At 46.7% G+C, this 144,179-nt stretch overlaps 1 protein-coding gene across 1 annotated transcript; it reads left to right on the top strand.

Moving 5' to 3' along the window:
• Window positions 1-68,604: 68,604 nt before the first annotated feature.
• On the top strand, window positions 68,605-137,186 carry LOC118582775 (mediator of RNA polymerase II transcription subunit 27). Its single transcript, XM_036185872.1, has 3 exons — window positions 68,605-68,838; window positions 71,316-71,460; window positions 137,052-137,186. The coding sequence occupies exons 1-3, from the start codon at window positions 68,636-68,638 to the stop codon at window positions 137,184-137,186; spliced, it is 483 nt and encodes a 160-aa protein (XP_036041765.1). The 5' UTR covers window positions 68,605-68,635.
• Window positions 137,187-144,179: the final 6,993 nt, after the last annotated feature.

Below are 144,179 nucleotides of genomic sequence, written 5' to 3'. Positions count from 1 at the left end.
GTCCCTCATAGGCTCATGTGTTTGAATACTTGGTTCTCTGTTGATGGCTGTTTGGGAAGGTTACAGAACCTTTAGGGGGTAGAGTCTTGGAGGAAGTATGCCACTGGGAATGGGCTTTGAGGCTTTGTAGCAGTGGTTCTCAACCTTCCTAAAACTGTGACCCTTTAGTACAGTTCTTCATGTTGTGGTGACCCCCAACCATAATACTATTTTTTGTTGCTACTTCATAATTGTAACTTTGCTACTGATATAAATCATAATGTAAACATCTCATATGCAGGATATCTGAAATGCAACCCCAAAGGGGTAGCAACCCCAAAGGTTGAGAAGCACTGGTTCATAACCTCACCCCACTTCCTGTTCTCTCTACTTCTTTCCTATGCTTTGATGAGAACATTAGCAGCTGGCCTCCTGCTCCGCCTCCTGCTCCTGGCATCATGCTTTCCCTGGCTGTGGTTTAGCCTCCCTGCCATGATGAACTCTGCCCCCTGGAACCTTCAATAATCCCTTCCTCCTTCCTCATTTTGTTTGTCAGGGTGCTGTGCCGCAGAGCAGGCACACAGCAATACAGGGACTGGTGGGGTAGCTATTGTCTATGCATTGAAACACTCCCTTCTGGAGGGAGGACAGAAGCTCATAAGGCTTGGGAACTGGAGGAAACTTAAAAGGCTCAGGGAATTCCTGACCATTACAAGATTCACAGGCCCCTCCCACAGTTATAAAAGCCATAACAGCTGGTGGGGATTGAGGGGATTGCTTGGAGGGAGCTGCTTGTGAATCCTACTGGGCGCTCCAAGGATGCAGCCAAAGACTGTAGGGGCCACCTAGAGGTCCTGGCACTGGCCAGTGGGATGGGGATTCTGGGAGGGATGGGGTCCCTGCCCTGTCAATAGCTGAGTTCTAAGTTGTTCATTTTTTAGGGACAGTGACTGGTCCACCACAGGGTCCTGGGTATGCAGGCTAGGGCAGGGAGCAGACACTGACTTCTATTTAACACCTGCTTCTCTGAGCTACCCAGACAACCTGTGTTAAGAACAGTAATCAGGTTAGGAGGACACGATTGGATAATTCAATTGCTATCCTTGGAGAATTGTTGTTTAATTAAAGGGGACTGAAGGCAGAGCTAGGCAGTGGGGGAAGGCAGGTCTGATCCGCTAGAGAGACTGGGGCACCCTAGCAAGGTGGGGAGTCCAAGCTCTACCCCAGCTATGGGAGAGGCCAGAGCTGGTCACATGACATCAAATCTGAAGAAGATCCTGTTCCTTTGCTTGAGGAGACTGTTAGATCTGCTTGAACAAACTTTTGGCCTCCAAATCAAAGGTTTCAGCAGCACAACCTGTCCCATAGCAAGCCAGTGACACCAGGAAGTTACTTGACCAGTCTTAGTTTCCTATCCGAAGTCACAGGTGAGAGGTGAACTCATTCCACAGTGTGAGTGATGCTGTCAGTGTAGCACCCCATGCTTTCAATAAACTTTTCATATGGGCCACACACACACACATACACACACACACAAGAACACATACCCCCTCACTGATGCAGCTGAGTATGTGGGGGGCAGGGACAACTGTCTATTCTTTGGGACTTACCTGAATAAGTTGTTTTTGTGGTGCTGTGGAGCAGTTTGTTCACCAGGCTTTCCTGAGGCCTGGGTGCATGGCCAGCGCCCCATAAAATGCCAGTTACATTTAAGGTTTACATTAAAAAAATGCTAATTCACACATTTTGGACCCAACAGCAAAAAATTTTCCTGCAAATGCCTAATATCCATGCATCTTTTGTAAGTATAAACTCAAGAAAAAAAAAACAAAATACTCTCCAAGCAAATGTAGCTGACCCAGGCATTTGCAAAGATAGTCAAGGGCCACTTATATGTAGGGGCAAGTCGCCCAATGAATACTAAGCCAGCATTCATGGACCACCTACTGTGTGTGAAGGCTCATGTTCAGTAACAGTGAGAAAGCTAGCCTTGGCTTTTCTCTCCATGGAAGTTTCAGATGGGCCAGGCTGGCCATTGTCCTTCCAAGGCTCTGGGAGCAATGTCCCTTTCCAAGCCTCAGATACCACCAGGCAAGAAACAGGGGATGCAGAGGGGGTGATGTCTGGTCCCCAAAACAGTAAAACTGAGCGTTTTGGCATCCTGTATGCCTGCGTGAGCGCCCACCCCTTCTCCCTGGCAGTGCCGGGGATGGAACCCAGGGACTCACGCATGCTCTGAGCATCTCCCAGCTCAGGGCTAGCCATTTAATTGGTGTTTTCCCAGATGCAGCCAGCGTTCTCAGCTGGTGCTGCCACCGGGCGCCTGGCCCTGCAGCCTCTGCGCCCTGCCTCCCCTGTGAATGGTGTCCTTTCAGTCCCCCATGGAAGCGGCTCCTTTGTGACATCTGTGTTATCTCTCAGCTGCCATCTTATTAGGAAAGCTGAGCCCTCCCCTGCAGGGTCCCACATTGTCCTGATCTTCCCAGAAACTGCCATGATGCTGAGCTATAAAATGAAGCGGTCAAAGGGGCTTTTTACCTGCTTCATGGCTGGCATGGGAGGGGATGGTGCTTTTTGAGCTGCCCGACACATGTGGCCAGGGTCCAGGAAACAATGGTGACAGTTCTTGAACAAGTGAGCAGCAGAAACTATGGCCTACCACCCCCAAAGGTACAGTTTTGGGGAAGAGCCAAGCTTTGGAGAGAACTTAAAAGAACAGGACGAAACTATGCTACAGCTAAGTACAGAACTAAACAGCAAGTGTCTGTGCATAGAATGTTCTTAAGGGTCATTAATATTGACAGTGTGGCTCTAGACTGGACAAGGGGCACCACTGTCATTAATCATTTTTAATGGCAGCTCTGGTCCCATTTCACTTGGCATTTCTTACCAACAAGTCTCCCAAGGGTTCTTTGCTCCTGGGAATAGTAAGTAGAGGTGGCTGTTCCCATCCTCCAGAGGAAGGCCACTCAGGCCTGCCACATATTCAGGGCTCCCAGATCAAAAATCTAAGGCCAGCACCAAGACTGATGATGGTTGAGATTATGTTCTCACAGTCACTCGAGAAACATTTTAAGATACCTATTATGAAGTTGGGGAGATGGCTCATTTGCTCAAGTGTGCTTGCTTTGCAAGCATGAGGATCTGAGTTTGAGCCTCAGAACAACAACAACAAAAATCTGGGTGTACTGGGGCATTACAAGTACTGGCTGCTCTTCAGAGAACCCAATTCCCAGCACCCACATGATGGCTAGCAATCATCTGTAACTCCATTTCGAGGGGATTCTGGCCTCTGTTAGCACTGTACACATGACACACAGACACACATGAAAACAAAACATCCATACACATAGCAAATAAATATTTTTTTAAGCTGGATGTGCTGACACACACTTGTAATCCCAGCACTGGGGGCCGAGAGGAGGCAGAAGGACCCCTGAGGCTCACTGACCCAGGAGCTTAGCTTAACTGGCAAGCTCCAGGATCTGAGACTATCTCAAAAAACAAGGTAATATGACTGAGGATGATATCCAAGGATGACCTCTATTCTACACACACACACACACACACACACTAAAATCTCTCTCTCTCACACACACACACACACACACACACACACACACACACACACACACTAAAATCACTACTATACACCCATTGCTGAACCAGGCTCCAAGGCATGGGGTGTTCAGACCAGCCCATTCCAGTACCATCTCATAAAGGTAGACTGATATACAAGCTGTGGCAGCATAGAGGACCTCCCTGGAGATGGACAGACACTGACACTGCCCCTGGGGCACCAGCCTTGTCTACGTGTGCCAGCAAGACTTCCTGGAAGAACTTCCTGGAAGAACTGGCATGGTGCTGGGTCCTGAAGTGTGTACGACAGGAGTTCATCTAAGTTACTAAGGGGGATCAGACTAGGCATGGAGAGGATGTGCAAGAGCCCAGAGACACGAAGAGAGGGGACAGGGTTGAAAGCAACACATCTGACTGCAGTCTAATAAAAAACATTCATGTTGCACATTGATCCTCACAGCAGCGTTACCCACAACCATCTGAAAATGTGGATAAAATCCAAGTGTCCGTCAGCAGAGAATGGGTGAGTATGACATGCACACTGGAATAGCACTCAGCTGAAAAGGGGGTGGAGTTTATGGGGACTGCACTTGACTGTCAACTAGACAGGATTTAGAATCAACTAGAAGACTGATGAGGCACACCTCTGGGTGTGTCTGTGAGGGATTCCAGAGAGGGAATAAGGACTTATCTGTGGGTCTGGATGAAATAAGAAGAAAAGAGGAGAATATCAGCCATGGTGTTCTTTCCTTACACAGGACCAGTGACAAACCAGCAGTCAAGGTAAATGATTCTTCCTTTTAAGGTGGTCTCTGGCATTTTGGCCACAGTGACACAGCAGTAACTCATACAAGAACATTGGTGTGGTGGCTACTTGGATGGATGTGAGATCTTGGTGCTAAGTGTAAGAAGCCAGACCAAAGGTTTTTTTCATATGCAAAACCCAGGACAGGCAAGTCCATAGACAAGGCACAGGGTAAGGGGAAGGAGGAGGGGCTGAATGCCAAGAGTCAAGGGAGTCCTACCTTGGAGTGGTGAGGAAGACTTTGGAACTCAACGGAGGTGGTAACACCAATGCCACATCCACATTCAGATGTTATATGTTATATGTGAATTTCACCTAAAACCTAAAATTACCGCAGCTCAAAACTGTCTGTAATTCCTGTTCCAGGGGATCTGACACCATCACACAGACATACATGCAGGCAAAACACCAATGAATATAAAATTTAAATAACTAAAAACTTCCTTTCCCTCATCTGGCTCTGCCCCATTAGCTATGTCTCTGGACACTTCCCTCTGCCCTGAAGCCTGGACCACTCCCTGTCCGGATCACAGCATCATCCACAGTGAGTGAGCCACTGAGCCAGGAGAAACTGGCCAAGAGTAGCTATGGGGCTCAGGGGCTTGTGTTGTTTATGGCCTGTCACCATGTCCTTGTAGATGCTCAGCCCATCCCTTGGATGGTCGTGTTCCTTTCCAGGCTGCTTTGGAAGGCAGCCCTGGGGCCACTAGGACATTGGAAGTGACTGGATTGAGTGCTTTATTGATGATCTGAGGAGAGGGTTGTTAGAATGTGTGGACTCAGGCCAGCTGTCATCTAACTAGGTGTGGCTCAGCCACCAGAGATGTCACATAGCCCAGCACATGCATGTTCTTCTCCCAGCCAGCCAGGACTCTCTCTTGAAGTCATTTTCTTGGGGGCAGGGGGTCACAGAAGATGCCACATACCAGTTTACTATGGACTGTGAGAGTCCACTTGTTGGGACACAGAGCAGCAGGGTGTAGACACACCGCCTCCAACATCATGGAATGGTACTAAGGGACTCCAACCAAAGTAGACACCAGACCATGTAAGTATTTGAAAAACATTGAGTCTTTTGTCGGCTTCCTCCTGGACCTTTTCGAAATGAGCCTGTTTAGTGCCACACTTCTGTAATTCATGGGCCTCAGGCCTCACACTGATCTGAGACACAGATACTAAAAACAGGAGGGTGAGGTGACACTTTTATTGACTTGATTGTAAAGGAAGTCAGAGGACCCAGGGCAGGGCAGGCAGCCAACCCTGTGCTACAACACTGATGCACACTAGAGTCCATAGCAACATTGCTAGAGTCCATAGCAACAGCAGATCAGAAAACTGCTACCCAGGGATGAAGAAACCCAGGAGGAAGGAGGGGGCTCAGTCCTGAGGGGATGTTTTGTGGGTTTCTTTGGTAACAGGAGGAAGCCTCTGGGACTAGAGCAAGTCACCCACACGAGGACCCAGGCAGGCAAAAGGGGGGGGGTGGTGGTGCCTTCTAGCCAGGACTTATACTTGGCCAGGCTCAGGGCAGGGTAACCACTAATCAGCTGGTAAGGAGCCTCTCTGCAGCTTGCTCTCCACCACTTGCTTTGAGAGGCGGTGGCGCAGCCCCAGCCTGTGTGCATAAAAGAGCAGTGGCTTTGTTTCCCAGTTCCTTCGCCCTCAGAGGAAAGTGGTGACTCTGAGGCCCGCTTCCGAGTTGAGAGGAGCAGTCCAAGCAGAGATGGCCCAGAACAATGGAGGCTGGAGGAACCTAGGCTGACAATCTTAGAAACAACCCATTAAGGCCCCAGAATGATCAATACTCAGACGAAGCCGGGAGGTTTAAAAGCCTCTGTACAAAGCCTGCTCCTATCAATGAGGCCAAGTGGCAGCTGCATGGTTGGACCCTGTTCTGGGAGCCAGAGCCTCTCTGGCAGGGAAGAGAACAGTAAAGGGGTAGTGAGCAGGGGAGGGGATACCAGGCCACAGAGTTGGCTGGGGTGCTGGGTCAGATGTCTCTGGCATCGGGGGACCTGTGACAGGTCACGGGAGTCCATCTGAACATCTTCAGTCCTGCACTGGAAGGTTCTATAGCAGTCTTCCTCAAGATCCTGTTCTCTAGCTTCAGAGGTGGGAGTATCAAGGCTGGCGAGGGGAAGGGGTTTGTCTGAGGTAACATGGCTACAGGGTTCTGGCTCTGCCTCTGTTGTGGATGGCTTTCTTTCTTGAGGCTTAGGAACATGATGTCCTTTTCTCTTTTCTTGAACATCATGAAAGATACCAGACAGTAAAACACGTACAATTAGCCTGAATTAGCCTGGCATGGTGAGACACACCTGGGATCCTAGCATTCAGGAGACTGAGGCAGGAGGAAGACAGTTCTAGGCCCAAGGAGCTAGAGATGTAGCTAAGTTGGTAGAGTGTGTGTCTAGGAGGCAGGAAGACCTGGGTTCAATCCTCAGCATCACAGAACCCAGGCATGGTGGTGTGTGCCTCTAATCCCAGCACCTGGGAGACAGAGACAGGTGGATCAGGAGTTCAAGTCATCTTCAGCCATGTAGAGTTTGAAGCCATCCCAGGCTATAAGAGATCCTTGTCTCAAAAGAAACAAACACAGGCTAGCCTGGGCTACATAGTGAAACAGATAGGCACAGGCTGGTAGCACAGGCTGGACCACATGCCTATAGTCTGAAGGAATAGAGTTAGCTGTAGCAAAGGCAGTGAGACTGACCCCTCAAAACGTGGAGCTGCTGCATCTGTCACTGGCTTTTGAGAAAAATAAAGGAAGATTTAGGAATTCTGTGACCTGCCCAAGTTCACCGACTTGGGGTTCAACCCCCTCCCTCTGACTCAGAAGCTCCAGAAGCCCCTAAATGCTGCATGGGGGCCATTCTTGGCAGTCAGCAGTGCAGGGGTTGGTGCAGGGAGGCCACTTTCGGAGTTCCCCTCACCCCTGGCTTGCTGTGTCACTCACACCACAGCTCATCTCTCTTGCTGTTCTGGCCTGGGAGCTGGTCAGTCAGCACAGCTCCCTGAGTTAGCAGAGAGGGCGATGCCCCTTAGGACACCACATTGCTTACAGGCTGGAGCCCAAGCCCTAGAGCAGAGAGGTGAGCGAGACTGAGAATGTGGTCTCAGGCCTTCCTGCTCTACCGGAGCTCTTCTGGCTCTATTAATGGGCTCGGCCATTTCTTACAATACACAAGCACAAAGACCAGCGGGGACCAAGGACATCACCCGGTTAGTTTTCTCACAGTTGCGACTAAAGTCCTTGCAAGAACAACTTGAGGGAAGGGCTTGTTCTGTCTCAGAGTTTGAAGTACAAACTGCCAGGATGGTGCAGTCATGGAGGCAGGAGTGAGGGACAACTTGCTACATGGTGTCCACAGTCAGGAAGCAGAGAGAGCTGAGTGCTGGCACTCGGCTTGCTTCTCTGTATGCAGTCTAGAGCCCCTCCTCCCCAGCCCAGGGGATGGTGCCAGGTCCCTTTACGGTGGGTAGCTCCATACAGGAATTCACTTGCAGACGCGTGCAGTCCTTTGTCTCCTAGACAGTTCTAGATTCTGCCTAGCCAACACGCAAGATGAACTGTTCCAACATTTGACCTGAGGTGGACACAGGGCATGTGGACAGAGGCCTCAATTTCAGCCTGTCTACTATTCATACACGTGCAGAGGAACAAGCTGCTCATTTGTGGACAAGATCAGGAGAAAGGGCCACGGATGTCACAGGCTTGCTGAGAGCAGGTGTCGCTGCACATGACGCCAGGCTGTGCTGCATGCTCAACTCTGGCCTTGGGGGTGCATTCCTGTAATCTTGCACTGTGTGGGGTGGTGAGGCAGGAGGATTACTGCAAGTTAGAAACTAGTATTAAAAAACTAAGATTCCCATTCACACCTGAGAGAAAGACAGAGACAGAAAGACGGACAGACAGACAGACAGACAGACACACACACACACACAGAGAGAGAGAGAGAGAGAGACAGACAGACAGACAGACAGACAGACAGAGACAGAGAGAGACTGTGAAGCCTCTGGTCTGTACCTCTGGTGTGTCCTGATGTAAATATTCTTGCTATGGCTGATTCCACTCACAGCATGTTACTGAATGTGGGGCTGGGAAGCCCCTTAGTGTCTTCATACCTGCCATGCTGACTCCAGGGGTGCCAATAACCTCAAGAGCTCAGCAAGAGTCAGAGCACAGTAAAATAATTAGGAAGGCTTGTGTCTTGAGTAGTAACCACCTTTGCTTTTAGTACAGTCTGTTTAATTATAGGCTCTAGTAATTGAATTTTTATAAGAGCTTAGGTTTAACAGCTGTATGGGCTCTCTGGAGAGTCAGAGTGCGCACAGATGTGCGTGTTACTTTGTCTCATTGCTGTGATCAAACACACGAGAAGAAGTAACCTGAAGGAGGAAGGGTTTAGTGGGTACAGTCCGCCATGGCCAGAAGGCATGGCGACAGAGCAGAACGTGGTTGGTCTCGTTGCTTCTGAGTCAGGAAGCAGGGGCTGGAGAGATGGCTCAGGGGCTAAGAGAAGTGACTGCTCTTCCAGAGGGCCCGAGTTCAATTCCCAGCAACCACATGACGGCTCACAGCTGTCCGTAATTCCAGAGGGTCTGGCACCCATGTGGGCAGAACATCAACACACATAAACTAAATAAATAATTTTTAAAGAAGTCAGGAGTGTAGATGGATTTTTCTTTGGGTCACCAGCTCACAAAAAATGATATGGAGACTTATTATTAATTATAAAACCTCGGCCTATAGCTTAGGCTTGTTCCTAACTAGCTGTTATGACTTAAGTTAACCCATTTCTATTCATCTACGTTTTCCCATGTGGCTGTCTATCTTTCTTTCATTCTGTGTGTCTGACTCCCTCTGTGTCTCACTGGTGTCTCCTCTGCACCTTGATTGTCTCTTCCTACTTCCTCTCTCTTCCTGGAAGTCCTGCCTAGCTATCGGCTATTCAGTTCTTTGTCAAACCAATCACAGCAATATATCTTCACACAGTATACAAATATCCCACAGCAAGGAAGCAGAGGCCAAACAGAAGTGTGTCTGGCTATCAAAATCAAGCCCCTGACTCCATTCACATCTTCCATCAAGGCTCTACCTCTAAAGTTCCCAGAGTCTTCCAATATGGTGCTTCCAGCTGAAGACTAAGTATTCAAATGTATGAGCTTCAAATATAACAGTACACACCCATACATACACATGTGCGCACAAACACACCCACCCACACCCACACACACACACACCCCACCCCACCCCCACACACACATACACAAGAAGGGATGTGTTAGAGAAACTGATTCACATGATGGCAGTCTGGTCAGCTTTTGGCCATGGGAGCCCTGCAGCATGGCTCACTCTGAATCCAAGGGCCTCAGAGCCAGGGAAGTTGATAGTGTAATGCACAGTCTGAGGTAGAAGCCCTGAGAACCCAGGAGCCACAGGTTCAAGACCAGAGTCCAAAGTCTACAGAATCCGAGTTTCTGATGTACACTGGCAGCAGCGGAGAGACAGCTCCCACAGCCTTCCACTGCCTGTCCCCATCTGCCCCACTAGATCTGTAGGTCACATCCACAGTGGGTGGTGACAGACCTTCCTCGTCAGTATACTGTCTCAGAGGTCAGTACCTTTCAGAAACTCCCTTAAAGACAAGCACAGAGAGAACGCCTCACCGACTATCTGGCATCTATCCCTGCTCCAGTTAAGGGGTCACCTCAGATTAACTATCCAAATAATTACCTTGTTGTATGTAGGTTTTTGTTATGACTGGGTTTCATGTAACCTCAAACTATGTGGCCAGGGATGGCCTTGAGCTCCTAACCCTGCAGCCTCTACCTCTTGGGTGCAGGGATGACAGGTGTGTGTTACTATGCCCAGTTTATGTGATACTGGGGATGGGACCCAAGGTTTCATGTTTGTTAGGAAAACACTCTACCAACTGAGTCATAGCCCAAGGTCATCTCTGGATAGTCTTAACAACAACAACAACAACAACAACAACAACAACCCTTGATCCTCCTGAGCCAGTAGGAGCTGGCTTCAGTACTGCTGACCCCATCCTCCACATCTTTGACACTGACAACATAAAGAAGCTGAGCACTGAATTACTCTTCAGGGGAAGAGCTCAAGCTAGAGACACAGGTTGCCCTGAAACATACATGTTCAATGCTCTGTTGCAGGACAACACCAGACCCCTTAGGGAAGCAGGGGCTGATATTCAGCAGGGAGGTACCAGGCATTGGGTGAGGATGGATGAATTTCAGGGTAGAATCTTCCCACACTCCCATCCCGTGAGCAACTCAGAATGAAAACATCTGCTGACAGACATCTGGTCTCCCTGCCACATTTCTACTCTGCGCTACTCATGCCACCCTGATCCATGGCATCTTCTGCTCCTTAGCCTATGTTTAAGTCAGCATCCTGAAGTGACTGTTCTCAGTAACTGCGGGGCTGGCTGAGCCCAGCTGAGGGGTTTTCAGCCATCTCACAAAGGCTGGTTCCATAGTCAGTCTGACCCAGACAACATTAAACACAGAGAGCTGATGAAGGAGCAGATATTTCCCTTGTGGCCAAGGCATCCCAAATTGCCTTGCATGAGTATCTTGCATGGCATTTGACTACTGCTCATGAAGACCTACTTCTGGGCTGGATGGAGTGGCACTTGTCTTTAATCCCAGTGCTTGGGAGGCAGAGGCAGGCAGATCTCTGTGAGTTCGAGGCCAGCCTGGGCTACAGAGTGAGTCCCAGGACAGCCAGGACTCTATAATGAGAACCTGTCTTGAAAAAAAGAAGAAAGAAAAATAAAGAAAATAAATACTGCTTTCTTTGTCCTCTGCCAGCACAACAGCCACACTGTCACTCTCCTTGTGATACCTGGGGACCCTTCTCACTGTTTCCTAACCATGGTCCTTCTCCTGATTCAACTCCTGATCCTGCCCTCCCTTCCACTTGCAACTTTCTCAGCTTGGCTCCCAAACTGTTCCCAGCCGCATCCTTCTATTCCATCTGTGCCTCCCCACCTGGCCCCAAAGGGAGGCCCAGCCTCCTCCCCCGCCTCTGCTCATGTTGGAATCCCTGGAGTGCACACTCAGTGTGGGACAGCGTGCAGCACATAGCTGTGGAGCTGTGTCGACAGGAAGAAGGAGGAGCCACAGGAGGCAGCACCTGCCGTCCTGGCTGATTACTGCCCTGCCTGGTTACTCACCTTCCAGGAGGAACAGACAGGAGACTGGAGAAAGGGCACTACCAGCGCCCAGCCCTATACATACTTTATAATGCAGGATGCATGCTAGTCAGCAGAATCCTGATCCAAGGGGGAATGGAGTCCATTGTCAAAGGAGCGGATGTCTGCTAAGTGCGGGACAGGACATTCTAGAAGGGCCTAGGGAGCTCCAGACACATGAGCAAACAGGAAAAAGGGAGAGTCAGCGGCTTAGCCATATGGCTCTGCTGCCCTCTCCCCTCCTTACCCCACTATTCTTACAAGTTACTGAAGGTGGGCTGGGGCCCCAGCCAGGTGCAGTGGGCCTGCCAATGCAAACGCTCCAAGAGAACTAGGTGGGAAATACTTTCCAAGCTGAAGACAGTCCCACAGGTCTGCCTTGGTGGTTGGTGTGTGGGAGCAGTCCTTGAGAAAAGGAGCTAGAAAACAGTTGTGTTCCATTCTAAAGGCCAGGCCGACCTCAGGCTGAGCTTTCCTCCTGGGCTGTTTTGTGGGTGGATGTTTGGGCTGGGGCCCTGGCAAGAGGCCCCTCTGTGAGTTAGAACAGGACAGTCCAGCCCACCTGGGTTTTCAATCCTTACACCTAGGCCAGCCTTTGCTATCACTATAGGTGGTTTTCAGCATAATCCTGGTAAAGACATGACTTCTGCTTTGCTGGGCCAGCCTGAGGAAGAAGAACCAGGCTGGGGGTAGAGTTAGACTAGAGGTCGATTCTGGACAAATCCCGAAGTCTTAGATACCACAGCTAGAAGGAGGCTGGAGAGTCTGGCCTACACCTGCAACCTCCATACCACTATTACTGAGGTCACCGTCACCGAGGCCAGTATTGCTGCAAGTATCACTATGGCCACTGTTACCACAGTCACTGTTGCTACAGCTGCTATTATTGTGGGGGTCAACACTGCAACCACCATTAACCTAGCCACTGTCACCACAGTCACTATATGAGTAGCACTGCTGTGGTCACGGTTACTATAGCCCCCATTGCTGCTATACAAGAGTCGTTATTAGCAGGACTGTTATTGGGAGAATTGCGGGTCACCACAGCTGTCACTGTAACCAGGTGCTGTAGTCACTATTGTCTGCGTTGCTACGGTCGTCATTGCTGGACTGCTCGCTAACACTACCAGTTACTGAAAGCACTCTTACTGCTACTTCTGAGGCTACTGCTGTTACTGTAACTTACAACAACCACCATACCTATCACCATGGCTACGTTCCTATCAACAGTACCCATAACAACAGCGTAGAAGGGAGGCCAGGCTCTCCCTTCATCGGCCTCAGCCTCTCATCGGTGCAGAGAAGGAAGTCTTCACGGCCCTGGCCTCCACTCACCCCCACCACTCCCAGCACTGCTGGACGTAAGACTGTGGGAGAATCTCCATTGCCTCCTCAGCAGCTTGGGGGGCCAGCCAGGGCCTGGCTTGTGACAGTGATCCCCACACGGTGCTAGGGGTGGTGAAGCGCCCACGCCCTCCCACTCTGATCCTCTGCCTTTCCCTCCTACATGCCCCTTCTGCCACACTTAACATCTGACAGAACACACAGTCCATGGTGCTGTCTGTCTGTCTGATTCATGTGGCATCCTGGTGCCCAGACCTGTGTTTGGCACCTTGCAAGTTCAATAAATGTCTGTGAGTGGGTGAAAGAAAGAGTGGCTGTTGACTGACATGTGTGCTGATGTTGCCCACTCTCCAGTTCCCACCATTTCATTTGCTCCTCTCAATGACCTGTGTCTCCATTTCCAGCTAAGGAAACAGAGACTCCAAGAGGCCCCAAACTCATTCAAGGCCAACCTTGGCAATGGCACCAGAAGTGACCTATCCTATTTACAAGAACTTTCCAGAACAGAAACCCCTAAATATCTCTGTGATTGTTGGGGAATCAGAGGCATTTGAGAGGCACACTAAGTGGTCCCCAGCTCCTCTGCCTTGTCCCGGGCTGGAAGCCAGGCCTTCACTTACATACATTAAATATCTCGCAAAGCTATGGTAACTATGTGACACTGGTGTATTATTAGTCAAACTGGTCAGACAATAGGGACCCTGACATAGACCAGAGACACACATTTGCACATCATGCAAAAGATGGTCAACTTTTTATAGGCAATGTCTCATGTAGTCCAGACTGGCTATAAACTCACTACATAGTCAAGAATGACCTTGGACTCTTGAACCCTGCCAGCATTTTTGGAGTGCTGGGATTACACGTGTGCATCACCACACCTAGTTTTATGCAACACTGGGGATTGAACCCAGGGCTTCATGCATTTGAGGCAAGCTATCTACTAATTGAGCCACATCCTCGGCCCCAAGATGGATGATTGTTAAGGATAGAATTAAAATTCGATTTCCCCCTCATATCACACAGAAAACAATACCAAATCCACCTACAGACAATCCTCTCATCAGGACTTCCCAAGATGACGCACACTTGGAGCCACGCCTGGCCCCAGCACAGAGTGGCTGTCACTGTTTCCCTCGGCACTCACCCCTAGGAAGTAACACCTACAACTAATATGTCCAACATGTCAGTTTGAGTGGGACATGTACCCACAGGCTCCTGTGTTGGAGTACCTGGTCCCCAGCTGGAGATGCTGTCTGGGAAGGTTGCAGAAACTTTGGGTCCGGAGGCATCACTGGTGGAGGTGGGTCATTGTGGGTGGACCTTTGTTTGAGGCTTATGGCTGGCCCCATTTCCCCAGATCTCCTGAGATGTACCCCACCTTGATGCAAGCTCCTGACACCATGCCTTCCATGCTGCAACAGACCATTTCTCAAATCCAGAGTCAAAAGAAACCTGTAATTGGTTGTTTTTTTCTTTTTGGGGGGCCTGGCATCCAGCTCCCAAGTAAATCACACACAGGGGCTTATTATTTCTTATGAATGCCCAGCCTTCGCTTGGTTTGTTTCTTTTTTAAAAATTATTATTATTATTTAATTTTATAATTAATTTAATTTTACATATCATTCCCCTTTCCTCCCTCCCCCCCCCCCCCCCAATCCACCCCCCCCCATTCCCATCTCCTCTAGGGCAAGGACTCCCTTGGGGATTCAGCTCAGCCTGGTAGATTCAGTTGAGGCAGGTCCAGTCCCTTCCTCGCTTCACCCAGGCTGAGAAAAGTGTCCCAGCATAGACCCCAAGTTCCAAAAAGCCAGCTCATGCACTAAGGACAGGTCCCAGTTCCACGGCCTGGGGGCCTCCCAAACAGTTCAAGCTAATCCACTGTCTCACTTATCCAGAGGGCTTGGTCCCATTCCATGGTCACTCCTCAGCTATTGGTTCACAGTTTATGTGTTTCCACTAGTTTGGCTATTTGTCCCTGTGTTTTTTCCAGTCATGGTCTCAATATCTCTCACTCATAAAATCCCTCCTCTCTCTCGCCAATTGGGCTCCCAGAGCTCCACGTGGGGCCTGGCTGTGAATCTCTGCATCCCCTTCCATCATTCACTGGATGAGAGCTCTACCACAACAGTTAGGGTGTATGGCTTGGCTTGTTTCTTGCCAGCTTTCTTTAAATTATCTCATCTACCTTTTGCCTCTGGGCATTTCCCGTTCTCTTACTTCAGTAAATCTTGCTCTTATTCCATCCAAGGCTGGCTGTGTAGCTGGGTGGCTGGACCCTGGAGTCCTCCTCCTCCTCTGGCTCCTCCTTTTCCTCTCTCCCAGCTTTTTCCTTTGATATATTCTCGCTGCCTGCCTGCCCCACCCATCCTTTCTCCTCCTCGCTATTGGCTGTTCAGTTCTTTACTAGACCATCAGGTGTTTTAGACAGGCACAGTAACACAGCTTCACAGAGTTAAACAAATGCAACATAAGCAAAAGTATATTAAAATTTAATAATAATATTCTACAGCAGAGACCTTCCCTCCCCTTAAGTCACTTCTTTCGGTTTTTGTCATGGCAAGGAGGAAAGTAAATAAACACCTGTATTTTGTTTAAACTGCCTGATGGTTTAGTTTTAATTGTCAGCGTGACACAGCCTAGCATCACCTGGGAAGAGAGTGTCACTGAGGGACTGTCCAGATCTGGCCTTGGGCATGTCTGTGGGGAATGTCTTTACTGTCTTAACTGACACGGATGCCCCTCCCACTGTGAGTGAGGCCATTCTCTGGGTTTGGTCCTAGGCTGTATAAGGTGGGGAAAGTGAGCTGAGCACATTGAACGCTCACTCCACTCTGACTTTGGCTGTGATGTCACCAGTCGGGAGCGGAAACCTGGAGTCAGAAGCTAAAGGGAACCTTTCTCCGAGTGGCTTTTGGCCAGGGTGTCCTATCACAGCAATAGAAGGAAACTAGAGCACCCACACACAAGGGGCTCCCCAAAGATCCGTCTGTGATTTACTCAGTTCTTTAATTGTTCTGTGCCACAGTTTCCTCATCTGTAAAATGGGGACAGGACTTACTTTATGGGTCACTACAAAGCTTTGCTGAAATTAAGCCTCTGTTGAATGAGCCGCAGAGGCTGGCACACTGTAATGGGTCAGTAAGCATCAGCTATTTATTATTGTGACTGGTAGACACTAAGAAGACAGCCAGACTAATCTGATTGTGTGATTATCTTGTCTCTGTGAGAATACATCTGACAGAGGCAATTTAAGGGAGAAAGGGTTTTTTTGTTTGTCTGTTTTTTGTTGTTTTTGATTTTGTTTTTTGCCTCATGATTTAATGAAGGATATGTTTCATCATGGCAGGAAGGCAGGATGTCTGAAGCTGATCACATGGTATCTACAGTCAGGAAGGAAGAAGGGAAAGGGAGGGAGAGAGGGAGGGAGGGAGGGAAGGAGGGAGGGAGAGAGGGAGGGAAGGAGGGAGGGAGGGAGGGAGGGAAGGAGGGAGGGAGGGAGGGAGAGAGGAGAGAGAGAAAGGGGAATGCTGGCGCTCAGTTGCTTTCCCCTTTTTATTCATCTCGAACCCCAGCCCATTGACTGGTGCCCCCCACACTCGGGTTGGGCCTTTCCACTCTAGTAAACTCAATCCAGGAAGCCCCCATGCACACACCCAGAGTTCTGTTTCCATGGTGATTCCAAATCTCATTAAGCTGAAAATCAAGTTAATTTTCACACTAGTTTTCCAACAAACCCTTTCCTTTTTCCTTCCAGATTGACTGCATTGGTCCATGTGTCGGCATTGTATGACGGTCTGTGGAAAGGTGGATAGATTCTGTGATGGTTAATATTGATTGTCAACCTGACAGGCTGAGTTCACCTAGGGGACAAACCTCTAGGCATGCCTGAGGGTAATCTAGACCAGGTTAAGTGATGTACGCCCTCTGGGCAGCATCATCCCGCGGACTAGGGTCCTGGACTGAAGAAAAGGATGAAAGTGACCATGTACTAGCTTTAATTTCTCCCTTCCTGGCTGTGGCTGCAACATGACCAGACCTCACACTCCAGTCGCCATGCCTTCCTGCCAGGATGGACTGTCCCCTCAAACTGTGAGCCCAGGTCACCCCTTCCTTCCATTTTTAAGTCACTTCATTGGGTGGTTAGTCACAGCAACAAAACACAGGATTAGTACAGACCCTGTTCTTCTCATATGGACACAAAGAAGATGTAAAAATCACCTTTCTGGGAGACTCTAAACTCAAATTCTTGAATGACAGCTGGCCAGTGAGTCCCTCCTGAGGACCATCCTGAGGTAGGTGCCCCTAGTTCTTGGGACCTCCTCCTTCCTCCATCTTCCACTCCATTATCCCAGACTCAGCCGCTTGCTATTCCTGGAACATGAGCCATACCCCACCCCATGCCCCTGCTGCCCTGCCTGCCTGTGCTGCTCCCCTACCCAGAACACACTTTCTCTCTAGCTGGGTATGCTTATATTATATTCTGCCGAATACAAGACTCAGGTTCAAAGGGTCCACATGGTCATGGCTTTGGGGGTCCTGGAGTAACCTCTTCTGAGTCAAGAATCAACAGTTGGTAAAACCCTGGATATTATCCAGCTAGCCACAGGAGCTGAGCCACACCCAGGGCAGAGCCCAACCAGAAAATAGCATCTCCCAGATAATAAACTCTAAATGACAGCATCTCCCAAACCTTTCTAAATCACACAAATAACCACTAAATTAGTCAGAGCTCTTCTCCCAGTTCTTATTGAGCCATAATTCACACACACTCTGATCCATCCACTTCAGTAGTACTATTCAATGGCTTTTAGCATATTCCCACGGTTGCTCAGCCATCAGCACAATCAATTTAGAACAATTTCATTATCCTTAAAAGAAACCCCACTCCCTTTAGCTTGCCACCCTTCCCAATCACCCCCAAGTGACCCACCCCGTCATTACCCAGTCCCTGGCAACCATCAATCTACTTTCTGTCTCTATAGCTTTGCTTGAGCTGGACAGTTCACTGAGTCAGATGGGGACTGGCTGGCTTCACTTAGCAAAGAGTTTCGAGTTTACCTGTGTGGTTGCACGGGCACCTCCACAACCCCCTTTTAATATTCTCTTGTGCAGATAGACACCATGTTTGTTCATCCTCCTGGCTGTTGGTGGACATCTGGGCTGTTCCTTCAGTGGGCTGTGAACACACCTTGTGCAAGATTTTCATGACTTCCTCTCTAATGGGTGTGGAATTGCAGGCACAAATGATAACTATGCTTTCTCTCTGTGGGGAACTGCTGGTCTGTTTTGCAAAGTGAACACACCATTTTACACCCTCACCAGTGGAGCATGCAGGTCCTCAATTGTCCTAGTTGGCTTTCCATTGATGTGATAAACACCATGACCAACAAGACTTGGGGAGGAAAGCACTTATTTCATCTTACCACTTCCAGCCCACCACTGAGGGAAGTCAGAGCAGGAACCCAAGGCATGAGCTTGAAGTAGACTGCAAAGGGGAACACTGCTTACTAGCTCGCTCCGGGCTCATGTTCATTTACCCTTCTTACACAATCCAGGCCCATCTGCCTAAAAATGGTATGTCCCCCGTGGACTGGGCCCTCCTGTATCAATTAGCAATCAAGAAAATGCCCCCCCCCAGACATGCTCACAGGCCAATCTGATAGAGGCAATTCCTCAACTGAGATTCCCTCTTCCCTGGTGAGTCAGTTGACAACCAAGATCAGCCACTACATCATTTCTCTACATGCTTGCCAGTACTTGGTACTGTCAGCATTCATGCCATCCTAGGGTCCTAGTGGGTGTGACCTGGTGTGTTAGCATTTTCCAGAGAAACCGGGCTGAGAGAATGAATACATAATTAAAGTGGATTTTCTAGATTGGTTTCCATGATATGACAATAGTTGTCACACATGGGGAAGGCCGAGGAGCCGCTAGCCACTCAGTATGTGGAGTTGGATGCCCCAGGATCCCAACTTGGTGCAGAAGGCCTAGAGGATTCCTGGAGGGCTGCTAGAGTTCAGCCCACACTGGAAGCCTGGAGCTGGGTCATGATATCAGGGAAAGAATCAGCCGTGGCAGCAACAATGGGGTAGAGGAACAGGCCAGCGAGAGAAGGCAAGCAGGCAAAGCCCCCTTCTTCCCTTTTGTCCGGGTTGTCCTCAGAAAGCATTCCCCACATTTAGGGAGGGTCTCCCTGATCTACCTCAGAAACAGGAGGGCCCAGCAGCTGGCCTTTTGGGTGATTCCAGATCCTGTCATGCTGACAACCAAGATTGCCCATTACAATGGTATCTTGTGTTTTTGGCTTTGGATTTTTGTTTGTTTGTTTGTTTGCTTATTTTATTCCATTTTTTGAGATGGAGTCTCATGTAGCCCAAGCTGGCTTTGACCTCTGCTGTGTATCTGAGGATGACCTTGAACTCTGACCCTCCTGTCTCTACCCACTAGGTACTATGGGATTATCTCAAGGGGGGTTGATGTGCCTTTTCCTGATGACTAATAATGCCCAGCATGTCTGGTGTTCTTATTTAACCAGGCCTCTCTTAAGTGAAACCCACACAGCCCTCCCTGCCCAATCACACTTAGCACCAAGGAGCGGCAATTTTCAAGGCCTGCATCTTCCCAGGCAGCTCAAACACACTAAGGTTTTCTGAACTCCCAGCATGCCATGGCCCCCTCTACATGCAGCACTGTGTCCATTCACCACAGACTGAAACTTCTTTAATATTTTCAGTGCAAATCATGAGGTGTTTAACTTAAATATATGCTCTTTCAAAGGAAAGCATGTATCACCATGGCAAATGGAAAAACAGTACAACGGGCCACAAATATAAGGTGACTATAAAAATAAACACAGCAAAATCCCCTAAAATACTCTCAGTGCTCAGTTCTCTCGGGAGTCTGGGGGTGTCGGGATCTTCCTCAGGAAGATGAGCAGCATGAGGGAGTTCTTGGTTTGTGGTTGAGCATTGTGAGTGGACTCCACACCTTGGGGAGTCCACTTATACTCTGGCTACATAGCCTATGTGTTGGCAGACAGACACGGAACCCATAAAGAGACTTCACAGGGGGTCATGTGCCAGATTTAAAATCTAAACCACCAAGTTTGCTGTGCTAACCCACTTTGCCCAAGGTGCCAGGAGGTTTTTCAGAGTCTAAGCCAAACTCTTCCCTTTGAGGGTCCCGGGCCAGCGACCAGGCCAGGGAAACAGCACACCTGGATTTCCTCATTCCCAGATTCCCGTCAATCAACAGTTTCTTCGTAGGATGGCTCTGTATCTCTTGCAACTTCCAGAAACTTCTGACACTCCATCGGCAAGGACTGATAAATGGGTAGCATTAGTATTTCAATAATCTGAGGCCCCAAAGCCATTCGCCAGCAGAGACAACCTCACTCTGGTCTAAATTATTAATAAACCAACAGTGTAATTGGAGAAACTGGGATCAGCTCTCAGGGGGCTTTGGCCAGAGAAGGAGTGGGGTCACTTCGGAGCTCCTCAGGGTCAGCAACACTGTTCTTATTCACGGCACAGATATGACTCTGGGCTGGGAGGAGGCTTAATGGGTGAAGTCCTGCTGACCAAGCATGCCAGCTTAGGTTTAGAACCCCAGAACTCGCCAGGTGCATAGCCGTGAACCTATAACCCAGCACTGAAGAGAGGGGTGGATCCTGGGGCTTCGCTGGTCAGCCAGTTTAGCCAAAATGGGGAAATTCAGGTTCAGTGAGAGACCCTGTCTCAATAAATTAAATTAAACATAAGGTGAAGGTGCAGGTGAGAATGCTCAGCTGGTAAAGAATGGCCCTTGCCACCAAGCCTGAGGATCTGGATCCCATCCCCAGGACCCACACTGTGGAAGGACAGAACCAACTCCCACAGGTTGTCATACATGCACACACAAAATAAGTAAATAAAATGTAATTGAACAAATGAAAAAATAAGGTGGAGAAGGATTAAGGAAAGGCAACCTGATGTTAATTTCTGTGCACCCCACATATACGCAAATGCACACATATACACACATTCACACACAAAAATAAATAAATACATAAATAAATGCATATATATAAAAATTAAAGGTGGCACACACCTTTAATCCCAGCACTCAGGAGGCAGAGGCAGCCTGGTCTACAAAGTGAGTTCCAGGAAAGGCACAAAGCTACACAGAGAAACCCTGTCTCGAAAAACCAAAAAAAAAAAAAAAAAAAAAAAAAAAAAAAAGTATAAAAGTGTGCCAGGCAGTAGTGTGGCATACCAGCACTCGGGAAGCAGAGCCAGGTGGATTTCTGTGAGTTCGAGGCCAGCCTGGTCTACAGAGTGAGTTCCAGGACAGCCAGAGCTACACAGGGAGACTGTCTCAAAAACAAAAATGAAACAAAACAAAACAACAAAACCAAACAAAAAAACCTCAAAAAGAAGACATGGCTTCCACATTTCAGTATCAGAGATCATCGTCAGCAGCCAGGATGTCCCTACTTGGAAAGAAGCTTAAGTTGGCTTTGAGAAGATACCAGCAGTAATGGGGGAGGGACTCTTGCTGCTGGCAGGGTTTATTTTGGGGGCTGTGGAGAGACGGTGAAATATGAGGCTTGCTGATTGAAAAGAAGGTATCGATTGCTGGCGATCGATAGTGAAGAGCTCTGACTGAGGCGCTGCCTTCCAAGGCCTCCACTTCTCTTCCTTTCTCCCCTGCCAGGGTGGAGAACTCTGTCCAAACAGGTGACCGGGAGCATCCAAACAGCAAGAAGACTGCTTCCCGCATGGGCCTCAGCTGTGTGTAGTCACTTGATGGATGCAGAGGGACCTCTTCCCCTACAGGAAACCAAACACCCAGCTTCCTGAAGGGGGATCTTCATGGTGGGAGGTGAGGGGCCTGGGAGGAAATAAGGATGACCGCTCTAAATAATAGGTTTCTAATGGACTTGGGAGAGCATCAGTGTTTCTCTGGAAACCACATGATAAAGAACACTGGAGGGGCTCAGAGTGGGCTTGCCCAGGAGGGGGATGGACAGAAGAGGGGACAGTGAACCCCTGTTGGATGCAGACAGCTGTCTTGTGATCTTCTTTCAATAGGAACCAGAAGTGAAAGGTTGCCCAAAGTAACTGTGAGGATAGACAGCTTCACTAAAAACACAGAACTAAGGGTTTAAGATGTGGCTCAGTGCATGCTCATCTAAAATGCATGAAGCCTGGAGTTTAATACACAGCACAGCACAGTGTGATAGCACAGGCCTGTAATCCCTGCACTTGGGAGGTGGAGGCAGAAGGATCAGAAGTTCAAGATCATCCTTGGCCCCATAACAAGTTCCAGGCCAGCATGGCCTACATGAGGCCTTGTCTCAAAACAAAACACAACAGCCAGAGGAGTTAAGCTCACTGGCCCTGACAGGATGCTGATAACTCCTTGCATCCCTCCTGCCAGTCCCAATACTTTCTTTGACAGGCCATGTTCCCCTCCAGGAAGGGGCTGGAGCCCTCCTCTCTTATCTGCTTCTCTCTGTGTTTTTCTAGAGGACCCCTGAGGCAGAGGTAGGAGAGGAGGGGCAGAGAGTGAGCTCATCTCACCTGGATCCCGTGGGTAAACAGATGCACCATCAGCACATCAGGCCCTGTGATTCCAGGGGCCCTGGAGGGCTTACCTAACCTACTTGGTATTTTGGGAAAATTATCAAGGCTAAAACTGAGGCTGGAAATGCAAAATGATCAGAGTACATCACACACGTCTCAGGAAGGGAGAAAGAGCTGGTCTCAAATTCATTCTTCCAAAGCTGGAAAGGCAGCAGCAAGGAAGCCTCTGACGGGTCAGCCTGTTCCCTTTTTTTACTTAGCCGAAGGTTTTATTATCCCCTAGTCAACTTGTTACAAGAGCCAATAGATCCACAGAGATCCCCCCAATACAACAATCTGTTTTCAGAAGCAGAATGAGCAGGCAGTCTGCCTGTGGTTTGGAAATGGAGTGCAGCCTTGATCATGGGCATATCCACGTTCATGCTAGATATGTGGTGGAGAGCCCATGCTATGGGGTTTTTTGTGTGCACCAAACTGTCCTCCCAGGGTCAGAGAACTCGGCCTCAGAAAGCTAAGACTCTGGCCGTCAACAGTGTCATGGTCCTACAGGATCCCACCCATTCAGTTGGATAATGACTGTGCTATTCCATCTCAGCTGAGGGGCCCTTTGCTGGCCCTGCTTCCCTTTCTGCTATAGAGACCCAATGAATTTAGATGCTAAATTCCATGGGGCTCACTAGCCAGTCAGTCTAGCTTAGCTGATGAGCTCATAGAGGTCATGGAGAGACCCTGCCTCAAAGGAAGTGGATATCGTTTCCAGAAAGACACCTGATATAGTCCTCCTGCACGAATGTGAGTGGTGAGCTCTCTCTCTCTCTCTCTCTCTCTCTCTCTCTCTCTCTCTCTCTCTCTCTCTCTCACACACACACACACACACACACACACACACACACACACACATACACCTCAGCTGCTCAAGAGGCAGAAGAATAACTTTGGCCCAGGAGTTCAAGGTCAGCCTTAGCCACACAATGACATTTTATCTCAAAAATAATAAAATAAAGTACAGAGGCTACGTTGTAGCTCCATAGATGTCAGTCATTTTTTTCCTTTAACCTCTGCTTCCCTCAGGGTCCTAGCCCCACAATGGGGCTCCCCTTAAGACGCTGACTCCTCTTCTTTTTGGTCTTCTCTTTTGTTTTCTCCTCCTCCCCTTCCTTTCCTTGCTCTTCCCCTGCACCCCCCATCTCCTTCTCTCTTCCCAACCCCCCCTGCGTAGCACACAGGTCAGGCAACAGCTATTTTGCACCTGTGTGAACACATACAAGCGCTTACTAAGCAGAGCGGTGCTGCTTATCTGTGCAAGGACGATGTGCTATTTACAAGAATCTCAGAATGGGTTTCTCTGCAGATTGGAGGGGAGACACATCTGTCAAACATGTCAGCTCTTCTTGCCGAGGCCTCTGCATTGGGGTGAGCATCTGGAGGGATGAATCGGTTTACACAAGTAACCCCCAGGTTCCCCTCCAACCCTAAGATTTCAGGTTCTGATGCAGATCTCTCTATGTTCACAGTTTATATAGCAAATACCTTTTAGAATAGTCTCTATTTGTAATTCTGCAGGAAAGGAGGCACACAAGCTTTCAACACACAAATGGCATTTTAAAAGGCTGTATTGTAAGTCAGAGACTTCCAAGGCATGTCTACCAAATGTCCTTATTTTGGTCCTGATTCAAGTACACCAACTGTAAAAAGGCTTCTTTCATTTTGGTGGGGGGGCAGTCAGGGAAAAAGTTAAACAAGGGACAGCAGACAGACACTGTCATAAGGAAATTGTAAAAGTATGTTAGATGTTGTAATAGTGCTGTGGTAATTTTTTTTTTTTTTTTTTTTTTTTTAAGGAAAGTCTGAATAACACAACTGGTCAATGTGAAGAGAAAAAGAGACTTCGGCATGTTCAGCCCTAAACGGGATGCCTGCACCACACCCCTCCCCTGGAGGTTCATGGTGCCCTTGGAAGTGGGGGAGGGGATTGTCAGAGCCAGAGGTGGTCGATGACACCAAGGAAACTGTTTTACAGACACAACAGGGAGCTTGCACACACAAACTCACAGCGATTGTGGCAGCGTGTGCAAGACCTGTGCACGTTCAAGCCAAGACTCCAGCGTGGAGGAGGGGAGGTGGAAATGATGTTCGCCTCTAGGTGAGGAGCTGCTGGCATTTGTAGCTGCTGGGGGTGGGGGCTGTCAGTTTTCCTTGTTGGTGAGTCACCTGGTGTATCAGCCACATTCCAGGCAGGTCCTATGCCCAGGAGTAGCTAGCCAATGCTAATTGTACTCAAGGGTATTTTTAAGAGAAGGAGGGAAAGGACATGAAGTTGGGTGAGTATGGAGGTGGGGGGAGGATCTGAGAGTTGGAGTTGGGGAATGAGCATGATCAAACTACGGTGTAGGAAATTCTCAAAGAAGAGCTGGGGCTGGTGATACACGCCTTTAATCCCAGCATCTGAGTTCCAGGAGAGCTGGGGCTATACTACAGAGAAATTCTGTTAAAAAAAAAAAAAAAAGGGTTGGGGATTTAGCTCAGTGGTAGAGCGCTTGCCTAGCAAGCGGGCAAGGCCCTGGGTTCGATCCTCAGCTCAAAAAAAAAAAAAAAAAAAAAGAATGAATACAAACATTACTTTAAAAAAACAAAAAAGAAAGAAAGCCTTTAACTGAGTCAGAGGTGCATTTTGAAGTAGTGGGGCCAGTGAGATGACCCAGTGTAAAGCGCAAAAGCGCACTTGTGTCAAGCCTGACAAGCTGAGTTTGATCCCTGGGACTTGTCTTCTGACCTCCACATGTGTGCCATGCATGCATGTCCCCACACATGCACATACAGATATTAAATAAGTAAAAACAAGAAAAACCACAATAAAAATGTAAGAGAATGCCACAGCCAGGAAGGAGGGAGAAGAAAAGGAGACATGAGGTAAGAGCAGCAAACGCTGCATTGTCCACACTGGGTGAGCAGGGCCTGGAGACACCACAGTAGAAAGTGTGTCTTAAAACATGCTTATCGGAGCTGCAGAGACGGCTCAGTACTTAGTACATGTCCCACTGTTGCAGAAGATCTGAGTTCAGTTCCCAGCACCCACTTGAGAAGGCCTACAACCTCCTGTACCCCAGCTCCAGAAGACTCAATGACTTCTTCTGGCCTCTGAGGGCACCTGCACTCATGTACACACACACACACACACACACACACACACACACACACACACACACACACCACAAATAAAATAAAAATATTAAAACATGCTTAAACACAGAGAAACCCTGTCTCGAAAAACCAACCAACCAACCAACCAAACAAACAAACAAATATGCTTGAGTGTTTTAGTGTGTGTCCCACCCCTGATTTTTATATTGCCTTCTACAGAATCCTAATTTTCTCTTTCTGGGTGTCCTGAGACTGTGGGCAAGACTAGTCCCTTCGCTTAGCTGGACTGTGAGATTCTTGAGAACAAGGGCCTCAGCTGTGGCTTGAGTACAATTTCCAAGTACAATTTCATATGGGGCGGGGCTGAGGTGGTGGGACCTCTCAAAGGTGGGGTGTAATGGGAGGTGGTTAACTCATTGGGGGCATTACCCTCAGAAGGATTATGTAGACGAATCTTAAAAGGTCTTATTAACAAAAGCAAACCTGGAGCCAGGTATTGGGGTGTCGCCACCAGGATTCCATTGTTGTGCCTTCCACCAGAGACCACATCAATGGAGCTGCCAGAGCATGGTCTCAACAGTCTCCAAAGCTGCTAGCTAGCTCTAACCTCTTTTCTCTTTAAAGTTTCCAGCCTTGAGTGTTTTGTTACAACAGAAAATGGACCAACACAGCCATGTTTCCCACTTTGACGTCTCTTCCCAGCGAAGGGAAAGGCTGCACACATAGACATTTAGCGCATGCTCTTGGTTGGTCAATCCAGAGATACAGAGAGATTCAAGGAAACTCAGCTGGTGTCCCAGAGAACATAAACTCCCCAGTTTCTATGGAAAGCAAACAAGTCACCTAAGCAGGTTCCCTCTCTGCTGAGTCCGCCTATACAGGAGGAACAATAGATCGTGATAAGATCAGGTTTTATTAAAACATTTGCCGTAATGTATTATGCAACTTTCCTTGCAAAATGAATTCACTGCAGGATGAAAAAGAGCTTCCTTGGTAAATGGAATGAACACACACACAACAGGTGACAGAGTGAAGCCCTGCTGAAGGTGTGCAGCCAATGTTTGTTCATTTCCCATTTAACGTCGTTAATAATGATCAGGAGGATGGAGTCAACAGCACACTAATGAAATTTGCATACGATTCTTAATTGGGAGGTGTTGCTGTCACCAAGAAGGCAGAAGAGCAAAGCAGGCGCCTCAAAGGGGGCTGAAGACATCGATGAAAAAAATAACAAAATAAGATTTGGCTCACAGGGAGGAAGACAAATTCAATTGGGAAGAAAGTCTAAAACAGGATATTCCCCAGAGATAGAACAATGCAGAAATAATGCTGAAAGCGGCTTGGGCAGAGCAAGCTTAGCCAAAGTTTCCACAGAAAACGGCCAAGCTTGCAGAGGAGGCAAGCACTCCCATGGCGGGAGCCCACCTCTACCTCTGCCCTGCCGGGATACCCCTGAGACACCCAGCTGGGCCACCTAGGTCTCTAGAGCCTTGGACCCCTTGCCTGGAAAAATGGAAAAAAGCACGCCTGGGAATTCCTTTTCAGAGTCATCCTGACCTCTTGGGGGCTGGAAGCTCAGTTCCCGGAATCTTCATCCCCAGGCAGGGCAGCAAGGCTAGGACAAGATGGCCCCTGGAGAGCTCTGGGATGCAGGCCAGTCAGGATGACTGACAGCCACTCTGTTTTCTGGATCTAGTGAAGAAAACAGCAGGTTTTGGAAACGGGCTCCAGAGAGCAGGAAAGCAGGGGTCTGGCTGCACCTCTCTGTGAAGGTGCTTTGCTCAACCTTGCTTGGAGATGCCAGTACCATTTTTGCTGTGAAGAAAATCTGGAGCAGATATTTTTGAGACTCTTCTCCATTGCAGGCATCTGACTAGACAGGTCCCCTGTCCTGGCATTTACACTCTTGAGGACACTTCAGTGGGGCTCCAGGGCCACTTTTATCCACAAGAATTGAGAAGATAGTGTTGCAATTAGATGCTCTCCTAGGTAGACATCCCTTGAATGTTTGTATGTCCAAAAACATAGATAGGACTTAAAACAGGACCATCAGGTCTTGGATGTAGCTCAGTTGGCAGAGAGCTTGCCTAGATATGTGAATTCTCAACACTTCATAAACTGAGCATATTCCTGTAATCCCAGCACCTGACAGGTGGAAGTGAGAAAGATCAGAAGTTCAAGGTTATTCTTGGCTATATTGGGAGTTCAAGGCTAGCCTCGGCTACATGAAACCCTATCTCAAAACAAACAACAAAAATCCTCTCTGCAACAACAGCAAGAGGTCATTAGGAGACAGGCAGAGGTTCAAGTTAATGGGACAGAGAACAATGATAGTAAGAAAAGTCAGAAAGGGTCTGAGGAGAGGGTTCACTCAGCAGGTAAAAGCACTTGCTGTTAATTCTGCCAGTCGGAGTCCCATCCCTGGGACCCATATGTGGCAGGAGAGAACTGACTTTTGAAAGCCATCCTCTGACCTCCAGGTGTGCACCAATGCAAGTGTGCACACAGTAAACAAATAACACAAGGGGGGAAGAGTCCTGCTCTGTTCAGATGCACTTGATGCTAGAATAGTGTTTCCAGGTGGCAGGTCCCAGAGTGATGACCATCTAGGGTCAAGTCTGGCATTCAGTGAGATGTCTGGCTGGCTGATCTGTAACTCTAGGTCAGCTGCTTAACTCTGAAGTAGCAAGATACTTACATGTGATATGACACTCACTGGCATAGCTGGTTGTTTTTCACTCTTTTGGCTCTTTGTGGGGCCCATCACCCAGCTCCCAAATAAACACACAGAGGCTTATTTTTGCTTACAAATATCTGGCCTTAGCTTGGCTTATTTCTAGCCACCTTTTCTTAAATTATCCCATCTACCTTTTGCCTCTGGGCTTTTATACCTTTCTTTACTTCTTTCTCCACAACTTTCTGTGTAGCTGGGTGGCTGGCCCCTGGAGTCCTGGATCTCCCTCTCTCACTCCTAGATCTCATTTCCCAGATTTCTCCTCCTATTTATTCTTTCTGCCTGCCAGCCCCACCTATCATTTCTCCTGCCTCACTATTGGCTGTTCAGCTCTTTATTATACCAATCAGGTGTTTTAGACAGGCAGAGTAACACAGCTTCACAGAGATAAACAAATGCAACATAAAAGAATTCAACACATCTTTGCATCATAGACCGAGCAGAGTTCTCCAGAGAACACCGCCGGACTGCGTCATACCTTTGCCAGACCCTACAACCTATCCTTTCATTTGTAAGTTACCCCACAAAATAAACCTCCCTTTTAACTACGTGGAGTGGCCTTAATAATTTCACCAATATTTCATAGCATAAACAAATGTAGCACATCTTTAAATAACATTCCACAAACACACAGAAGCTACCAGTTTTGCAAGAGAGCAGAATATATTCACAAAATGGCTGAGCCTAAAGGGGACAGGAAACCCAGGCCTCACCCCAACATCCCTGAAGAAGGGCTTGGGGACAGTCCTTGCTGAAGGAGAGGAGGCTGGAAAGTAACGAAAAGCAGAGAAGGGATAGTCTGAGAGTTTACCTCACTTCCCTGTGACTCTGCCAGCATATTCTAGACAAATGGGGCAGACTTCTGGTCAGTCTGGGGTGACATCGACACCCTCTCTCTTCTCCTAGGTGCTTGAATATGTAGTCTTCCCTTTGATGAGGTCATTTTCCACTGTCTCTATCATTTGAAATCATCTACTGTGTATCTTCTCCACCAGGTATTGTGGTACCAAGAGTCCCTGATATCCGTGTCCTAGGATGCCCAGGGGACTGCTGTGCCCTTCATTCCTGGCACTACGGCTGAGTGATTTGGTTCCTAAGGAGAACTTTCACTTTGTTCTTGTCTTTAGAACTTGGTGTTTGGTGATTTGTTATCACTTTGTTGACTTGCAAAGGAAAGACAGAAGTGATGGATTTTAAGTTTAGGAGGCATGGGTTTAGGAAACCCAGCTCTGCCTACAGCTTGGTGTGCATCTGTGGAAAAGGCCCTTAATGTCTCTGAGCCTCGACCACACCCACCTGTGAGGACCACTGCAGAGACAAATGACCTCCACAGTGACAGCAGCACACGTGTGTGTGTGTGTGTGTGTGTGTGTGTGTGTGTGTGTGTGTGCTGCCCATTTGTTGTTGTTGTGACAGGGTCTCTCTGCCTGGAACGCGACACAGGTTTGGCTGGCTAACAAGCCTGGGGATCTGCCCTTCTCTACCTCCCCAGCACTAGGATTACTGGTCTAAGCCTTTGGCTTTCTTTCTTTATTTCTTATGTGCATTCCTGATGTCGAACTCAGGTCTCTAAGTATTTTACCAACTGAGCTGACTTCTCTGTCTTAGAGGCATTATCTTACCCACTAAAACCTGAAGACTTACTAAAGTCTGTTTAATCTTATACTCATTTCTATAAGGCCAAACTCTTCTGAAACTTGGAGACCTTATTGAGATGATGTCCTGTCTGGGTTTCATTTCTTCTATTGGTCAAATAAGAAGAAAGAATAAGGCCTCTCCTCTCTTCAAAAAACTGTGTGTCTATGGCAGAGACAGGACAGGGAGTGAGACTGTGTCTCCTGATTGTCTTTGAAGTGTCTGGACAGGCATCATGTGGAAAGGGTAGACCAGCATTGAAAAGGGTAGAGTCACGGGCAGAGGCAGGGATGACTTAGCAGGGCCTGAGGAGGAATGATTGATGGAATTTAGGAATAGTGGATGTAGACTAAATATTGAAGAAAGCTGTCTGACAGTGAGAGATGGCTCTTTTATGAATTCTCAGCACCTACAGCCCAGATGTCAGAGCTGGGGCTCTGTCCTCCATAGGATCCAGGGTTCTTAAATCTCTTTTGATAGCTTCTGTCAGGGGCACAGCCCTAGGGAACCCTCTGTCCACCAGCGGATAGCTAGACATGGGTGGATGGAGAGCTGGGACTCTTAATTTGTATCAGAATTCAATTCAGCCACTTTCCTAGGAGCTGTGCTTCCAATGTATACCCAGCTGGGCCCAGCCTTCCAGGGAATTATCCCCGTGTGTGTGTGTGTGTGTGTGTGTGTGTGTGTGTGTGTGTGTGTGTGTGTGTGTGTGCATGCACGCATGTGCATGTGCATGCACATGCACACTCATGTGTGCAAACATGAATGCATGTACATGTACCATGGTTCACATAGGGAAGTCAGAGGACAAATTTGTGGAGTTGATTCTTGCCTTCCACCATCACACAGGGGCTGGGAATTGAACTCAGATCTCCAGGCTTGTACAACCACTGAGACATCTTGCCAGGCTCGACCACCTGTCACATTTTACTTGTGGGAGCTCAGGGTCTGGAGAGAAGCCACACTAACAGGGAAACCTTGTGTTTGGAGTTGGCTTTGAAGGAAAGTAACCCAGGGTAAGCTTGCTGGTGAGATGTAGATGGAAGGAAGTGATTACTCAGGGAGAGCTGGGTAGTTGGGGAGGCAAGCTCTGGCTTCTTCAGGCTCAGTTTCTTCTGGGCAGTGCAGAGCAATGACCACTGTGCCCTACCCCAACTGCCCACAGCCCCTTCTCCTCCTCCATTCCCTTGTGTCCTCCTCAGTGGATTTTGGGAAGAAAGAATCTCAGAGAGTGTCCAGAGCACAACGGCCTCCATCACACACCCCTGTGGTTAGAAGGGACAGTAGAGGGTGTGGAGCTCTCACCAGTAACCCCTCAGCAGGGCCTAGGAGCTACTGATCCACAGGCTTTTCCAAAAGAGAGACGGATATCAACGAAGCCTCAAACTCCAGCTTGGCAATTTGTAATAAACCCCAATATGGACCAACTGAGTCCTTTTGGATCTCACACCTCAGGGGTTTTCCGCCATGATTAGACCCCAGGTCATGCTATCAAATGGTGGAGGATCTAATGGGCAACCGTTTCTGGCCTGTCTGGTCCCAGCAATAGTCACCCAGACTCTGGTAGAGTAGAGATCTAGAGCATGGTGTCTTCTGCCCCCTCACATCCCTACCTCTTTGAGGCTCCTGTAGAGGGAGTCAATGATTTGGGAAGAGCTGTGCACGCATGCCCACGATCAATATCACCAAAGACAAATCTGCTGTGGTTGACTCCAGGCTCTTCTGTCACTAAGTGAGGATGAAGAATGACCAGCGCTCGAACACATTGCGTTTTCGTCTTTAAATCTTCCTACAGAAGCGGTGTCAATATCAGAGCACTAAATAATCTGTGGATAGCAGGAAGACACAACAACATTTTTTTCTTCCTAGAAGATGGATGTAGCTTTTTGGGAGGCCTTAAATACTGAAGCAAGGAATTAGCTCTCTAAGTGCCCCTCGATGGCTGGCTGACTTGCGGGTCCTCCGAGGGCGATTTGAATACCTAACTCCTCTCTTCCATCAGTGTTCTTTAAATAACAGCTCTTGGCTCTGAGGACTAGAGGCCCCTTTCCAAGCCTGAATGAATCCATCAATCAAAGCTTTCCATATCTTCTTTCTCTGGCCAAATTGCGTGGGTCAAAAGGGGGAAACTGAGGCAGGAGGCATTTCAAGCCTTATCTAACCAGCTACACAGGCTGTTTTCATCTTAAACAAGGAAACCGGGCCTGCTTCACTTGGGCCCTTAAAGGAATGTTATACAAGAAAGTTCTTTGTCACCATCATCAGATGTTTGCTGGACCCTAACAAGTGCGTGACACAGGTAGACATTAGCCCTGCAGAGAAATCAGCCTTACTCTTTCAAGTCAGCATAGTGACAGTCACTGCTACACACTGAGCAATACCTGTGTCAGGGTACCACACGAAGAGCTCTGTGTGCATGCTCATGGGTATCCCAGAAGCTGATCACTGGCCCTATTTTACAAAGGAGGAGGTATTGCCATGGACAGAACTAGGTAAGGACAATAGGCCTGGGTTCCAGGTCTACATGGACCTTGAGAAAGCCAAGCTCGCTTTACAGCTCTTAACTAAGTAGCGTGAGAAGAATAAGAGTCTGTGATCTCTGAGGATGCTCCGTCTTTATAATCAGCTTTTCTGTGACTGCTCAGTTAGGTGTATAGCCTGTGCCCACCACCTCCAGCATTCCCTGGGTATCTTCTGCAAGCAGGGGCATGGGAAGGCATAGAGGGTAGGTACAGAGCGAACATGCCCACCACTTCCCCTCAGCCTCCACCCCATGTACATATTGGCTTGCAGTACTGCAATACGTGTTTCCTTTTTGCTTGACAGGTGGAGAGGGAGAGGTTATAAATACCTGTCCTTTCCTAGTGAGTTATTTAAAAAATAATTAATCAGTACCAGTGTGCCTGGCACTGTGGGGGGTTGATATAAAACATGCAAAGAAGAAGAGAAGCAAGTTTCTACCTTGAAAGACTTTGCTTATCCAGAGAGAGGGGATTGCTGGCCAATGAAACAGCCTACCCAACCAAACCCAGGGGGAGGATGGCAGGGTAATAGACACAGCAATGGCACTTAAAGCCCTCTTGTCTCTAATCAACTAGTAGGGAGTAGAGTAGATGCTCCTACTTTGGATTAGAGGCTCCCTTAAAATGTGTTCTATCAAGAATTAGCATTTGATCTAGAGATATTGCTTAGTGCTTACAGCATTTGCCTTGCAAATGCAAGGACTGGAGTTCAGATTCCAGGAATGATTTTAATGCAGGGCAGACTAGACCTGTAATTCCAGCATCAGAAAGCAGAGACAGAGGATCCTCAGAGCAAGCTGGCTGGTGAGACTAGATAAATCAATGAGCTCTGGGTTTGACTAAGAAACCCTGCCTCAGTGAATAAGGTGGAAGAATGATTGAGGATGGTTTCCATCAGCAACCTTGGGCTTCCTCATACACACACACACACACACACACACACACACACACACACATACACACACATACACACATACACACACATACACATACACATACACACATACACATATACACACACATACACACATACACACACGTACACACACACACTCACACACCACACAGGCACCCCCCATACTCAAACATGCATACACATGAATATATACCAAATACATATGAAAGTTGAAAAAGAAAAAAAGTGGGTATATGTTCCATAAATGTAGACAATTGCTCACTCAGAGAAACAGCTTGTGCATGCCTTGCTGACTAGTGCACACTCAGATCTAATCAAGGTCATCTGGCTCTAGCCTCTGGACTGACTAGCAATGTGGTCGCCTGACTGGTTGTTCTCTAACTTGTCTGGGGAGGAACTGTTAACAAAAAGTATTGGCCAGCAGCAGCACAGAGACAGAGCTGGACAGTGGGAGCTGGTCAGGCTCCATAGGGTTCTACACAAAGGAGAGAGGCTGGCCTGAGCAGCACTTGCCCCAACATCTTTTCTGCAGAATATAACCTCAAACAAGCTTGGATAGGTGTCTAAGAGCGAGCACAGAGGAAAAGCTTGCTCCACTGAAGAATGTGAGACTCCCAAGTCCAGTACAGGCTAGGGAGGTCTGTGGTAAGAAAGGCACTGAGTTTCGTTTACCTGACATTTTTAAGTTACCTGAGGATGAGGTGCAGCAATGGTTAGTGTATCAACAGGACCTACAAAACCGGTGAAGGACAAGTTTGGAGTGTGATTGTAAAGGCGCCTCCAGAAACACTGCATGGGCGTGGCTAAGCCAAAAATGGAAGACTCACCCTCACTGTTGCTGGGTGTCAGCCAATTATCTGTAGGTCTGGAGGAAACAAAAGGTCCCTTTCTTCTCTCACCAGTGCGGCTGGGGCCCGTCTCTTCTTGTCCTGAGCATCAGAACTCAAAGCTTTGAGCTTCAGGTTCTCTGTCCTTTAGCCTCAGATTATACATCACCAGCTTCCTTCAGACTGGGCCATGTGACTGGGGTCCTGGAGTCACCAGCTTGCAAATGGCTACTGTGGGTCTTCTCAGCCTTCATAATCGTGTCTGCCAATTGAGATTGTCGATTCCCTGTTGTCTATCTGTGTGCCTGTCTATCATCCATCCATCTACCCATCCATCTTCTGTCCAGCTATATTATTGCTTCTGTGTCTCTGGAGAATACTGATGCAGGTAAACAGAGAGATACCTGTGAATGTGAGATACAGTTTAGAAAAGAACACCCTAAAGATGCAAGACCACACCTTATAAGAAAAAAAAAGGAAGCCTCAGATTCTCACACACATACACACAATTAAAAAATAAAACCCATCTTTTTCACAAAGTCAGATGTGGTAGCATGGATTTGTAATCCTAGTGACAATGTAGAAGCAGAGGCAGGAGGATCCCTGAGGTATTCCTAGTCAGCAGCATAGCCTCGGTGAGCCCCAGACCCCAGTGAGAGAGACCTTGTCTCAAAAAAAAACCAAAAAAACAAAAAAACAAAAACAAAAACCAGTTGATGTTGTCCTCTGACTCCCACACGTGTTTGAGTGTGTGTACTCATGCGCGTGCATGCACACACACACACACACAAATACACACATTCATAATGCAACCACAACATACTTACATACACTTGCAAATACATGAACACACATACATATGCATGGAAAAAACATACAAAAGAAAAAGACAATAAAAAATAGGAAGACAGACTTTTGGCACAGGTGAGATATCTCCAGTGTTAATCCAAGGTGCATAGCCATTTCGGGAGGGTTGGGGGTATAACTCAGTGGTAAACCATTTGTCTAGCATGCCCAAGACACTGGGTCCCAAGGGTACATTGGGAAGAATCCCCAGATATATTGTTATCAATGAAAAAAACTAGCTGCTGAAGGCTGGATGAAGTATGCATTTGTTATTTTTAACAATGAAGTTGGAATATCTATACATGAATCTTATATTCATATATATATATATATATGAATATATTTGCTTTCTAGGCAGATATAACTCTGGACATATGGATATGAAATGAATAACGTTGGTTGATCACTTTATGGAAGAATAGAGGTAAAATGGTCTTTTCACTGATTACTTTCAACTTTGTATCATGGAAGACTTTACCTGCTGGAAAGTAAGAGAGAAATATTCTGAAGGCTGGAGAGATGGCTCAGCAGTTAAGAGTGTTTTTCGAGGACTTGAGTTCAGTTCCCAACACTCACCAAGTAGCCCACAACCTTCTGTTACTCCAGCTCCAAGGGATCCAACACACTCTTCTGGCCTCCATGAGCACTCACACTCATGTCCAAATAACCACACACACAAATATGCACTTAATTAAAAATAAAATCTCAAGAGAAAAATGTCTTATAGTATATTGATATCAATTTGCTAGAGAACACTGAAAAGAAATTATTACTAAGTCACTCTTCCACCCCAGGGGCTTTCCAGACCTCCTGGGGTAAAGTCTAGGCTCCCAATGGTCCTTAGTCATCTGTACCCCTCTTCTCAAGCTTCACCGTTCTTTTTAGTATTTTATTATTAATGTAGGTGTGTTTGATGAGTGTGAGCACACATGCCATAGTACACATGTGGACCATGTGGAGCTGGCTCTCTCTGTCCACCCTTATGTGTCTTAGAGATCAAGGTCAGGTGGTCAGACTTGTGCAGCAAGCATATTTTATCTACTGAACCATCCTGCTGGCCCGTATTTGGTATCTCCACTGTAGTTAACACAGTGGCTTTTTAAAGTGGTGTGTGTGTGTGTGTGTGTGTGTGTGTGTGTGTGTGTGTGTGTGTGTATCTGTCTGCATGTGTGTATGCACATACATGCCATGGTACATGTAATAGATGAGGACACTTTGGGTGTTGGGCCTCACCTTGTTTTAAAGCAGTCCCTTTCATTTGCCTCTGTGTATGCCAGGCTAGCTGGACCCCTGGTTTCTGTGGATTTTCTTGTCTTTGTCTTCTATCTTCTCACAGAAGTGCTGGGATTGCACATGCACTCTATAGCTTTTATAAGGATTCTGGGGTTTCAGATTGAGGTCTTCACACTTCCAGGAAACCATCTCCCCAGCCCCCATGCGGGTTTTTTGAAGGTCTTCAAATAAGCCATCATCTTCCCCTATTTTCAGAGTCTGTACAGAGAGGGTGTTTTTTGCAGAGTGGGAACTCATCCTCAGTCCCGCCCACCCGATTCACTGCACCCCATCACTCAGCACCAAGTCTCCTTCACCTGCAGGTGCGCTGGTAGCTGTCTGTGGTGCTGAAGGTCCTGAGGCAAGCCAGGCGCCTGGAGTTGGTGCAAGGCCATGCTGACTGGACTGCATCTGAAGGAGGAGGACAAACACATGGTGCTTATCGGTCCTCACTTTCACTCTCCTTGTTCCACTTGTGTTGTATAATCATATTTATATGATCACTGTAGACAGAAAAATGAAGCACTTAAAAATATACTGTCTGGAGCTGGTTTCAGGACATCCAGGGCTACACAGAGAAACACTGGTGGTGGTGGTGGGGGGGACAGCATCCCTGCCCATCCTCTCAGATGTGTCTTGTCCTTTTTTAGTACATTTCTATTAGCCTTCATGCCTATATTAAAACATCTTTATTAGACCCCAACTCTATTAAAAAAAAAAAAGCACTGTCTGCCTTGTGCACTAAAATATTTTCAGATCCTTGGGTTGAATATGTTTGGAAAACAGACACCCAGAAGCAGAAAAACAAACAGCTGACTCAGGCCGGATGTGGTGGCCCACACCTTTAATCCCAGCACTCAGGAAGCAGAAGCAGGTGGATCTCTATGAGTTTGAGACCAGCCTGGTCTACAGAGTGAGTTCCTGGGCAGCCAGGGTTCTCTAGAGAGACTTGTCTCTTTCAGTTTGTTTATATGGTGTATTACATTGACATATTTTCGCATGTTGAACCATCCTTGCATCCCTGGGATGAAACCTACTTGGTCATGATGGATAATTTTTTTTTTTTATGTATTCTTGGATTTGGTTAGCCAATATTTTGTTGAATATTTTTGCATCAATGTTCATGAAGGAGATTGATCTGTAATTCTCTTTCTTTTTTGCATCTTTGTGTGGTTTGGGTATCAGGGTAATTATAGCCTCATAAAAAGAGTTTGGTCGTGTTCCTTCTGTTTCTATTGTGTGGAACAATTTGAAGAGCATTGGTATTATTCTTCTTTGAAAGTCTGGTAGACTTCTGCACTGAAACCATCTGAGACCTGTCTCAAACAAATCAAAGCAAACAAAAACCTGGTTCACTCCTCTGACCTTGAGCATCTGTGTTCATATGTGCATACCCCACATACACATGTGAATGCACACAATTAAAAATAATAAAACAATGCATCTTTCAAAAAAATCTCTGGGTCTTCTGTAAGAATATATCAGAGACAAAAGCAGAAAGAAACGCGGCCAGAGAGAATGAGAGGAGAACATGACATAGACCAGGGAGGTGTCACAGCAGGTAGCAAGAGGTGATCAGATTAGAAATGTGTTCTGTTGTTCGAACCCTCAGGTCTCATTGACCAAATGGACCGCATACCACACGTGTTGAAGTACCTCCAAGAAAACAAATTCTACCCTAAGCCTTAAAGGTCAGAAGGGTGCTGTTCAGAATATGGAGCTACAATCAGGCTTCTTCACCTGAGGTGGCTTTAGGGAGCTCATCCTGGATGCAGAGTGCCAGGGACACACTCATGGCACAAGTGCTCAGGAGTTGGAGCCACTCGGACTGGGTTAGCAGGTCCATCCCCGAGTCTACATGAATGAGCTAAATACCAACAGCCTATCCACACAAGGGTAGAATTGGGAACATTTTTCATTCTTTTCACACACTTCTGTGCTTTATTTTATATTTTTAGTAGGTAAATATAGCTCTTATAATCAGGAAAAAATATCTCTTTCAGATAAAAAAAGAAACACAATGTGTTGTGGGTCATACTATGTTTACTGTTCATGATATTTCTACTATTTATCCAACCTCTAGTTCTTAGTAAATACAGTTTTCCCTTCATTCATTCACATGGAAGGGTGAGTGGAGTGGGTGTGTTTGTGTCAGGGCATGTGTGCAGGGGTGAAGGCCACTGGCAGGAGTTAGCTTCCACCACATGGGCTCCAATGATGGAGGTCAGGTTGTCAAGCTGAGTAGCAAGTGCTTTTACCCACTGATCCATCTCACTGGCCCTTTGTGCTTAGTTTTGGGGGCAATCAGACTCTCTAGCCTAGGCTGACCTGGAACTCACAGCATTCCTCCTGCCTCCACCTCCTGAGTTCTGAGATTACAGGGATGAGCTACCATGTCTAGCTCTTAGCTCTTAGTAATCTTTCATTTCAGATCAATGTCATTGCCCGGCTGTGGCTGCCCACTCTGTCCTTCCTCAAAGCTCTCTCATGGATATGAGCTTCTCTTATTGCTGGGATGCATCTGGCAGGTTCCCTTTTTGCAGCCCATGCAAGCCCCCAGGCGCAGAGCTGGGCACCTCAGGCTCAGGGGCCCACTGTGCTTTGATGGCCATAGGACTCATTAATCTGATGGTAACACATTGCTGTGATTCTAAGTTTTCTCTATTTACCCCAAATGTTTTGAGGTTCCTCCTGACAACTGTGATCATTGCAAACACGATAAAATCAACAAAGCAGAAAGGAGCCTCACTATTCTGAAAGATGTAGGGAAACACTTGGTTCCTCGTGACTGTCAACACAGGGATGCCCACAGAGAGGCCCAGGCAGCCCAGTTTGCCTGAGAGTGAAGCAGAAGCTTTGTGAGTCCCATGCTGGGCAGGGGCATAGTGGCCCTGAGACAGGCAGCAAGCTGCAGGGTAGACAGTGCCTGAGTTCTGAGCCAGAGCCTGCCAGTTCATCAGAAAACATGAAACCAGGTCCAGTATTGTGGGGCCACCAAGGCAGGTGTCCTAGGAGGTTCCTGGCCCAAGCTTCCTGGCTGTCCTTGCATCTCTTTACATCTCTAAGGACTTATGTGAAACACAAGAGAACAGCCTGTGGCCTTGAAGGAAAGGGAATAAAGTCTTTTGGAGTTCCCACTGGAATATGAATTTCTAAATGGGAAGAAGGGTTGCCCCCTTGGGGGAGGCATCAGAGTCTCCTGGAGCTTTTCTTATCTCCTTTCTATCCCCACCTCCCACATATTCTAATTTTAATGCCTTAGGGAAAGTGGGGCCCACTGACTGCAGCAGCTACTATTATTGGTGTGATTAGTCATTCATTCAACCGCTTACTAAGCTGTAACCGTGTATGGGCACAGTCACAGCCCTCAGGTGCATTGGTACTAGACAAAAACATCATGAGCCCTCATGGTTCAGACTTCCCTAAGTTAGAATGAGGCACCCTCACCACCATGTTTTCTAACTTAGTACTGCGGTTTGACCACAGCCCAGCCAATCAATGCTCAGGTGCCACCAGTGATATTAAGTGGTGATATTAAGAGGTGGGCCCTTTAAGAGCTGATTAGGCCAGGAAGGCACCTCCTTTGTGAGTGTGATCAAGGCTCTTGGGAAAGAGGCTGCATGCTCAGCCTTTCACCTGTGAGGACACAGCATTCCCCGCCCCCCTTCTGGAGGAAGGTGCCATCTTGGCAGCTCGAAGTAGCTTTCTCAGGCTACAAAAACTGCCAGCATTTCATGGGACTCCTCAGGCCTCAGGTCCCACCCCCCAAAATAACCATTTTGTGTTGTTTATAAATGACTCAGCCTTGGGCATTTTGTTACATAACAGGACAAATGGACTGAGACACTTGGCGAATGGAGCAATGGGTGGGTTTCGGCTCCTGCCTGCCCCCATTGGCCAGCAGTCCTTGTGCAGTCATGGCCATGCATGTCCACACGTGGCAGTCTGGCAGGAAGGAGTCATGTAAGAAGTTGGATTGTCAGCTCCACTAGGGCAGAGACGGCATCTGTCTTGATCACCACTGTGCCCAAGCATCTAGCTTGGTTCCTGACTCAGAACTGCTGCTTAATTAAATAGATGTTAGATAGCTGGATGAATCAAGGAAGGGAGATGGGGTTAATGACTCACCTGGCTTGGTGTGCAGAGCCAGAGGGCCAGGGGTACATGGGTTGGGGAGGCTCCCGAGATTGCCCCCCCCATACCCCTGAAGCACCGAGACAGTGTGAGAAGCCCTTGCTGTGAACAGGAACCTATGCTCCACCTTTCAGATGATGAAGGGGCTTCTGTTGAAGTGCTTGCATCAGGTCTCTGCGCAGTTGAGATGTCACTGAGACTCAACAAGTAGCTGGAGAATGAAGTGGAGGAGCACTGTGATTCTCGGTCAGAGTAATTAATGTGACATAAAAATGTTCAAGTTTTTCTTTTCATTGAAGAAAAACCCAAGGAATCACAGAAGAGCTAGAAGAATTAGGTCACCTAAAGCCCCACTTCCCAAGACTCTTCCTCATGTAAGGAGATCAGTTCAAACAAACAAACAAACAAACAAACCAGACACAAAGATATGAGGGCTGGAGGGACTGCTCAGCCAGCAGCTAGGCGCATGTACCGCTCTTGCAAAGACCCCAGTACCTATGTCCAGCAGGTGCTCACAATTGCCTGTGATTCAAGCTCCAGCAGGTTCAATTGGCTTTTGATGACAATACACCAAGAGACATGAAACCAAAAATAAAGATACATCTTAAAAAGCAAAAAACAAAGCTTCATCTTGTGAATACCAGAAATCACTAGTTGAAAGGATTGGTCCACCCTGCCAGCACCTTGGGTTGAGGGGCCAGGGATAAAGAAGAGCAAAGTGGCGTGTTCTCACTAAGCATGTTGCAAACCAGCTCTGGGGATGCCTAAGCCCCTGATGTTCAGCTAGTGTTTCCCAAAATACATTCATGGAGCCCAGAAGCAAGTGATGTTTCTAGAAAGCAGGGGCAATTGTCAAAAGATGGAACCTCTGGGTATTTACCATGAACAATGATCTCTTTCATATACCTTCCCATTTTCTTTGTTTAGTCATCATTTTCCCATAAGCAGCCTTGGACAACACACGCACACGCACACGCACACGCACACGCACACGCACACTGCACACACACACACACCTTCTAGCATGCTATCAGCAGGACTGGCTGGGCTCATTCTGGGGAGACTGGGGAATAGCCTTGCTTCCTCCTGGGTTCAAGCCTGTCACTCAAAGGCCTTTCTATAAGAAATGTCCTTGTTGGGCTGCTGAGGTGGCTCAGTGGGTAAAGAACTTATTACCAAATCCTGACAACTTGAGTTCAATCCCTGACACCCACGTGGTGGAGAGAACCAACTCTTGGAAGTTGTCCTCTGACCTCCACACTTGTGCTGTGGCGCACACCTGCAAAGATAAACATGTGTAACTGAGGGTGTCCTTGAACTTCTGGTCTTTCTGCTTCTACTTCTCATGTGCCAGGTTACAGGCATGCACTACCACATCCAGTTTATTCTGCGACGGAACCCAGGGCTTCTTACTTCGAGGCAAGCACTCTACTGAATTATATCCTCAGTCCCACAAGTGACCATGTTATTCTAACCCTTCATCACTTCTCTTTGTAAAGGTGCTGAGCTCTGGGGTATCTGAACCATGAACTTTGAGTCTCCTGGGGGCTCTCTACTCAAATCCTTCCTGGTTCTAGGGATCCTGGAGCCCTTCGGGGTGAAATGTCTATGGGGCAGAGGTGTAGCAGGAGCTAACTTCCCAGGAGCTTCACCTGATTGTTGATGTCCCTTGTGACCCACAAGTCCCCTTTCCAGGGCTGCACTCTTCTCTTGAGGTCTTTTCTGAGACTGGAGTGGTGAGCTGAAGACCTCAGAGGACAGAGAGTCTCCGGCTGCGGCAGGAAACTGACCTGTACTCATATTTCTGGTGTGCATCATGAGGGTGGAGTGCACTGAAGTCCACATGCAGAGGAGTGTCTCCACCCCCTTCCCCACTCAGGTCTGTCCCAGGGCTTTGTTTCCTGTAATGACCCCTCCACCAGGGCCACCGGGCCTGCTGGGAGGACTCTGAGCAGTGACAGGTGCCTGCTGCTTCCCAGGCCCTGCCTGCCACCCTGCATGCTCTCATGGCGGCAGCCACTGGGGCAGGTGGAGGGCCGCATGGCCTCAGAGGACCTCCTACAGGTTCCATGTCCTTCATGGAGATCATCTCCCTCCTGTGACTTAATGAGGCCGAAGTCAGAGAGAGCCTGCAGAGGTTGGAGGGGTTGTCTCATGCAGGCACTCCTCCTCCTCCTCTCTGAAGAAAGCATCCTCCCCTTCCCTCTGCACTGAGAATTTGAAACATTTCTAACAGACATCCATAGTCCTCAAAAGAGTAAAACAGACCTAGAAAGTGTCTCTGTCACACCCTGCTCACCAGCCCTCTCCCTTCGGAGGCTGCCACAGCAAGTTTCTGAGTTTATCTCCATTTGTCAGTTTTATGCATCATCCAAATTCATGTCCTGCTGTAGAGACGTCGTCTGTTTCTCTCAGAGCATTAACTCGGCCCCTCCTCATCTTCCCAGTATCACCCATTCTAGCTGAACCGCTAAGCCAATGTTTACTGACCTATAACTTAGGAAAGTGTCATTAGTGCAGTTCGTGTGTGTGTGTGTGTGTGTGTGTGTGTGTGTGTGTGTGTATACACATGTGCACGTGTTCATGTACATGCAGGTGCACACATGTGAGTGCACATGGAGATCAAAGGATAACCTTGGGTTCTGTCCCTCAGGAGCCACCCACTTTTAAAACAAGATTTCTTTTTTATTTATGTGTATGTATGTGTATCAAGTGTGAGCAGATGCTATAAGAGGCCAAAAGATACAGATCCCCCAGAGCTGGAGTTATAGGATGTTGTAAGCTGTCTGATGTGGGTGCAGGGAATCAAACCCAGGTCCTCTGGAAGAGCAGCAAGCATTCTCAACCACTGAACCACCTCTTTAGCCCCTCCATCTTGGCTGGCTGACCAGTAAGGACTAGGAATCCATGTCTCCATTTCCCCAGCTCTGGGGTTGTAAGGGTGAGCCACCATGTTTTACTTTTTATGTGGGTTCTGGGGGTCAAATTTGGGGACTCACATAACATTTTACCAACTGAGCTCTGTGTGATCTCCCTGCTCCTGGGGCTGATGGGTAAAATTCTTGTTTGTGTCTGAGGTCTTCAGTTCTCTCTGTGAGTTATGTCACGGCTTCAGTTCTCACTGATACAATAAAACACCCAGGAAACCTACTGCTTCTGTTTTTCTCTGTACGCTCAGACTTTGGCCCAGTCAGGCCTGGCTGCTGTGGCTGGTCTGTGGGTCAGACAGTGTTTGTCTCTCTGATGTTATAGAATATTTCCTGGATTCTCAGCTTCCCCCTCCCCTTCCTAATTCTTTTGTTTTTTTTTCAAGACAGGGTTTCTCTATGAAGCCATGGCTTTCCTGGATCTCATGCTGTAGACCAGGCTGGCCTCGAACTCACAGAGATCTGCCTGCCTCTGCCTCTCAAGTGCTGGGATTAAAGGCATGTGCCACCACCGCCCAGCAGCTTCCTGCTCCTTAATGTCCTTTCTCATTTTGATGTAGCACATCCTCCAAGGGTTTCTTGAGAAAGGATGCATGGAGGCAGATTTGGTGAGGTATTACTGAAAAATTGGAGATGCTTCTCCTGGGAACTATGAAGATCCTCACCATGTCTCTGGAAGCCTTCAGCTGGATGGCCACGTATTACTTCTGGATAACTTCCTTCACCCTTTTTGTCTGTTCTTTGATGGAGCTTCTGTTTTTGACTATTGAACTTCGGAGTTGTGTGAACAGAATAACGACCTTCACAGAACCTGTGTCCTAATCCACGAAGCTTGTTGAGTAGGCTGCTTGTCTGGCTGTGGATTTGGCAGGGAAGATCACGTGGAAGGGACTGAGACAAGCGATTGTCATGGATTGTTTCATTTGAACCGGGGAATCATCAAGATCCTTATAAGCACAAAGCAGGGGTGCTAACATTCGAGAAACAATGACAATGGAAGTGGAAGCTGGAGACATGTGCCTTGGAGGAAGAAGGGCCAAGAGCCAAAGAGTGAAGGCGGCCCTTGGAAGCTAGAAAAGAAGACTGGGGAGATGGCTTAGTTGGTCAAGTGCTTGCAAGTGTGAGGACCTGGGTTTGGATTGCCAGCACCTAAATAAAAAGCTAGACATGGCAGTGCATGGCTGTCATCCCAGCATGGAGGAGGTGGAGAAAGGAAGGCTCCTGGGACTTGGCGATCAGCCAGTCTAGCCAAATTGGGCAAGATCCAAGCTCAGTGAGAAGCCCTGCCTCAGATAATAAGGTGGAGAGCAGTTGATGAAGTTGATGTCAGCCTCTGGCCTCCACACACATATGCACACACTCACAAGCACACACCCACACCCACATATATACCTACACCCACACCCACACATGCATACATACACACACAAAATAGAAACTGGAAGAGGCAGGGAAATAGATTCTCTCCTCAAGCCTCCAAAGGGAACACAGCCCTGCCAACATCTTGCTGAATTGCAGCCCAGTGAGACTCATTTCAGACTCAGGACTCCCAGAAGTTGAAGATAATAAATGTGTGTTATTTAAAGTTACTAAGTTTGCAGCCATTTGTGACAGCAGCCACAGAAAACACAGGCAGGAACCAGCAAGCACCCACTAAGTGGCTGATGCTTAGTGTCTTGGCTGTGGCTGTCCCGAGTCTTCAGAGGCCGGGGGTTCTGCTGTACAGCCCGTCCCTCCACATGCTCATGCTTATCAGCTTACTGTACCGATGTCATTCTTCACAACTAGGGCTGGGTGTCATGGGTGTCTGGCATATGGGTCTATCATTTTGGGTCTGTTCTGAAGGTTTTAATAAAGGTATGGTGGGTAAATGACCAAATGGATGGAATGAACTGTCCCAGACAACCCTGGCAGTGGTAACAGTAGGTCATGGGAGCCATCAGCCATTTCCCAGAAGTGAGACATGAGTAAGGCCCTGTCAACTTCTAGGAATGCAGGAGCAAAGCCATGATTTGAAGCCAGCATTGTCTGACTTGACAGCCCTAAAGCCCATATATTCAGCCCCTCTATGGCCAGAACATGTCCCTCAAAGTCTGCATGCTGTAGCCTCAGTCTCCAATTTCTGTGCAAGCATGAAGAACTGAATTCGAGTCTCAGTACTTACATAAAAAGTTGAGCATGGCAGCATACCCCTGTAATTCCAGCACTCAGAAAGTGGAGTGACAGACAGGCAGAGGCAGGCTGATCTCTGAGTTCCAGGCCAGCCAGGGCTACATAGAAAGACCCTGTCCAAAAAAGAAGAAGAAGAAGAAGAAGAAGAAGAAGAAGAAGAAGAAGAAGAAGAAGAAGAAGAAGAAGAAGAAGAAGAAGAAGAAGAAGTGGATGGAGAGGAAGACACTTGACATTGAACTCTGGCCTCTATACACAGGCATAAACACATGCAAACACACACAAGCACATGCACACACATACGGAAAGTAAGTTCAACTCCATTCTACCCAGATACACACACACAGACACACAGAAGTGCACACATGCACATCATTCACACACACATACCTGTACACATGAAGGAATACTCTCTCTCTCTCTCTCTCTCTCTCTCTCTCTCTCTCTCTCTCTCTCTCTCACACACACACACACACACACACACACACAGATGCACACATGCACATCACTCACTCACACACCAGTATATACAAAGGAACACACATACAGGGGTGCACATAATCACATTCACACACACACACACACACACACACACACACACACATGTACATACAAAGGAACACACACACATTCTCTCTCTCTCTCTCTCTCTCACACACACACACACACACACACACACACACACAATGTGCTCACATGCACATTCACTCACACACCTGTACACACACAAAGGAACACACACACACACACACGCACACACGCACACACGCACACACACACACACACACACTGGTACTTCTGACTTCCACCATGGGGTGTCATAGGACGAAGCCCTTCAGCAGATGCTAACCCTTTGATATTGGACTTTCCTCTGCTCCAGAACCCTGACCAATGAATCTCTGTCCTTCATAAAGTCCCCAACCTTGGGTATTCTGATACAGAAACATAAAACATTACGACAGTCACTAAGCCAAAATTGTCCTTTCAGACTGTCTTCCTCTGGCCTCTCCCCACCTGACTGTTCCCACCCTTTGCTGACTTCTGCTCAGGGACCTGCCACTCTGGAGGCAGGAGCATCTTAATTAGGCCACCTTGCAGCTGTTGAGGGAGCTGCCTGGTCCTGGTGGAGGCGGAGGTTTCTGTGACGAAACCAGCACTTAGCTGTGCAGGGGGCTAGGAGCCATGGGAGCTGCCAAGTCACTCCGGGATTCTCTGGAATGGGCTGTGGTCCAGAATTGAGAGTCATCATCCTTATTATTGTTTTATCTAATCTGTTCTGAAGAACAACCATTTTGAAATTGGGCAAAAATACTGCCTAATATATTTAAACATATATATTTTTATTTTTGTATCATTTTAAAAATAAACGCATGGATGTACATTTTCCAAGTGCCTGCCTGCTGGATTCCTAATGTAATACAACATGACTCAGAGCTAAATTTAAAGAGAGAAGCACATATGTTTAACGCAGGCACCAACTTTCAATCTGGGGAGAAACGGAGTCAAAAGGATTTTTTTTTTAGCGTGCGAGTGGACCCAGTGCAAAGTGAATTATCTCCAAGCCATCTGGGAAGTCTGGTGTTTTTCAATGCCTTCACGACTCTAATTTTAAGCCGTTATTTGGCCTTTAAATAACAATATCTTTTCTTTCCATTGGCTTTTGCACCAGATTCCGTATTTATTGCGCTATTGACTCCAGAGAGAGACCTATCTTTGGGAGCAAAAAAGAGCAAAGTTATTGAACGCATTACTCTGCAGATTGGCTCTGGGGTGGGGTGGGGAACAGCAGTCTGATATTTTGCAAATGAAGTTTGACATATTCTGGGATGGCATATTGCACTCACCAAAAACAAGCTGGTTGTGCCCAGAGGGGAAAGCTTAATTAAAAGCCCTCAGCAGCTCGAGACTCGAGGAAAGACTCCGGGTATACTGTAAGTGACCTTCAACTTGTTCCGCAGCTTCCCGTCAAAATGGTCGGATTCTTACCTAGAATAAAGATGGCACCAACACAATTAATCTTAGTTCTGCCTGAGAGTGGCCTGGGTTGTCAACTAGAGAACCCTAGGTTAACGTTCCTGAGATTCCTTCCTGAATAGTGTCAGCACAGGGGAGCCCACCACCTTCTGACTACAGGCAGTCCTTCACAGTGTCAAACTGGAGCTCCCCGCCCCCCAACAGTTTCTCTGCAATTGGCTCTTGTTATTTCCCTAAATAATCCAGAAGGTCACTTCTCCCCAATTGACACAAAGGTGAATTGAAGGTTACCAGCCTGACCTTCCTTCTGCCTATCATCTCTCTTCCAAGCTGTGTACTCTCAGTTCCACCAAGGAAAGAACTCTGAGGGCTTGGGTAGGTTCTCTGTAGCAACGGCAACATTCAAAACCAACATGGCGGCAGGAGACCTGCCTGAACCTCCATAAAGTCAGACTCATCCAACAGTCTGTTGGCTCTGTTTGGCTCCCAACCCTCCTGTTCCTTCTTCTCTATATGCCCTCTCAGAAGATATGGCTTGGCTGGAAACCAGATTCTAATTAGTGGAGAAGTTCTCAGAGGGAGTGCCCTGGAGACCCTGCACACTAGCCTATGTGACGAGCCTTAGGCGCTCTGCCCCATCAGTTTCTCCTCTTCTACTCAACCACGCACACCAACCAGCTCGCCTTGCGTCTGCTAGCTACTTAGTGGATTGCATAAGCAATGCAATTGCTGTCCCAGGGTTACTCCATCCCCTAGGAGATGTTGGTATGGTAGCTTCCATGTGGCCTTGCCCTGCACTCTGACATCAGCTCCTGTGTCCCTCCTGCCATCCTCTCTGTGTTCCCAACACCTGCCTTCTGCACTGCTCTTCAATGCTTTGTTCTTGCTGTTCCCTCCATTCCTGACAATGTCCTCACAGCTTCACACCAGGGACACCCGGAGATCTTACTGAACCACCTATGAAAATAACTATCATGGGCTGACTGGATGGCTCAGAGGGCAAACCTCTTGCTGTACAAGCCTGATGAGCTGAGTTCAAACCCCACAACCCATGTAAAGGTGGAAGGAGAGAATTAACTCCACAAAGCTGTCTTCTGACCTCCACACACATGCCACGGCATGTGTGTGCACACACACAAATAACAATAGTAAATAAATAAGAATTTAAATAACCATCCCCCTGCCACTCTGTCCATTGCTCTGCTCTATTCTCCCCTTAACCCACCTCACCACATGATGTATCACAGAAGCACCCATTCTTTCAGGTGACCTGTTTTCCCTCAGTAGAATGTGGGCATTGCAATGGGAGGACTTTACTGAATGATGCATCCTTTGACATCCTCTGGGCCCAGATCATGCCTGACATTGAGTATCTGCTTACTTAATGCATATTGCATGGATGTTCAAGGTCCCATCTACAGAGCCTAAGAATGTGCTGCAGACAGACTTGAGGATGACTGGATTTGTCTTAGTGTGGTCTCTCTTGTGTCAGCTGATTGTCCCTTTCTACCTGGTTCCAGGCCCTCTACACACCATTCCAATGGCCTTGCTCCTATGGCAGCTTGAGTGCTAGCTGACTTGTGTTTCTGCCTCTCTTCAGTAACCGTTACCAGAGATCAGTCACTCAATCAGAGGCCACCAGGCACCCAGGAAACACAAGATATGAGAAGGAGTGATGTCCCCCTCCAGCTGCACCTGAAATGGAGAGGGTTGTGGGAGTTCAGCTCGAGACTTTTTTTAAATGATGGAAACCTGTTCTTTCTAGTGTAATGTGGAGTACTGGTTATCCTTGGGTTAAGGTTTGGGCTGATGAAGAGCTCCAAGGGCTTGATGCTCTCTTCCATGATGCTAACTATAGTGTCAGGTGCCACGGTACACTCATGGAGAAGATGTCCAGGTGGGTGTGGTGGTGCCCACTGGTGCATGCTTCATCTGTAACCCTAGCACTCAGGAGGCAGAAGCAGCAGGGTGAGACCTTGTCACAGAAAAAACACATCCATTTGGAACTTAATAAAAAGGCAGGAAAGCACCAGGGAGTCACTTGTCTCTGCAATGGGATTGCAAGCACTCATACTTGGCTTTTTTTTTTTTTCCAGGTCCTCACTCTTGCAAGGCAAGCACTTTGATGATTGAGCCACACATCTTATCCAACCCTTTGTGCATTTAAAAAGCATTCTTTTATTTTTGTCCTTTTGGGTGTGTGTGGAGGTATGGGTGTATGTGTGTGCACATATGAATTCAGGTGTTCTTAGAGGCCAGACAGTGTTGGATTCCTAGAGCTGGAGGTACAGGCTATTGTGAGTCATCTGGTGTAGGTGCTGGGAACTGAATTCTGGTCCTCTGCAAGAGCAGCAAGGCCCTCTTAAAACTCTGAGCTGTCTCTCCAGCCCTCACCTCCCACCTATTCTTATTAGATTATCGGTCTGGTTGGTCTTGCATGAGCTGCTACTTTGACTGCCGCGATGAAACACTGTGACTAAAGCGACTTATCTTCCATAAGTTCCAAATGTATGTGTTCTTTCTGTGACAAGGTCTCACCCAAGCTGCCCTTGAACTTGATACCCCCCTGCATCTGCCTCCTGAGTGCTAGGGTTGCAGACTCAAACATGAGTCACCACACGCACCTGGACATCTTCTCCATGAGTTCCGGATGACACCCAACACGTCAGCGCCATGGAAATCATCAAATCCTGTGAGGTTTTCATCATCTTGAACCTTATCTAAGCACTAGCCAGCACTCCAAATTACACTAGAAAGGACAGATTTTCACCACAGGTTTATTTGGGTATATGTTTTGAGAAGTTGAGAGGCCATGATGCAGACTGGGAGCATCACGCTGCAGGCATAGCGGTTGGGATTAAAAGCTTGAGGATTCACACCTCAGACTACAACAGGAAGCAGGAAGTAAATTGAAAGTGGCATGAGGATTTGAAACCTCAACCACGCCTCCAATGACATACTCCCTCCAGCAAGGCCACACCCCCTGAGCCTCTCCAAACAGCACCATCAACTGGGGACCAAGTGTTCAAGTCCAGGTCCTGTGAAGGACCCTCTCATTCCTACCACCACAATCATTGTCTTCCTGCCTTGAGTCAAGCTATGCTTGGGACTCACTGGCCTCTTTTCCTCAACCTCCAAGTGCTGAGGTCACAGGCATGTGCCGCCATGTCCAACAACAGAGGGTTTCAATGGACAGGTCTCCAAGCAGCCAATGAGCTTCTGGAGATGCTGAGCATCTCCTGTCTTTAGAATGCAAATCAATACCCACAGAGAGATTTCAGTTCACAGTCCCCAGGATGGTGAGAATCAAAGAACATACAGTAAGAAGTGTTGGCAAGCAAGGAGAAAGAATCCTTTCCATTGCTGGTGGGTGTGGCAGTCACCGTGGAAACCAGTTTGGCAATTTCTCAACTATCTCAAGAGTTACCACATGACTCAGCAATTCCACTTTTAGATAAATATCCAGTAGAATGAAAAAAAAAATATATCCAAGCACTTATACACAAACCCTCATAACAACATTATTCGTGATAGTCACCCACAAATTGGAAACAAGCTAAATGTCCACTAATAGTTGTATGTGATGCATTTATTTCTTTTAGATATAAAAAGGATCAAAGTACAGATGCACATTACCATGTGTCTGAAACAGCAAAACAGTGTGCTAAGTGATATTGTAAGGAGCTGTCTGAACTGTCAGACACACATGTGTACAGCACAACTCAGAAACACCCAGGGGGCTCCTGCAGGCTTAAGAGACGGCATCCTACTGGAGGAAAAACATGTATTAATAAGAAATGTAACACCAGGACAACAATGTCTTTCTATTTCCCACCCAACTAAAGGCAGGGAAGTTGAGCTCACCTGCAGGACAAATGATCTTCGCTGAGCGCGTTGGCTCACAGTGCTGGTTGGCAGTCAACAGTCTGACTCTTTTGCTCTCTGAAATTAATGGAGCCTTCTTTATCTAGAGCTGTGCACTTTGACAGCCTCACCACCCAGGATCCCTTTCTACTTTGAGACTACTTGGTGTGGTCAGTGGACGTTCCTTAAAACTTCTATTAGTCCAGGCTAGTGCAACCTTGTACTTCTCTATCACACTGATGTGTGAGGCAGAATTAGCAGACTGTCAGAAAGGAAGAAACATTGTTTCCTATTTTCTGTGAGGAGGGGTAATGCTAAGGTTTAACCCGGGGCCTTGAGCATGGACTGCAAACCCTCTTCCCCTGAACAGCATGCACAGTCCCTGACCACTGTAGGATTCTTATTCAGCACATGCGTGCTGTGGCTCTGTACCCATCACTACTGTCTGCTTCCAGAGCCCTTCAATGCTGCAGACCTGAAACTCTGCCTGTCGTTCCTCCCTTCTCCAGGCCCCGGCAGCCCCCACTGTACTTTCTGTCACTAGGAAATGACTTCTAGATACCTCGAGAATTTCTGTGAAGCCAGAATTGGCCAGTACTTCATTAGTTTTGTTTAAATGTCAGGACTTCTCTTGCCCCACAGCCTAGGTGCTGGCTGTGTGTCCTCACTGAGAAGCAGCCCTGGCAGCCTCCATTCTAATTTGTTCTCTATGGGTATGACTGCTGCAGTCCCTTATACGCACGGACTCTGCCTTTGGCCTTTTGTGATTGTCCTATTTACTTGCTCACACTGTCCTCGGGTTTTTCCATTGTGTGCTTGCTCTAGAATGTCCTTCCTTCCTCCCCACTGTGATCGCTCAATCCGGTTTCTCCCAAATCTGCATTTGTGCGCAGAGGCGCACATGTGTATGTGTGTGGGTGTATGACTTCATGGAATGCACGTGGAGATCAGAGGATAACTTAGAGGAGTCAGCCCTCTCCTTCCACCAGGCGAGGCAGCAAGTGCTTTTACCCAGTGAGCCATCTTGACAGCCAGCCGCATAACTTTTTTTTTGAGACAGGGCCTCACAACCAGGGTTCTTGGTTGACCTGCAACTTGTTATGTAGACCAGGCTGGCCTTGAACTCACAGAGAACCTCTTGTTTCTACCTCCTGAGTGCTGGGATTAAAAGCATGCCGTCATGCCTACCTCCAAATAACATTTTAAATGTAGGTTTTAGGGACCAAACTCTGGTCCTTGGTGCTTGCATGGCAAGCACTTTATCAACTGACCATCTTCCCAGCCAGATGATGATGATGATGATGATGATGATGATGATGATGATGATGATGATGATTACAGCCATCCTAGTGGACTTAAGGGGTATTACTCACTGATACATGACAATTAGAAAGTACCTAGATTATATTTGGTGGCTCAGGTTATATTATTGGTGGTATTTTTAGAAGTTGGAGAAATAAGAAAATTTTGTAGCCAGAGATGACCATGTGACATTATTTTGACTAATGAGACATTAGCTGAAGTTTGCTAGCTTGCATCCTCTTCCTTATCTTCTTTCCAAGTGCATAGTCAGGCTCAGCCATTCTGTGACCACAGAAGTGACAGGATGTGACATGTAAGTGAAAGAAACAAAGATGAGGCTCAGGGTGGTAGGACAGGCTGATAAAGGGTGAGTTCCCAGTGAGTCACTGCATCAATCTCTCAAGATGTACTCTGGGGTAGTTTGGATGGAAATGGGCCCCATAGGCTCTGGTGTTTGAGTACTTGGTCTGCCATTGATGCCGCCGTTTAAGGAGGCTTGAGAAGTGTGCCCAGACTGCAGGAAGTATGTTACTGGGGGTGGGATTGAGGTTTGAGATCCCCTAGCCATTCTTAGTTCAACCTCTGTTCCGTGCTGGGGTCTGAGATGTAAGCCCTTAGTTCCAGCCACTGTGCCTATCTCCTGCGGCTTCCCTCTGTATCATGGGCTCTAACCTTCTGAAGCCATAAGCACAGATCACACCTTTTCTTCTATGAGTTGCCTTGGTCATGGTGTTTCATCACAGCAGTAGCAAGGTAACTAATATACATCCCAGCCACTTATGAAGAGCAGCAGCAAGCTCTTCTCCCTTTAGTCCACCTGTGGCTTTTCTGTTGGCTGCAGCCAAACACTTCAGCACCGGGAATCACTATGCAATTGACAGAGCCAGGGTCTGAGCAGGAAGTCTGTCTTTTCATGTGTTCTTAACCCCCCTACTACCTGTGGCTGATGGAGAATGGTTGGTGGAGCTGGGAAGAAGGCTCAGTTGTTTGTAAAGTGCTTGTCCTGCAACCGTGAATACCCAAGTTTGAGCCCTAGGACCTATATGTCCTAGTTAGCTTTCTGTTGCTGTGATAAGCATCATGACCAGAAGCAACTAGGGAGAGAGGAATTTAGTTCATCTTATAGCTTATAGTCCATCACCCAGGAATGTCATGCTGATTACCAGGAAGGTAGAGGCTGATTAAGAACTGGAGCTGAAACCATGGAGGAACACTACTTACTGGCTTGTTCCCCTGGCCTGTGTTCAGTTGGCTTTCTTGTTCAAACCAGAACCTCTTAGGTGGCACTGCCCACTGTGGGCTGGGTCCTCGCACTGTATTCAGCACTTAGGACAGTTCACCCACAGGTATGACCTCGGGCCAATCTGGCTGGGCATTCCCTCAATTGGGACTCCCTCTTCTCAGTTGACTCTTGGTTGTGTGAGGTTGACAATAACAACTAACCAGGATACCACATAAAAAATCCAGGTATGGCGGTTTCTCAGAAAAGTGGAATCCATCTATCTCAAGACCCAGGCATACCACTCTTGGGAATATACCCAAGGAATGCTCAAGCATACCACAAAGATACATGCTCAACTATTCATAGCAGCATTATTCGTAATAGCCAGAACCTGGGAACAACCTAGATGCCTGTCAACTGAAGAATGGATTAAGAAAATGTGGTACATATACACAGTGGAGTACTACTCAGCAGAGAAAAACAATGACAGCATGAAATTGGCAGGCAAATGGATGGAACTAGAAAATATGATCCTGAGTGAGGTAACCCAAACCCAGAAGGACAAACATGGTATGTACTCACTCATAAGTAGATACTACTATAAAGCAAAGAACAATCAGATTACAACCCACAGAACCAGGGAGGCTATACATATAGCAGGGGGGACCCTAGGATGACTGTGGCTTATAATAAGTTTTGGTTTTGCTCAATTACTGGGCAAGCTTCAGTGAAACATTTCACTATTAGGATAAGAATTTGTACTGTATGTATCAAGCTGGTAATAGAAAAATTAATAAAAAAAAATCTAGGCATGATGGTGCACCTTTGTAATCTCAGGACTGGGAGAGTGGAGGCAGGAGGATGCCTGGGACTCAGTAGCCAGCCAGTTTACCCAGAGAGACCCTGTCTCACAAGATGTGAGGACCAGCAAAACAGTTCAGCATGTCAAAGCAGTTGCCACCTAGGCTGGCTATCTGAGTTGGATCCCAGGAGCCACATGGCAGCAGGAGAGAACTGACTTCTTCAAGTTGTCCTCTGACCTCCTGAATGTGCCATGACACACATCTCCTCTCCCATCATAAATAAATAAATGTAATGAAAAACATTAAAAAGAAATTAAGATGAATGGCGCCTGAGGAACAATATCTGAGGTTTCCTCTTGCCTACACCCCCCCACACACACACACACACACACACACACACACACACACACTCACACACACACACACACACACACTCAGACACACTCATACACACCCCCCCACACACACTCACACACACACTCACACACACTCACACACACACTCACACACACTCACACACACTCACACTCATACACACACATACATACACACACACTCACACACACACACTCACACTCACACACACACTCTCACACACACACTCACACACACTCACACACACTCTCACACACACACACTCTCACACACACACTCACACACACACTCACACACACACTCACACACACACTCACACTCACACACACACTCACACTCACACACACACACTCTCACACACTCACACTCACACACACACACTCACACACACTCACACACACTCACACACACTCACAACTCACACACACTCACACACACACTCACACACACACACTCACACACTCACACACACACTCACACACACACACACTCACACACACTCACACACACACACACTCACACACACTCACACACACACTCACACACACACTCACACACGCTCACACACACACTCACACACACTCACACACACTCACCCACACCCACACACTCACACACACACTCACACACACTCACACACACTCACACACACACACACACACACACACACACACACACACACACACTGGTGGCACCAGGCTCCTGTGGTCTGTTGAACCTGTTGCCTCTACTTAAGAAAAACTTGATTTGCCTGGTCATATGATGACACACCAATTCTAAGTAACATGTCTATGTGACACACAAATGTCCATAGTTGTATAGCTTAGGAAAAACCTTAGCTGCTAATAACTGGATATAATATTTCAAGCTCTTTGGCAAAGCCATTGACTTGACTCTTTGGTAGCCATTAAAACGATTTCTTAGAACAGTGTTTATAACAGACAAAGGTATTTAAGCTATCGTATGGAAAATGGAATTCGAAAATCCCATGATTTCCATTTTGTGAAAGACTGTGTATATATAAATTTTCAAAATGTTGAGTGGTATAATTGTGCAACTTTATCTCCTTATGTAAGTGTTTTCTATAGTTTCCAGGATTTCAGGATAATGATGTATTTTCTAATTAGGAAAAAACCACAAAGCTGTAGAGGTGGGAGGGGGTGGAGATCCCAGCTTCAAGGGGAACAGCTCTCTTCCTAGCCAGGGTTCTCACCAGTTTTCTTTCATTGTTTTACCGGAAGTATGGGGAGATTCTGCTTGGTAAACAGGGATTTGACCTTCTGAAACAGAGATCCCAGGGCTGGGGCTAGAAAGACAGCTCAATGGTTAAGAGAATTGGCTGCTCCTGCAGAGAACCTGGGTTTGTTTCGCAGCACCAACATGGTGGCTCACAACTGTCTGTAACTCCAATTCCAAGGGAACTGATGCCCCTTTTTAGCCTTTGTGGGCACCACACACATGCTTTGGGCAGACATACATCCAGGCAAAACACTCATTCACATAAAATGGAAATACATAATTTTTGTTTGTTTTCAGAGACAGGGTTTCTCTGGGTAGCTCTGGCTGTCCTGGAACTCGATCTGTAGACCAGGCTGGCCTTGAACTCAAGGATCCTCCCGCCTCTACCTCCCAAGTGCTGGAATTAAAGGCGTGTGCCACCACCACCCGGCTACATAAATCTTTTAAAGGAAAAAAATTCTAGGACTATCACCACCCTATGTACTTTGGTCTCCCCTGGGAGCCTGGGGCTCAGCATCTGCTGAGGGTTCCAGGGTTAGAAGAGTCTGCTGTGGGCAGCCACAGTCCCTCTTGGTTAAAATGCATCACCCACAGAACTTAGCAATAGAATTAGAAGGCAGTTCCACCCTCAAATGGGCTGAACAACTTGCATCTCATTCTTCCCTGAACAGACTTAATGTGTTGGTAAAAGGGTCTCTTCCTGAGATGCATTGTACTTAATTACAGATGAATATGGGAGAGAATGGGGGCCCTTCACAACATGCCCAGTGGTTGATTAAGTGAATGTCCAAATGGGTGATCAATAATTTACTAAGATATTTTAAACACCTCTTAGATTCCTGTGATGGGAAGCACCTAGCTCACCCATGGTCCTCTGTTGGCCACTCAGCAGTGTGTGTGTGTGTGTGTGTGTGTGTGTGTGTGTGTGTGTGTGTATCTCCTAGATTCTCTGGTCTCTCTGCTTCTAAACTTGGATCCTTTTGCCCATTTGCTCCATAGCAAGGAGACTTTCAGAAATGCAAATCTAATCACAGGATAGCTCCACTTAAAACCATCTACTATACTTGCCCCACCCCCATGTGACATGGGCTCCATATGACAGTTATAACCCTGATTTCTTAAGTTCTGTTTTAGTCTACATCAGGAAAGTCCCCATGTGGTGAAGACTGGGCTCCATGCCTGTGGTGCCAGTGGAAGATAGTGGGACCTTTAATAGGGGGTGCCCCCGTGGGAGGAAGTTAGGTTGAGAATGTGCTCCTGAAGGAGATAATAGACCCGTCTCTCAGCTTTCTCTTTGTGTCTCCTTTGCTCTGTCATGCTCTCTCCACTTCAGGAGGTTTGAATGAGGCCCCCATCAGGACAGAGGTGGCTCAGCGGTTAAGAGCACTGACTGATGTTCCAGAGGAACTGGGTTTAATTCCCAGATCGTCTGGAGTTCAATCACGCCAGAATAATAAACAAACAAACAAACAAATAAATGGAGAGTGGCCCCATAGGCTCAGATATTTGAATGTTTAGTCCTCAGTTGGTGGAACTGTCTGGGAAGGATTAGGAGGTGTAGCCTTATTGGAGGAGGTATATAATTGGAGGGTGGGCTTTGAGGTTCTAAAAACCCACAATATTTCCAGTTAGCTCTCTTGCTCTTTGCCTCTTGCCTGTGGATCAGATGTAAGTGCTCAGCTACTATTCCAGTACCATGATGACCACAGACTCTAACCCCTTGGAACTGTGAGCACTCAAATTGGTGCTTTCTTTATAAGTTGCCTTGGCCATGGTGTCTTATCACAGCAATTGAAAGGTAACTAATGCACCAACTTAATGCAGCCTTGCCACATGTCCTAAAACAGCAGAGCCAGGTTAGCATGGACTGAAACTTCTAAAGATGTGAGCCCAAACAAATCTTTCTTCTTCTTAAGTTGATTTCCTCAGGTATTTTGTCAAAGCTACGAAAAACTGACTAAAACAAATGCAGGCCAAGGTCTTTATGGCATTTTGCTATTTCGCTACAGGCTCTGCATACCATACTGCTTCTCATGGTCCAGGTAGAGCATGAGACTCTTAATCTCAAGGTCATGGGTTTGAGCCCCACATTGGGCACCAGATGTTATACAAGTCCTAAATGGTCTTATAATAAAAACCTGGAGCCAGATATTGGGATAAATGCTGAAAGATCAGAGGAAACAAGCCACAGTCACTTCTCACCTCGCCAACCCCTCAGCCGAAAAGAGAAGATCCTGTCTCTATGAATCCTCAGACTGAATGCCTCTGAGTCCTCAGCCAAAAAGATCTAATTCCTGTCTCCTCCCACCTTATGTTCCTTTCTCTGCCCAGCCTTATCACTTCCTGTCTCAACCTTCCTAGTGCTGGGACTAAAGGTGTGTGATCCCAAGTGCTGGAATTAAAGGTGTGGGTTACCACTGCCTGGCTGTTTCTCTTTTACACTGTATTTATCTCATGTAGCCCAGTGTGGCCTTGAATTCAGAGAAATCCAGACAGATCTCTGTCTTTGCCTTCCAGTGCTAGGATTAAAGGTGTGTGCCACCACTGTCTGACCTCTGTGGCTAACTCTGTGGCTAGCTCTGTTCTCTGATCTTCAGGCAAGCTTTATTTCTTAGATTACAAATATATCACCACATGGGTCTGCAGGTCCTCCCATCCCACTGCCCCCACATCACCTGCTAATCCCCTATTCTTTTTATCTGATGGGGCTCAGACTCCCCTTGCTGGATGTGCTGGCCATCCTCTATAGCCATTCCAAAATTTCCTCCGCACATCTCTTTGCACTTGCACCTTGTGACGGCTATTTTTGGTTGTCAACTTGACTACATCTGGAATGAACTGAAACCCAAATAACTGGGCGTACCTGTGAGGGATTTTTTTTTTTAAATAAAACCATTAAACCCACTTCTCATCCATATCTTTGAGGTGAGAAGATCCATCTTTAATCTGGGCCATACCTTCTGCTGGAAGTCTATATTAAGGACATGGAAGACAGAAACTTGTTCTTTTTACCTGCTTATTCTTGCTCTCGCTGGCAAGTCTATTCCTCCACTGGCATTAGAGCCCACTACCTTGGAATTCTGGCATATATTGAAGACCACCAGCTGAGACATCCAGCCTTGTGGACTGAACAACAACTGGATTCTTGGGCTTTCAGTTGGTAGACAGCCATTGTCAGAATAATGGGACCACAGTCTGTAAGCCATTCAAATAAATTCCCTTCCTATATATTCTATCAGTTCTAGTCCTCTGGAGAATCTGACTAACACACATCTCTTGTGTTTCCTGCTCTGTGTATGTCTTCTAAGCTTCAGGGAAGCATGTTCCATTTGAACCTTCCTTCCTTGAGCCTCTTTCTTGGGTGGGTGTTACTGAACACATTTGGCAGCACACACACACACACACACACACACACACACACACACACACACGAGGATCAGTGTTTATTTTTCCTCTTCTTAAAGATAAAAAGATATATTTATTTATTAATTTGCGACAGAGTCTAATGATGTAGCCCTGGCTGCTCTGGAACTCCCTATGTAAACCAGGCTGACCTTGAACTCACAGAGATTCACTTGCCTTTGCCTTCTGAGTGCTGGGGTTGAGGATTTGTGCAAGCATGTCTGACATTACAAAAAGTTTTATTTTTAATTACGTGTGTGTGTGTGTGTGTGTGTGTGTGTGTGTGTGTGTGTGAATGCAAGTGCCTGAGAAGGCCAGAAGAGAGTGTTGGATACTCTGTAACTGGAGTTACAGGAGTTTGTGAGTTGGTGCTGGGAACCAAAATCATGTCTCCTACAAAAGCAGTATACTTTTAACCACCACAAATCTGTTCAGCCCTTTTCTCTCCTCGAATTCATAGATTCTCCCCTGTTATCATACTTCACAATGTGAGCCCTGGGAAGAATCCACTTCCTTAGTCTGTCTTTTGTGTGTGCTTGTTGCTCTCTCTGTGTGAACATATGTGTGGTTGTTCATGTGCTTTTGTGCACAAACATGGAAGCCAGAGGTTGACATTGGGTGTCTTCCTCTACAGCTCTCCATCTTAGTTTCTGAGATAGGGTCTCTCACTGAACCTGGCTGTGCTGCTTGGCCAGTGATCTGTCTTTGTCACCTCCCCACCAGTGCTGTGGATGCATATGCTCACCACCATGCCTGGCTGGGGATCCGAACTCAGGTCCTCATGCTTGTACAGCCGTCTGACTGAGCCGTCTCCCCAGACCCACTTCCTTGTCTTCTAGATGCAAGTCCACATGTTTGTCAGTTGGAGAGAAGACTCAGTCATTAAGAGTGCTTGTTGCTCTTCCAGAGGACCCAGGATTGGTCGGTCCCCAGTACCCATGTCCAGAGACTCACAACCACTTGTAACTTCAGGTCCATGACGATCTGGTGCCTTCCTCTGGCATCCACTCACATCCATATATATGTGGCATACACACACACACACACACACACACACACACACACAGAGAGAGAGAGAGAGAGAGAGAGAGAGAGAGAGAGAGAGAGAGAGGCAGACAGACAGATAGACACATATATAAAAATAATTAAAAGAAATCTTTAAAAACATGAAAGAACACAGATGTGGAAGGGTTAGAGGCAGAGGCCCCTGTCTAGGCTCATTTCCAGAGGCCTCTCTGACTCTGGGGTCAGCTTGATCATTGTTCTCAATGTCCTGTGGTCCTCAGCATCACATCAGGGTCATGGTAGGCCAAAAGCAAGAGAGTATGTGAGGAGCCTGTACCACCTTCACTTTAGGTGGCCTATAATAGGCCTGACAATAAGCACTTTAAACATGATTGATGTCTGAGACTTGACCAGGTAAACACAAAGGAGTATATAAACCACCTCAGATGTTTTCATGCTGCTTATTGGGTTATCCCACACCATTGCCCCCACCTCCAGCTGCTGCAAAATGCTGCATACATTCTGTGTGCATGTACACTGAATGACTAACACTAACGTGTACTATGCCCCCAGGGCTCTGTGCTGCCCCACTCAGTCCTCAGCCTCAACCCACAAAGTCTAAGCATAGTATTTTATGATTATGACAGGTAGCTTGTGGTTGATCTAGGGCAGGTCTGGTGAAGTCTTTCTGATGACATTCTGCCTAACCATCCGATGCATGGCTTTGCAGCTGGGGTGTCCTTAATAATTATTAATTGATGAGGATATCTTCTCTGAATGCTTCAGCCGCATGCTCTCAGAATACGATGGAAGTCACAAGTGTATTTTAATTAAATACTGACAACTATAATTCTGATTGCTTGTTCTCATACTCCCGAGCTCGTAGCATCCAGCTAATGGCTTGTTCATTTTGGAAGATGTTAGCAGTGGGGTGCTGCCTTTTACCAAAACAGAATATCATAATAATTAAAATCTGATATTGCTCAAAATGAACTCCTTTAAAATAATTTATATCCCGCCAACACACACAGATGCGGGCTTGTACATGCCAACATCCTCGAGAATTTACAACACCTCAGAGAACCCCTGTCCATTTCTTTCTGAAATGAAAAGTTTTCTGTTGACGTGATAAAAGACTCCTTACTAGGTTCAGGGGAAATGTGTATTTTCACTGATCAATTTCTCAGTTTCCCAGAAGAGGGGAGCCATGGAGAAATTCAGAAAACTAATGACTGCGGGAGCAAAGTCTATTTGTACTTTATTGCTCCAATCAGGGAGGAAGCCGGCGAATCACAGAAGGAGACAAAGGAAGAAGTCTGGGGAGCTGGGGGAGGGGCTGAGCAAGGTGAAGAGATGACTCTGAGTACAAGAGAGATGGAGTCACTTGGAAAGAGGGGCCCAAGCAGCAGACGTACTACACTGCATTGCCTCATTGCTTCCAGGTACAGCTCCCGAGCCTCTGTGTCCAAGGTGGTGCAGACACAATGGTGATTGCCGCGTAAGCAGAGGAACACATTTAGGCTTTATGGAAACCATGAACCCCCTGCAGATGCCACAGAATCTCACACGGGCAAATATGGATGAGAGCAGAGAAATCCTGGTACATTTTCCCACCTCCCTAGGGACAAGAAGCACAGCTTGGGTTACCTCCTGCCCTCCCCCTTCTCTTCCTGTTTTTGTTGTTATTTGTCTGTTTTGAGACAGTGTCTCTCTATGTAATCCTGTCTGTCCAGGAACTCCCTCTGTAGACCAGGCTGGCCTTGAACTCACAGACTTGCCTCTGCCTCCCATCTCTTCCTGTTTTGATCAGGATCTTGCTCCGTAGCCCTGGAACTCTTTATATAGTCCAGGCTGGCCTTGACGTCACAACAGTTCTATTGCCAGAACTTCCCATATGTTAGGATTACAGGCAGAAGCCACCATGCCTGGCCACATCTTCTAAACCTCAAGGGACCCCTAAAAAATAAGCACACAAAGCTAGAATTTAGGGTCTCCAGCCTTGCCAAACCAAGACAAGTCCAGACACTTCCTTTCCTTTTATGTTTGTAAAATATATTGTACAAACACCATAAAAAACTCTATATCCCAAAGTTGATGAGAAGTCGACCCCAATAGAGAACCATGGGACACAGTTAATTGACAATGTAGTAGCAATAGGGTTATTCCATTAGAAATCTTGAAAACCAACAGACTCACTGTTAACCCTCTTGTGGTTCTTCATAAAGAACTCCCTGTGGTGAGTCACAGGCTCCTTCTCCTAATGGCTATGGTTTTCAGCACCTTCATTATATACCAAGAACTATTTCAAAACTTTTCATTTTTTGAGACAAGACTTCACATTTTAGTCCAGGCTGGCCTCAAACTCAAGGAGATCCCCCTGCTTCAGTCTCCCAGTTCTGGAAAATTGTACCTGCATAGATAGTTATTAAAGCACATGGCTATTTTTATGAAAATTAGTTTTATTACCTGTTTTAAGATAACAAATCAACCCCAGTACTTAGGAAGCAGAGGCAGGCAGATTTCTGTGATTTCAAGGGCAGCATGGTCTATATAGTTCAAGGCCAGCCAGGGTCATAGTGAGACTATGTCTCAAACAAACCAACAAAAACAAAAACAACAAACAGAAAACAAACTAATCAAGGTTTGGAAGGAGACATAACTGAGGTAAGATTCTACAGCTTGAAATTAAATATTTGTATATATATGTGGCATATGCATGCGTGTGGTGTATGTAAACATATATGTATGGTGGTATGCACCTATGAATTTGCTGATAGGCTAGTAGCCAGCAAGGGTCAGTCATTCTCCTAGCTCCAACCCCACAGCCGTGGAGTTAGAGGCTTGCATGTGTCTGTGCACGGCTTTTTACGTGGGCACTGAGGATTCAAATTCAGGTCCTCATGGCTACACAGCATGTGTTCTTACCCACTGAGCCATCTCCCCAGCTGATGTCCTCACAAACCCACTCCAGCCTTAAGAAAAGCTATAATTGGAAGCACTGTGAAGGTGAGGTTGATGCCAGGAAATGACTAGTGTAGAAACCCAAGTCAACAGAATGCTTTTCCTTCATGTAGCTTTGTGAATTCATTTAAATAGTGTTTAAGAGTTGTTTGTCTCTGGCAAAGCAACACTGGGAACCAGATTTTTGTTCAGAATTGGTCTTTGAAAAAATTGTTTCTTTTTATCTTATGTGTATAAGTGCTTTATGTATGTATGCACATCATGTGTGTGTCTGGTGCCCACGGAGGATGGAAGATGGTGTTGGATCCTTTGAAATTGGAGTTATGGGTGGCTGTGAACTGTCACATGGGTACTGGGAACCAAACCTGGGTCCTCTGTAAGAACAGCCAGTGCTCTTAACATCACAGCCATCCCTCCAGAATGGCTTTAAGTGGTGTCCCTAGGATTTATCTTTAAAATTTTAGAACCAGTGGATTAAAGTTGAGGTGCTGCAGTCAGACTGAGGAGAAGTGGGGATGGAGGAGTGATACACAACGCCATTCTGTCAGTACAGCCTGGCAGAAGAGAAGGGTTTCCTTATCATCTGGACTGTGTTTTTACTTTTCTGTTCTTAAAATCATGATGGCACTTAAAACAACAGATAATGACATTGTTTCAAACTCACCATTGCAAAGAAAAAACATATTGGAAAGAATCTTCATGGGACAGGACTACTGCCATTTTGCCACATTTGCTTATCTTCCCCCCTCCAAACAAACATTTCCTTTTTCATGTAGATGCAGTGGTGGTCTTTCATCACTTCCGTGTAGATGTATTGGCTCCCAAACAAGGACATCTTCTTCTGTAACCATGAACAATGTCATGAACTTAGCATGGACAAAATGCTCACAGACTTTCAAAGACCTTCCTCAGATTTCTTCAGCTATGTCAATCAGATGAGCAAAGTGCATTTGGTTGTCAAGTCCTGAAAGCAATTCATGGCCTGGAACAGCTTCTCCACCTTTAGCTCTTGTTAGCACAACATTATTATTACTTTTAAAAACTCTGACAGGTCAATTATTCGGTTGCAAGTCTTTCAGTCTAAGGTTGGTTTTCAACTCATATATCCTCATTACCTTCAGGGTATGCATCCTGGTGGGTAGGAACAGAATAGAACTCTCATTGTCTCTTTTCAGTACATGGTATCAGGAAGTTAGAAATGTATTCTGCCCCTGGTCATGTTAACTTCAACCCCCTGGGTAAGCTGCTGTTTGTGAAGTCTAGCAATTTTCTCCCCATTTAAAAAATGTAGTATTATTATTAGCACATTATTATTGTGTGTTTGTAAGTGTGTGTGTGTGTAGGTCAGAGGACAACTTGTTGGAATTGTTTCTCCTTTTATACTAGGTATGGCCTGGAGATTGAATTCAGGCTGTCTTTACCTGCTGAGTTATCTTTTATATTACTAAGTTTGAAAAAATGTTCTGAGATATTTTCTTTAATGCTTTAAAATTAATTTATTTATTTAAAAAAATTTATGTGTGTGTTTTGTTTGCGTGTATGTGTGTGCATCACTGTGTGTTGGGTGCCCAAGGAGATCAGAACTCCTAGAACTGGGGTTACAGATGGTTGTGAGCCACTGAGCGGGTGCTAGGAACCAAACTCAGGTCCTTTGCAAGAGCAGCAAGTGCCTTTAACTGCCAAGCCATCTCTCCAGCTCCCAAGATATTTTCTTATCTTACAAGTCTGGTTCTGTGGCATTCAGTACATTTACAGTGCTATATAACCAGTTATGTTGCTATACAAGTGTCCCCATCCTCCATCCCTAGAGACTTTCCAAGTCCATTTTCTTCAATGTTCCTGAGACAATAGGCCAAAGCCTTCCCCCCTGCACCTTCCCTGTGACTATCTTTTTCTGTTTCTGGGACTGGAGATGGAATCCAGAGCCTCACACATATCGGACAACTGTACCACTGAGCCACAGCCCTGCTACTACTGGTTCTTTTTGTTTTAGAAATCCCAGAGGGCTCTCCCCACTCATTGACACAGATACAATGAAGGCCAGGATTATGAACTCTTTCCTTCTCATCTTCTCTAATCCAAACTGCATGTACTTGGCTCCTCTCAGGCCAGAACATGCCCATAGTAGACACGGCAGAAAAATAAGTAAGGTCCCTTAAACTGCTGTGCCAGATCTGGATAATATTTTGTTTACAGCTCAAATTTTCTCTTCTTCCTACAATTCCTGTGCTAGGTGTCTTAGGCACTAGAAACCGGCCCCTGGAAGCTGCAATTTCATTTTTTCCTCTGTGATTTTTGACTACTTCAATATTTCCTAGGAACAGAATCTTACAACATTAGTGTTTTTTTTATATATAAGATCTTTACTGACAGATAATTCACATAGTATACAATTTTCCTGTTTGCACAATTTGATAGACTTTATAGTTCAGCATCCTCATAGGCCCATGACACCATCACCACTTCCTGTTTTAGAACATCGCTGTCTTCAATTTCTTTCTTTCCTTTTTTTTTTTTTTTTTTTGAATGCCGAATGCCGTTTATTGAAGGAGGGAGGAGGTCTTAAATACAGGCTTAGAGCACAATGGGAGAACCCGGGAGAGCAGAAGTTCGATTACAATTTTCATCGTAGCTGTTAACGCCCAATATGCAGAATACACAGACAAGGAACTTCCCTTAAGCATTCAAGAGGGTGGAATCTCACAGGGAATTAGCATAGGAAGGATATCAGGGTCAAGGTTAGCAAGCAAGGCAACAGTTACCCAAAACGGGTGCCAGGACCCTACAGGTCTCCTCCTTTTACTAAAAAATGAGCTTCTGACTTAGGTTGTGTGGGACGTCAGCAGTCACCATCATGGAGACACCTGTCACATTAGTGTTTTTGTACACTTTTGCTTCATATAGTTTATTGTTCCAGTTTCATCTGTGAAATGATCACTGGCAAAATGTGTGCTCTTTTTCCATATTATCTCATGTGTGTAGGCATTTGGCTTTCATGTATGTTCGTGCACCACATCTGTGCTGTGACCTTGAAGCCAGAAGAGGGCAATGGATCCCTTGGGACTGCAGTTACAGCTGATTGTGGACTTTCCTGTGAGTGCTGGGAATCAAACCCACATCCTCTTCAAGAGCACCAAGTGTACTTAACCACTAACCCATCTCTCCAGGCCTCAAACATGGCTTGTATTTTGGACAGTACTCATGCTGTAGCCTATGCTGATCTGAGATCCTAGTCTTCATATCTCCTCTCAAGGGCTGGGATAAAAGGTGTGTATCATCATGCCTCACCAGTAAAATGAATAATGAGTCTACAGGTAGTACTCAGATATCATCTAATTATTATGTGTCAGAATTTCCTCCTTCCTTCAGAAAAAAAGGCAATGTTAAACCTGAGAGTCATGAGGAGAAATGACCAAATCCACAGTTATCCAATTAAAGCAAGCTATATTTTGGGGGTGCTCCTGGGACTGGCCAGCTGACTGTCTTACCCTAAGTCGGGATTTGAGAGAGCAGCCCCTGCTGGCCTCTTGAGGCTCTTTTTTTTATAGGAGAGATAACAAAGAATATTCATCATGGCCGGGCGGTAGTGGCGCATGCCTTTAATACCAGCACTCAGGAGGCAGAGCCAGGCGGATCTCTGTGAGTTCGAGGCCAGCATGGTCTATAGAGTGAGCTCCAAAAAAGGTGCAAAGCTACACAGAGAAACCCTGTCTCGAAAAACAAAACAAACAAAAAAGAAATCTTAACTTGCAAGGACTTAACACAGGACAAACAGAAACTTCTTCTTCTTCTTCTTCTTCTTCTTCTTCTTCTTATTATTATTATTATTAATTTTTTTTTGAGACAGAGTTTCTTGTGTAGCTCTGGCTGTCCCAGAACTCATTTGTAAACCAGGCTGGCCTTGAACTCAGAGATCCATCTGCCTTTACCTCCTGAGTGCTGGGATTAAAAAGCAAGCATCACCACGCCTGGCTAGGAATTTCTTTATTTACTGTTTTAACTGAATACAGAACCCTTAACATGCAAGGTACGTTTATCCTGGTTTGCTCTCCCATTAACTTGCAAGGTGTATTGTTCCTGTTTCAGTCTCACAGTATATATACTTTCTATCATATGTAATCACATTTTGTTTATCTGCTCATATGTTGGTGGACACCTGGCTCCTTCTTAACTATTGTGAACGAGGTTGCTATGAATATGGAAGTACAAACATCTCATTTAGACCATGCTTTCAATTCTTTTGGGCATATGCCATTATTTCTGTTACTATTATTACTTTTCTTTTGGACATAGGGTCTCAAGTGACCCAACTGTTTTCTCCTTCCTGTTAAGTTTCTTAGGGAAACCGCTTTGAGACTGTGTCGAATATCTTGCAGTTTTTAACGTCAACTGATTCAGATATGAATCAGTTATTTCAATGGCTGCCAAATGGAAGTTTCCTAATATTATTCCTTCTTCATTTATGTGTTGGCATTCTACTGTAGGTAAGAGAGTTCTTCCCCTTTATTTATGATTATGGACTCATTTTATTCACGTACTCTGAGGACATTTTATTGTTCTGAGAAATTCTTTCCTATGTGACGGTCCAAGTTTTGGGGATACGCGGTGAACTTCTGTATTTCTTTGTCATTCACCATCAAGCAAAAGGCAAGGGCAACCTGACTTCCCCACACGGAGATCACACTTAGCCGCCAACTCTCTCATTTAGTCAGACTGGCGCAATTTTCCAAGTTGTACACTGGAGCTCCCAGGACCGCCGGCCATATCTCAAACTACATATCCCAGAAGCCTCCCACGACAACGTCATCAGAAAGTGCCACGCGCCGCTCAAGCTGCAGGCTCCCGAAAGCCGGCTGAGGCGGCTGCAACATGGCGGACGTGCTGAGTGTTGGGGTGAACCTGGAGGCATTTTCACAGGCCATCAATGCCATCCAGGCGCTGCGCTCCAGCGTGAGTAGGGTGTTCGATTGCCTTAAGGATGGCATGCGCAACAAGGAGACGCTGGAGGGCCGCGAGAAGGCCTTCATCGCGCACTTCCAGGACAACTTGCATTCGGTCAACCGGGACCTCAAGTAGGTACTGGCTGAAGGAATCCGTGTCGAGGACCCTCCTGGCACCTGTCCCACCGGGATCCCACGCTAGTCTGCCCAGTCACGGGCCGCTCTCCCTGGTCCTCAGTCCGCTGTTTCCTTTCGCTCCAGGCCCCTGCCAGCCCCTCAGGGACACCTTGGCCCCGCCTCTCGTTACCAAGTATTCCTTCTGTTGGCCGTTTGGTCCTGGGTGTCTTCTGTGGTCCTTGGTCCCCGCTGTGGCGGTCTTATTCTGACAGGGAACGAGCTCTTCGCAGGACGTCCACTTCGCCGATCTTACCAGATTTCCAACCTGTAGGCCCTTGGGCACCAGCACATCTGGACATAGCTGTGAACGTTGTCTCAGGTCAATTGAGTACCCGTCCTCACAGTTCGGAATTGATCAGTGCTACCTCACGTCACCCTCAAACACTACCTCCATTACCTTTTGCCTGGTTTGGTTTCTCCTCAGCACTGCACTCACCTCCATTCCTGTTGTTCAGCTCTTTCTCAACAGAGACCTCATCTCACATTTGTTAACTAGGCTCATTCCTCATGCCTATCCTCTTTCGTCTTTTCTTTCCTTTTCTTTCTTTCTTTTTTATCAAGAGGAAGGATTTATTTAGGTTCACAGTTTCAGAGGACTCAGTCCACTATAACGGGAAAATCACGTAGGAGCAGCTTAGCCCCTAGTAATTCTTAATTTGTGGTCCTAGTGATTACATACTTTTGTTCTTACAAGACTCCCTTTACTACATTAGTATGTTAAGAATTAACTGAGCTGGGCAGTGGTGGCGCACGCCTTTAATCCCAGCACTCGGGAGACAGAGGCGGGCGGATCTCTGTGAGTTCAAGGCCAGCCTGGTATTCAGAGTTCCTATGAGTTCCTGGACAGCCAGCACTACACAGAGAAAAGAATTAACTGACAGGACATTTGTCAGATGCCTGGTACGTAATAAGAACTCCCCTCCACCCCCTTAAGACAGGGTTTCTTTGTATATCCTTGGCGTTCTCTGACTGGATTTGTAGACCAGGCTGTCCTCAAACTCAGAAATCTGCCTGCCTCTGCCTCCTGAGTGCTGGGATTAAAGGTGTGCATCACCATGCCCAGAAGTAGGTACTTCTTGTCTTAGAAGGTTGGAATTGAAGAACTTTGGCCTTTTTCTTCTGAAATTGACCTTAACAGGAACAGCATTTGGTGAACTAGTCACTTAGAATTTCTGGATAGATTGGGTTTTCTTTCTCCCATCTCCTGTTCCTCCACCGTGCCTGGTTCCAACCCAGGGCCTTGCACGGGTCAGGCAGGTTCTTCACTACTTAGCTAACCCCCCAGGACTGCCTGCATCCTCCAGTTTGGTCTGGCAGGATGGAAGAGCAAGTGGTAGTGAAGTAGTGGGTGCCTTCCCTCCCCTGTAGACCACACCCCTTCTTAAATCCCACCTGCAAACATTTTTGATTGCAGTGTCCCTAATAGGTAATCCTTGCCCTGCTTGAGGGTGACATGCTCCTACCTGTCACCACCATCACACACATACTTCCATTTCAGGTTCTTTCCTCTGCTTTTCTAATGGGAGGTTACAGCCCTTTCACTTAGAAACTTTAGCAGTGTGGACATTCCTCTGACTTATTAAATGTATAGCAGTGCCAATAAAAAGGGGACTGAAGAGTCTGGACTGGATGCCGCATGGGAGCAGTCCACAGAGGCTTGTTGGTAGCTGGGACAGCTCCTCAGAATCCACGCCTGGGGTGTGTGGTTTCACTGTTGGCTCACTTTCCCAAGCTTCTCCCTAGTTTCCCTGCTACACTGAAGTGTGTTTGATTGACACAGCCTCTCAGTGGTGTCTTCCCATTCCAGTTGTTTATTTTATCTCTTTGTCTTGCTAAAGCTTTGCCATCTGTGAAGCACCATGCACAAATCTATCCCAATGTGAAATGATAAATAATCATGATTTATTCAGGTACTTGCTGCTCTGCCAAATGGAGTGAGCTGCACATGGGTCTGAAAATCCTGAATGAGAGGCAGTGTTATACCACACTGCAAGATTGCAGAACATCTCCTCCCGCTGTGGATGAATCTGAGTTGTTAAATCCTGATTTCCGGGAAACTTATTGTTTCTCTGTACCCTTAGCTTTATTTTCCCTCTAGAATGGCACGAGACATCTATATTTTGTTTTGTTTGTCCCACTGTGTAGCCCTATTTGGTTCTGGAACTCCCTATCTAGATCAGGCTAGCCTCAAATTCTCATGGATCCACCTGCCTCTGCCTCCCCAGTGCTGGGATCAAAGGGATGGGTCACCATGTCTGGTTTTGAAAGGTATGTTTGAAATGAAAACTCTCAGGCATTCTCTTGTTAGCCCTAAGTCTTTTTCCAGACCTCTTCTTGAGAGACTTCTGATGGCATCCATCCTTGAACAGTGTGCTTGGCCTTGATGGAGAGAAGTGGACTTGGGTTTATGTAGTGTCTCTCTTTACTTTTAGTGAGCTGGAACGTCTGAGCAATCTGGTAGGCAAGCCGTCTGAGAACCACCCTCTTCACAACAGCGGGCTGTTAAGCCTGGATCCTGTGCAGGACAAAACTCCACTCTACAGCCAGCTGCTGCAAGCATACAAATGGTCCAACAAGGTAAGGGGGTGCTGTAGATGGAGCCAACAGAGCAAAACCCAGTGTTTCTCCCAGCAATGCAGAATAAGAGAGCAGGTTCTCTTCTGCATCTCTGAGTCTGCATGGGCTGCATAGTTGGAATTTTAGGGTTTCCTGTAAGTGATGTTTCATACCTTTGAAGCCTTTGGAGTTGATAATGATGCTCAAGTAATTACATTTGAAAAGGAATCCTAGCTCAGCTGTGCTTAGCCTGGAGATTGGGTGTGGAGAGCAGATTATGGAACCCTGGATGATACATGAAGTGTGTTGTGGTGTGTTACATACACTGTGTTGTGGTGTTACATACAGTGTGCTGTGGTATGTGCAGTTTTGCCTGAGGAAGGTGCATCAGTCCTAGCTTCCCTTAATTTACCAGGAGGTCCTGACTATTACAAGTTTAGACTGGCTATGGGAAGGGTTAGCCACTCAGATTTTTTAAAATGGTCTTGTCTTTTCTCTGTCACAGTGTAAGATTACCTGGAAAGTGCTATGGATTAGATTATGTTCCACTTTCTCCTAAACCCATTTTAACATGTGCTACAGAGTGTGACTTCTGTGATGCTGTTGAGCAAGCAAGTCCATGGCTTGGTCCTGGGAAAGCTGGAAGAGTAGTCTAAAAATGACAGGAACCACCGGGCTCACAAACCCGGAAGCAGTTTGCTTCCCTGTGAGTTCCTTTTGTTTTTCTGCTGTGTGTTGTGTGTTTTTTTTTTCCTGCTGACGGGAAACTGACACAAACTTTCAGGACAGGTTTGGAAGCCCTTGTCAGTACGCTTGGATAGCTCCTGAGACCTGTTGATTGTGAACGGCTGTGCTCCCCCAGGCCACCCTTCACCCTCTCCCCCTGGCCTCTCCCTCTTGGGTCTTTGTGACAGATGAGCCTTGATAGTTTTTCTGTTGTGTGATTTTTTTCCTTTGAATTTCTCTGGTGGGCTTCTTTTAGTATTCAGTTTGAAGTAAGTTGGAGATTTAGAAAGATGATTGTCACCGGGGACTAAAAGAACTTGGACTCTGAATATATTGATTTGGCTTTTAAGATCTTTCCTCCAAACTCTGTGGTACCAGGTGTAGAAACCCACCCTGGAGTAGGAGGAAACTTCAGGGCATCAAAAATGATCAATGACATGGTCAGGAACTCCCTGGTTCGAAGCTGAGCTCATGAGGGTCAAGGTTGCTTGGCTGTGTCACTCACGTGCATCTCAGGGCTTGCTCGCTGTTGTTGCCCTGAGACTAGTGGTGGGAGAAAGGATGGGCTGGCAGCTGCAGAGTTCTGCATCCTTATTCCTAGAGAGCTCTCAGTGACTGTGCCAGGCCCTGTGTGGTGGGGTCCTTGCAGAGGTTTGTTGGATCAATGGGTGGGAGTTGGAGCTTGGCTCATTGGAGTGATTCTCCTTGGTAGTGGAGAAGACTGTTTCCTAAAAGAAGAGTGTTATTAGTCTGTTTGTTACTGTAATGAAGAACCTGAGGTAGACCAACTTTATAAATAAGAGGGTTTTTTTTAGGCTTTGGTTTTAGAGGTGCCGGGTCCAAGTGCTCGTTGGCTTGATCCTGGTGAGGACTCTATAGCAGAGTACCGTAGCGGTAGGTAGATGAATATGTAGGAGGGACAGATCTCCTTGTCAGACAGGAAGGAGGTCAGAGGGCTGGTGTCCGCCAGTCACTTCTGAGGACATGTTCCCAATTGATCTCTTATTAGTTTCCACCTCTTAAGGGATCATTACCATGCTAAGGACAAACCCTCTCACCAATGAAGACTTGTGGGAGGTGACAACACCCACTTAAACATACCCAACCAGAGCAGAGGGCACCAGGCAGGAAGAGTGGCAGTTGCTGGGGCCAGGGCCTCCTGCTTTCTAGACTGTCCCATTGAAGCTTCCTGGTTTTCCTGGGGGGTTCCTGGGATCTGAATGTGAGTTTGCCTGGTGAGTGGGTAGAAGCTGGTCAGCAGATGTGTGGCTGGATTTGACTCCCAGAAAATCCTGTTTGGATGAGGAAGTCCTGTAGCTATGTCACAAGGGTAAGGAAGCCTGAGTGATGAGAGCTTCTCAGTAGGACGACTTGGGCTGGGTGACAGAGAGTGCTATCTGAGGCGACTGGTCGGTCTTACATTGAAGTGACGGCAATTTCCATTTGAACAGCGCTACTTTTATACTCTAAGGAGTCAGGTTCTTGGGCTGTGGAAACAAGTCCTGGCCCTTGCCTTTGACCCAAGGAGGGGAAAAAGTGTATTAAGAGAAATAAATATTATGTGTGTGGAACTCTTGCCTCAAGATGCTACAGGTTAAAATATTTATGGAAGCTTGTCATAAACCATAAAATCCTATAGCCAGTGTTGGGAGCTTTGGAGGTTTTAGGCATGGCCCTGACACGTGGTGATATGCTTATAAAGCCACAGTGTTCTCTCACTAGTCCCCTGTGTCACCAGCAGAAGAGTTCAGCTTCTTGTGTTAGAGCCATGCAAACTGAAGCCATCAACTGGCTTTGTTGTAGCTCCTAGATGGATTACAGTTTGAGTGTGGTTGTTGTTGTTGTTGTTTTTCCCCTGAAACTTGATGGCTAAGTTTTCAACTTAGAAAACATTTCTCCCTTTTGGCCACATCTTAGAAATTCATGTGACATTTTATTTATACTTTTTTAAAAACCTATTTAGCATGCATGCATTTCCATGGTTTCAAAAGGCAGGGAAGACAAAACACATGGTATGTGGGTCTTTAAAGTTTGATCCTTCCAGGGCAGACATTACTAATCAGCTGTTGTATTCCTGCTCAGGCTGTTTATGGATTGGCTCCGAATTGTACACATGTTCTATGGCTAGGTTATAGGAGACTTGACTTCTATAGAAGGACATGGCATCTAATCTTGTTGTTACTTATTTCTTCCACACCTTACTTAGGGAAAGACTTAGGATTTTGACATCCATAAAACCAGAAAGATAAGAAGAAAGTCAGGGTAAGAGTGCCTTATGTATATTTCTCCAATAAACGAAAGAAATAGCCTCAAGACAGAAACCAGTATTCTCATTTCCAGCTGTTAACATGCAAGAGGCCAATCATTAATTATGTTTTTCTTGCTTCTGTAAATGAAAAGAGATTTTAATTGCTAAAACATTCACCACTCACCATTTTATCCAAGGAATTGAAAGCAATGCGTGCAGTAATGTTTGAAGGGGAGTTGGGTATCTTGCCCGGGTCAGCTTTCTGTGCTGTGGCCAAGAATGGAAGGACACGGGAGAAGGCTTTGACACCACCCATTATGTGGTGGACTTTGTGTGCATGTCTAATGACTACTCATTTTCTTGGGGGGAGTTTTCCTCATTTTTGTAAAGTCAGTTAGAGTATTACATGGTGGTTGGCGTAATTGTTAGACTAACACATTCAAAGATTAATTTGATGAAACGGTGTCAAATCGCTGTGAGCAGCACTTTCCCCATGCTGATTCAGGGAAAGGGCTGAGCTTCTAACTCGGATGCACCTATAGATAATTGTTCTGCAGAAGGGTGACAAGCTCTCTCGACTTGGGCAGAAAATAATTGGCATCAGCGCTGTCCCTGCTGTAGTCAGTGTAGACTTTGTCACTTGTTATGCTCAGACATGAGAGACTGACTTGTCCTGAAGGTCCCTTTCTGAGGACTCCAGCCTCCTGTCACCAGGCTTTTAACTTCAGCCATTGATGATTTTCACTTGTTTGTGACAGAAGGCTGCTTTGTGTAAAATCCTCTGTGGTCCCAGTGGGAGTTTGATCTCAGGAACTCCTGTGCCTGGAGTTAGGAGGTCCACAGACGCTCAAGTCCCTCACATAACATGATGCTGTATTTACATTTAACTATATACATTGCCTTCTCCTCTTTTTCTCTGTGCTTTTGGAGATGGGTTCTTGCTGTGTTGCCCAGGCATCCTCCAAGTGATTCTTCTCCCCCAGCCTCTTGAATAGCTGGGATCTAAGTGTGTGCCACCAAACCTGCTTTCTCCCGTGTGCCACATCGTCACTGGGTGGCATAATACCCAGGACAGTGCATTTGCTGTACAATGGCTGCTGCACTCACTGTATTGCCCAGGTGATAATGATGAGGAGGAGTCTGTAGACATTCAGTATAAGAGCAGTGTTTTCCATTGGGAGTTGGCCAAACCTGCAGATTCGCCGACAAGAACTAGGGGAGGGCTCATGGCATCTGCATAGAAGAGCTGGCCATGATTTTGCTTTTTCTTGGTGATACTGGGAGTAACAAAGATTCCAAGTATTTGAGTTGGGAAAGGCCAGCAGAGCAAGATGCTGCTACTGTCTCTGTCCCTCCCTTCCTCCCTCCTACCCTCCCTCCTCCTTCCCTCCTCCTCCCTTCTTCCTACTTTTCTAACATCTTTAATGTTCCTTCTTTCTCTCTCTCTCTCTCTCTCTCTCTCTTTCTTTCTTTCTTTCTTTCTTTCTTTCTTTCTTTTTTCCAGACAGTTTCTTGGTGTAAAAGCCCTGACTGTCTTGGAACTTGCTTTGTAGACCTGTCTGGCCTTGAACTCAGAGATCCTCTGCCTCCCTAGTGCTGGGATTAAAGGCGTTGTACTACCACACCTGGTTTAATGTTTTATTTTTATCTATCTATCTATCTATTTTTTTTTCTTTTGGTTTTCTGAGACAGGGTTTCTCTGTAGCTCTGGCTGTCCTGGTACTCACTCTGTAGACCAGGCTAGCCTCGAACTCACAGAGATCTGCCTGCCTCTGCCTCCTGAGTGCTGGGATTAAAGGTGGGTACCACTACCACAAGGCCTAATGTTTTATTTTTAAAAGAAAGTTTTTAGGCTTGATGTGGTGGTGTACCCCTTTAATCCCAGCATTTGAAAGTAGAGGCCGGCTGATCTCTGTGAATTCCAGGGCTACATGGTGAGATCCTGTCTAGGAATAAAATAAAAATAAAAAATAAGGTTTTGGGTTGGGGATTTAGCTCAGTGGTAGAGCGCTTGCCTAGCAAGCATAAGGCCCTGGATTCGATCCTCAGCTCCATTTAAAAAAAAAAAAAAAAGAAAAGAAAAGAAAAAACCAAGTTTTTTTGTTTTTTGTTTTTTGTTTTTTGCTCCAAGAACTCAAGTTACTCCATGGCTTTAAGTTACTGTGATGGTCATCTGCCACATCCATCTTTTTTATTTTATTTTATTTATTTATATTTGTATATGAGTGCTCTGCATGTATACCTGCATGCCAGAAGGGGCGTCAGTTCCTATTATAGTTGGTTGTGAGCCACCATGTGGATGCTGGGAATTGAACTCAGAACCTCTGAAAGAGCAGCCAGTGCTCTTAACCACTGAGCAATCTCTCCGATCCTGCCACATCCATCTTGCATGTGCACATTTGAGACTGGGTCTCATGGGGCCCTGGCTGGCCTTCAGTTCGGTATGGCCTTGAACGTGTGATCCTCCTGGCTCCACCTCTTTGAAAGTGTGCTTTCTGAATTTTGCATTCTGGGGCTGGTAGGTCTGGGGTTGTTTTATGGTACAGCACTGATCCTTTCCTGTGGAAACCCTGTCTTATTTTGAGGGTAACCTGTAAATCCCAGAGGGGAGGCACCACACCCATCTTGTTCTTTGCTGGTGTTCCCAGAACCGTGCAAGGAGTCTGGCAGACAGGCAGAATAGACATGCAATATGGATGTCTGGGCATGCGGCTCAGGGGAGAGTGCTTGCTTAGCACAGCATGTGGAAACAAAACAGATCCCTTCTGAAGGAAGAATGAAAGGGGAAACAAAAGTCTCTTGTGTTGATTTTAATTCAGGACCCGTTTGTGGCTTGCTTGTATGTTTGATGGAGTGTGAAGTCCAGTTGCACTATTAGTAGAAGAGAGAATATTCCAGGGCCTTTGAGGGCCTGGACTGGCTTCCAGGAGAGTAATTTGGGAAGGTCAGGCAGAGGTCAGTTGGTAGGCGACGGTCAGCTCTCTGAGGGCTGAGCCTAGCAGCTTCATTTGTGAGTGTTGCCATCCTTCTTAGCGGACCAGGCCCACAGCTGGTGCTTAGCGGGGACATAGCTTGGTGGCACCCTGTGGACTCAGGCCGATTTGAAGCGGATGCAGGTTTTCTGTGATAGCTGTTGCTTTGACAGCAGTGACATCAGTGCAGAAGCAGTCTGGGAAGAACAGAGTCAATCCACCAGCTTCCTGAGGTTACCCACTTTGTGAATTTTCAATAATTTCCTTAGAAAGAGGGGGGGGGGGAGATGCATGTAAATGCAGGTGCTCGCAGAAGCCAGAGGCTGACACTGGGGTTTTCTTCAGTTGCTCTTCCCATCGTTTTTTTGAGCTGAGGTTTCTCACTGAACCTGGAACTCACTGACTTGCCTAGGCTGGCTGGCCAGGGAGTCCCAGGGATCTGCTGCTGTGATAGAACACTGACCAGACACAGCTTAGGGCAGGGAAGGCTTTATTCTGCTTAGCACTCCATCACCACTGAGGAAAGTTGAGGCAGGAACTTGAAGGCACTTACTATTCCACACAGCAGTTCCTTTGACCAAGGGACTCACTTCACAGCCAGTGAAGTACAGCAGGAACCATGGAGGAGGATGCTTCCTGGCTGGCTCTTGGCCTGGCTTATCCTCAGCTAGCTTCCTTATACAATTCAGGATCACCTAGCCAGGGCTTGTACCACCCACGGTAGACTGGGCCTTCCTATGTGGGGGTCCCTGCAAGCATCAAGGCTAGCAGGGAAATGCAGCATGAGAGGCAAGAAGGGAAGCTAAGTTCAGCTTGACTTAGTTGGTCCTGGTTCAGAGTTCTAGAGAGTCTGACAGCAGATGGTTTATTGTAGGCACATTTAAACACGGTACAATGTTAGAAAAAGGCCTCCTGGTGTACTACAATCCCCGATGTACAAGGAGCCATAATTCCATTGAAACTCAAAGTACATGTGACCATGAAGATGGCTTCTATAGCTTAAGGGCCTAGGATCTGGTCTCTATAGTGTAGAGGTCGTCAGGCTATAAAGTATATGCAGCATCTCCCCTAAGGAAGGGTTCTGTTGACTGATAAACAAAGCTAAAAAGAAAGGTCTAGGGAAGGAGAGTCTGGGATAACATTCTGGGGTTTGTGTCTGGTCTGGTTCTATAGATAGCAAAGGTCATCAGGTTTTTAACAGTATCCACCCCTAACCTTGTGGGTAGAAAGCAGGTATTCATTTCCTCCTTTGAGGAGACAACCCTGTGTGATTAACACTCCTGGTCTTCATAGTAATCTGTGGGCACAGGGACCTTTGTGCGCTCAGCACTCCTCCATCAGCTAATGGTCAAGACAGTCCCTGGCAGACCTACTCATAGAACGGTCTGGTCTGGGCAAAACCTCAGTTACGACTCTTCCTTTCAGATGACTTTAAGCTGTAAAAATTGATATTTAACTAGGACACTGGTACAAACAGGTCCTTGTGCTTGCATATAAGCACTTTACTGACTAAGCCATCATCCATCACTACCTATCAATAATTTCTGTTCTAGTGTCTTCTTTTGCCAACAGGCCCAGCCCTGACCATGTTCTGTGCACAAGTTCATGTAGGTGATGATGGGAAAGACGGTTATTTAAATATTTGTTACTATGGGACCTGGTACTATTCTGGGAAAGGTGTTAGGTACCATTTCTCCCAAACCTGGTCTCATAGCACCTACTGGCCAAGTGGACCGACTGGTATTGACTGTCTAGTTAGCCTCAGACCTGGCACCTCCCCTTCCATCGGAGGCATGACAGAAGGATTGTAGCGCAACACTACCCAACAGGAAACTGGACATCAAAGCAGATGCTTCACATGCCCTGAGCTTGGACCTGCACAGGCCTGGATGCAGGTTTTAGAGTCAGACTGCCTGGGTTCTGATCCAGCTCTGTACTCATCCAGTGCCTTGGCTAAGTGATAAACTTCTTCCTGAGTGAGGGTGTCCTGACTGAAATGAGGCTAGAACTAGGGTTTGTATCATAGCGTTGGTGAAGTAGACATAATGTCTATAAGATGCATTGGCTATTGATGCTGGCATGTAGCTCAGTAGTACATCATCTATCTGTTTTAGCATGCGAGAGATCCTTAGCTAACTCCCACATAGTAAGCATTGAATGAATGTGGCTGTGCTCAGCACATGTAGTGTAAACATGCATGTGTATCTGTGGTGTGCAGCAGCGCTGCTGTGTGCTTATATATATAAGCTCCTAGGCCTAAGCACCTTGACTCACATCCCATTACCTCAGAGTGTGAGACTAACCTTCCTGGTTTTCTCCTTAGCTTTCAAAGTTGGGTGTGTTTCAGAGAGATGATTAGGATATCTGAGTAGTGGGGAGGGCAGGCTGGTGGTTCCGAATTCACAAACAGCGATGAGGAGAGACTCCCAGGGTGCTCTGGCCTTCCTGTCATGGCTTCCACTCTGTTGCCAGGCCTCCCACCATTGCATCTGTATTGCCTCCAGAAGTTCTTCAAAGTGCCTGAGCAAGGAAGGATCAGTTGTGATCCATCCCACTTGAGTGCAAGTTAGTATGAGGGTCAGTTCTGTCCTTCTAAAACCTGAGGTATGGAGTGAGGGATTGGGAGTTTGGTGAAGAATTGTGAGGTACACTGGCAAGGAGAGTTTCCTCAGAAGAAGCCATGGGAGGGATGAGAAGGCCACAGAGGAGGAGATAAGATAGGAAGGGCTTAGTCAATAGACTGAGTGTCCAAACCACAAAGAACTCACCTCACCTGGAGGTTCAATAAGACGTCTGTCCCAGAGTTTAGAATTGTGACTGCTCCCATAGTCCTCTGCTGCAGGGCATGCTGTGTGCCTGCCTGTTGCTTTAGGAACAGGTTGAACACAAAGGCCAATTTGGAAAGAAGCATTTGGATTTTGCCTAGTTTGTCATTGATACTCTGACCAGGTGAGTTTTGTGTCTTGCCAGGCAGCTGCTGGTGTAGAGTGGTCACCAGGGTAAGAGTGACTAGATGGTGAGCAGTCACATGGCTCCTGTGTCATCTGATGCTGATGGTCTTCCCTTGGCTGACTGAAGGGTTGGGCCGGATGTGCTCTGCGGGTCCTTTCTACTCTGACCTGGAAAGGCCCAGGCAATATTGATGCATGCCTGTGGGTGGGGAGGGGATGTTCCTGGGGGCTGGAGAGGACCTCTCCTGCTCTTCTCTTCTGAAGCATGTGGAGCTGCCATCCATGCAACATCTTTGACTGTGGCAGAGCAAGGCAGCCTTGAGTGGAAAATTACCTGGCAAAGCTTCTCCAGTGCCTTGGCTCATGGAGTGCACTGTATAAATGCTAATGAGCGTCAGGCAATGCCCTAGAACGGAAATGGTTTCTAGCCCAAGGCTTCAGGCCGGTCCACATCTCAATGTTCTTATTAGTTGTGGTTTGTGACAATGGTCACTTTATTGTTGCTGGAATCAGGTCTCTCTGACACAGAGAGCTGGCCTATCTATGGGCAGCTACAGCTGTGTGACAGGCCTGTGGCGTTCTTCCATTTACTCCTGCCCCACACCTTTGTTTTTGCAGTGCTGGAGATGGAACCTGGGCCTTATGCATGCTGCCCAAGCACTCCGTCTTGAGCTGCACCCCCAGCTCAGCATGCCAGCCTTTTCAGGACTGAAAAGGTGTGTTGTGTGGTTTATACATAGGTCCAGAACCTTTTGTAGGTCATAACCAGAGCCTTAAAAGGGCATATTCCTTTCCTGAACTGTCCGTGTCATCTCTCCTCAGCTGGCGTGGGAAGGAATCATGTCCCTGTGTATACAGGGAATTGTGGTTGTCTCTTGTCTCTTCCTGGTGGGCAGGCTGAAGAAGAGCCACGAGATTAGTGCATCTTCTCATTGCTCCACCCTTTCTAGGTCATCTCATCAGCTCTGCAGTTCACGCATCACCCAGCCACCCCACCTTCCTCTGCAAGATCTCCCCTGAGATCCCTCCTGTCTATCACAGTGTTCTTTGCCACTCATGGCCACAGACAAGCAATCCAAATGGGGAGTCTTGCCCCACTGCAGGCCCTGATGTCACCTATTAGTGCTGACCAAGTCTTACAGCCACCAACAGTGCCTTTGGCCTTCTCATCCCATCCTGTCCACCCTTTCCTCAGGCTGCTGCTCAGGGTCGTGCTCAGCCATATCGCTGGCAACTCCTTTCTTGTGCTCTCCAGATTTCAAGGCATGGAATCTGTTACTCTCCAGTGATCCCTATCTTTCTTGGGAATGATTCCATGCCCACTAGCAACAGTGTTCATGTAACTGAGTCTCTTACCCAACCTCAGTTTCTATGAAATGGTACTGGCAGTCCTGCCTGTCGGTGTTGCTGTGATGGGGACTTATGGTGTGTGGCCCAGGGTGAGTCTGCTTCCATCTGTGGTCTCCAGGTAACACACATTGCTTCCCTAATGCCCTCCTCAGTCCTTCCTATCTTTTCTTCTTCCTGCAGAAACAAAACAAAAGATTTTATTATGGGGAGTTTCAAATATACACAGAAATAAGAATTATATAATTCTTGTCATAATAGCTTCAGTTGACAACTTGACATACCCGGAAGGGAAGAGGGAACTTTAATTGAAGAATTGCCTCCATCAGATTGACCTGTGGGCATGTCTATGGTAAAAAAAATTTATGGATTAATAATTGATGTAGGAGGGTCTAGCCAACTGTGGACAGTATCATTCCTAGGCAGGTGGGACTGGGCTATATAAGAAAGGTAGTTGAAGCTGAGCATGGTGGCTTATACCTTTAATTCCAGCACTTGGAAGGCATAGGCAGATGGAGCTCTGAGTTCGAGGTCACCTTGGTCTACAAAGTGAATTCCAGGACATCCAGGGCTGCACAGAGAAATCTTGTCTTGAAAAAACAAGCAACAAAAAAAGAAAGACAGTTGAGCAAGCCAGAGGGAGCAAGCCTTGAACAGCCTTTCTCTGTGGTTTCTGCTTCAAGCCCTACCTTAAGGTCCAGCTTCCCTAATGATGGATGGGACCTGTAAGTCAAATAAACCTTTTCCTCCCCAAGTTGCTTTTAGTCGGTGTTCGAGCACAGCAGCAGAAAAGCCAGCCAGAATGTTCGGCAACCTAGATTGACACTCAGAACGATTTATAGTCTTGTTTCATTCACCCTGCCCTGGGTAGGGCTGGACAGGCACACTCGGGCTGGCCACAGTTTTCTAGTTTTCCTGCCTTTGCCTTCTGAGTTACTAGCATGCACCTCCCCTCCCCCAGCAGGACTGGAGTATTTTAAAGCAAGACCTGGATGTGGTGTTATTAGTGTGTGCGCTCTTCCTTATCCAGCTCTGGTTTCCCACGTGCCTTCCCTTCTTCCGCCAGTTTGATCCTGTGGAATGAACTGAGGTTTCCCAAGGGCCTTTGCACATCTCCTTCCATCCCACATCTCATTCCTTTTTGTGGAAGCGTCTCAGTCACTTGGGGCCCATCTTCCCTGAAAGCCTGCTGTGTGTCCAATTAGGTGTCCCCAGCTTTGTCCCCATAGTTGCTTTTATCCCACTCTGCCTGCTTACCCACCTCTCTGCCCCAAGCCTGGTCCTACTTTGGGCAGTTACTGAAGCCCGTAGGGTCTTAGTGTACTGGACTCTCAGATGGACACAAGACTGATCTCCCAGAGTGCTTTTTTCTGGTCTGTGTGCAGATTTCCAGTGCCTCATGAGAACTGTGCATGGTGTCTCCAACTCAGGACAGGGCTCACAGTGGCATTTCAAAGTAGTTTTTGCTATTGGCTTGCTCTCTGTGTGAAGGAGTTAACTAAAGCCCCACCCTCCTCCTCTGTCCCCTTTAGGTTGTGTCTTTCTCTCACCTTGACCTTTTGCAGATTTCCCTGTGCTCATTGGAGGACTGGGAGGATGTGTGGATGTGGGAGCAAGAGCCTTCCTTCTCCACTCTCGTGGCCATCATCCCTGCTCTCCGGGCTCCTTGGGGCTGGGGTCAGGATTTTGCCAGACTGGGGAGGTGAGGTGGGCATCTGTTCTGCCTCCTGCTTGCTGCACTGTCCTTTGGTTCTGGGACTTGCTCTCGGCCTTTCTTCCAGTGTGGGCGTTCCCTTACTGCAGTCACTCATTTGTTTGGGAGACGCAGCTCACTGCAGTTCCTTGGGCTGGCAAGGCTTGTTCCTGGGGTCAGTTCCTGCTGGCTAGGGCTGGCCTGGGCTTCTTGCTGAGTTGACAGTGAATGGAACTCCCTGATCTCTTGGTCTGACTAGAAGGTTCTGGCAAACCAGTAACTTCTGTTGTCATTTTTATCCTCAAACTTGGTTGTGTAGCCACAGTTGTTCCAGCCCTGTGAACTGGAGGTGCTTTCTCAAATGTCCAGCATTGTGTATTGCCCACTAAGGAAGCTAGAGCCGTGACTGTGCTGTGCTGCCCCCCAGCCCTCTGCCTGGATTCAACCTGTGTACAACCCTCCTTCTGTCCTGTAAAGGCCAAGCAGAGATATCTTATCTGTCATTGTCCCTTGGCCTTTATGTAGCTGCACTGACCACACTGTATCAAGGGATGTCCAGTTGTGTCCCCTTTTCTCCAGGGTTGGAACTGTGGGTCCCCTTTGGATATCTGGTAGACACTTGGTGACTGAGCCTTACCCTGCTGCTGAGCATGAGACCTCAAGGGCTTAGCAATCAGGTAGATCACCATACTTCATCTTACAGAGAATAACTTGCCCATGGCCATGTGGCTAGCCCCCTCAGTGAGGCTGGCAGGGAATGCTGCCTGGTGTTCGGAAGAGCAGAGTGGTTTCTTCAAGGCTGCTGGAGCCCTTTTCCCTATTAGTAAGGTGGGAGCAGTGATTCAGACACATATGATGAAGCAGAGGGAATCACCAGTGACATTGTGATCCATTGACAGCCAGGCCCAGGCCCAGCCCAGGCATGGGTGTGGTCAGAGATTCCCTTGGCTATCATGGGCAGAATAGCCACAGGCCCCTCCTTACTAGAGAAGCAGCCTTGGATACATTATATTGGGGGTCTTAGCAGGTAACTCTCCAGGAAGGAGAACAGGACCGTCTAATACCTACAGCTAACCTCCTGTCATAAGAGGGAGCACAGGTGAATGGCTGTGCCAGAGAAGTGCCAAACCTTCTCTTGTCTTCCTCTTCAACAAGAGTCACAGTGCTCTGAGCTGATGAGTTGCCAGTTGCTCTTCTCCCCATTCACGCCCACCTGTGTGTTCCAGGTTAGAGAGTGACGTTGTGTTATTTGCTGTTTTCAGTCAATAGGCTTCTCAGACATTGGTCATCTGTCAGTGGTTGCCACCCCCAGCCGCCTGGCATGTTCTGAGCTCAGCTCTCTCCAGTGCCTGTGTACTGTTAGACTCATCATGGTGAGAGCTTGCAGGCTTGCCTGTGTTCTGAATGTCTGCATGAGAAAGAGCCCACACCTGCAGGGCACCGAGTTGTAAGCCTAATCTGTTCTTAAATGAGGGCAGAACACTCTTTGCTAGGACATACCCAACCTGCCCATTGCAGACAGAATTGGGCACCTGCTGTGTGGACACTGTTCTGGATGTGGTGAATGAAGGCAATAAATACCCCCACCTTGGGCTGAACTCTAAGAAGGCTGCAATGCCCAAAGGCCCTGCTTTTAACCATGATTCTGGCCCCACTGCCCATCTCTCTTCACACCTTTTCTTCTTCTTCTTCTTCTTTTTTTCATCTTCAAGACAGGGTTTCTCTGTGTAGCTTTGCACCTTTTTCCTGGAACTCGCTTGGTAGCCCAGGCTGGCCTCGAACTCACAGAGATCCACCTGGCTCTGCCTCCCAAGTGCTGGGATTAAAGGTGTGTGCCACCACCACCCGGCCACACCTTTTCTTTAGCCAAGAGCTCTAAATGGCTCAGCATACTGTTTCCTATTGTAGAGGGACATAACTCATAGAGGAAAGCTGAACAGTGTTTGAACACAAAGGCAGTTTTGTCTTGCTGTCTGGGTATCTTACATATTATTTTGTTCTTATAGCTGGCTGCATTTTAATTCTGCCCCTGAATAATACAGATGCTGCCTCCAGTGCTGTCCCGTACACTGGCTTATGGGTCCTTGGCATGTGACTAAGCTTGCTCTTAGCCTGTGGCAGCCCAAAGCTGTGCTTGTTTTAAGGGGTTCTTATTGATTTCAAAAGAGTATAAATATATGTCTTCCATCTGTATCCAGAGGGAGCAACAGTCACATGATCAACTTTAGGATGCTGTTATTGTTGCTTTTCTCACTGTGACTAAACACCTGACAGTCAACTCAAGGATGCGCTTGTTCTGGCTCACAGTCTGGGCATATCCACCATGCAGGGGTGAGGTAGCTGCTCACATCGCACCTGAGTCAGGGAGCAGAGAGAGATGAGTGCTGTGCTCAGCATGTCTCTGTTCTAGTCAGTCAGGACCCCAGCCTTGCAGGCTCAGTGCCACTCACATTCAGAGTAGGTCTCTGGAAAAGCCCGCACAGACACTAGGTGAGTCATACCTGGTCAGGTTGACAGTGATGATAAACTGTCACACACACCAACTTTCTTGCACTGCCAGCCTTAAACCTGGCCGAGTTGGTCTCTTTTGTCACAACTTCCCCCAAGTTCATGAGATGGGCTGGTGACACCATAGCAGACAGCGCTATGCTATCTATACACTTCTCATTCCCTGTCCAGTAGTGCCCTGTCTGCAGGGGAGGCCTTCCAAGAGCCTAGTGGAACTGCGCCATAGAGTTGAGTGCCTGTGACACCCTAAGCAAGTGCTTGCCCCTCCTGTGGCTACCTTTCTTGTACTTGGAGATGGCGTATCTAGACTTGAATTTGAGTTCTGTTTCCTCGGTAAATTTATTGGTGGGAGATTCGTTCTTTGTAGTAGATCTTAGAAACTTCAGCTTAGCGGCCCCCCCCCCCCCCCCCATGTTAACTTAAGAGCTTTTTTTGTCTTTTTACGTGAAGCCTTTACACCTTTTCTTTGGCATGTCCGAATTACCAGCATCACTGAACTTATGCTTTGCTCTGTTATTAAATAATAGTACAATAGTTGCACCATAACCAAGACAGCTGCTGAGGTGTTCATGGGCAGGTAGCATACACAGTGAGGACACTGGGTCAAAGGGATGGTTTCCATCTTGAGTGGAGTGGCCCAGGTTTACCAAAGTTCTGAATTTGTTACGTTCCTATTGCTGTAACAAAACACCCAACCTAGGCAGCTTATGAAAGAAAGCATCTAATTGGGCTTATGGTTTTAGAGGGTAAAGTCAGTGATGGCAGAGTGAAGGAATGGAGCCAGAAACAGCTGAGAGCTCACATCCTGGTCTGCAAGCCGGAAGCAGAGAGAACACACTGGCAATGGTGGGAGTCTTTTGAAATCTCAATTCTTGTACCCAGTGACACCTCCTCCAACAATGCCACACCTCCGAATCCTCCCCAAATAGTTCCTCCTACTGGGGACCAAGGATTCAAACATACATGCTTATGGGGCCATTCTCATTGACATCACAACAACCTTTTTACTGAAAATAGCACGGAACTTAAATCTTACGACTTATTTACTTCTAGAATTTTCTATTTAACATTTCCAGACTATGACTGCTGACTGTGGATAACTGAGACTATGGAAAGCTGAGCCATAGTTGTGGGGATGACTATATTTTCATCTGAGTCTGTTCAGATCTCCTTCAGATGCTGAGTCCTGAAGGGTAATTTCGCTCATGTGTACAATGGCCGCCTATCCCTACTTCAGCGTCACATCTGGGGGCTCCGTTTTTACCCATCTGGCGCTCTATCCAGTCATCCATCCCTGGGAGGTTTGTTTGCCTCACCATTTGTGGTGTGTGTGTGTGTGTGTGTGTGTGTGTGTGTGTGTGTGTGCACGCTCTTGTATGTGTACACATGTACCTCTGTGTGGAGGCCAGAGGACAACCTTGGGCGTTGTTTCTCAGGCACTGTCCACTTTTCATTAGTCAGGTTCTCCCACTGCTTGGCCAGTAGGTCCCAGGGATCCTGTCCAGTACTGGGAATATGTATGTGTACCACTGTTCCTGGCTTTTAAAATGTGAGTTCTCAGGATGAAACAGGTTTTCATCCTGCAAGGCAAGCACTTTGCTGACCCAGCCGTCATCTGTGCCATGCTTTTCCATTTAAAATCACATTTTATAATTCAGCCTGCTTCCCTGAGTTGAATGTGTCAGCTCAAGCCAGTATGTCATCCATAGCTTCTCTGATGAGCTGGAATTACCTGAGCATCCAGAGAAACCATACTCTCAGATCCTCCAGAAAGCAGGAAGCAAGTAGTCCATCATCGAAGAGGTTTATGTGACAAGGGAGGAGTATATTTTCCTGTTTAGACCACTGGGATAGTTTCACTGTTTTCACACACAGAGTAGGTCTAAAGACCTTTCTCTTCCAGGAGGGAGAGCACTAGCCGACAGGTATATCACAGGTGCTCAGGAGGTCTCAGTTTCCTTTCACTGGCCTGGGCAACCTGTGCCATATCCCTTAGGTGACCCTCAGGCTCAGGTGGGTATCTTTGTTACTTTTCTGGTGCTGTGATGAAATACATGACCAAGGCAGTTTACAGAAGGAAGGGTTTATTTGGGACTTCCAAATTGTCCAGGATGGTGGCGTGAAGTCATGGTGACAGGCAACTGGAGCAGCAGCTGAGAGCTGAGAGCTCGCATCTAGAATTGCAAACAGGAAACAGAGGGCTAATTCGGAAGGGCTCAAGTCTTTTGAAACTCTAAAGCCTGCCCCATGACATACTTCTAGCAGGGCCACATCTAATCATCCTCAAACAGCCACCACTGGGTACCAAGTATTAAAATGCCTGAGACTTATGGGCACATCTCATTCAAACCACCATAGTGGATAAAAAAAAAAAAAGCAACCTGAAGAGCCAACAGTGGATAGTGGAGACTACCATTCTCTGCCCTTTGCTTAAACAGAGCAGCTGTGTTGGTTCTAATTGTTTGGGTGCACTCAGACATTGAGACTGTAATGTGTTTTCCCATCCTCAGACAGAGTAACCACATTATCCTGCTGGCAGTTCACAGGAATCCTCAGCCAAAACATTGTACTCAGGGACCTCTGCTGATGAAGCCGGAATGTGGCAGTTTCCTAGCTAGATGTCTTGTGGGGCATGTTGCCTTTCCTGTTATGACCTCTCCAAGCTGAGAAGTGTCATTTCCAGTCACTAAACCGTAGTGGGCATTCCTGCTCTCTGGGCGGGTCTCTAGGGAGCAGAAGCTTCTCTGGTGATTCTCTCCTTCCATTTGGTCGTAAAGGATCAGTGATAGCACCTGCAGTTTGGTGGCCAGCAAGGTGCTTCCCAGCGATCTGTACCAGCCTGTTTGCCCCACACAGTGCCAGAACACAAGTTTGGTCATACAGTGGACTCTAATTTTTTTTTTTTTTTTTTTTTTTTTTGCTTAACTCATGGTCCCTGTTTTATGTGTTTGTTTAGAGTCATACACTGGGAGAGTTCTGACCCCCCAAGCTGAGCTGAGAATCCCCTCTGTGAGCTTATGCTACCCATTTTCCCCATGATGCTGTCATTATAACTGACTCAGTTGAACTCTACGTACTGGACCAGGAGCGGAGACCATGTCAGCCTGTTTGTACTTGTATTTCCAGTATGCACCAAGGCTCACCAGAAGAAGATAAACCAACAAGAACAGCCCGAGCTAGGAAAGTAGCATTATCATACCCCCATTTTTGAGAGGCAGAGATGGGAGCAGAGCTGTGCCCCAATGTGTTGGTGGGGGTGGGTTCTCTGACACAGCTGCAGGAGATCTGTCTTTGGCTTGTGCACTCTACTCAGGGCGAGGCTTTCTGAAGGACAATACATATGAAAGTTGTTTTAAACAAGTTTGGGGATGCAAACAGAAGGCAAATTGTCTTGATTATTTTGAGGCAGAAGGAAAAGGACAGGATAGGATAAAGTGAAAGTTAGAGAAACACCTCATAGCACTGTGCAGCTGTGAAGTGTGGGCCTGGTCATAGCTTTTCAGACCTGACAGGGCTAAAGCATTGACCCTGGGGCCATGCTACCTGGGTACATGCTCTGCTTCCTTACTGGTCTGTTACCTTGGATGTATAAACTGTCTGTCTCCTGTCTCCTGATGTGTAAACTGGGACTGAGGACAGTCTTCACCTCAGGGTTGTTTTGAGCCCAGAGCTTCGGATAAGTAGCTGGCGTGCCAGGAGCTGTGAGCACATTTTACGGTGATTAACATGGTATGTTCTGTTTATCAGACTGTTCAAACCACAACAATGTAACTTCAAACTATGACAGATCAGGTCTGGGGGATAGCTGAGTCAGCAAAAGGCTTGTTTTACAGGCTTGAGGACCGGAATTTGATTCTCCCAGAACTCTTATAAAAAATCCGAAGTGTGATGGTGCGAGCATGTAATCTCAGTGGTGGGGAGGCAGAAACAAGAGGATTCCCTAAGTTAGTGAGAGATTCCATCTCAAAAAGCAAAGTGAATGGTACCTGAGGAATGACGTCCAAAGTTGTCTTTTGTCTTCCACAGGTGTACACACACACACACACACACACACACACACACACACACACACATACACAGTGCGACAAATCAACTTAATTTGCAAGCTGTTATTGGCATAAGTATAAAAAGACAGTCTTCCACCCCAAATGTGTAGGTGTAGACATGGTTCCTGTTCCATTAGTGCATCCCTTCTGGTTCTGATGGGCTGCTGCCCTGCTGTAGCCTGAGGGCAGGAGTGTACTGTGGTAAGATGTCCTAGTCTTTTTGGTTCTGATTTCCTCTCTATTAGAAAACCATTTCCAAAGTTGAAGCTCATCCTGTGTCCGTCAGGGCTTTACCCAGACTGCTTTGCACCCACCATTTGCTTATCTCTAAAATGTTCCTTAATGCTACAGGAATGGTTGTCTGTCAGAAAAGGTCTGGTGTTGGTCATTTAGTTGGTGAAGATGACCACAGTATCAACAGCTGTCAGGAGAGGTGACACTTCAGGATACTTTTCTCTGGAAAAAGAGGGAATGTATCAAAATACTGAAAATGGTATCTTGAGCAACACATGAATGGCAAAGCTATGACACTTGGGGTGTGGGAGTGGGGCACTGAATGAAGGTGCTGCAGGAGCCAGAAAGCATGTGCTGAAGGTTCCACAGAAGCGTGGCCACTGCCCTGGGAATGAACCAACATCTCCTGGTAGTGTGCAGTGACTTTCCCCACATGTTCTCCTGGCTGTTATCAGAAAGCCTTTCTGAGCTGGCACGCCCAAGAGGGGCCGTCTGTGTTTTGTGGGTGCAGGCTGCTGGCATCTGTCCTTTTATGGCAACTCTTATCTTTTGTTCCCAGATACAAATTCTTCCAGCTGTGCGAATGTCCTTGTAGTGCCACAAGATCACACCCCTGCAGTCTTGCCTCATGGCAGAGATCTGACTCGTTGTACAGTGTGCACACTTACACTAACTAATCAAAGCTTGTCAAGCAAAGTGGAAGTCAACGTTTTAACTGCTTTTGTTAATGTTTTTCCACCTTGAAAACAGACTTCCTTTTCTTTTCCTCAGGTAGCCTGGCAAGAAGATCAAGTTCAACTCATGCCCCTGGGCAGGCTGTGTGATCTCTTTTGAGTCTCAGTTTTCATGTCTTTAAGTAGGGACACCATGGTGCTTACAGTGTTGGGGTCTTATGACAGTTCCAGGAGTTAACGCTGGGAAAGATTGAGCATGTTAGCTCTTAGCAGTGTGGCAAGGAGGTGTGTTCCTGAATGTCCATGCTAAGAATGTTGACCTGAGCCACTGTTCTCCCTGCAGTAGGAGGAAGGAGATAGAGTGTGGGAAGTCATGTGTCCCAGCAGCACCAAAAAGCAGGCAGGGTTCTCCTATGTTGGGTAAGGCATATTAATGGCTGCTTTCCTGAGGATTTATTTCCATCCATCATGTGCAAATAGCTGTGGGTGTGCAGGCTGTAATGGATCTTGTGTTTAAGGCTTCCATTGTCATGGTTCAGCAGAGCCCTCCCTGGGCCCGCCCCTCAGATTGCCTCTCAGGTTGCAGAGGTACTGCATCTCTTTGGCCCATCACTTGTCAGCTCTGATTTGGTGACTGAGGCACAGCTTGGAGCTGTTGGCAGATTGGCCTTAGGAGAAGTTAGGCACTGGAGCTTGCCAGCACAATTTGTACTTTGATTAATTTATTTAATCTAACTATCTCGTATCAACCTGCAAGGATAATTATGCACAAATTAGTGTTTAAACTGGAAGCTTGTCTCCCCTCCCAAGCCCCATGCTGGTCCACAGCTCTTCACGGAAGTCTTTGGGAGAAATGTTTCATATTCTCTCGCCCTCTCTGAGATCCCAGACTCTCCAAAGTGAATACTCTAGTTGGAGTTAAAAGCTTCTGAGAAAGGCAAAGGGCTGGTTTGGATTCTGATCCCGTATGTAACATCTCATGGGCAGAGAACTGGCCCTTTTATCTTTGCCCATGAGTTCAATTCCATTTTCTCTCGGCAGTAAGGTTGTGTAGCTGGCTGCTGCTGCTTCGTTCTTTGAGTCAAGTGGGATTTTCAGAACGGGGCTAGAGCAGGTCCTATGTTCTTTGTGAACATGGGGAGGGGCTGTGAGTAGCATGTGTGTGGGGAGCCCACTTACAAAGTTGGTTCTGCTTTATTGACCGTTATTGCTGCTGACTGTAAGGCGTGCCATTCTTTTTTGTGCTGCTGTGAGACTCCTGGATAAAGAAGTACACTGTCAGATAATTCTCAGACCCTGCAATGGCGGGAGACATTTCGATGTCAGGTGTTAGGATAAGTGAATTATGACTTAGTGATGATGGGGTTTGGCTATGCACTCTTAGCTTTCCAGGCAATTTCTCGGAAGCTGTGAAGATGTGGATGTTTTGCTGTTGTTCTTCAGTGACCTTCACTTGAACTCAGATTACAGAATAAAAGGGCAACAGACGTTGCTTTGTGAGGTAGGAAGAGGGAGACCAGTGCCCCACACTGCTTGAGAAAACGGAGAAGGTGGGCAGTGCCTGTTGCCATATTTTCATGTGTGACTTTAAAGTGAACACATTCAGTCTTTTCACTTTGGCTTAATAGAAGGATTTTCCTTTTAACATTTCTGTACAAGTCTTTAAATTCCTGATATTAGAAAAGATTGTTGGGATTTGAGAGATGGCTCAGTAATCAAGAACACTTACTTTGATCCAGAAGTCCCAAGTTCAGCTTCCAGCACTCATATCAAGAGTTACACACACACACACACACACACACACACACACACACACACACACACACTCACTCGTGCACACATGAGAAAAGCTTGTCATTGCTGCTGCTTTTCTTCCAAGGGCATATTCTCCTGTGCTCATTACATTCACCTTGAGCCCAGGCTCCATTGCTGTCATCAAGAAAGAGCTGAGAAAAGGGAGGAGGTGACAATTTGAGTCTCTGAGGAAAGAAACTTGGGATATCTGTTGACTTGGAACCACCTGCTAGAAAATCCCAGGTCCTAGCTTAATTTGCTGGTCACTTGCTGATTTGGTATCTAGGAAATGAAATCCAGCCTTCTCATTGGCTTATATTTATCCAAGCATAAATAAGGCTGAATGGGGACTCATCTAAGTTATTCCTGGTTATTTCAGGCAGGAGGAAGCTGACTACAGGTGTAAGAGAACACTTGAACACCACGCACGGTGTGGGTGTGGTCTCTGTGCCAACTGTGGTCCCTCCTGAAGGCTACCCGCATTTTCACACCTTTGCTTGTGGTGATTCAATGTGCAAGCTTCCAGGGCAGTAATTGTGCACAGTAAGGCAAATTTCCCACTCTTGGGTCTTACCTTTGCTCCCTAGGGACTTAGGGAATCAAGTTCTTTGAGCATGGCAGTCCCTGTTGGTTTGCCAGATGAAGATGGAGAGGGTCAGGGCAGGCAAAGGCCTACTTTGCCTAAAAGCAGACAGCACTATGATGGGGGCCTGGACTTGCATACCTGCCCTCCTCTGTCCCAGACAGGAGGCTCACTTTTACCATGGCCAGGTTCTTGTAGTGAAGGTTGCATTTATTGGGTATTATGGAACTAAAGGGCAGGCCATGTAGGACTCCTTCTAATGGCAACTCCTATGTGAGTCTTGGCTCTCCTGGGCCTCCTGGGCCCTTGTCCCTGCTTCATTGTGTTCTGTTGGGTTTTCTACCTAGTGGTGGGACAAGGTGGCACTGTGCTTCTGAGGTCACACCTCCTCAGCTTAGTTGAGCACTATGGGCCCAGTGAAGGATCTTGATACTCATTTTAAAGAGGGTTGGTGGTCATCTGACCCAGCGCTCTCATTTCTTGTTGGAATAGGACATTGGCTGTAACATAATTATTAGCCAGGTGTCAACCTTTTGTTTTAGAGCTCTAATCTTCCATTTTCCTGTTAGAACAGCACCAGCTGGGGATCTGTGCAGCTGCAGAAAGATTTATCTTCACATCCTACCTGAGCAGTGACTGTTAGAGACCAAATAACGAGGTGTGAAAAATGCTGGCACTTGTCCTCCCTAATGAGGTTACCTTATCAAAGGCATGAAGTAAACAATATGCCCTCATTACTGTGGTGGGAATGTGAGGAAATGTTGTCAGTTAGAGCTGAGAGGACAGTACCAATGGGGAGCACAGCCCAGACAGACATGATGATCCAGCACTTGGACTCAGTTTCTAGGCTCAGACTGGTTTTGCTGTTCCCTTCCGGGGTGTCCCAGTCCACGTGACTTCCTCTTTCTGCTTCCTTATCTGAAAAATGGGCCTAACCACCACACTGTTTCACAGAATTATTGCAGGGCACTTGGAACATAGTAAGGGCTCAGTAAATAGCTGCTATTCTTGGCACCATCATTCAGCATGAGTGGGCTGTGCTGAGGTTTGACTAACAGGAGGTTTTGCATCATCTGCAGATTTAATGGCCTTGGCCATTCTGTTGGCTCCAGCAAGGGAATGGTAGTGGGGCGTCTCCTCTGCGCTGATATTAGTCCAAATGTCGTTACCCTTCCTAATGCTCTGTCTTGGAGGAGGCTTATCAGTGCTTTAGTGAGTCTGAGGCATCTTAATAGCAGATTTTATTTGTGGTTGGCAGTATGAGTTGACCCACATCTAAATCCTTCTTGATCTAATCGTCTTTGCTATCCTGTTTGATCTTGTAAATATTAATTTAGTCTGTTTGTACATGTGGTTTCCAATGGTCCCAAGGTTAATTACTGTATTTTGTTTATAAAGTGCTCACAGGAGGCTGGGCATATTGTAGAGGCCTTAGGAAAACTCTATCACCATTTAGGTCTATAGACTGCAGTGAAACCTGATGAGCGTCAAATCGAGAATTCCCAGTTCTTGTGGCTTAGTGGATGATGCGTGCTCTGGTCTTTTGTCTTAAGAAATATGTGGGTAGGTCTCAGAAGATGGTGCTGTGCAAACAGGAGGACCCAAGTTCAGATCCTAGCATCTATATAAAATGTCAGGTGTGGCAGCATATATTTATAGCCACAGCACCAGTGGGTGGACACAGGAGGATCTCAGGGACTTGCTGACCAACCATTCTAGCCAGTATGATGAACCCTGGGCTGAGTAAGTGACACTCTCTAGAAAACAAGGTAGAAAAGTAATTGAAGAAGACATACTGATGTCAGCCTGTGGCCTCTACATGCCTGCATGGCAAGCACAACCTGCACATATACATACACACATGGGACATACACACTACATAGGTATACTTGTTTTGTGCCTTTTCCCATTCATGGCCCAAGTGTCCCCTAAGAATGGGGGAGCCCAGATGTGGTCATTTGGACCACTGTGCACAGTTGCTTGCTGGACTCTGGGGAAACCAGGCCTTGTCACAGTGCTTCCGGGACAGTGAGAGGAAGGCAAATTCAGTGGTGCAGGACTGAAGGTCAGAGGAAAGGCTCTGCAGTCTTATGGGGGAGACGGTGCTGTGTGTACTCAAAAGAAGACAGGTGAGGGGCTGGCCACCCCTAGGCTCTCTATGTATGACAGGCAATGTGGAGGGTAGGGAAGAGTGTTCTAGGGAGGAAGGACATTTTGAGTGAAGATTCACAACCCCCCCCCCACCAGATTCCTAAACAATCTAAGAAATTACATTCATGTGTTACCTTCTTGATTTTTTTATTTATTTCCATATCTTTGTTTTTGATTATTTGATACTTTTTAAAATTAGCTTTTTTGAGTACATTTGCTTTAAAAAGGAAATATTGCCACTTATTAATTGTATAAACATATGTATATGTATTTGCTAATAGATTATGTATAAATACTAAAACGAAAAGCAGTGTGGCTGGGCATCACCTTGGAGCTGTCTGGCAGACCCTTGCTATGTCTCACATGCTTTGACCGACTGTATATTCAGCTAATGAGACTTGGCTATTTTTCTTTGAAGGAGAGGAGTCCATGGTGCAGAGCAGTGAGGGGCAGGGAACAGCCTCAGAGCTGCAAGCCTGCATCTGGATCTAGGCCATTGGGTCTGTAGCCTACTTCTGCTGTTTCCTAGCTGTGTGACTTCAGGTGTGTTGTTTAATGTCTCTGTCCCTGCGTTTGCTCATGTAAAATGTAGTATTTCCCAGACCGAAGTACAGAGAGAGTTAAAGGAGGTTTGATAAGGTAAGCCTTTATTTAGACCTCCCTCCCCAACTTTGCAGGTAAGCATATCCCCCCCACCCCACCCATGTCCTGTGGTCTCTTCTGGAATACTGCATTCAGCTTTGTGGAGCTTATCCTAAAGAAAGCAGCGCCTTTATACCCAACTTCCTTTTCTGGTTCTCTTCATAGCCATGCCAGCTGATAGGTTGCTGAGCACCCCGGCATGACTGAGTGAGGTGCATGCTCAGGAAGAGTGGGGTGCGCCTACCTGGAGTGCGGGTAGCAGCTGCTGTAGTTGTACTTGCTTAGGCTTCATTTTAGAGTCATTTTCCCTGTGTATGTGTATGAGTCTTACCTTTGAAATGTGACTTCTACGAAGGCTTATTTAGATTTATCCTGAGTCTAGCCTTCAAAACATACATATTGCATTGCTATCAGATAGTGCAATTAATCCTTTATTACTAAGCCTCAAAATAGGGAGCCTGGGGAGGTGGCTCAGTGTGGGGGACCAGCCCTTACCTTTTTTCACCAGGATACTCTTGAGGAGTAAGGGTTAAGAGATTTAGATAGAAATATAGAGGGGAGAGAGACAGACAGAAACATAGGATAGATTGGGGGGAGGACCTGGATCCTTAGCCACTGGCCCCTTCTGTCTCGTCTAAAGAGCTTTTTAAAGGAATGCCAAGGGGCAGGGCAAAAGACATCCCCTTGCTAGATCAAAGCCTACTGCACATCCAAGTGTAGACCCTTCCAAACACCTGGTAACCATGCACGTGGGTCAAGCAATCCTCTAATACAGGTCTGCTGGGTAAAGCAAGCTCAGATCTCACTAGGAAACCTTTGTGGGCCTCCACAGCTCAGTTAGTAAAATGTTCACAGCACCTTAGTTTGATTTCCCAGTACCCACATAAAAAATGAGACACGATGATCCTTCCTCATAATCCTAGGGATGGGGAGACAGAGACAGGCGGATCCCTAGGACTTGCTTGTTGCCAGCCTAGCCTAGTCAGGAGCTGCAGTCAGTGAAAGACCCTGTCTCACAAAAAAGGTGGACGACTCTTGAGGAATGATACCCAAGGTTAGCCTCTGGCCCCTGCGCACACACACACACACACACACACACACACACACACACACACACACACACGTACTGATTGCATATTAGGTGAAGGCTCTTCTCCAGGAGGAAATACAAGTTTGTAGATAAATAACAGACCCTTTAAAAAAGAAAGGTAACAATACAGTTATGCGTGGGGTAGGGGGCTCTTGGCTAAGGCTTCTTCTCCTAGCTGTTCCCTTTTGTGTGTAGCCACTTGTAAGCCCACACTGCAGCCTGACACACACCCCCCCCCCCCCCATGTATGGGCTGTGCAGAGTAAGTAGGAGCTGCCAGACTTGTTGCTGGGCCGTGTTCTCCTGTTGTCCTTTTCTGGACCACAGTTGGCTTTGTTTTCCTGTCATCTCTCATGCAGTCAGGCTCTTGATGTAATTAAGATGGGAAAAGGACCTGCTTTGGCACCATTGCCCCCTCCCTTGGGATCCTTCTGGCCACAGAAGTATGGCACATGATGGAGACGTTTTCCAGAATGGGGAGAGTGCTCCTCATGCAGACACTGAGTGACCATTATCCAACACGGTGCTCCTTAGCCACTTGTATCCTGTGAGCTCTTGAAATGTGGCCATTGCTACCAAGGAGCTAAAATTTCAGTTTTAGTTAAGTAGTCATATGTAGATTGTAACCACCAAATTAGAGAATATAGTTTTAGAGACTGGAAGGACTCCTGGGCTACCTACCTTCCTTCCTTTCCACTTAATTATACATATTCACATAGTCCCCTCCTCTGCCCCCAGGACTGGGAATCAAACCCAGGGTGTCTAGCATCTAGGTAAGCTCCCTTCAGTGAGCTGTGTACCCATCCTCCACAGCTTGGATGGGAGGAGGGTGAGAAAGGAAAGCCTCCACTGTAATGGTGAGATGCAAAAGAAAGCAGACCCTCCAATGGAGGCGTCCCGGACGCTTCTCTTCCCGGCATGCTTAGATTCTAGAATAAAGTATGCTGGGCTCCTGTGTGAATCCTTCAGAAATCCATTTGCCAGCCAGCTGTGCTTCTCTCCTTTCCACTCAGGAAAGCTTACCGAGATGCAGATGAGTGGTGGATGTGTTATTAGGGATAACCTTGAATCTGATCTAATTTATTAGTAAATCATTGACAAGCTTGTGTTATCGGGAACATGTTACTTTCGAAGGGCCTTGTAATTGATTACAAAAGCCACCGTGCCTTGACACTTCTGCTGCAAAGATTGATGACAGCATCTGCAGCACCTGTTGTGTGTGCATGGTGTGTGTGTGTGTGTGTGTGTGTGTGTGTGTGTGTGTGTGTGTGTGTATGCACGTGCGCTGAGCGTGGGGTTTCCTGGACAAGTAATGGCCGATGAAATACAGCTTCAGGCTATCACCCAGGCATTTCACCTATCCTTTATGCCCAGGTACCAGCTAGATGCTCAGATGTTGGCATGGTAGGAATGAAAACCAAAGGCTTGGAGAGACAAATGTGCAGAAACCAACATTAAGCAGTGATGAGCATTCCAAGGACATAAGCCTACAGGCTGAGAGTAGAGAGACTGGGTAGGGCTGTTTAGATGGGCGTGGGGATAGGCCTGGTAGGGAGCAGAGGGGCTGGTCAGCAGCTGTCTGGGACAGAAACAGTAAGAAGTTTGGCTTCGGAGTCTTTTGAAACCTTTTTACTAGATGCATTGTGTTCCATTGTCTCTGTCAGTGTAATAGGCCCTGACCTTGTATCCCATGGAGTGGCTTTACCCGGTGGCCATTTGTATCAAAACCAGGTGACGGTTGTTCGCTGTGGCTGGCCTTCTTCCTGCCTGAGTGTCCTGGGTGGTGATCTCACTGGCAAGTGCCCGTCTTGGCCAAGCACTCTGACTGCCCCATCTGTCTGACACCCCACACAGAGCCTTTCCAGTCCAGCTGTTCTAATTTCTGTCCAGGGACCACAATATGTATTTTCTTTTCCAAATGTCCTTCTTGCCTATATCATGCTTCTTTAAAAACACCCTTTCCTGATCCTTCCACCCTTTGCTTCTTCTTGGATACTTTCTTATGTCAACTAGTTGTGACAGGAACCCACATTTCTTGATTCAAGTTCAGTGTGTTTGTATTATGGCTCCCACGACGCTCTGGTATTGTTGAGTTGGTGGTAAGCGTGGTTGGGATAATTCCAGTGTGTGGGGGAAAAAAATGCTATAGCAGCAGTTCTCAACCTGTAGGTCGTAACCCCCTTAAGGGTCGCATATCAGATATCCTGCATATCAGCTGTTTACATTACAATTCATAATGGTAGCCAAACTTCAGTTATGAAGTAACAACAAAATAATTTTATGTTTGGGGGGAGGGTCACCACAACATGAACTGTATTAAAGGATTGCAGCATTAGGAAGGTTGAGAACCACTAGATTCTAGTGGCTTGGGCTTGGGCTCAAAAACTCTAATGTTTGCCTTAAGAAACAAGAACTTTATTTTTAAATGTAGAAGAGCTTTCCCCTCCCCCTCCTATTCTTTAGAAGAGAGTTCACCTTTTTGTTCTCTTTCAATCCTCTCCACCTCTCTTTGGTGGTGTTTTCTTTCAGTTTTGAGGTTTTGCTGAGAACTGAATGTGTGTTTAGGCTGAAGGGAGGCACCAGGGGCATCTTGTTAATCCCTGGTGGGTTGGAGACACAGCTGCAGACGGTTGCTTTGCTGGTGGTGTTTTCTCAGCTCTTTCCGGTTGGAAGGCCCTGCCCAGGTCCAAGCATTCCTGGCCCCTGGCTGGTGCTACCTTGCTAGGGACCACCCAGGACTCTGCTAGTTGTTGGGCCTGGACACACCCATAGTCCCTTAGACCCATGGGAGCAGATGGGTCTTGGCTATGCCAGTCTTCCCTCTTCTTGCCTGTTGCCTTCCCACCCCTATCTACCCCCATGTTGTTGTCACTTTACAGTTGGCTCCAAGTACAAACACATGCGCACAGAGTCTCATCTCAGGAATGGCAAGGCTTCTCCTTGATTTTCCCACAGTCTACAGAGCCTGATTTAGGGCCGCACCAGGATTAAGTGGGATTACCAACATCTTCCCTCTCTCTCTCTTGTGTATCTTGTATGAATGTGTCCTAATAACTATTGATATCAAGTTCATCCCTCAAGAAGCCGAGTCTGACCTTTGGTGTTCTGCTGAGGCTGCAGTTTGCTGATGTGTTTTTCTTGCAAGTAAAATCAATGGAGAGAAATCTCAGTAACTTTTCCTGCACGGTGAGGTGGTTGGGCCCTCTGTCTACACAGCTGCCATACATAGTAGGCTCCTCTGTCTACACAGCACACCTGCATCACATGCAAGGCTGTTGCCCCAGCATCGATCAGCTGATCCACTACTCTTAAAGGTCATGCTTAATCACACTGCAGGCAGGCTGAAGAAGATTCCGGAGTGCCTGGGTTCTGCAGTTGACTTTGTGCTATCCTCTGCTGATATTTGCCTTTAACAGCACATCTCTAATTCACCAAGCAGGTAGGCCTGCACTTAAAGGGCAAAAACCTGGTGTGCATTTTTATCCTGAAAATTAGTCACAGCCAGTCGTCTGTGGTTTAGGAGTGGCAGGGTTCACTTCTGGAAATCCTAATGTAAATGGGCTGACACCCCAGTGGGCTGTCAAATCTCTGCTCTCTGCCTGGGACACAGATGCTGGAGGAAGGACGGACAGCGGCCATGGAAATCATGAAGTAAATGGGCTGACACCCCAGCAGGTTGTCAAAGCCCTGCTCTCCACGCCTGAGACACAGACGGAGGAAGGACGGACAGTGGCCACCAAGTGGGCCAGTTCCTCTGAGAAGTTGCTGAACAAGCTGACAGGTGCACAGGCTCTGCTGCTGCCTTCATGTTAAGCATGGTAGAACAGATGGAAGAGGCCTCCTTGACAGTTCGGGAGGGTGGGGACCTCCAGTTAGGAGGAGTCCAGAGAACAGTTTAGTTATTAGCTGCATTCTGGGTGACAGCCTGACATTCCGTAACTGTCCACAGTGGTCAGGCTGCACTAGAATGACACTATTGCACTTCTCCCTAATAAGGAGGGATGGTTTGATTTGAATAGTTCTGAATAATTTCACATTATTTATTGCCCATCAGTTTCAGGAATGCTTGTTTCTTGTCATGTGGTTGATTGAAGGACCAGAAACAAGGGCCACCATGGTTCCTCCATTCACAAAATAAGCCCCCTCCCATGCCTGAGGAGCCTCTCCTGATCTTGAGGAAAAAAGTTGGGGTGTAGAATCTGTAATATTATCTAATGTCCTGAGAGTGAATGTTGAGAATGTTTGCAACATTTTAGAGACAAAATTAACATTTTTTGTTTTGTAGTGGGTAATTATAGTTTTCAAAGAGGTATGTGCTCATTATCCCAATTGGAAAAGTGTAAAGAAGAAAAAGGTCATCTCTAATCTCATCACTTCGATACGGCTCATGTCTTCTGCTTTTCTTGTGGCCTTTTTTTCCTAGGGAAGTATTTGTGCTTAGCTTTGTTTTGTTTATTCTTCATACACCAAGAAAATGACCGTGCCCCATTTTTCACTGGACTTTAAGGATTTTGTATGATATAATATGGCAGTGTTGCATAGCATTAGAAAATTAGACATTTAAAAAATGCTCTAATCCATTCAGGACATGTAACCTAGCATTTCCCATGTTGGTCACTCTTACGAAAGGAATGGGATCAGTACCTTGTGAGGACTGTCTAAGGACCCAGCCCCAGAGTGATTACTAGTCAAATGTTGTTTTCTCTTCTGGGGTTTAAACAAGCTTGCTTCACAAGAGCCCAGATTGCTGCCTTATTGTAAAGGTGTCAACTGGATCAAGAGGTTTTGTGTGTGTGTGTGTGTGTGTATGTCTGTGTTTGGTTTGAGTTTATGTTTGCAAAATGTAATGAAGCCTTTAGGATTTTCAAGCATTCTGCCCAAGCCCATTCAAGCTGTGTTGACTGTCACCCCCCCCCCCCCCCCCCCGTTTGTTTTCCTCCTGATGTTTGCTCTAATGCCTCCTGACTGTTGCTCCTGCTCTCTACACCCTGTGTTCTGCCTCTCGTCATTCGTCCAGCAAACACTGGAGGAGTCTCTGCCCCTCATTTTCTAGGGGTTACTGGAGTGTGGAGCAAAGCCTAAAGGCATTGCAATCTCTGAAGCTAGTGCAGTCTTCATGAGCACACAATGGATTTTATCATGGTAAATTTGAATCTTTAATCCTGATACTTTGTAAAGATTGCTCTGGCATTTCAGGCCAGCCTGGTCTCTATATAGCTAGTTCCAGGCCAGCTAGGGCCATCTAGTGAGACTGTCTCAAAATTAATCAACCAGCTAAAAACAAAATAGGGGCTGAAGAGATGACGCAGTGGTTCAGAGTGTGTACTAGGTTCTGTTCCCAGCACCTACATCAGGTGGCTCATAACTGCTGCCAATCCCTCCAGGTCCAGGGGATACAACACCTGCTGCCTCCACAGGCACTGTCTCCATGTACCAAGCCCCACTTACACAAGCTAGGAAGAAACAAAGCCCAACAACAAGCGGACCTCTGAAAGGTGCTCCAGATGGGTGTTGGAGTTAGATAAGCATGCCCAGAGTCTGAAGGGCATGTGTGGGAGGGTGTTGCATGGAAACTGGACTTTGTCCTTCAGTTTCCAAGCCCTGTGGGTAGTATGGAAACTGTCAGGGGACTGTGGTGTTTGGTGTGTGTGACAAAGGCATTTCCATTGCTCAAGAGTGCTGCTGCTGGTATGTAGACCAGCACCCCTGTGCTCTCCTTGCCTCAGCATCGCAGATACTAACACCACGGGGACACTCATCCCCTGGGGAAGGCTTCAAGAAACCTTGTTTAAAAACCTGACGATGGCCTTTCTGTCAAAATGCAGTTTTGTGAGTTGGAATTTATGTAGATTCATGGACTGAACACCACCAGCAGTGTCCAGAGCAGTTGTCGCCAAAAAATAGTCCCCAATGTTCCCAAACCTGTGGTGTATTCCTCAGACCACAGCTATGTGTCAGTGTCCTGTGAATGCTTCCTCTGAGCTGGTGCCTTTGAGTTCCGTTCGAGTTGCTGATGGTTCCCTTTTATTTTTTGTAGCTCTGCATTGTATGGCCATGCCACAGATTGACCGAAACTTGGTTGTTTTGAGTCTTTGCCTGTTAAGTTGTGCTATCTACATTTGTATGGATTCTCTCACTTTCCTCTCTGTGTCATAAACAAGCTCTGTGTATTCCTGATTTGAAAAGGCTTTATTTTTTTTCTTCCAAAAGTTTCATAGTATTCATTTAACATTTAGATCTGTGATTCATTTTGAGTTAAATTTTATGGATGATGTGGGACCATGGGAGTCAGGCTGTCCGGCTATCTCTCATAGTTTAGGGAGTTCCCTTTCCTTGTTGATTTGACCTGCTGTCTTGTTGGAATCAGTTGTGGGTGAGTGTGTACATTTTCAGATTCTCCACCTCATCCCATCCAGATCTCCCACTGGCCTCATGTCTGCCTCCTGCAGCTCCCACACATCCTGACTATTGTCGCTTCATGGGCTGCTTAGACATTTTAAGTTAAGTTCCTTAACAAGGGCTCTTCCTCATACAGATTGTTTTAGTTATTCTGGGCTCTTCACATTTCATCAGCTCCGTTCATTGTTTCATCTGTATCGTCCCCACCCATCCCAAATTTTAGTTACTCTGTTTCAGGGACTTTAGAGATGCAAGTGCCAGTCCTCAGGTGCTGTCGTAGTGCTAGGTGTTTCTTCCCTGTGAGTTCCCATCCTTGCCCTGAGGCTTTCTTGCTTGTTTCCTTGGCTGGGAGGCTGTGATGACACAGTAGAAAGGCCCAGGGAACACAAAGGCAGAGCTTGGGGCGGGGGTGTTCCTCCACTCCCAGCTCCTGATTGGACAGGCAGTTTCCTTACTTTCCAAACGTCAGACTCCTTCATAGGCTTCTGGGTTCCCTTTGCTGCTGCCTGTGCTGCTCTGCTTCTGCACTTAGAAGCCGGGACATGAGACAGTAGAGAGAGAGAAGAAAAGACTCAAAAGGAGATTGTGTGTGTGTGTGTGTGTGTGTGTGTGTGTGTGTGTGTGTGCGTGCGTGCGCGCGTGTGTGTGTGTGCGTGCGTGTGCGTGTGTGTGTGCGTGTGTGTGTGTGCGCGCGCGCGTGTGTGTGTGTGTGTGTGGTGTGTGTGTGTGTGTGTGTGTGTGTGTGTGTGCGCGTGCGTGTGTGTGCGTGTGTGTGTGTGTGTGTGTGTGTGTGCGCGCGCTAGAAAAACAAGTGTGGGCTCTTGCTAGACAAACAGCCTGCTTTGATTTTTCTCGTACATCATATGTACAGCCCACATGTATGCCGAACATAGTCAGTCATGGATCACTGTGGTTTGTTTGTCTGCTACTGGTGGATGGGCTGCCTAGTGTATTTTCTGTCACAGATTTGCTGCAGGTGTCTCAGGCACATCTCCTGGCACATGTGGCATGCATATTTGTCACTGTTTTCTTAAAAGCTTAATATTTAGGCTCCTGTTTCCTATGTGTGTCTTCCTAATTTGTTGACTGCCTTAAATTTTGTGATGTTTCCTTTTTCCATAATCATCCACAAGGTTTAAGTTTTTATTGTTGGGGTTTGTTTTTTTGTTTTTTGTTCTTTGTGGTTTTTCTTTTGTTTTGTTTTGTTTTTTGAGCTGAGGATCAAACCCGGGCCTTGTGCTTGCTAGGCAGGCGCTCTACCACTGAGCTAAATCCCCAACCTTTGTTTTCTTTTTTTTAACTTTAGAAGTAGATGGGAGACATCTTCACAGTTGGTTTCTTGCCATATTCCCTTTGGTTTGATCTCATACTCTGAACTCTCAGATAATGGAGAATTGTTTTAGGTGTACGTTGCGAGGGAACACTCCAGGATAGAATTTTTCTTGTCTTTTCTGCATTTTCATGGAGTTAAGTGATTTTTAATTTTGCTGGGTAATGGCAAGCTCCTGAAATGAGACTGACCTAAGTGAACAACACTGGGTGGGTATGATGGTCGAGTTCACAAGATTTCCTAGCTGTAAAATTTGCCAGGGAGCATGTGATGTTTTTGACTGTCTTAGCAGGCTCAGTGTTGTCCTTCAGATTTGAGATTTCAGCTTCTGAGAAACAAAGTTAGCTGTAGACCCACAGAGTAGTGTGTTGGGCAGAAAGGCTGTCAGGAGGGCTTGGGAGGGGTGGACTGCACCCGAGTCCCCGCAGTGCCCTTGCCTTCTGTTCTCATGGCCCCTCAGGATACACTGTTTCTTGGACGATCCACCCCCTTCCCCTCTCCTGTCTTTGGTAGCTTTTGGTGCCAGGCCACTGAAAAAGTGGTGGGTGTAGGAGAGATTATGAAGAGTAGTTTTAGATGGAGCACTTGTGACCTGGGCTTAGTGCTGATTCCTGAGGCCCCAGCACTGGGGTGGGAGTGGGGTGGAAAAAATGTACAGTGATTCTTGACTGTGTAGCATGTTTAAGGCCAGCCCGGGCCACATGAGACTCTGCCCACGGAGAGGGGCAGGGAAGGGTTTGTGCGAGGGAAGTCTAAAAGCAGTCTGTGATGCCAGCAGTGTCGTCCTTTTTGAGCAGGAGAAGCCAGACCTCAGTCTGGTGCCCTGTGCCAGGTCCTGCCACTTCCAGCCAGAGGAGCAGGGTCTCATTAGCTGTGATGTGTGCTTCCTCCCCCTCTTCCTGCTTCCTTTTGTTTGCTTAGTTTTTCTCCTTTCGGGTGTTCTGTTATCAAAGTTCATAGAAATCTTAGAGAACATAGCAACTCTGAGGAAGGGATAATACTACCATTCCACACTCCCCGAGTGGGTCTAACCTGGGGCCCCAGGGCATATGCTGCCAAGGATAGCAATGAATGAAGCCCAACAATGTAGTCTTACTTAAAACTCTGTGAGACAAAAATACAGACACAATTGTATGATTTTCAGGTGTGAACTTTGCAGATGGCAGTGTTGTCTCCGTGTCGAAAGGGTGGCCGTGGGGTCCACCAAGGGGGAGTTCCATTATGCTCATGTTCCACAGTGTTGCACGCTGCTGTAATCTTGCAGCCAGCTGGGAGGAAGCATTTGCAAGGCTTCTTTTGCACGTTTCAGGTTAAGAGTCTGCCCTGTCTTGATGTGTAGTTTGTCATTGTTCCTGTGGGCGTCCGGCCCCTCTCCCCCACCCAAACAGGACTGTAGAATGTTGGCTTCTAAATGACAGTATCTCTTTTTCTGAACCATAAATTGTGCTAAGGTCTAGGAGAATTCCTTTTAAAATTGATTGTATTTTTGGGCCAGCAAGACGCCTCTGGTGTTAAGGGCACTTGCTTCCAAGTCTGATGACCTGGGTTTGATCCCTGGGACCCAAATGGTAGAACGAAAGAACCAACTCACTCAAAATGTCCACTGATCTCCGCACATGCTCTATGGTACAAAAGTACACACACACACACACACACACACACACACACACACACACACACACGACATGCATGCATGTGTGCTAAATAAATGTAATAGAACAAGTCCACTACACATTATTATCATCATTTGTATTATTTTGTGGTTGTGGGTATGTGTGGATACTGGGTTCCTTCCTTAATCACTTCTCTGTTGTGAGGTATCCACTAGAGACCACTCTGACATGGGTTCAAACCAATAGAAAGTCTTTCTTAGCCAGTCAACGACTACATGGGTATTTGGGACCTCAGTATAGTCCCAAGCTTTTTTCAGAATGAGCTTTTAAGCATAAAAACCACATCATGGGTTGACATAACCTCAGTTAGCAAGAACAGTTAGCCATAAGCAGAACAAAGCAAGGTTAGTGCATTTAGGATTTTCCCAGAACTGTGGATTTGGTGGGTTAGGTCTTTGTTCTCCTTTAGGAAGGTATGACTGCCTACATGCTGGGTTCCAAGGCCTGAGTGGTTCTTCCATCATGGTGTCAGCTGTGCTAAGGTCTGGGGGTCCTGTTACATTTCCCACTTGTTCTGTGGCCATGAGTAAAATTGTGGACTCATTTGGGGGCAGGGGATTATATTGTCTCCTTAGCACTGGTAGTTTAACAGAATCTATTACATAGCTAAGTAGTCAGTAAGCAGGGTCTGATAGTGAGAGCTAGGAGCAAAAGAATGGCCCAGCCATGACCGTAAGTAGAGTAGTTAACCAGGGGACCAGGAGAACAGAGGTTGTTATCAGTTGTTAGGTTCTTGAGGCCTCCTTTCTCTATCCTGAATGTTATCTCTGATCATGGCAAAACTTTTTCTAATCACCCCTGACTGGCTGGCATAGAAGCAACAAGTTTCCCCAGTGCCATACAGCGGCCTCCTTGTCTCATAAAGATGAGATACAAGCCTCTTCAGTTTTGAAGAACAACCTCAGCAAAGCAGTCTAGCTGGGCTCCTGTATAGGAAGCCAGAATTTTCTAGATGGCCCAGGTCTATGTTACTTGAGCACTGAGTTCCTTAAAGTGTTGATTCCCCCATAACTAGGGCTGAAGTTCCTGCTGCAGTGGAGCCCACGATGCCTGCCTCACCAACAGAGGGATGAGAACGCAACTGCTCACCACACATAGGGAAGCCCAGAATCTAGATTTAGGCAGGCCCTGCCCCTCCCATTACAGATGGACACCTACCTGTGTGAAACATGCACAAGGACATTCTTCAGTGCAAACAATTCAGAAGATGCACACTTGGTTAAGCCATTAGTCTCTGGAGCTTGGAAATATATTCAACTGCCATTCCTGAAATGAACTTGCATAGGGCAACTCTCGAGATGGTATTGTAGTGACATTAAACAGGCATCCTTCTCTTAGAAGTTCTCCAGGGTGTGCTTAGATTGGTCCAATTTATAGCTGTTAGGGTTGAAAGTGGAGCTTGTTGTTTGATATATTCCAGTGCCAATCTAATATTGGGGGTTGGGGTCCAGGCACAGCCAGCAGTCTTGAACTGTATCCGGTTGATACACCTCTTCTATCAGCCCCAACACTGAGGGGCTGGTTTCTGCTGCCTCCTGAACTGTGAACTTTGAGTTACCAAAGGAATTCCTGGGGAAACTAGAGTTTGGGGGTTTACCACCTTAGGGGCTCATATTCTGGGGATACCAAGATGAGTCGGTTTGGGCCAATGGGCTGAATGACTGTGGGTGCAGGTTTCTTTTGGATAGTGAATTTGCTGCCTGGATCTGGACCATTTAGATAATGCTTTCTTTTTTCTTTTTTTAATGAGAGGTGTGTATAGAGGACTCTATGTGAGAATTATGAGTCAATGAAGTGACCAAGTCTGTACTTCTCCCTGAGGAGGGGCCATTTCTACCTCCCTGCTGTCAGTGGAACCTCTTCTGTGACTCCTTCCAGGCACACCAACAGCCACAGTCTGAATTTTGAGTTTGTTAGTTATGGAAGACAGACATCTGTATTTTTTTTTAATTTTATTTTTATTATGTTTTATGTATATGAGTGTTTGGCCTGCATGCATATCTGCACCACATGCCTGCCTGGTACCTATGGAGGGTCTCTCATCCCCTGAAACTGGAGTTGCAGAAGGTTGTGAGTTGCCACATGGGTACTAGGAATTGAACCCAGATCCTCTGAAAGAGCAGCCAATGCTCTTAATTCCCAAGCCATCTCTCCAGTCCCAGTATTTCTTTTGCTGTAGGTTGAAGCATCTGAGTCTGGCAGTGAAGGGTATCTGTGGCACTGGCAACCATGTCTCAAGTGGCTTCCTCCTCCTGTGGGTAGTAGGTGTTTTCTGTGACCCTCAGCCCTAATTCAGACCATGACCCATTCCTGAAGAAGAAGCCCACTTCTTTGGAAGCCTTGCTGTCTTTGTTGAGGTTTCCTTATGCTTCCCTGGCTATCATCAGAAAGGTTACCTAGCCCTAGAAGGGTGAAGTGGCTGGGGTGTACAGAAAGTCTGCTTGGGCCTCTCTGACTTAGGAGAGCAACGTGTGCATGACACACAGGAGCAGAACCATCCCTTACAGCCGGCACCATGGGTCCCTGTGAGTCATCTTGTCTTAAAAAGATAGCTGGCCTCTCAAGTTCAAATGTAGATTTTTCTGCCACAAGTTTTGCAAAGTTTTACAGTGCAAGTGAGCACTGGGATGCAGGTGGATTCTAAGTGGAACACAGAAAAGAAGGCCTTTATTATATTAGTGCCTGGTGCTAGGGAACCCACTCAGACCTAGGGTGCCAGCCCAGAAGTGTCAAGAGCTCAGCTCAGCTTTTTCTCCCATGAAGATACACTGAAGGTATCTGTGGACTGTGGATCCTGGAGGAGCAGAGACACTGGGATCTTGAGTCCCAGAGACCACTGGTTTGTGTAGTGCTTGGCCCTCCGGGTATACCCTGGAGCCATTCAGGCCTTATTGATGTGACCTGGGACAAGTGACTTTACTTTCTCTGAACCCTGCTCTTCTAGCCATCATGCATTTCAGCAAGGCAAAAAGAGACTGAGATGTTTCTATAGAGTCCTAATCTCAGAGCATGGTGCACGATGTGTGTTGATGACTGTCAGTAATAACTGCTGTTGTCACCATTGTCGTCATCCTTCAGCCAGCCTCCTCATTTTGTAGAGGGAGAAACTGAGTCCCAGGTCTTGTGACCATGTGGACTACTCAGCAGCCAGTCTGGGGCCTTCCCTCCCGGTGCTCTTTTCACCCTGCCACCTGCCCATCTCCACACAGCTCCAGATCACGTACTTGTCACCTCCTCGGTTCTCTGCAGTGCCGGCGGATCCTGACAACAGATGGTGCTGTTTTGAATTAAAACAATTTAACTCAAGATCCATCAACTGCCAACATCAAACACCCTTAAAAGAAGGAAAGAAACTCATTATCAAGAGTATTTAAGCAAAGTAGGTATTTAATCTATCTTAATCATTTGCATTCTTGAGGAGAAGAAAGTCAGCAGCAGCTGCCACTACAGGCCAGGCCTGTGACTGGGCCTGCTTGTAATTGCTTCAGACTCGACACAGCCACACCCCCATTTGCCACACAGCACTAATTTGGACTTAAGTCTAAAGAAAACTTTTAAAGCTATACTGAATATTTGAGTATTTAAATATTTAAAAAGTAATCTCTTGCTTTTGTACCTAAGTCTTTTGGTAAAGCTTTGGTAATGCTTATGGACACAGCATATGGGGTTGTGCATGCAGTGCTGGGCAGAAAGGCTTGTTAGGCCAGTTTTTGTTATTGCCGTGAAATACCCAAGGTCAGCTACTTCTCAGCTACAACAGAGGCTGGTTGTGGTTTCAGATGTTTAAAAGTCAAAATTTTTCTGGGAAGGCCCCTCTGGGCTGTAGCACCTCCTGACGGATGGCAACACAATGGCAGGGGCATTTATGGGAAAGAGCTCTTGGCAGATAGGCAGAGAGAGAAACCATGGTGTGACCAGGTTTGTTCTTTTATTATAACCACCCTCTTGGAAACCAGCCTACCCCCACATGCACTACCAGCAGCGCTTCCAGTGCCATCCCACTAGGCTTTGCCTCTTACAGGTCCCAGCAGCCTCCAGCATTACTTCACTGAGGACCAGGCATGAACCCCGGGGACACAGGCAAGCCACGTCAATAATAGCTCAGGTTCTACCTCTTGGCATGGCCTTCTCCTGTCCATCTTTGGCTGCTCCCATGTTCCTAGACTCCGCTTTATCAGCCTTTGTTGCCTTTTTGTCCTGTGGTTGGAGATGTAGCTTAGCTCTTGGGAGCCAGCCTGTGGATGCTCCTCTTCCCTAACCTCTACTTGACTGGAGCATTCATGGCCTGACATTAGCTACTCAGGGACAGGTACCATGGTTGTACTGCCTCTCTAGAAAAAGTCTGCTCATGGGCAGGAAGCGGGAGTGCACACGTGGGGTGTGTGCTGTCAGAAGGACCATACTTAGTGTTATACTCTGTGATACTTTGACCTCTTTAGTGTACCTTGAGACCTTGGCATCTCCGATGCAGATTCTAGTCTGACAGGCTGAAAGGTCTGTCTGGCATCAGCTTCCCTGGCTCCTCCCAGCTAAATGCAAACATCTCCCTTCATATTTGTTTTCTGCCCCACACTTTGCCTGATGTATGGATCAAAGTCCTATTTCTAGAACTTTCTCCTGACATTTGTATGGGCAGGCTCTTCTTCATTGCTGGCTTCTAGGGTAGGGGTTCCTGGACTCAGCCAGCTCCTTCTCCGGTCCACCTCGGAGGTGGTTTCGTAAGCAGGTTTTTAGAAGGAGCCCACCACTGGGTCTTTCTAGTTTGGTTTAAATGGTTCTTCTACAGGGAAAGCAAAAAGTTGTTGGCGTTCGTTGTTTTAACCTTTTAATAATTCATTTCTCCACCATGGGGAAGAGGCTGAAGCTTGCAGTAGCTTGAGAGGCCAGGGCTTTGTTTGGTGATGCTTGGCCCCTGCTCTGGGAGGGGCTCTGAGCAGACCAGATGAGGCTCACTCTCCATCAGTCTACCCAACAACATTTGAAAAGATGTTGATTGAAAACATGTGTGAATGGTCTAATAAAAAAAAATGCTATTTGTGTGAAGGGGACATTGTGTGTGTGTGTTCTCTAACAAAATGCCTCCTTTGTATTGACACTCCTCATCCTTCCATGGTCTTACAAAACAAAACAAACAAGAGATGGAACCTTGAAAATTTCAGAGCAAGAGAGGCCATGGAGGGAGGGCCCTGGGTAATAGAGGTAAAGGGTGCGTCCTCTCTAACAAAAGCCTGTCCTGAGTGTCTTTTTCTAGGCTGGCACTGGACATGGCAGGGCATCTGCACAGGGGGGAGTCATTGGGTAGGGCACATCTGCCTTCTGCTCCCAGTCCACATGGTGTTTCCATTCTCTGTGCACACTCACTTGAAGTGACACTACTTTCCTTAAATACTTACTGAGTTCACAGAGTCTTTGCCATCACAGTCCAGAGTGATTCAGTCAGTACTCACTCTGAGACCTCCCCAGACCTTCTTCCCTCTGTGCAGTAGGCTAGTGTGGACACGGAATGCCACAGCTGCAGCTAGTGGAGACAGTGCAGAGATTTAACAAGTACTTGCTGTGTCCTAGGGACTGAAGCTGGGTGCTCTGCATGATGACAGTGTGGAGGCACATGTTTTGGTAGTTCCACATTCCCCACTTAGAGGCGAGAGAATGTAAAACATATAGCAGCTCGTAGTACAGTTCAGTTCCAGCACCTTCCTTGCTATCCCATGCTCTTGCCTTCTAACAGAACCCCTGACATGGTGCTCACCTGGAAACTGGCAGGCTGGAGGAGGCTGAAGTTAGAACACTCGTGCGCTGGCTGATCTTACTCTGCTCTTCGCCACTTGCTGGTGTTGAGACCTAGAAAGTTCTTTCCACCTGGAGATGTACTCTACATTCCAATGGGAGTTGTTTTAGCAAGCTGCATTCCTTGCAATTTAGAAGTCAAATTGAAGGCCAAGGGGCCCAGGTAATGCTATTTAATTGCATTCAAAGGCTTTACTAAACAGGTTGACCTCTGTGTTCTTGTCTTAGTCCTGCCACAGACTTACTGCTCTCCCTGCTCTAGCACTTGTGGGCCAGCAGGCAGAGTGTCCTTCAGCAAGGACAGTCAGTTCTCATCTCTCATCTACCTCCAACTCTGCAACAACTCCCATCTTGCTTGAGTGAAGCCTCAGTGATCACCCCTGAACTCTGTGTTCTCTGCTCTGATATCAGCCTGCTCTGATTGGCTCCCATCTCCACTCCCTGGCCAACCCCGGGCCTCTGAGCAGACTGTTCTTTCCACACAGAACCCACATGTCTGTCTCCTTGTTTTCAAATCTTTTCTTCTCAGTGAGCACCCCATGTTTAGCATTATAGTGCCCCCTCCCATAAAAACCATAACTTGCCTTATCTTTCTATGTGACATCTTTTTCTCCCTGAAAAGTGTAGCTTTGGATCTATGCTCCTCTCCTAGAGGTGTTCTTTGTCTCTTTGACTGTTACATTCTAAGCATTTAGAAAAGTACCTGGCACATTTAGGGAGTGGTCCATAAACATTTGTGGGATGGATGGATGGGTGGGTGGATGGATGGATGAGGTATAGCCTTGAAAAAGCTACTTTCTCTTTGGGTCTTTAAGATTTTTAAAGTAAAATATCAGCTTGTACTAGATGAAATGTCATATCCTCCCAACTGTGACTTCTGTCGATTCTTTGCATCTAGTGGTGTTGATGCGTCACTCACCACCTTCCCCCACCCCAGGATGTGGGCTTCCTGGGGCAGGCAGGATCTAACTGGTGTTGAGGAGGCAGGTGTCATGGTAGTGCTGTTTCTGGGAAGGGAACTCAAGCTGTGGCAGCCTGAGCATGCATGGAAGACGAACCCTACTTCCGTCCCACAGCATAAAGCCCCACATGTTTTGCCCATTTCATTTGGTGATGTTTCCTGGGGACTCTGCCATGCTGTTGTCATTTCCCTGTGCCAGTATGGCAGCTCCACTCTCCTTGATGGCACCAAAGCCCAAGCCCATTGTTGCTGTGGATTTGTTTGCATATTGCACAGCCATCTGCTCCCTTTACCATCCAAGCTTTAGATTTTGAAATATGAATTGCCAACTGCTCCAAGAATTTCAGTCGCTCTTTGTTTTGTATGCCAGTAACTAGTCTTTCAACTGTTAGAATCACCATTGCAGAAGCCTTGCTTACTCTTACTTTGGGAGGTATTGTGGGCAGTAATTGAGACTGAACAAACTAGCACCCAGGTGTCATTGAGAACTCACACACTGTTCCCTTTCATGCCTTCATCCAACAGGGACTCCAGATTAGAGCTGTTTGAGAAATTAACCCTACTGCTGGAAGTTCATAGATAAAGATTCATGTATTTCAGTGTTTATTCGCTGTGCAACTCCAGTCCCACCCACTCTGTGGTGGAGTAAATGTGGGTTGTGGGCTTCATCCTGCAGCATCTCTCGCCACACCATCTGTGGCCAGATGCTGACTCTGCCCCCCTCCCTAAGCTTGCTGGCTTACCTTCACCCTCTTCCTTTCCCTAGCACACAGCTGTCATGCTTCCTTGCTTCTTTACATGCCACTCCTTCTGCCTGCCATGAACTTCTAGTGAGTACTTATTTCTAGCACTGGGCCTTTCCTCTGTGGCATCTGTCACAGAGGTCATCAGTTTTGGTTTTGGAGTGATCTGTTTAATAAGACTGTAGCTCCATGAGATTCACAGCACCACTGAGCATCGAGTTTCTGGAACAAGAGTAAAAGGGTTTGCACAGACAGCAATGGAAGGTGTTAGCACAATGTGATTTCCGTTGTGCACATGAGGATCTGGGACAGAAAAGGGTACCTGCCTGAGAGTGCTGGGGGCAGGTGGTGGGTAGACTTTCGTGGTGAGCCAGGCATACCTGTGTTAACAACATACTGATTGCCAAGACACTTAGCCAGCAGCCATGCACCTTCCAAAAGAGCTGTCTTTTGAGTGCATCCACATGCTCAGGGAGAGTTGACATTCCTATTTATTAAGCGTTAGCCAGAGAATATTTTTGTTTTCCAGCTCTCTTTTCTGATATTTCCAAAATGTCTGTTTTTCTACTTTAAACAATCCCCCACATAAATGCAGTTTAGTCTTTTTCTTTTGAGGAATCTGCAGTTGTCACTCAGAATGTCAGCTCATGGAGGCTGGGCTGGACATCTGGGAGAGTGGCAAGAATAGGTTCTGTGTTGGGGCCCCTGGTAGAACTGGCTCTGCTGCCTCAGTGGCTGGTCAAGGGATAGTAATTGGCCTTACTCAAACTCACTGAAGCTTTGGCTTTATCATTCATTGCCCTAGGAAAGGCCAGGGTTTCTGCCACACCCCTGCTAAGTTGGGCTCCAGCACTGGCCCTGCAGAATGCTGGGAGCTTCAGGGTGTGGTGAAGTGTTCCCCTAGTGAGGATCTGCAGTCTTCACAGTTTTCTTAAACTTCTTATTTTGGATGTCTTTCCAGCTTCTAGAAATACCCCCATTAGTCCATGTGGAGCTCTGTGGACTCTTCACCTGCACCCCCTCTGTCTCCTCTTGCTTGTCTTTGTCCTTGTCTGGGTTAGGATTTTTGCTAAATAATTAGATCATCCATAGCCCATTTCCCTTTGCTGCTAGAGAACAAAGGTGTTCTAATCTCTGGTTACTGTTACCAAGCAGCCTCTCTGAAAAGGACAGAATTTTACCCTTCCTTCTGACTCATTCTTGTTGGAGTTTTTCTTTTGCTTTGCTGTGCTGGTAATCAAATCCAGGGCCTTGGGCATACAAGGCAAGTGAGCCAAGCCACCCCTCAACCCAGTTGGTTCTTTTTCCAGCAGCTGCTTGGGGTCCACTTTTGGGCACACCATGATCCGTTCTCCAAGTTAACTCCCACCTTTCATGTTTGCAGACTTTGCATTGAAGACACTGGGATGACAGCTGTTGCTCAGACCCAGGCGCATTCAGAGGATTTCAAGCCAAAGGCCACTGCGTCCACTATGGTGGCCGTTTCCCTCTGGTCTTTTGGATGTTGCCTGTCTTTCTTTACCTTATGCTCCTCACAGTCTGCTCTTTGGGTCTTAGGTTATCTAAAGGATGAGCACACATAGTCGTCCTTCCCTGTATAACCAAATGTGTGCAGTGGGAAGCATGCAAAGGAGCTTTCCTCTCAGATGATGGGTGTGTAAACTGAACTAGAAAGGCTGAGCTCCATGCTTGGGATTTATTAGGCCCATTTACCCCCCTCACCAGGATCCAGAAGAAGAGAATCAGGTTGGGATAATGTGCAGATGCCCCAGTGAGGGCTTGGGAAGTTTTGCCATTGAGGTATATATTGCAGGTGTGATAGAATTCCCTGTATCTCCTCCCCACCTACCCTTCGGTCCTTGTTCCTTGGTTTCCTCTGTGATACCTCTGCATCCTTCAGCGTTGTGATCTTTGGCACCTCTGCAGGTACCCCTCCAAATGGCAGTGGTTGTCTTGCCATCTCCCCATTGGTGTCCCTGCCATATTTTTCAGTGTCCCTTGCTACCCACTCCATGGTGTACAGTCTGTCTTTTTCTTGTTCGGTAATCTGCTCACCATGCGGCAGGAGTCCTGCTTGCCTTTGGAGCTCATCTCAGCCTTGTCCTCACAGCAGGGTCAGATGGTATGATGTTAGATGCCTAGTATGTGATGTTCTAAGATTTATATATGAAGTTAAATATGTGCTGTGGTTCATCATTGGATGAGTGAAAAAGTCTAGTTGATAGTAATACACATCTGTAATGAAACATTTCAGTGGTTCTCAACCTTCCTAGTGCTATGACCTTTTAATACAGTTCTTCATGTTATGGTGACCCCCAACCATAAAATTATTTCATAATTTTGCTACTTTTATGAATTGAAATACAAATATCTAATATGTAGGATAGTTGATATGTGACCCCCGAGGGGTTGTGGAAAGATGAACGGCACTGAGGCAGTGCTGGTTACTGGCGGAAAAGTCATGAGCCACAGCTGTGACTGCCAGAGTTCCAGAGAGCATTATTGGGAGGAAGGAGGGGAGAGGAGAGAGGAGAGAGAGAAAGATGGCGGGGTGGGGAAAGAGAGGAGCACAGCAGAGCAGGGAGTAGAGAGCAGAGAGTGAGCTTGGGGCCTGCGTCCAGCTTTTTAAGGTGCTTACATAGTCGCCAGCACCCCTAATGATGTAAGACACAGGACCCTGAGTTGTGCATGTGCAGGATCTTAACAGTTGTGACTTACAGGTTAAAACCACTGGTTTAAGTGTTGTGAGCTTGGTATCAATGGTATGACTTCGGGCAAGTGACATCTTGTCTTGGCCTCTTCCGTATGGGTGCAATGGGATTGTCAGGACACCTTCCCCTGGATTGCATTGTGAAGGCATTATTAATACCTGGTGTAGCAGACACTTGAGTTGTGTTGTGGTTGTTGTTTCACAAGTTAGGTGGACCAGTAGTCTTTTTTTCCTTGTTCCCTTATTATTAGCATTTATTAATTGTACAAAGTAGTGGGTTTTATTACGACATTTCATGTGTCTATAATATACTTTGATCATCTTTAATCACCTCTTACCATATCCTGCTCCCCTCCCACTGCTCCCCCTTCTCTACCTCCAAGCCCTCCTTCTACTTTCATGTGTTATCTCTATTATTTTCTTTAATTATTACTGCTACATGGATTGGATAACAAATTAGAGAGCTTATCCCTGAGGAAGACAATTCTCCCTCCCTCAGCAGTCTATTAATTGCCTATAGCACTTCATCTAGGGGTTGAGTCTTATGAGATTTCCTGACCGATGTTGGCATGTCCACTGGTGTTGTCATTTTGCAGGTCTGGTTTAGGCAACTATACTGTTAAGATTTCATGGGTGAGGCTCTATGTCCCCTTCAGAAGACACAGTCTCATAGCAGGTGTCCTGGTCCTCTGATTCTTAAAATCTTTCTACACAGTCTTCCCTGAGCCTTAGGTATGTGGGTTGTGCTATAGATGTATCAGCTGGGGCTGGACACCCCATGTTCTCTGCATTTTGACCAATAGTAGTTTTCTGAAACAGTCTCCATCTGTTGCAAAGACAAGCTTCTTTGATGAGTTATGGGGTAAGCACTTAGAGTGCAGTTGGAATGATACTGATTTAGGAAAGTGACAGTAGTAGGTTTTCCTCTACAGTCCATGACCTCACTAGTCACAGGTCGTTGGCTGGGTTTACAGTACCAGTCATGAATCCTCCCCTGTTGAGCAAGTCTTACGTCCAGTTAGACAGCTGTTGGTTACCCAAATGTGTTGGTACCACTATTGCCCCTCCAAAGATACCTGTAGTGCTAAGCCAGCAGTCTTGATGCACCATTTCATATACTTCTCTTCTGAGGTGACTGTGTAACTGTGTGTGCACATGCACACCACAGTGTATTACACTGTGGATGAACTGGGCCATCATCACAGATCATTCTAAGAGTTGACATGAGCACAAACAGAGCCCACTTCCTACCTATGACAGTTCGATGTGTTTGATGTTCTAACAGAGGCCTTTGTTACGTCTTCCTACCTTGAGCCTTCATCTCATTGACCTGTGCCTAGCAGGAGAGGAGAGGTCACAGCCAATGCATGGCCAAAGTCTCTACTTAAATCAACTTTGTGCCAACTGGGGACTGTTTCTAAGTTTAGTACATGACATTGTTGGGGACACATGAGGTACAGTTAAGTGCCTTTATGTAATGTGTCTAAAAACCCAAGCTGTCATTCTGAGATTCATTTTCCCATCAGATACCTGTTTTGAGCTTTCTGACTAGCAGTGAGGTGGGCCTTGTGACTTCCCTGCACAAATCTTTAGAGAACATTTTCCAAGTTGCCCTTTGTCTTTGGGCAAGAACGTTGGGGTGGCATCAAAGTCAAGGGCAGGGCTTGTGAAGAAAACAGTTCCTACAAGGTGAAAACAGATGGTTTTTTTGCCATCACAGGTAACCTTGGTGACCTTAAATTCTTGTGTCTGATGTGCTTTGATGAATTCGCAGTCTTTCCATGTTCACAAATACTTAAGCTCTTCTGTGTTTTCCCCTTGATTCTAATAAAGGTAATCACTTGTTTTCTGCCTCAGTTCTGTTTATATTTATGAGAGCTAATGACACGTTGTACCTTGGGAAAAGAAAGGAAAAATTCCTCCTGATTTGAGCTTGTGATGGGCAGGGCAGTAAGCTGCATCCTCTATTCCCATATATTTAATAAAGGTTACTGTTGTACTCATGATTTCATGTCTATTCACGTGGGGCTGCATGCTGGTGCCGTGTGCTGCTTCTGAGATTGGCACTGTTATATTATTAATAGTACTGATCACACATGCCTTGCATTTAATATAGAACATAAGAGGCTCACCTACCATGAATGAAAAGTCTCAAATTGAAAGTGTGGATGCCATAAAATTTTTAAAGGAGGAAATGTGCTGTGGTTTAAGTTTTGAAATAAAAAACAGTGCATTTTTAATCAGCAAGTGTGAATGTCCTTGGGTTCTTGAGTTAGGACAGTTGAGCAAGGAGAGAAGTCTCCCTTTCTTTTCCCTGTGTGTTGAGTAGAGCCAGAGGATCACCCAGAACACCAGGAACCTGGGTTATAATGACAGAAGTGGAGGAGAAACAGCCACAGAACTGCTAGGGAAAGCTGCTGGCCCCTTGTCCAGTCTCCGCCCCTGCCTGTGAGGGTGATGGTGGAGAGCCTGGCACAGTTGGAGATTCGTGTACACAAATACATGCGTGGAAATACCACGCTCTGATGACATTCCACAGGGGGCGACCTTTGATGATGAATTTTCTTGCCCTTTTTAGGGGAGGAGAAGAGGAGGCGGGTGGTACTTCACAAGACTCTAAATTTACTCAACTTTTTTGGGTTTAAATTTCCTTAGGAAAAAAAATGTCAAATGATTGTAGATCCCAAACTGTCTTTGTTGGCATTTGAATGGCTGTACGAGTCCATGGATGTGTCGAGTACAAGTGAAAAGAAAAGCGCCTCTTCCCTTGCTGAGGTGGTATTGAAGAGGAAGCCCCAGACCACAGTGTCTTGGGGACCTTCATGATTTATATATTGTATGTGATCTTTTCTTAAACATTGTTAACCTGTGCCCTTTACAGACAATGCCGGGTCAGAAAATGTCAGGGGAACTTCGGATTGCTTTCATAATTGTGTAAAGAAAATTGTTGTCTTCAAGATCCAGAGCCTATGGCAGGCATCCTTAATAGACAGTGTGTTTGGGAGCATGAGACTGCCTTTAGCTGGTGGGGAATGAAAAATGTTTTAGTGAGATTTTACTTCTGGCCTCAACCAGTTTTGAAGAAAATATGTTGTTGTTCACTGGCAGGCTGTTGTAGGCGCCTATTTAATTTGTTGGGAAGGCGGATTCTCCAAGCAGGAGGCCTTCTGAAATGCTTACTCACAGGCAGACACTTTATTATAGCTAGGACAGGAGAGGCAGGGAGTGTAGAGCCAGGCACACCTCAGGAGGAGAGAGGACAGCTTGACCACAGGGTCCTGGGAGAGAGGACGGTCGAGGCAAGCAGGTGAGGTGGAGAAGAGCCTCCCTTCCTGAGGGCTGAGGTCCCATGAGATGGACATTGGTGCTTGGAGGGCCTTGCCTCCTGAGGTCATGCACTGCGCATGTAGTAAAGAAAGGCCTGCAGTTGCTGGCGGGTTTTGTCATAAAATGGCATGGGCATATTGAGCATGAAAGCCTGTCTTATGTTCATCCTCTCGTTTAGGTGGAAAAAAAAAGATCCAAGTGAAAAGAAAGACAGACAGATCTTTGGCAGGGCACATGTGGCGTGACTCTTGACTACTGTGTTTTGAAACATTGGTTACTTTGGTTCAGCTCTTTCAGAATGAAGGAAAAAAACCTCAGATGTGTGGGCTTGATCAGCAGCTTGCCAAATTTCACCTAAGCTGAATTTCAAGGCCACATTCTTTCTTTGCAAAAAGTTTAGTTTCTCAACAAACATCAAATATGAACCTATAAAAAGAAGCCTCAAAACCTGACGTTTTTCCACGGGGCGAAAGACATCTCATGTATCTCAAGAATTTCCCCATCATTTTTCATCATTATTTGTAGCCACGGGAGGGCCTCAGGCTAGGGACACCAAGAGAGCTCTTCGCTTGTGCCCAGTTCCTTAGAGCACCTGAAAGCTCAGTGCTGCACCCAGCCCATCCACATCTGATGAAACACTCAGTTCTCCCTCATGCTAGAGAAGGCTCTCAGTGCCTCATTATCTCACAACCTGAGTGAATTTGCAAATTAATTGATGTGTGGGAGGGAAGGCATCTGCTATTGTAAAAACCTTCAACTGAGGCAGTAAAGCTTGAAATAAAATTAAGTGTTACTATAGTAAACTAATAGTCCCCAGGTGATGGAGCTCATTTTGTAGTGTGGGGTGGGGCATGCATGTTTAAGACCCACTTTGCTGCTCTAGGTCCCCTCCCCCCAATATAATTTTCGTTTTCATCAAATACAATTGTGCACACAGTTTAACAGGAAAATAATGCTGCAAGACTTTTCACAGAAGCACAGGTCCCTGCCTAACTCTTCCATGGTACTTCTCAGAGTCTTCATTTTTTTAGCTCCTTTCTTTTGAGTCTTGCTGGTGCTTCTCTGAGTAATTTGCCTAGACTACCTCAGATGACATGTAGGCTCCTCCGTGGAAGATGGAGTTTCACTCCTACACATCACATTCACCCATGGCTTGGCTTTGATGGGTGTCAGTTTACATGTTACATGGAGTGCTATTGGTGGCTGAGCCATGTAGTGTGCTGTGATTGCTGTCTCCCCCTCTTTTCCAGCTGTCCATGACTCCCGAGACTCTGGATTAGCCTCCAGATTAGTGTCTGGGAGTAGGGGTTTGGGTATTCAGTAGAGATTTAAGCAATCCACCTGTTCTATCCCTCCCCTAAACTCACCTTCCAGACCCCTTCCTCATCTCAATGTTTAGAGAGTCTGTGTGTCGTTCAGCTTGCTGGCTTTCATCTCTTCCATCCTCCACCACCAGCTTGCCCCACTGTGCAGGGTCACAGTGAGTTCCTCTCTGCCGTATGCTAGCCACGAATCTGCTTCCTATCTGCTGGACTGACCCCTGAGGGCTCATGTGTTGAAGGCTTGGTCCCCAGTGCAGTGTTTTAGGAAGCGAACAGATCACGAAGGTTTGGACCTCATTGACAGATTAATTTACTGATAGATTTATGATTTGACAGACTATTGAGAGGTGGTAGAGACAGGATGTGGAGCCCAGATGAAGGGACTTGGTCCTTGTAGGTATGCCCTTGGAGGCTTGTCTTGTCTCTGGCCCTTTCTACCCCTCATTATTTTCTACAATTTCATATATGTATACAATGCATTGTGATTGTATTCACCCTGATTGTCCCTCACTCCTGCTAATCTTCTTCTTCTTCTTCCCAGCCAGTCCTATTCCTGTGTGTGTGTGTGTGTGTGTGTGTGTGTGTGTGTGTGTGTGTGTGTGTAGGTAGGTAGGTAGGTAGTTAGCCACAGCTGCTGTGTGTCCTGGGCCATCAAAGCGGGTGATAAAGACACCCCCCCATTCAGGGCTGAGCACTCAACTGTCACTGCTCTCAGCACTCGGAGAGTCTGCATTAACCATCATCCACTGCAAGCAGCTTCTGTGACCAAGGCTGAGAGCAGTGCTAGTCTGAGTGCAAACCTAAGTATCAGAAGGCAGGCCTCTTTTTGACTCTTTCTAGTTCTTTGCTTCATGGCTGCCTCTGCTGCCATGAGGTGAACTGCCTCCCCTGTCGTTCATTCCCATTACTATGTTGTTGTATCTCACTTCACACCATCAGCAGTGGAGCAGTCACTGATAGGCCATGAAACCATGGCTCCAGATAAACCATTATGTCGATTTCTCCTGGGAATTTTGTTACAGAAACAGAAAGCTGATTAACTCAGCTTTTCTGTTGTCTCAGTTTCTGGGTTGGTTTTTTTGTTTGTTTGTTTTTTTCAGTTTTTGGGGGTTTCCCCCCCCCCCTTTTTGGATTGACCCTTTGTATTCACTTATTCACCATCATTTCAGCAATGATGGGGAGGAGTGCAGTTGAACATGTTTATCTACCATGTTCAGTCAAGAGACCCCTGGCTCCCATTTGAGACATTGTGCTTTGTGTTATACACAGGCTTATCATCCTGACTGTGTGTTTTAAAGAGCATGCTTCCATGTCACTGTGCCTGTGCGTTCCATGAAGGGTCTCTGGGCATTTCACATGTCTGATTAGAACGAAGCAGAATAGTAAATGTATTTGGGCTCCCTAGCTGGGACGATACAGGTGATCCCAATTCGTTGTTATAGCAGGAGGGAGAGATGATGAAGGATGACCCAGAGGAGGAAGGCCTTTTCTTCTTCCTTTCCCCAAGGGCTAGCCTTATCTCACAGCAATCTGTCTTGCTGTCTTGGCTGTTGGCAGTTCACTCCTCTGGGCTGTAGTAGTTGGGGACAGAGGCACATGGTGGGTAATGGCTGTCCTGGAAGCTGAGCTTTATAAAGAAAGCAGACTTCATTAATATTAGAGCCATTTTCCTTTGTGGGGCTAGGGACAGTGACACTTAGGCCTGTGCAGTTGGGTCTGCTTCTCCGTGTGGTGTCCACCTGACACCACCCCCAAAGTCATTTGTGCTGTTTCCAATAAGATGGAAGATGAATTCCTTTGCATACCTGAACACAAACCACTGATTTGATGTGTCACCTGCCTTTGGGGAATGATGGACTGTCTGTGTGGGATATGGCCATGGCAGCTCACCTTTCTCTGCCTCCATCTCTCCCTGCTTCAGCCAGCTTATGGGCATTGGCCTGTGGACCTCGAGTCCCAGTTTGCACCCTGCTCTTGCCATATCTCCACCCCTGTTGCAAGGGAATGTAAAATGCAGCGCACAAGCCTATCTCAGACCTTATTAAAACATCATTTCCCCTGCCTTGTTCCCAGATTTCTGTGCTTAATCATTGAAAGGCAGCTTGCTCAAATATACATTATTCTTGTTTGGAAAACTCTTGTTGGCTTGTCTGTCTCCCCACCCCTCTGCATTTTGTAACCCTGCTGTACTGAGGCAGGACTTATTAAATATCATAATTTGCTCATTGGAGAACTATTTGTAAACTTAATTAACTCTGTCAGTGTTTGAGTTAATTTTCTCCCTGAATTTCAGCCTCCATGGTCCTTGTTTTCTGGACTCTGTCCTGTGTCTGTTAAAGACTTTGTAAATAGTTTTGAAATGCCAGTTGGTGATATATGGGCCTCTTTAACATTTCTTTGATTTATGTGCAGTGCTGTGGAAAAAGGCAAAGAAAGCAAATTATATGGGGGAAAATGTTGCCAATCTTCACTTTTTTTTTCACCTTTAGTTTTAAAAAGTACACTTATCAATCACAGCTGATGGATTTTCTTTTTTATAAAGATTGAAAATTTAACTATTTGAAGACTCTTGCAATGCACGTCTGTATTTGCTTAGTCATGTGTAGCTGAGCCCTGGGAGGGAGTCAGAATTCCCAAAGCTGTCTCCACTTGTCCCTAAGGGCAACATGGAAACAGGGGATGCTGACTGGAAGGGTAGATGCTGCAAGCACGTCACATACACATCGGTACCCCTGGATCCTTGTGATGAGTTGGGCAGGGCTGCAGCTCAAGAGAGCTCATTGAGACTTGTCCAAGGGAAACTCTGTCACACATTAAATTCTTACTGCATTTGTTCATTTGGACGTGTATACCCTAGAGCATGTATGCACATACCCTGGGACACGTGAACACACATCCTGGTATGTGGATGGAGGTTAGAGGACAACTTAGAGGAGTCAGTTCTCTCCTTCCACTGTGCGGGTTCCAAGGACCACATTCTAGTCATCATCAAGCTTGGCAGCAAGCTCCTTCACTGCTGAGCCAGTTCACCAGCTCAGGTGCATATTTTTGATGGCTTCCGGGGAGATACTTTACTAATCAGTGGGTCCATAAATATTTCCTAAGATTGTTCCATCATGGCTCTCAGGTTTTAGTGTGCCTGGGAGCACTAGTATTGATGTGAATTCCTGGGCATCTCATAGAAATTCTCATCTAGCAGATTTGAGGTGGAGTCCTGGAATCTGCATTGGGGGCCAGCACCCTGTGGATGGTCTTGATGCCTATGAAACAGGCTGGCAGGGGTACTATGTATAGCATACCCACTCCCCACAGCATGGCACAAGTTCCAGCTTCTTCTCCAAAACATGGGATTCTGGATGTGTTTGGATCTTAGAATTTTATGTTATAGAAAGGTAGCGTGTTGATATACCACACATTACACTAATTTCTCCAGCGGGATCCAAGATAATACCTTGTAATCAGATATTGTGCTGTAGAAATGTCTGCCTCTTCACAGTAAGTGAGATAGATTAAGATTTAAATAGACTCACAGCGGTTCATGGCAGGCTTTGCTGCCACACGAGTTCTGCGCCTACATTGATGAGAAAGCTTTTGACTTTGAGGACTTTCATGCATTTTCGTATTATGAGAAGGAATCCTGGCTCTGTGCTGGCAGCTTCTTGTCCTGTCCTCTGTTCTGGGTGTGAGACAGCAGAAGGCAGTGAGTGGGTGAAAGGTGTGTATATACCAGCTCAAGCACTCCCTCGGCAGCAGCAGGGAGAGTTCTGGAAGAGCGAATGCAAGTCCAAGGGGGTTGGCTGTTCTAGAGTGGAAAGGCAGCCAATGACTGGGACTCTGAGCAGCCAGCAGGACAGATGCAAGGCTGTGGTAAGCCACGGTTCCATCTTCAGGAGGTCCTGCTGTAGTTGCCTCTTGTGCTGTCTCTGTTTCCCAAGTGATAAACCTAGCAGGGCAGCCTGAGAGTGGCCGCTCCTTGTAACCTGAGCTGACCTAAGCAAGTAATGGACCGTTAGGTGTGGCCTCCACCCCATCCCACCCTTCATGAGGACCTCACCCACATCCCAAGGTGGTTCTCAGAGCTCTGGAGTTTACTTCACACTCATTCTGCCTTTCCCCCACCAGCTGAGCACTTGCTCACTCACTTCTTTATAAATACCTGGAGAGGGCGTACTGAGGTCTTGATGGCAAGGTGAATGTAGTGGTTCTAGAAGAGGTGCTCTGGAGCCAGGCTGTCCAGGTTCCAGGCTTCACCTTATTCTTGTCTGTGCCTCAGTTTCCCTACCATCAACATAGAGGCAACACCAGTGCCTGCTTTACAGGGTCATTATGCAGATTACTTGAGTTAACCAGCTTATATGAGACCCTAGCTCACAGTGAGCCCTTGCTATCCTCCGGATATGAACTGCCCCCAAAGGCTTATGTATTGGGCCAGGCAATTCCATTAATCATTGGATTGATCCTGGTGGATTCATAGTATGATAGCATTGCTGGGGGTTGGGAGGAAGCAGTTGTGGCCTAGTTAGAGGAGGTAGATCACTGGGACATCCCTGAGAAAGATGTATCTTATTCCTTGCCTTTTCTCTTGTTCTTTGCTGCCTTGAAGGCTCCTGCCTTACTTCAGGCCCACTGTGTGGAGCTGGCTTACCATGGGCAGAAGTCAGCCTTTCCCCCCTGCCCTTGCTTTCTCAGGAGTCTGCTCAAGGTGGGGAAGTCTGACTAACAAACCTGTGTACCTGCTAATCTTAGCCCTTTTACCACAGGCTAACTACTGTTCTAGACTAGGGAAGTCTCTGCTCTTAGGGGCTTGCACTAGAGGCAGATCTTGACCTAAAAAACATTCCTTTTGGTTTCTAGCCACATTTAGTCCTGTGTTATGCATCTGTCACATACATAGGCCTATTCTCAGCATGTTGTTATTGAACATCCACATGGTCCCCTGTGCAGAGCCAATGGGACATGGTTGGAATTCTCCATGCTCTAATGCATGGTAGTAATAGAATAGATGTTTCTGAAGGGCAAGATGTGGTGTGTGGACCGGCTTGAGCAAGCCTGTCTCTGTTCAGCTGCCCATGTGAATGGCAACTTATCCATTTGGGTATTGAGGGTAAAGGGCACTAGTGGTGCAGCCCCAGCAGCCTGTTCTTACCTTCTTAGCCCTGGCCCAAGGATGGCTCCTTCCATACTGAGCTCTCTCTGCCTCTGGGTGGGCACAGGTGACCATAGTCCTGTTCTTGATCTTCCCTCATGGATACCCCCACCCACCAGGCTGCACTGTGTGGTTCAGTTGCTTGGTTGTTTATTCACAGCAGATTGGATTGGATGGTTGGAATGTGCTGCACCACATCTTCAGAGGAAGCACTCATTCATCCAAGCTGCTCTTCTTGGGCTGGGGGTATGGACCAGTGGTATTGTGCTTGACTAGCATGCGGTCAGTAGGGAGGGAGAGGAGGAAGCTGGAGGGGAGGGAGGAATATAGGATTGGGAAGGGAAGGAAAAACAGGGAGGGAGGGAGGGAGGGAAAAGAAAAGGCTGGTGAGAGAGAAAAATGACCCTAGCATCAGGGTCTGGCCTGGGTCCCAGCCTAGCTGTTCTGTGTACTTATCTTCTCCAAGGCCCAGAACTCATCTGTGTCCTCTAATTCTTTTGTCTGAAGCAAGCCTTCCAGTCATCGGCTCATTCCGGAAGTCTTGTTGGTAGTGGCCCAGCAACCTCAGCCCATCAATAGTAACCATGGTTAACGTGTTTCAGGTATACACTTGATGCCAGCCCTTTGGCTTGGCCCTGTGTATGTGCTTACCACTCACAAACTCTGTGGACCTGAGGATGAGGAGGCCCAGATTTCTTCTAGAGCAACCAAGCAGTGTTGAGAAGCAGCACTACCTCAATAAGAGAAGAGGCTTTGGGGAGTGACTGATGAGCCCGTGGTCACAAGGCACAGGCTGTAGAGGGCCTTTAGCGTGTACCCGGACAGATGACTACACACCCACATTCTCAGAATCTAAAAATTGTTCTTTGCCTGGATTCTGTTGACTGGTCAATATGACATTCACTCTGATCTGTTGCTTGTCTTGAACCAAAAACATCCCTACTGGTTGACTATTTTTGCCTCCAAGGGTGAAAAAAAAAAAAAAAATCACAGCCCTGTATTTTGTGTGGGAAGGTTCTAGCACCTCGGCTGACAGCTGTCTGCCTCTTCTCGTTCTTTCTGTGTGGATAGCAGTGATCCTGGCCCCCCACTCAGTGCTGCAGCACTCACTTGCCTCTTGTGCACAAGGCCCTGGGTTCAACCCCTGGCACCACCAAACCAAACCAAACCCAAAGCCAGTGAAAAGCCTTCAACAACCCCTTTACAAAGAAAGTGGTCCTGTGGGAGGGGTGTGGAAGGAGACTCTGGTCTTGCCCCACTGAGATCTTTGTGATCCTGCTTGGTGGCTTAACTCATCAAAGCTGAGCTAACAGGCCAGGCATTTAGGTTGAGTGCAGAGTAAAAAGAACAATGTGGACAGTCTATTAGAAGGCACTTCCCAACTGATCCTCAGGTTGCCTTTCATTTAGTGTGCTCCAGGGTGTCTGAGGCCCCACATAGTCATCCTTCTTGTTAGTGAGAGGTTCACTCAAACGGGCCAGGAGGTGTCTCTGCCTGCCGGACTGTCTTCCTCCAAGTGGGAGGAGAAGTCTAAGCTGTTTCCTTCTCTGCAGCTGACAGGTGCCTCTTTCTCTTCTTGCACTCTCCAGTCTGCTGTCCTCTGTGGGTGGTTAGGTGACAGTATTGATTGACACAGCGTCTCTGAGGAGAGGCCTTCCTTGGGCAGCTCTAGGCTCTTTCTCTTTGCAGGGGATGGACTCTGCTTGAGCCTAATCATGGACCCTCTGCAGACATGGAGAGAAGTTTCAATTTCTACCTGTTTGCAGAGTGCCGAGCGTGAGACCCTGTCCACATCACACCACTTCATCCTTAGGCATTCTGGCCTTCTTCCTCTGGCACTGCCACTTTCTACAGAACTGAGAAGCAAGAAACTGTGAAGTCCACATAGGGAGTGTTCAGTCAACATAAAGACAGCTCTGGATCCCTCTAGATAAACATTACTGTTCACTGTGAGCTGATAAATACAGGCGGAGAGAGGAGAAACTCAGAATCCTTGGTGTGGAGCTAGCTATCTGACTGTAGGGCTCTGTCTCCTGCCCATGAGGCCACACTGCCAAGCTCTGCCTTTGCTGTTGCATGACTGAGTGCAGAGGACATCATAACCTTCTCATAACCTCAGCCACAGCCCCACGATCCCTTTATCTCAAAGAGATGATGCTGCTATCAAAAGGATCGATTAAAAAGGGGCTTTAGAGGTCTTGCGGGCCTCCAGACTAAGGGGCTATCTAGCTATCCTTCCATTTGTGCTCTCTGCCTGTTCTGACATCATAGGTCTTTGCGAGTCAGTGGTTATATAGCTCCTTCCTTTTCCATGTATGCCCTCTTGCCCCTATGTACTGTGGCTGTATCCAGGGCATCATGCATGGGAAGCACATGTTGTACCACTGAGCCCACTCCAGCTCATGAAGTTTTCTCTGCACGGTCCCGCCCTCTTCCCCGCCTTCTTCCTCTGGTAAGCAAAGGCTGGGAAAAGGTAGGTCAAGCCCCTGGCTGGCAGTCATTTGCTCCCACCCCCACCCCCGCCAGCAGACTACTGGTTAATGGGGAAAGCAAGGGAATTGTGAGTCACGGTGTTGAATTGGCACTTACCTCAGAAGCAAGTGTTTCACGACTGGGAAGCAGGAAGAGTTCAATAATTTCTGCAGTGAAATCTTAACGCAGCAGCAACTGTATAAGACTCATTTTTCTCTCCCAAGGAGCCATCCCTTCTCTGACTACCTGTGAGAGAAGAAATTTATAATGATCTAATCACATTCTTATTTTCATTAGATTGGTAATCTTTTAGAGCTCATGGTTCCTAGTTTATAGAACTTGTCAGGTAGCTAGTGCTGAGGCTTAGTGTCTGGGACTTGGGATACAGAGGTGCCCGGGTTCCCATTTTACTCATTTCTCAGTTGAAGTTCCATCTGTCAGTTCGTATTGGAGGATCTGTCAAGGCTAACCCAGCCCCCCAACTAGCTCTGACCGGAGACTTGAAGAGCAGTGAATCGGTTCTATCACAAGTGAACTTTAATTCACAAGCATGGATTTTTGCAGTAGGAAGCCAGACTCATTGTTTTTTAATAGAGGAATATTTATTATTATTTTATTTATCTGCATGCATGCATACATGTGTGTGCACATACACATGCATGTACTCGCAGGCCAAAGGATGAGTTGCAGGGGTCACTTCTTTCCTTTGACCATGTGGGTTTCAGGAATCAACTCAGGTCATCAGGTTTTGGTGGAAGGCACCTTTATGTGTTAAACCATCTTGTCAGCCAGAGAAATCTTCATAGTATCGTAGTGTTTCAGTGTTGAAGAAACCGGAGGCATAATTCTGGCCTTGCTTTGTAGACTGTTGACCAGAAACCAGTACTTTCCATTTCTGGCAGCACAGAAGTAATTCTAGGTGCTTCATTCTTCCCAACTGCTTCTATCATTGGTGAGTAACAAAGAAGGGGAAATGCACATTGTGCTTTATTGGGTACAGAAGTGTCAGATGTAAACAAGTAGCTATTCTGGGGTAGTGTAAGCATAGCTGCTGCTGAAAGCATAATGGACTTCCTCCTTCAAGAGGACCGTGGGCACCCAGGCCACCGTGCTCCCCGCCCCCCCCCCAGAGGAACACAGACCCACCATGCTGCCCCTCCAAGAGGATCATGGACACACAGGCCCACCATGCTGCCCCTCCAAGAGGATCATGGACACACAGGCCCACCATGCTGTTCTGTGGAGGGTACCATCTCACTCTGTCATTGCTCTTGGGTTACTTGTGTAATGTTCTCAATACTGCACTCTCAATGTTGTTTATACTATTTATACTTCTGGCTGCATCTTGGGAGGCGATGTGTCATTGTAGTTCAAGCTGCTGTCAAAACTATAATTCAATGAATGGCCTAGACAACATACGTTTCTTAGTTTTAGAGGCCGCAGAGGCCAAAATCTAGGTCCCTGCAGATTGGGTGTCCAGTGAGGATGGCCTGCCATGTGTGCTGGCCTCTGCTTGATGTACTCTTGTCCAAGCAGCAGTCCTTTCACAGGAATCCCCTTTGGTGACTCATCTACTGTCACTCCTCACCTAATGTCCAAGTGCTGAAGTTACTTCAGCAGTGTAGAGTGACAAAAACATCAGTCCATTCACCACACAGCTTGTTGTGACCCCTGTGTGGCACCTGGATTGAAAGCCTGATATGACACTCAGGGAGACACCTTGTCCTGCCTCCCTTCCTTTGTGGACAGATGCTATCCCCATGATGGCTCTACTTTTAGTTTGAGCTGTGTTCACTTTGTTTTGTTCCTGAATGTTCAACTACATGAGTATTTCTCCCCTCACTGATTGGCATTTTGAAGTCTGATTGCTTGCATACAGCTGTGGTGTAAATAGGAGAAAGGGAGAATGGCCTGTTAATAAAGGCGTGAGCTCCAGGAGGTACTAGTAGAGCAGGTCCGTGCATTAATACGTCGGAAAGAAACCCAAATGGCAGTTAGCACGTCACACACAATGCCACAGTGGAACAAGAAGCACACCCTGCTTCAGGGCTTGCTTTCAGAGTAATTGGAGGGCCTGAGCCCCAGCTGCCTGGTGGAGAACAAATAGGCAAGTAAATTGGAGGCCTCCTTCTTATGGTTTATTGATGCTGTTTTGACCAAGTAAAAAGATTATTTACCTATAAAAGCTCAACTCAATGGCTTTAAAAAAAAAAAGGGCTGTTGGAAAGGAGTGCTGTGAGATAAAAGGTCGACTGACGCTAATGCCATTGTCTGGTATCTAGATTGAAACCCAAGCACAACAATTAGATTTCTGGTACTTTTCTGTAGTTGTTTCGTTGGCGCAGACGATGCCAAGCAAACTTCCCTGCTCTCTGCCTGAGTTAGGCTCAGAAGGAGCTGCGCTTCACAGTGATGCTGTGCCGTCTCATTAGCAGGAAGCTAAGCTGCTGCGGTAATGAGGGCCAAAGGTCTTTGCAGCTCAGAGCTGTGATGAAGTGTTCCTGGCTTTCGGTTCCAGTTGGAATGTAACAGTTTGGGGAATAGGACTATGAAACCTCAGTTCAGCTCTGCACACCCACGTTGCAGGCACGCGTCCCAGCTGTGTGAGGTGGCAGTTGACTCAGGGGTACACTGGGTCTAAAGCAGGTGCTCAGATTGTGGCTCTGGCTTTTGGTGTGTTCGCTGCTATTTTGGAGAGATTTATTTATTCATTCCTTCGTTCATTTGTTTGTTTGTTGACGCATTTTTGGGCCAGTGATGTTTTCGAAGTGTGGCAGGGACTCTTGCTTTCTCATTGAGTCCCATCGTCTTCAGGAAGAATGGTGTCTGTTCTCCAGATTCGTAACAGTGCCAGTCCAGGCCAGGCCATAGTCATCTCACTAAATGGCCCATCTTCTTGTCCACTGACAGATGCACCAGCAGCCCCTATGTGTAGTGAGTGGTCCTGGACATGGGTAAAATGGGGGAACTGACAGCATACATAGTATTTCTTCAAGAGAAGTCCCTGGGTGAGAACTGTGTCTTGAACCAAGAAATGGCAAGGGACTGCCTTTCCTGAGTCCAAATCTCAGGACAATAACAGTTGTGTGCTTGAGGGTTGGGGATTTAGCTCAGGGGTTAGAGCACTTGCCTAGCAAACACAAGGCCTAGGGTTCGAGCCTCAGCTCAAAAAAAAAAAAAAAATCAGAAACAGTTGTGTGCTTGGAGAAAGGCCAGAGTGACAGCCAGCCAGAGGGGACTATGGGGCTCCCTGTTCTTCCATCTCCCTGCCTCTCCCTCAGGGCCTCTTGTCTAGGGTAGCTACACATTAGAGCTTCATTCTAGCCCATTCCTCAGAGTTGGATTACTGACAGTGCTTACATGTTTGCTGGTCTTCTTAGAAATGTACAGGTAAATGATTTGTGAAATGAATGAATCCTCTGTGCAGGCCAAGAGATGGCCTCTCCGTTTAATGATTGGGTGAATCCTTGAGAAGAAAATAAAATCTAAGCTTGATTGATCTGGCTTTAAGTTTTCAGATTGTTTTTGAATGTCATATTCTCTTCATGTGGGCTTCAGGCCATATGGTACGGGTAGAAAGACGCTGCTTGGAGAAATGCTGTGGCCTTGGACCCCAGCGGCCTTAGCTTAATTTGTGCATTGAATGTGAGCAGACCAAGGCATATCCTTCTCATTTTTGGTCCATTGCAAAACATTTTCCTTATTTTGGAGACGGTAGAAGCCATCAGAATATTGTTACAAAATCCTTTCAGTATGTGTTGTACCTCAGAACATACTCAAGCCCACAGGACTTTGACCAAAGAAGGTTCTGTGAGACCTAGGCGGCCCAGAGGACAAGGTTCGAGTGAGCCCCACAGTGCTGTCCTCTGAGTGTTACAGTCTTCAGTTTTATCAGAACCGCTGTGACTACGCACAAGTGGCTGTTGATATTGCCTCATAAAAAGGGGGGGGGGAGTCATTGGACCCTCCCCCGGGATTCTGGCTGCTCCTTCCCACACCTCTCAGCCCACTGTATGTAATTCTGCCTGAATTGCACATGGCCCCATGATCTAGGGAGCAGATGCAGCATGGAAGGTTAATTGAAAGGGGGATTCCACCTCTACAGCTATAGGCCTGACATCATCCCTGCTGAGGTGAGAGTCTTCAGAGGCGTAGCAGCTTTCAGGTCACATACGCTGCGTATGCTTGTGAGCCCAATAAACACATTGGCTCTCAGGTTGGACTTGGGTGGGATCCTAGTTACTAAGGGTCTTTCTGCCTCCTCAAGGAGCGCTTGTTGTACAAATATTAGGAGAGGTGGTCTTGCCTTACCACTTTTTATGCTGCAGTCAAGTACCCTCGGGGAGTGGGATGTACAGCCACAGGCTCTCCTGGGAGTAAAACCCCAGAGCAGTCTCTTCAGAGGCTGCTTGTTCAGGCTCTCAGTCTCATGGACCTCTCCTGAGCTTCCCCCAAGGAAGTGAGCCTCAGCAGCATTTACATAGTTGCCATCAAGGTTTCCCTAATTCTGCTTGGTCTTTCCTCAGGTAATGATGATGAGTTGTTGAAATTTTCCCAGATATAGAAACAATTAGCAGATATCATTGATTAGACGGGGCTTTAGGTTGAGAGCTGAATAGTTTCTAGGTTATTCATAGAAGCTGAATGATCCTAGGTTATTCATAGAAGGTAGAAGGCTGAAATTAACACACAGTGAAGCCATAGCTGGAGTAACCTCAACCCCAGAGAACAGACTGAGCTGCCATGTCTGTGGGGCTGGCAGCTCCATGGTACATGAAGACCCCACATGTAGCATAAGGCTCTCATCACAGGTGTAGATGTGAAAGGGACAAGGCCAGGCTGTTTCATTTTCTACCTCATTCATGCTCCTCCTTGTTAGTGGAGAAATGACCCTGCATGGAGACATCACATTAGAACTTTGACAAGTGGCTTTTCTGAGACGGAGCTCTTAATGTGTCACAGACATTTGGAAGGGAGTATGCTTATTGAAATATGTTTTTATGGAAAACATTACAAAACCTATAACTGAAAATTTATGGCAGCGTTTTGTGGCAGAATATGTTCCTAATGATGTATGTGGATTTGCTCTGAGCCCCCTTCTGCTTCAGAACTGTAGGGTGGGTAGACATTTTCCAAGAGTCTTTTCAGATCTAAACAGTGTTCCGTGGAATGAAGTGTTTGGTGCTTAAATAATGTATAAATCCAGTTGGATAGGAGCTGCCTGTCAGTTTTTATTAACTTTGACCTTTTTGCCCATTATAAAGGTAGTTCAGTTAATATTTAATGGCCCCTTATAGATCTTGACAGTTGGAGCCATGTTCCTGGAAACCGGGATCTTATATATGATTAACAAATGTCACTTAATCATTCTGAGTCAGCTTGCAAGGGCAGGTTTGTTTTGGAAGAAGGAAAGTCCTTCCACCTACATGAGCTTGTGGAGCTGCACTGCATGCTGAGAGCTACCATGACGGAGGAGCTTCACAGGACTCCTGTGAAAGACAGACAGCGGTCAGTGCAGCTCTGCTGTTTTGGTTTTCATTTGTTTGAGCAAATGATCCAAACAATGCCAGGTGGGCAGAATCCCCTTGCCACTCTGCATAGTTAGCAGGACTCTGCCTTGAAAAGAGTCAGCAGGGCTGGATCAGCTGAGTTTGCATGGACAAAGAAGATGGAGAGCCAAAGGCAGAGAGGGTTCCTTAGGCCAGGAGGGGCCTGCCAAGCTGTCTCTTCCTCTATTCCAGAAAGGCCTGTGCTTATTGCTCTCACTGCAGATTCTGGTGGGGAAGATCGAAGCCCAAGCAGCTGACATTTGAAACATTGTCTTTCAAACTTGTGCTGTCCCTTGCTCCCATTGATTTCCCATTTCAGGAATCTGTAGGAGAAAACCAAATCTGAGCAAAATTCATTGGTCTAAGATGAGTTGTTAGAGCCAAACCAAGGCCCTCCTCCCTACCCTGAGAAGAGCTCCAGTTTTATTATGAAAGCCATCTGTCTTTGTCCTATGTGGGGTGGCCATAGGCTCCCCAGCAGATCTACCAGGTAAATCAAGTGTCTGTTAAGAAGCAGTGTAGATGCTCTAGACACAGCCATTTCCACCTTATTCAGTCACCGGGTAGCTAGTTTCTCTTTTATAGCCACTTGCAAGGAGCAGATCATTTCAATCGTCTTTGTTTTTTTCTGTGTGCAGCCCAGTGGCCTTAGGTGAGGCTATTTGTTTTTCAGAGCATTATTGCCCTTTACATCCTGGCCCAGCCCTTTATATATGGTGGTCACCATTTCATTACCACAAGCTGTAATGCAGCTGACTCAGCAAAGAAAATCCATGCCTTGGAAAAACAATTGGGAAGAAATTGATTCAGAATGAGTTACTATTTGTATGTTTAGTTAATTCTAAATATATATTTGAAAGACCTTGCTGCATTTGAGAGGAGAGGAAGAAGCATATTGTTTGTTAAAAAATGATATTGGTCCAGATTCTTAGCATTTGCACATCCAAATGTTTATGTCTGTTCAGGATTGGGATACCTACCTGTCAAGGATAATTTTATTGTAGAGAGATTGATGGCAATTCTTAGAGTCTAAACTGAAAGCAGAAGGAGGTTACTGTCACATATCACAGAGCTGTGCTTCATTTGGCAGTGTGTGAGACTGGGGAATCTGTTTTCAATCCAGATGTTGGGATGGCCAAAATTGGGGATCTGACTGGGGCACTAAGGAGCTTTCTGCAATGTTGGGAAGTTTTGTGTGTGTGTGTGTCTTGAGTGGAGTGTTAGTCACACAGATCTATGCCTTTGTCTAGAAAAATGGTTCTTGCTGGGCGCACGCCTATAATCCCAGCACTCGGGAGGCAGAGGCAAGTGGATCTCTGTGAGTTCGAGGCCAGCCTGGTCTGCAGAGCTAGTCCAGGACAGCCTCCAAAGCTACAGAGAAACCCTGTCTCAAAAAAACCAAAAGAAAAAGAAAGAAGAAAGAAAAATGGTTCTCAACCTTTCCTGGGACCCTTTTATACAGTTCCTCATGATGTGGTGACCCCTCACCATAAAATTCTTTTCATTGCTATTTCATAACAGTAATTTTGCTATTCTTATGAATTGTAATGTAAATATCTGTATTTTCCAGTGGTCTTAGGTGACCCTTGTGAAAGGGTCATGTGACCTACCCCCCAGCCCCAGGTTGAGAACTACTGGTCTAAACCCATCAAATGGTATCCTTCAAAATGTGTGCATTGCACTTTATACAAACTAGAAGTTAGAAGGTGGTTTCTATACTAAGTTGTTTGGGTTAGAACTAGGCAGTGCCAATTCTCTCCTCCTAGAGAAGTCAAAATACTACAGTGAGTAAAATGATCTCTTAGGTAACCTCAAGCTTAGCAGTTTGTCCAGGAATAAAGCAAAGGATGCTGGCCCTGAGCCCACATCATACATGCTGCTTCCTTTCTGCCTCACTATTTGGTGAAATTACTGCCTCTGCCATTCCCTCCAGGGCCAGGGTCTGTTTGTATAGGTTGTTATCAGATTGAGTCCTGAGCTGGCTTGTAACCTGAAACTGACACCCTCACCTATGGAAAAAGTGATTCCTGAGAAAATTCCAACTTGAGCCTGTGTGACCAGTCGAATTGAAGTCCTGGCTTACCACAGTTCAGGATCAGTTTTAGCGTTTTCATTACAAGCAAGAGTTCCCAGAATTAACTTATTAGTCCTTGGGAAAATTGTCCAGATCTTATTAGTAACACAACACAGGCTTTCAGATCACCCCATGAATCGCCTGGGTGATATTCACAGCCACATCTCCCCAGTTCTGCCAGTGTTCAGAGCGCACAGTGCAGTGGAGCTGTGGAACCCTTTGATTTTAGCCACTTTCAGTTGTGTTCAGTTTTCATTGGTGCTTTATTGCCATGATGAACAACTCTGCTTCTTTTTGCCTTCATCTAATTATCACCTTAGGAACAAATGCCTTGCAGCAGAATGTTGGCAGCAGTCTGTGAAATAACTTAAAATGTGTACAGCGACAGAGGAACCTGGGATTGAAGTTCAATGCCTGCTGGCCTGCACTTATGGAATGTTCTTTCTCTCCTGTCTGTGCAGCTGCAGTACCACGCAGGTCTTGCATCTGGCCTTTTGAATCAGCAATCCTTGAAGCGCTCTGCAAATCAGATGGGTGTGTCAGCCAAGCGGAGACCCAAGGCCCAGCCAACCACTCTGGTTCTACCACCTCAGTAAGTGAAGGGTTTGTGGAGGGCTTTCCACCTGGGTGAACATTGCTTTGTGCTCGCTTGGAGTTGGTAGGAAGGTTTTGTTTTCCTTCTAAATAGTGTCTTCCTTTTTAACAGGACTCTAGCAGGATTAGAAAGCATAACTTGCCTAAGGTTTTTCTGGAGCAGCCATGACACAGTTCCTGGTTGACATGTCTAGTGTCTGACTTTGCAGCTGGGGGTTTTAGATGCCTTGTAACTTACCGTTTCCTCAGCCTGGTCCAGAGGCTGGCAGCACACTAGGAGAGCTGGCCTGCTGAGTACATTCTGGTGAGCCGGGCCTAGAAGACATGCTTAAGCTGGGGTAGTGTCCGATCTGGGCTGGCCACTGCTTTCCCCGGGTCACCTGTGTTCCCTCACTAGCAGGATAATAAGCACAGCAAACCACATGGTGCTTTTCCTCTCCTGTGGACAGCCCTGTAGCTACCAATTCCAAAACCCTAGGAGAGTCTTGAGACTCCCAGTCTGTACCCAAGCTGCCTTTAACCCTATGCTGAATATTGTTTCCATTTCTTCAAGTAGTTCATTTTAGCCTGGTATGGTGGCATGTGCCTGCGAGTCCCAGCACGTGGGAGGCTGAAGCAGGAGGATCTCTGTTTAAGGCTACCTTGGGCTATATAGTAAGATCCTGCCTCAAAAACAAAACAAAACAAAGGTAAAAACCTCTGAGAACAAAAAACACAATTTGCCAATCCTTGAACTTTATAGAAATGAAATCCTATGCTGCCATTTGTACTATTTCTATGTGTGTGTTCAAGCACACATGAACACAAGTATGTACAGGGGGATTGGACCCAAGGCCTTGTGTCTGCTAAGAATGTGCTTTTTCAACTGAGTTATTTCCCTAGACCAGCAAAAAAAAAAAAAAGTATTTTTTTCTGCTCAGTATATTTGTTACCTCAGTTGGTTTACCAACTTGGCTAGCAAGCTGCAGGCTAAAAGGCCTCGCTGGTAGGTTCTCTCCCAGTGTGCACACTCCTCAGAGACTGCGTGTGGTGTGTGGGCCTCCGATGTTCCCCACGACATCATCCTTTATCCTCTCCTTTGTTCCTGTCCTTGGCTATGAGCTGCATCTTTACATTGACTGCTCGAAGGATCCTTTGCATACAAGATGTGCATGTTCACCTTTACTCAAAAGCTCACTGATTTTGTCTGGTTAGCAAATACTTGTGCCTACTATGTACCAAGCAGGGTTCCAGTTCTTGAAGCTGTAATTACGAGCAAGATAGCCCCCAACACCATAGTTTCCGGTTAGTTATAATTAATGCTGGGAAAAGAATAAATAGGAATAAAATGTGGGAGGAGAGACGTACTTAAATAGAGTGGCCAAACAAGGATTCAGCTGTCGATGGCTTATGGCACAGCCTTAAGGAAAGAGAAGGGCTGGGGAAGGTCACTGGCATCCGTCCACAGCTGTCTCCATGTTCTGCCGACCCTCTCACAGTCTGCATCTGCAGACAAGATGAGCACCAGCAAGCGGCGGTCTCTGCAGTTGTTTTCGCATGCTGCATGCATATACATGTGCTGTGGTCTTTGAAAAGACGCTGACTTGAGAGGCAGAAAGCTTCTTGCAGAGTGTTACTCTGTTGTTGCATCATGTTGACTCGGTGACTCTGCATATCTCAGCACACAGCTCCCCAAAGTCTGATGGGCCTTGTAATCTGTCATTTCCCTGCATGGATTGTCTACTGAGGCAAGATGTTTGGCAAGAAGTGAAAGACTTTCTAATGGTCCCATAAGACCAAAGCCAAAAAGTGTTTGTTGCTAACTCTCTCCTGACAAAAGTCAGTTCTTGGTCCATCTGTTCACCATTTGTTAATTTGCATTGGCTTGAAACCTGTTTACAGGTGACATGCTATTATGAGGACACTTAGAAGCTATTTTAAGCACCAAGGCAATCAACAGACACTGTTCAGATGCCAAAGGGAAAGCGAGAGGAGTATTCACAACTGTCATCATACATTTATAATAGATCACTCAAAATACTTGGTTTCAAAGTGAGAAGTGGTTACAGTGTCCTAAGAATACAACAGTGGAATGATTTCCTGTCCGCTGGAGCCATTTCCTGCGGAGATCGACCACTCCTCTTTCACATCTCTGAGCTCTGGGACTCTCAGCCTCCTGGAATCCCTTCATAGAGCTACTGCCTCGTAGGCAGGATCTATATCCAGACTCCCACACAGCTCTTCATTGTGTTTGATGTTGGCTAGAAACAGGGTACAGCATAGATGATGGCCTACTGGAGTTAGCAATGTCTCTTTAAAAACTTTAAAAAAAAAAGTTGTAAGTAATAGATGTATATGTACATGTAAAGAAAAACCAAAGATAACAAATATATTATGCCATCCCAAGAAGCCCCTTTTAAGGTTTGGTGGATATTGTTCAGACATTTTTTTTTCCAGCACACACGTATGATCATTTTTGCAAATAAAACTTTCCAAAGGGGACCAAATTGAGATAGTTTCCTCTTTCTTGTGCTAGTGTATTGTGAAGGCAGCTGATGAGAGACGGCAGCATGGTAGGGTCTCTGAGTATTCAAACCTACATATTAATAGTGTCAGTTGTACCATCCTACAGAAGAGTCCTAATTAAAACATTTTTACTATAAACACATTATCACCATAAGTTCACTTTGTCATTAAGAAAATTCCCAATAGCTGGGTAGTATTGATGCATTCCCTTAATCCCAGCACTCAGGAGGCAGAGACAGATGGATCTCTGTGAGTTCAATGCCAGCCTGGTTTACAGAGTGAGTTCCAGGACAGCCAGAGCTGTTACGCAGAGAAACCCTGTCTTGAAAAAACAAAAAACAACAAACAAACAAAACAAAAAGAGAAAAAATTCCTGAGCCCCCCTATAAAACACCCAGATTCACTAAGGTTGCTATATTAACTATCTATCCCCCCCCCCAACATCCTCAAATGTATTGTTTACCTATTGCTGCTAGATAAGTTGCTCCTGGACATAGTGTTATTATTAGCAATAAGAGGCATTCTCTGTCCTGTCATCCTTCTGAGAGTGGCTTGTCTGGGTAGATCTGACTCAGTCTTCTAGTATGTTCTACTGGGACATTGGCTAGGGCCATAGTCATTAAGGGCTCAGCTGAGGTCAGGAACTGTTCCACCAAGGCTACTCAGTGACCCCAGCTGATCCCTCTGACTGTGCCTTGGTTGGTGTCTCATTAGAACACTGGGAGAGAGTCCAGCTGCAGGCAAGCTGGTGTTGGCTGGTGACAGGAGGTTGTATTTGTTTCCTGCATCATAGGCTTCTCGAGTGTCCTTGGGTATGGCACTGGGTTCTCCAAAAGCAGCCATCAAAGAGGCTGAGCCAGGAGGAGGTTGTCCTTTTCCAACTTAGCCTCAGATTATCTGTTGTCCATCATTCTCTTCATTAGAAATGAGTCACTGAGTCTGAATGACACTCAATAGGAAGGCACAGACTGTCGTTTATGAAAGAAAACATTCAAGGAACTTGTGGACAAGATTGAAAAGCACCTAGTTGCCAGTGGAGACACTGTAGGGAAGGGTGGCTAAGACTAGTTCCCGTCAGGTCTGTTTACTCAGGCCCAGTCTGTGCATTGAGCAGGAGCTTCAGGGAGGACTGAGGTGACTTTCAGGAGACTAGAGATGGGGTCAAGTAAGTCATAGGCATCGTAAGAGTGTGTGCCAAGTCCTGTGATGGACAAGGTCTGTGATCCCAGTAAGGGTGCTTTGTAGAGTGCTCTCCTCCGAGCATAGGAGGAGACTCTTCTCAATCAGGCTTGTTGACTGTTGACATTCCCTCACAGAAGAAGGGGATGGATGTCACTGACCCCTCACCTGAGGTTCTGGAGTTTCTCTTCTATACCTCCTGGCTGTTTGCATGTAATTCTGCCCTAATTGCATTTGACCTCATGGTATGAAATTGCTAGAGTGTACTATAGAAGTTAACTGTGTTCTAGAAGTCATCATCCATACTGGATGAGACTTTCCTGTGGCATGGCTGCTTTGGGGCATCCATACTCTGAAGCCCATTAAACTCAGTGGTTCCCCAGGTTGGACTTTTGTGGAATTGGACTTTGATTTGTTCTTGGTACTCCTTAAGGAGAGGGTAGGTTTTTGTAGACAGGTCCCTGAGTGAGAGAGTCCCCATGTCAGGTGCTGGAGGAGATCCACTTAAGGATCTCATGAAGTCTCATCAGATTTCCCTCCTACCAGCTTTGCTACACTTCCAGGTTTCTAAGGCTAGGGTGGGTTTTAACTGGTGAAGAAAGCACCAGGGGCTTCCTGGGGTTGCTTCCTCTTACACCCTCTGCACTGGCCCTGTTGAGCTGTGCAGACACCATAAACAGGAATGTGGAACTGTTGTAGAATGTGTTTCAGATGCAGTGGCGTGAACAGTAGTCACCTGCAGACGTGATTGCTCCTGTGTTCCATAGGATGAGTGAGTGCTGGGATTAAAGAGTCCTCTCCCCCCCGAACCCCTAAAGAAGCTTATAAAAAGATTAAAAATGTTCCCACGGAACTGCTAAGCACCCTCTCTGCAGCTGTCCAGAGTGTTCCTCCTAAGTGATATCTCTGGTGGAAGGGTGCTGTCCATCTCGACAGAGGCTATCTCCCTGTTGCTGGGGAAACATTGCCGGGCCTTTGACTCCCATTGGATTGAAGTTAGCTTCTAGAATAGCTGTCTCATCTGGTTAGTTTTTGAGTCATGTTCTGGAGACCTGTATTTAATATGTCAGGAGTAGCTATATTGTGCTCTCTCCTGATAGCACTTTTGAGTATACTTCTCTGTTAACCTGGGATGCTAGTTTGGATCCATATGGTCAGGCTGAGGATCCACAACACTATGGCCTCACAGCTAATGACACATCAGCTTTCAGTGGCCAGAGATCTCTTAGCTCCAGTTCAGCATGCCTTGGCCTTATTTAGATTTGAGGGAAAACTAGTTCCTCTGAAAGGTTCTTTTTGAAAATACTACCATTCTCCCCTGCAGGCTGGGCCAGCAGCATCTTTTCACCATGTTTTCTTCATGCAAAGCTCCCACCTGCTAAATCCAAGCTCCATTCCATTGGGGCGCTCCTTGGAGAGGAACAAGCCATTCTCCACTTGTTGCCTGCCCTGCCCTGTTTCCCCATTGGTCTTCCTTTTCCAGTCTGTATGACAGTGTTTCCTTTCCTCAGTTAGTTCTTGTTAGTAGACAAAGCACGCTTGTTCAAACCCATCTCCTGGAGGAACTCTGTCTCTGAACACCACTTCCCTGCCATCATCCACGTCATACAGCTCCACTTTACAGCCAAGTTCTCAGAGTTCATGTCTTGTCTCTGTAACCCCTGTGTGGTCTCTGTCTCTAGAACATCACACAAATGGAGTGCAGAATGTGCTGTCTGTTTCCCATTTACTCACCATGTAGCTTTTGAGATTCACTCACGTTGTGTGGATCAGCGCCTCACCCCATTTTGATGCTGAATGGTGTTCTTTGATGTCCTTTGAGCCTCCTGGTGGTCCTTCCTCAACATGTTGTGTGTTTTCAGTATTATCTGAGACCCTCACGGGAGCCATCTTCACACTGTGTGTGTTTGAGCACTAGCATCACCAATGGCAAACATGTGCTATGCAGTTGCTAGAAAGATGTGCCATCGACTCAGGGCAGGGGGATAATGGTACCATTCTCAATTCTGTACTTGAACACAGACTGCCTCTCTGTATGCCACTGATTTTGCTCTGGAGTTGAGTCAAATGAGGTGTGTCTCCAGCTACCACTATGTGTCTGGCTCCCATGATCACCCACTCACAGGTCTACATGGTTTGTTCTAAAAGGCTCACATTGTCTTTTGTTTAGTGTGGAAACACCAGGGATCACAGGAGCAAGGTAGTGGTATTGTGTCCTGGAGTCACTGATGTATCACCAGCAGCATAGTGCTTGTGTAGGGAGGCTGTTCCATGGCTTACTGTCTGTTGCCACGTTCTCTGATTTTAGGACCTTTTTAAAACAGAGGTTTGGTTTGGTTTTCCCTCTTTGTCCTCCTCTGTGGGCATGAAATCCAACATTTTGCAGCTCTACTGGAAAGTCGGCTCTGGTGACCATGAGCTTGCATCCTTGTGGTGGTGGTGGGGTGGGGGGAGGTAGTGGTGTTTTGGACTGTTGTTTTTTTTTTTTTTCTACACTACTGAGACTATTTTGTTGAGGGCAGACTGTGGTTATGTGGTGATTAATTTATATTAAGTCCATTGGCCTTGCTCACAACAGGAGCTTGAGTAGAACTATGTATCTCCTTTCATCGGAGCTGAGTTCAGCTTGACCTGAGCAAAGCCACAGCCAGTAGAGGCTGGCTCAGTCCCTCTGTCAGGGAGGCTTTTCCCAGCATGCAGCAGGCTCAGCCTGAGCTGGGATGTGGCAGAAAGAGTGTTTGGCCTGTACTGATGTCCCACAGAGGAGAGAGGCATGCAGATGAAAGTTTGCCGAGTTTGGGGAAAAGTCTTCAAAACTTGGGTAGAAATCCACGAAGTCCTTCTTTCCCCCATTGGCGAGCATTAAGTAACAATATTCATTAAATACCACAGAGAGGCTGTGTAATAAAGAAATAATCCTAGGCCTAGGTGGCTGCAGTTCTCCAGAAGAGCTGAAATTGAGAATATAATTAAAGATTAAAACATTGTTTGCATTCTAGAACATGGAGAAATCTTTTCTCTCCATTGCGGGACCATATTAATAAGGAGGAGATCAGTTTCCAATAACTGTTGCCGCTGAGCTCAGTTATTAACACACGTCACGCCAGAGCTTCTGACTCGGGACTTCTGTCTTTCTCCTCCAAGACTGGATAGGAGCACCAGCCTCCCTCAGAAACAGTTTACACAGGCTGGGGAGTGCTGCTGCACGGGCAGGGGGAACTGAGCTCAAGTCTCCAGCACCCGTGTAAGAAAACCCCACTGGACATCAGACAGATGGAGGTTTCATGTCCTGAGTGGGGGAGGAGTGGTGT

The sequence above is a fragment of the Onychomys torridus genome, chromosome 4 (genome assembly GCF_903995425.1).
Source record: "Onychomys torridus chromosome 4, mOncTor1.1, whole genome shotgun sequence".
In the NCBI taxonomy this organism is placed as follows: domain Eukaryota; kingdom Metazoa; phylum Chordata; class Mammalia; order Rodentia; family Cricetidae; genus Onychomys; species Onychomys torridus.
The sequence above is the reverse complement of the archived record's forward strand: the minus strand, read 5'-3'. Positions and strand labels throughout refer to the sequence as shown.

What these genes read in the sequence shown, in the direction of transcription:
- LOC118582775 (XM_036185872.1), top strand. Translation starts at nt 68,636, where the DNA reads ATGGCGGACGTGCTGAGTGTTGGGGTGAACCTGGAGGCATTTTCACAG. An exon ending in TCGGTCAACCGGGACCTCAA is followed by an intron (nt 68,839 to 71,315) that starts GTAGGTACTGGC and finishes CTTTACTTTTAG; the next exon opens with TGAGCTGGAACGTCTGAGCA. An exon ending in CATACAAATGGTCCAACAAG is followed by an intron (nt 71,461 to 137,051) that starts GTAAGGGGGTGC and finishes CTGTCTGTGCAG; the next exon opens with CTGCAGTACCACGCAGGTCT.